Source organism: Bubalus bubalis, chromosome 11 (assembly GCF_019923935.1).
Source record: "Bubalus bubalis isolate 160015118507 breed Murrah chromosome 11, NDDB_SH_1, whole genome shotgun sequence".
In the NCBI taxonomy this organism is placed as follows: domain Eukaryota; kingdom Metazoa; phylum Chordata; class Mammalia; order Artiodactyla; family Bovidae; genus Bubalus; species Bubalus bubalis.
Window position 1 is genome coordinate 78,145,509 of NC_059167.1, and position 144,179 is coordinate 78,289,687.

The following is a 144,179-nucleotide window of genomic DNA, read 5'->3' on the forward strand; positions in this document are numbered from 1 at the left end:
CCACCAGGCTCCACTGTCCACAGGATTCTCTAGGCAAGAATACTGGAGTGGGTTGCCATTTCTTTCTCCAATAGTATTTATAGTATCATGAAAATAATTTCCTTAGTTCTTTCCTTTTAGGGTTCCCAGGCAGTAAGGGTAAAGGACTCACCTGCCAATGCAGGACACGTAAGAGACACAAATTTGATCCCTGGTTTGGCAAGTTCCACTGGAGGAGGGCATGGCAACACACTCTAGTATTCTTGCCTGAAGAATCCCTTGGACAGAGGACCTTGGGGGGCTACAGTCCATAGTGTCACAAAGAGTAGGACATAACTGAAGCAACTTATCATACAGCCCTTTCCTCTTAGACATCGTGTCAGGGCATATTCAGAGAAGAACTACCAGTGATGTAGAGTAAGAGATTAGTTATAAGGATTATTCAGCTTCTCTTGTGGCTCAGCTGGTAAAGAATCTGCCTGCAATATAGGAGACCTGGGGAGAGTCCCTTGGACTGAAAGATCAAACTCATCGATCCTAAAGGAAATCAGTCCTGAATATTCACTGGAAGGACTGATGTTGAAGCTGAAACTCCAATACTTTGGCCCCCTGATGAGAAGAACTGACTCATTTGAAAAGACCCTGGTACTGGGAAAGATTGAAGACAGGAGAAGGGGATGACAGAGGATGAGATGGTTGCATGGCATCACCGACTCGATGGACATGAGTGTGAGCAAGCTCTGGGAGTTGGTGATGGACAGAGAGGCCTGTTATGCTGCAGTTCATGGAGTCACAAAGAGTCAGACACCACTGAGCCACTGAACTGATAAGGATTATTCACAGGCAGGGGCTAGAGCCAGTGGAAGAGTCTGTTCCATTTGTATTCCAACACTAAATCCAGATTAAAAATGTTATATTTGTATATGGTGCTGTGTCTGAATTCACTGTAGGTCAACCAGAGTAACATTTGTAAAGGAAAGTTGGATGTGGACAAAAGCATGGACAGACTGTGACATGTATGGAAATAACATGAGGACAATGGAACCCACAAGGTACACCAAAACTTGTCTTTTTCTCTTACCTCCTTTAGGCTGACAGTACTGGGTGACCTTTAGAAGAAGTGGATGTCATTTGCCATCATGTTACAAGCATACTTGGTCAAGGACAAAGATAACATGAGTAAGAGATCTGGTGGAAGGTTGAGGAGTTGTGAGTCAACAATAAATTGAACTACCTGATCAGCAGCAACACTATGAGTTGCCATAGTCCCTGGAGACCTGCACCAACCTGTGGAACATAGAAACATGGCTACTACATGAAAAGTACCTTCCAAATCCTATGCAGACCTCTTTCATGGCCAACCATAAACAAGAACAATACAGATTTTGGGAAACAGATTTCCAGATAGTTAAGTTGACACAGTACAAAGCCACTGTAATAGAGCTTAACTAGTTAACTTCACTCCTTGTTAACTAAGATTCATCATTATCTCTTTGAAGAACAAAACTTTCTGATAAGGACAACAGGAAAATTATGCTTCCTCTTCAGTTCAGTTCAGTCACTCAGTCCTGTCTGACTCTTTGCGACCAAATAAACCGCAGCAGGCCAGGCCTCCCTGTTACCAACTCCTGCAGTTTACCCAAACTCATGTACATTGAGACAGTGATGCCATCGAACCATCTCATCCTCTATCATTCCCTTCTCCTCCTGCCTTCAATCTTTCCCAGCATCAGGTTCTTTTCCAATGAGTCAGTTCTTCGCATCAGGTGGCCAAAATATTGGAATTTCAGCTTCAACATCAGTCCTTCCAATGAACACCCAGGACTGATCTCCTTTAGGATGGACTGGTTGGATCTCCTCGCAGTCCAAGGGACTCTCAAGAGTCTTCTCCAACACCACAGCTCAAAAGCGTCAATTCTTAGGCGCTCAGCTTTCTTTATCATCCAACTCTCACATCCATACATGACCACTGGAAAAACCATAGCCTTGACTAAATGGACTTTTGTTGGCAAAGTAATGTCTCTGCCTTTTAATATGCTGTCTAGGTTGGTCATAATTTTCCTTCCAAGGAGTAAGTGTCTTTTTATTTTATGGCTGCAATCACCATCTGCAGTGATTTGGGAGCCCAGAAAAATAAAGTCAGCCACTGTTTCCACTGTTTCTCCATCTATTTGCCATGAAGTGATGGGACTGGATGCCATGATCTTAGTTTTCTGAATGCTGAGCTTTAAGTCAACATTTTAACTCTCCTCTTTCACTTTCATCAAGAGGCTTTTTAGTTCCTCTTCACTTTCTGCCATAAGGGTAGTGTCATCTGCATATCTGAGGTTATTGATATTTCTCCCGACAATCTTGATTCCAGCTTGTGCTTCATCCAGTCCAGCATTTCTCATGATATACTCTGCATATAAGTTAAATAAGCAGGGTGACAATATATACTCTTGACATACTCCTTTTCCTATTTTGAACCAGTCTGTTGTTCCATGACCAGTTCTAACTGTTGTTTCCTGACCTGCATACAGGTTTCTCAAGAGACAGGTCAGGTGGTCTGGTATTCCCATCTCTTTCAGTATTTTCCACAGTTTATTGTGATCCACACAGTCAAAGGCTTTGACATAGTCAATAAAGCAGAAATAGATGTTTTTCTGGAACTTTCTTGCTTTTTCGATGATCCAGCGGATGTTGGCAATTTGATCTCTGGTTCCTCTGCCTTTTCTAAATCCAGCTTGAATATCTGGAAGTTCATGGTTTAGGTATTACTGAAGCCTGGCTTGGAGAATTTTGAGCATTACTAGCATGTGAGATGAGTGCAATTGTGTGGTAGTTTGAGCATTCTTTGGCATTGCCTTTCTTTGGGATTGGAATGAAAGCTGACCTTTTCCAGTCTTGTGGCCACTGCTGAGTTTTCCAAATTTGCTGACATATTGAGTGCAGCACTTTCAGAGCATCATCTTTTAGGGTTTGAAATAGCTCAACTGGAATTCCATCACCTCCACTAGCTTTGTTCGTAGTGATGCTTCCTAAGGCCCCTTGACTTCACATTCCAGGATGTCTGGCTCTAGGTGAGTAATCACACCATCATGACTATCTGGGTCATGAAGATCTTTTTTGTACAGTTTCTCTGTGTATTCTTGTCACCTTTTCTTAATATCTTCCGCTTCTGTTAGGTCCATACCATTTTTGTCCTTTATCGAGCCCATCGTTGCATGAAATGTTCCTTTGGTATCTCTAATTTTGTTGAAGAGATCTCTAGTCTTTCCCATTCTAGTGTTTTCCTCTGTTTCTTTGCACTGATGGCTGAGGAAGGCTTTCTTATCTCTCCTTGCTATTCTTTAGAACTTTGCATTCAAATGGGTATATCTTTCCTTTTCTCCTTTGCTTTTGGCTTATCTTCTTTTCACAGCTATTTTTAAGGCCTCCTCAGACAGCTATTTTGCTTTTTTGCATTTCTTTTCCATGGGGATGGTCTTGATCCCTGTCTCCTGTACAAACTTCCATCCATAGTTCATCAGGCACTCAGTCTATCAGATCTAGTCTCTTAAATCTATTTCTCACTTCCACTTGTATAGTCATAAGGGATTTGATTTAGGTCATACCTGAATGGTCTAGTGGTTTTCTCCCACTTTCTTCAATTTAAGTTATTGTTAATATGTTATTATGATGCAATTATTCCTCATTCAACCAAAACCTACCGAGTTCATTTATCTATTTACGGGTGATGTTCTTTCCTCATCTAGCCGAATCACACTCTCCCACTGAATTCTGTATCTTAACCACTGAGATACACTGAGATGTAAGATTAAATTGTTGTGGCATGTTTTCTTTTACTACAGGCAGGCAAAGAGGAGAGAGAAGCTAAAAAATGGTTAATGTATGCATAAATATATTCATGTTAAATGAAGATAATTTTATAACTATTATAGCTTTTGTTACTGCAAATGACCACATGATTGTAACTGGAATTTATAACTACCTCATCCATTACCCATTCCATAACCTCTTTATCATAGTAAGAACCTCTACTCACTGTTGTACTTGACTTCCTATAAAGCAAGCTCCTTATTCAGGAGCAATGCTATGTGAAAAGTCATAAAGGTGAATAAAGTATTCTGCAAGTTCACCACTGTGGTTTTGGCAGAAGTTTGCAAGGCATTGAAGACAAATCCAAGGGTCTAATTTAGTGGAAGAAAATCTTGCTAATAGTCAGGAGAAACCAATATGCTGTGTTCTGGGAAACACCATTAAGAATGACGCCTGAGTTCTCAACACAAGCAATGGCAGTCACAAAAGAAAAGCATTCTCAAAGTTTTTAAAGAAAACAAAACTGTCAAGGAAGCATCTTATGAGCATGAATGTGTATTTTTAGATTGTCTTTTTTGTTAAAAATCACTGCTAAGAGAGTGAAAGTCAATGTGACTGGAAGGCTATATATGTAATCTTTATTACTAAAATGGGAATCAAATGCAGAATGTATTAAAAGCTCATAAACCAATATGAAGTGAAAATAGTTAATAAGAATGGCAAAATCTTGGAGATAAAATTCAGAAATATTATATCCAATAGCTAGTAAACATGCAATATGTCCTTGATTTCACTGTTTTTAGGGAAACCCAAATCAAGCCTCACCTGATCCATCTGTGTCCTTTCAGCAACTAGCTGGCTATCACACCAAAAGGATAATGAAAAACAGTGACTATCTCTAGGAAAGTAAGTGATTAAGTAAATGTCCTAGAAGCTTCCATTACTAAACTGATGTGGGGGGAAAAAGCAGGTCACAAGCCTGGCCACTGAAGGAAAGGAAGGTTTTAGTAGAATAAAGAGAGTTGATATTTATTGATCTTACTATATGTCAGGCACTGTAGGATGCATTTCCAATTCATTATCTAATTTAAATATCAAAACCCTATGGGACAGGTTTTATTGTTCCAATTATTTTTATCTTTGAGAAATGAGACACAACTTTCCTAGCTGTGAAGAGTCTCAAACCTTTATTGTCATCCAGAGTGTACCATTTACAGGGCTCCTTGGAGAAGATTTGGATATGAGGAAGACCTGACCCAGAACAGGATGAATGTGTGTCTCAGTGTCAGTGAAAATATGAATTTAAACTGGAACCTAAAGAGATCTATGAAGAATGGTTCTATCAAGATCTACAAGACTTTCTAGAACTACAACCAAGAAAATATGTCTTTTTCATCATAGGGGATTGGAACTCAAACATAGGAGGTCAAGAGATACCTGGAGCAACAGGCAAGTTTGGCCTTGGAGCACAAAATGAAGCAGGACAAAGGCTAACAGAGTTTTGCCAAGAAAACACACTGGTCATAGCAAACTCCCTCTTCCAACAACACGTGAGTCCACCCTACACATGGATATCACCAGAAGGTTAATACAGAAATCAGATTGATTATATCCTTTGCAGCTGAAGATGGAGGAAATCTATATAGTCACAAAAAGAAAATCTGGAGCCAACTGTGGCTAAGATCATGAGCTCCTTATTCAAAATTCAGGCTTTAGCTGAAGAAAGTAGGGAAAACCACTAGACCATTTTGCTGCTGCTGCTGCTGCTAAGTCACTTCAGTCGTGTCTGACTCTGTGTGACCCCATAGACGGCAGCCCACCAGGCTCCCCCGTCCCTGGGATTCTCCAGGCCAGAATACTGAAGTGGGTTGACATTTCCTTCTCCAATGCATGAAATTGAAAAGTGAATGTAAAGTTGCTCAGTTGTGTCCGACTCTTAGCGACCCCATGGACTGCAGCCTACCAGGCTCCCCCATCCATGGGATTTTCCAGGCAAGAGTACTGGAGTGGGTTGCCATTGACCATTTTGGTATGACCTAAATCAAGAACCTTATGATTATAGAGTGGAGGTGACAAATAGATTCATGGATTAGATCTCATAGACAGAGTTCCTGAAGAACTGTGGTTGGAGGTTCATAACATTGTACAGAAGGCAGTGACCAAAACCACTCAAAGAAAAAGAAATGCAAGAAGGCAAAATATTTCTCTAAGAAGGGATTACAAATAGCTGAGAAAAGAAGTAAGAGACAAAGAAGAAGGGGAAAGATATATCCAAATGAATGCAGAATTCCAGAGAATAGCAAGAAGAGATAAGAAATCTTTCTTAAGTGAACAATGGAAAGAAATAGCAGGGAACAATAGAATGGGAAAGACTAGAGACCTCTTCAAGAAAATCAGAGATACCAAAGGAACATTTCATGTAATCATGGGCACAAAAAAGGACAGAAATAACAAGAATCTAACAGAAGCAGAAGAGATTAAGAAGAGGTGGCAAGAATACACAGAAAAACTGTACAGAAAAAGGTCTCAATGACCCAGGTAACCATGAAGGTCACTCACCTAGAGCCAGACATCCTGGAGTGTGAAGTCTAGTGGGCCTTGGGAAGCATTATTACAAACAAAGCTAGTGCAGATGATGAAATTCCAGCTGACCTTTTAAAATCCTAAATGAAGATACTGTTAAAATGCTATACTCATTCTGCCAGCAAATTTTGAAAACTCAGCAATGGTCACAGTGGTAGAAAAGGTCAGTTTTCATTCCAATACTAAAGAAAGGCAATGCCAAAGAATCTTCAAACTATTGTACAATTGCACTCTTTTCATAGATTAGCAAGGTAATGTGCAAAATCCTTCAAGTAGGTTTAAGCAGTATGTGAACTGAGAAATTCCAAATGTATAAGTTAGATTTAGAAAAGGCAGAGGAACCAGAAATCAAATTGCCAACATTCACTGGATCACAGAAAAAGCAAGGGAATTCCAGAAAAGCATCTACCTCTGCTTCACTGACTACACTAAAGCCTTTGAATGTGTGGATCACAACAAACCGGAAAATTCTTAAATAGATAGGATAATAGTACACCTTACCTGCCTTGTGTGAAACCTGCATGCAGGTCAGGAAGCAACAGTTAGAACTGGACATGGAACAACAAACTGGTTCAAAATTGGGAAAGGAGTACGTCAAGGCTGTATACTGTCACTCTGCTCATTTACACTGTGTGTAGAGTACATCACACATCATTTGACATGCTGGGTTGGATAAATCACAAGCTGGAATCAAGATTGCCAGGAGAAATACCAACAACCTCAAATATGCAGATGATACCACTCTAATGGCAGAAAGAGAAGAGGAACTAAAGAGCCTCTCAATGAGGGTGAAGGAGGACAGTGACAAATTGACTTAAAACTCAACATTCAAAAAACTAAGATCATGGCATCTGATCCCATCAATTCATGGCAAATAGATGGGGAAAAAGTGTAAGCAGTCACAGATTTTATTTTCTTGGGCTCCAAAATCACTGTGGAAGATGATTGCAGCCATGATATTAAAAGACGCTTGCTTCTTGGAAGGAAAGCTATGACAAACCTAGACAGCATATTAAAAAGCAGAGACATCACTTTGCTAACAAAGGTCCATAGAGTCAAAGCTATGGTTTTCCAGTAGTCATGTATGGATGTGAGACTTGGACGCTAAAGAAGGCTGAGAGCCGGAGAATTGAGGCTTTCTAACTGTGTTGCTGCAGATCTTTGAGAGTTTCTTGGACAACAAGGATATCAAACCAGTTAATTCTAAACCCTGAATATTCATCAAAAAGACTGATGCCGAAGCTGAAGCTCCAATACTTTGACTCCCCGATGTGAAGAGCCGACTCATTGAAACGACCCTGATGCTGGGAATAATTGAGAGCAGGAGGAGAAGGGGGTGACAGAGGATGAGATGACTGGATGACATCATCCACACAATGGACATGAGTTTGAGCAATTCCCGGAGATAGTGAAGGACTGGGAAGTCTGGTGTGCTGCAGTCCATGGGGTGACATAGAGTCAGACACGACTGAGTGACTGAACAACAATAAGACTTCCAATGAGTATTTATGAATATTTGTTAAATGAACAAAGCATGATTATCATAACATTTACTCCCATGTATTCAATAGAATTTTCCTCAATCCTAGACTTGGATTTATTGTTTATTGTTCATTTTGTTCACAATTTAGTGTTCATTTTGTTCACAATAACAACCCTCTGTTTATGCTATTGGATAGGCAGGCATTCCATTTGTTTGGCAGGCATTCCATAAAATTGGAAGATTGTTTTCAGAATAATTTGAAGAATTGTTCAACATAATTTTCTCCTTAAATTCATGAATAATGACTTATCGGCTCATTCAGGATACAAGTAATTCTTGAGTGTCTACTGTGTACCAAGCTCTCTTATAAATACTGAATTACATGGCCTTTGAAGTAAATTTTAAATATAGGAAGGTTAGAGACAAATGAAAACTTAAAGAGATCAACAAATGAGAATCATATGACTGCAGTAAAGCAATCAAAAATAATTAAAATACTGCTATGGACAGTTTAGGACCAAGAAAATACAGATGAGTACAGAGGAATTACAAGTAAGATGTGTGTGCTGTGTGTTAAGATGCTTCAGTCGTGTCTCACTCTGCGAGTCATGGACTGTAGCCCACCAGGCTCCTCTTTCCAATGATTTTTTCACGCAGAATATTGGAGTGGGTTGCCATGGGCCCTTCTCCAGGGGACCTTCCTGATCCAAGGATTGAAACTGGGTCTCTTAAGTCTCCTGCATTGACAGGTGAGTTCTTTACCACTCGTGCCACGTGGGAAGCCCATTTACCTGCAAACTTGAGGGGTTTTTCAAAAAGTTGCTTGCTGACTTTGGGTCTGGATTTAGATCTGCAGTTCTTCTCTTCAGTCACAAGAGGGGGCTAATTCATCTGAAAACTGTTTCTGGGAGAAGGGAAGAGAAATTTATTTTCCATTGATGTGCCCCTCAAAAGGAAAAATGACATATTTCACTTTCTTTAGACAACTTGTGCCTTATTATCCCTTTTTGAATGTGTGTGGTCAAGGATTCAGGTTAGCCCAATAGCCTAAGCCCTTTCCAAGTACCTTCCTAACACGCTTTCCCATTTCCTCGCTCTGATTATCCCTTCCCTTTTCTATTCCTGATACCCTTTTTTCCCTCCTCCAACTTTTTCTACCACTCACACCCACCTCCACCCCACCTCCACTTTGTTTTCCTTCATTTCTGTCTATTCTTCTGCTGTAGCATCCTTGCTGCACGACATCCACAAGCATCAGCATAGGGAACATGAGGATTAAGGACCAGTGTTCAAGGAGGAGGTGAACACTATCTATGTCAATCAGTTCGTTTATTAAGAACAAATGCATGGAGAATGTCTACCTAGTTGGCAATAGATGCATGATTCCAGGAACCCTTACAAGAGTTGCTGCAAGTTCTAGGATGTGTAGCTGTTAGTCTCAATGTTATTAACTTTTCCTGTCTCCCAGAGCACATCACTGCCTACTTTTGAATCTCCAATTAATTTTCTGGAATGTGGATGGAAGTTTTCCTCATTTTACAACACAGAGCTCAGTACATTTTTCTGGGATTAAACATTGTGTTCCTCAGGCTTCATGGACCATCAGCCAGTTTCTTAAGAAACAAATGAAAGACCAATGGTTGTGCATAGACACATCATTGTGATCAGAATTCCTTTTCTTGAGCCAGACATTAAACTTCATAGATGATTTAACTGTGAGCTGGGGATGTTTCACCATCTTTTGGGGACATGACTAAAACCGGGGAGGAAGACATAGATAAGCAACTGCTTGATCATTGGCTGAGAAGGTCCTGGCAACAACACAGTGGTATCTGCACTGGTTGTAAATTTTTACTGACAGCTGTTGCCTCTGTTCTCTGGAACCTCCTCAAACCAAAGATCAGACACAAGCCTAAGCTCTGGGCCCATTGTCCTAGATTGTCCTTGAAGTATGAGGCTGGTGACTGGAGTAACTGTGTTTCTGACCTTGGGTAAGTATTCTGTGTCTACAAGGGATGACTTTGAGGCCAAAGGGCCACAAAAAGTCACTTACTCTCTACTCCTCTCTCTGTGCTTTTTTCAGCGTTATAGTGATGGGACTGAGAAATGATCTGTGCATTTGCTAAAGAGGCCAGTCTTCTACATTACAGTTTAAATCATAGCCACGATACCAGAAGAGTCCTTAGCAGTAAGCAGGTTGTAAGAATTCTCTGGGATTATTAAGCCAAGGACCCATGGAACAAAGCCTGTGGAATCTCTGATTCTTGCCACATATCTTTGGTCTCTATAATTTTGTTGTTGTCCAGTTGCTAAGTTGTATCCAACTTTTTATGACCAAATGGACGTCAGTATGCCAGGCTCTTCTGTCCTCTACTACCTCCTGGAGTATGCTCAAATTCATGTCCATTGAGATGGTGATGCTGTTTAACCATCTCATCCTCTGATGACCCCTTCTCCTTTTGCCTTCAGTCTTTCCCAGAATCAGGGTCTTTTCCAATGAATCAGCTCTTGTCAGCCAGTGGACAAAGTATTGGAGCTTCAGTTTCAGCATCAGTCTCTCCAATGAATATTTAGTGCTCCTTTCCTTTGGGATAACTGGTTTTATTTCCTTGCAATCCAAAAATTAACATCCACAATATTTTTACAGGACATAAGTAGAAACACTGGAGTAGGGGTTAGGGCCAGACAGTTACAGAAGGGTTATGCCTTTGATCCATAGAATTACACTGATTTGTGCTCTGGAGTTAATTTGATTTCTTAACCCCCCAGGGAATGTGTTTGATGCTAAGATCACCCAACCCAGCTCCATGGATTATCCTGAAGGAGAGGAAGTAACCCTGCCTTGTAGCCACTCTACCATTAGTGGAAATGAGTATATATATTGGTATTGGCAATATCCCAATCAGAGTCCACAGTATGTCATTCATGGCTTACGAGGCACAGTGAACAGCAGCATGGCCTCTCTCACCATCTCTTCAGACAGAAAGTCCAGCACTTTGGTCCTGCCCCAGGTCACCCTGAGAGACACCGCTGTGTACTACTGCGTCCTGAGAGAGGCACACTGGGACAGATGGGGCTGCACGTGTGCAGTATCTCTGGTGGCAGGAAGAGGGGACACAGCGGGGGGAGCAGTCACGAGAGCAAATCTAGAGTCATCTAGAAGGAGAGTCAGAGAGCAGTAAGAGATGAGGAAAATGAAGGGAAGGAGAAGGGGAGAAGAAAAACAAAGAAGAAAAGGACATAAAGAAAAGAAGAAAAGGACAAGGAAGAAGTGCTTCAATGGTTGATGTGGCTGAGAAAATTATGGGTATACTAAGGAGTATGTCAAGGCTGTATATTGTCACCCTGCTTATTTAACTTCTATGCGGAGTACATCATAAGAAATGCTGGACTGGAAGAAACACAAACTGGAATCAAGATTGCTGGGAGAAATATCAATTACCTCAGATATGCAGATGACACCACCCTTATGGCAGAAAGTGAAGAGCAACTAAAAACCTCTTGATGAAAGTGAAAGAGGAGAGGGAAAAGCTGGCTTAAAGCTCAACATTCAGAAAACAAAGATCATGGCATCTGGTCCCAGTTCTTCATGGGAAATAGATGGGGAAACAGTGGAAACAGTGTCAGACTTTATTTTTCTGGGCTCCAAAATCACTGCAGATGGTGACTGCAGCCATGAAATTAAAAGATGCTTACTCCTTGGAAGGAAAGTTATGACCAACCTAGATAGCATATTCAAAAGCAGAGACATTACTTTGCTAACAAAGGTCCGTCTAGTCAAGGCTATGGTTTTTCCTGTGGTCATGTATGGATGTGAGAGTTGGACTGTGAAGAAAGCTGAGCACCGAAGAATTGATGCTTTTGAACTGTGGTGTTGGAGAAGACTCTTGAGAGTTCCTTGGACTGCAAGGAGATCCAACCAGTCCATTCTGAAGGAGATCAGCCCTGGGATTTCTTTGGAAGGAATGATGCTAAAGCTGAAAGTCCAGTACTTTGGCCACCTCATGTGAAGAGTTGACCCATTGGAGAAGACTCTGATGCTGGGAGGGATTGGGGGCAAGAGGAGAAGGGGACGACAGAGGATGAGATGGCTGGATGGCATCACTAACTCGATGGATGTGAGTCTGGGTGAACTCTGGGAACTGGTGATGGACAGGGAGGCCTGGCGTGCTGTGATTCATGGGGTCACAAAGAGTCAGGCATGACTGAGTGACTGAACTGAACTGAACGGAATAATCCTAATTGCAAGATAGAAATAAAATGAGAAGCATTAGCAATTTTTCATGGTTCTTTCTTGTGTCAATAAAATGTTAGTTCTAGTGTGTTAGTCTTAACCTAGAAGTGAAAAAAATACAAATAATTCTCATTGTCCCAAAGACTTTTTTCATGTCCGACTCTTTGCCAATTCAAGAACTGTAGCCCTTCAGGCACCTCTGTCCATGGGATTTTCTAGGCAAGAATACTGGAGTGAGTTGCCATTTCCTTCTCCAGAAGATCTTCCCAATCCAGGGATCAAACCTGGTCCTTTGTCTTCTGCATTGGAGGCGGATTCTTTACCACTGTGGCACCTGGGAAGTGGTTCAGTATTCTTTATAATGTCTGTGTAGTACTCTGAAATATTCTATTATTAACTACTTTTCCATTAATAAATATTTGTTTCTATTACTGTGCTCTCATAAAGAGTGTTATCTTTATACGTCTTTGCAGAATGACTTTTGTATATATGGAGACATGTCTATTGTAATGGAATTTCTGAAACTGGAATGACTGTTTGCAAAAAAAGCTGCATTTAAAATTTTTTTGATAAAGTGACAATTTTCATTCAAGTGGTATAAACAATTATACTTCAACCAACAAAGAGTGAGAAGGTGCAATTTGCATCTTCCAAAAATTGAGAATTATCAGCCTTTTTTATTTTAGCAATCCTAATATATTTTATCTATGGCATTTTACTGATCCCTAGTGCTTTTGAGCAATTTTTTTCTCTGTATATTGGCACTCTTTCATTCAAACTTGATCATATGCTTATTCCTATCTTTGACCATTTTTTCCATTCAGTTCAGTTCAGTTCAGTTGCTCAGTCATGTCCGACTCTTTGTGACTCCATGAATTGCAGCACCCCAGTCCTCCTTGTCTATGACCAACTCCTAGAGTTCACTCAGACTCATGTCCATCGAGTCAGTGATGTCATCCAGCCATCTCATCCTCTGTCGTCCCCTTCTCCTCTTGCCCTCAATCCCTCGCACGCAGCATCAGGGTCTTTTCCAATGAGTCAACTCTTCACATGAGGTGGCCAAAGTACTGGAGTTTCAGCTTTAGCATCAGACCTTCCAAAAAACACCCAGGACTGATCTCCTTTAGAATGGACTGGTTGGATCTCCTTGTAGTCCAAGGGACTCTCGAGTCTTCTCCAACACCAGGGTTCAAAAGCATCAATTATTCGGTGCTCAGCTTTCTTCACAGTCCAACTCTCACATCCATACATGACCACTGGAAAAACCATAGCCTTGACTAGACGGACCTTTGTTGGCAAACTAATGTCTCTGCTTTTGAATATGCTATCTAGGTTGGTCATAACTTTCCTTCCAAGGAGTAAGAGGTTAGTTTTATTTGCTAGAATTATTTTGATATCTTACTTGATATTTTGATGTTTATATTTGTTAGTATGTTTTATTTTAACATAGTACCATTTATTTTTTAAATGATATTGTCTTTAGTCTTATACTGTCAAATCTATCAAACATTTGTTTCTTTTTGGCTTTAAAATCACTGTATTTTTAGAAAATCCTCAATGTATCTTTTAATCTTCATTACCATTTAGTGAGTTATTCTGAGATCTATGCTACCTATTAGAAAGTGAAGCCTCAAAGAGATTTTAAAAGTTGCCTATATTCAGTTAATATGTCTTAGCCCAACTGTTACATTTATTTTTAAATCTGCTAATGTCAAGCTCCAAAATCTCGGCATTTGTTGCTCAATGTGGCCTCAATGGAAGCAATAAGCTCCAAAATAATGAGTCAATTGGAAAGTCAGTGGAATGAATCACAATACACATCCCAGAAGGTGAAACATTTCATGGCAAAATGTCAAGTGTTAGAATAAAAAGCATATGTTGTGACTCGAGAAAAGCAATAATCCTTAATTCTGTAAAGAAACATGCCGCCGCTGCTGCTGCTGCTAAGTCGCTTCAGTCATGTCTGACTCTGTGCGACCCCATAGATGGCAGTCCACCAGGCTGCCCCGTCCCTGGGATCCTCCAGGCAAGAACACTGGAGTGGGTTGCCATTTCCTTCTCCAATGCATGAAAGTGAAAAGTGAAAGTGAAGTCACTCAGTCGTGTCTGACTCTTAGCGACCCCATGGACTACAGCCCACCAGGCCCTCCGTCCATGGGATTTTCCAGGCAAGAGTACTGGAGTGGGGTGCCATTTCCTTCTCCAAAGAAACATGCTAGTCCTCTAAATATCCAAATGGCAATAGAACGATGTGTTACTGATTGTAGCAAGATTCTGAAACATCCTGAGCTCCTTATTAGCCACACATTTTCCCCAGGAGAAAAGATTTAGAGGAAATTAGAGCACAGGACAGGAAAATAATAGAGAGGTATTCCAGTCCTTGATGTGAGTGGCATCACTGACATAATATTCTTGGATCATCAAAAAGACAGAAATCTATCCTCCTGGGTAGAATGTGTTCAGTTCAGTTCAGTTCAGTTCAGTCGCTCAGTCGTGTCCAAACCTTTGTGACCCCATGAATCATAGCACGCCAGGCCTCCCTGTCCATCACCAACTCCTGGAGTTCACTCAAATTCACGTCCATCGAGTTGGTGATGACATCCAGCCTTCTCATCCTCTGTTGTCCCCTTCTCCTCCTGCCCCCAATCCCTCCCAGCATCAGAGTCTTTTCAAATGAGTGGAGGAGGATAGATTTCTGTCTTTTTGATGATCCAAGAATATTATGTCAGTGATGCCGCTCACATCAAGGTCTGGAATACCTCTTTAGTATTTTCCTGTCCTGTGCTCTAATTTCCTCTAAATCTTTTCTCCTGGAGAAAATGTGTGGCTAATAAGGAGCTCAGGATGTTTCAGAATCTTGCTACAATCAGTAACACATCGTTCTATTGCCACCTTTGCATGAGGTGGCCAAAGTACTGGAGTTTCAGCTTTAGCATACCTAAATGTAAATTGCTGTGTTTATCATGCTTTGGAAATTGCTTTGATTCATGAGACAGAGATGAAGGAACAGATACTGTACTGAGGTCTTGGAAAGTGCAATGAGAGGTGCTGTAGCACTTTCCAAACACCAGAATATCCCTCCAGTCACTTTTTCACTCATTTCTTCCTCTTCACAGACTTGGAGCTCACTTTCCTTTTCCTCACTTCACTATTATATGTTTTCGTTCCTTTTGCTTATTGAAGTGTTCTCAGTCATCAGCCCAGTACCCAACATATAGTAGGTGTTCAATAAATATTTATTGAGCAAAGAAATATTCATGACTGATGTTACTAATAATTGATAGGGATGCAATAAAATATTGAAAGGGTGAGTTAGATTTTCTATAAAAATAGAAGAGTCAACCTCATATGGATTTCATAATGAAGACAGGGTTATATTTGAAAATATTTATTTATTCATAAACTCATTAATCCTTTCCTTCTATTTCTGTTTCTTTTCCTTCCTCCCTCCCTCTCTCTTTTCCTTTTTTCCTATCTTTACTCCTTTTTCCTATCATTATTAGTGAAATAGGTCATGTGAAACTTTAGTTTATTCCAATACAAAATTATTTCTTCCATTAAAATTCCCAGTACGTTGTGTTTCTCATAAAGTGGTTGACACCATATATTTTGAAAGATTAAAATTATGCTTAACTAGATTCCCCTGAAAAGAAGCAGGGAATTCTGATTTTAGAAAAATAAATACAAAAAATAGTTATTTAGATATCAACTGGTATTCTCATTCAGTTCATCTTCCATAACTATAAGCCAACAGAGGTGTTAAAAGTCTGTATGGTATTTCAGTAAACCCATGCCCATAGTAAATCCATGTCCAGTTACAACTGGACATATTAGAACTGGACATGGAAAAACAGACTGGTCCCAAATAAGAAAAGGAGTACGTCAAGGCTGTATATTGTCACCCTGCTTATTTAACTTCTATGCAGAGTACGTCATGAGAAACCCTGGGCTAGAAGAAGCACAAGCTGGAATCAAGATTGCTGGGAGAAATATCAATAACCTCAGATATTCAGATGACACCACCCTTATGGCAGAAAGTGAAGAGCAACTAATAAGCCTCTTGATGAAAGTGAAAGAGGAGAGTGAAAAAGTTGGCTTAAAGCTCAACATTCAGAAAACGAAGATCATGGCATCCGGTCCCATCACTTCATGGGAAATAGATAGGGAAACAGTGGAAACAGTGTCAGACTTTATTTTTTGGGGCTCCAAAATCACTGCAGATGGTGATTGCAGCCATGAAATTAAAAGACGCTTATTCCTTGAAAGGAAAGTTATGACCAACCTAGATAGCATATTCAAAAGCAGAGACATTACTTTGCTGACAAAGGTCTGTCTAGTCAAGGCTATGGTTTTTCCAGTGGTCATGTATGGATGTGAGAGTTGGACTGTGAAGAAAGCTGAGCACTGAAGAATTGATGCTTTTGAACTGTGGTGTTGGAGAAGACTCTTGAGAGTCCCTTGGACTGCAAGGAGATGCAACCAGTCCATTCTAAAGGAGATCAGTCCTGGGATTTCTTTGGAAGGAATGATGCTAAAGCTGAAACTCCAGTACTTTGGCCACCTCATGTGAAGAGTTGACTCATTGGAAAAGACTCTGATGCTGGGAGGTATTGGGGGCAGGAGGAGAAGGGGACGACAGAGGATGAGATGGCTGGATGGCATCACCGACTCGATGGAGATGAGTTTGAGTGAACTCCAGGAGATGGTGATGGACAGGGAGGCCTGGCGTGCAGCAGCTCATGGGGTCGTAAAGGGTTTGACAAGACTGAGTGACTGAACTGAACTGAACTGATGACCATAGGAAGCACAGTGCTTGCCAAACCAAAAGTGGTGAACAGATTTTAAAAAGCATTTTTTGATTTCTGTTTTTTCATCTCTGTTCAGAAATAATCCTTACCAAAAAAAAAAAAAAAAAAATCAAGTGCCATTCTTATACCAAATGTGTCCTGCTTTAAAACATTCTACTGAACTTATCTTTAGAAATTACAGAATTAATGAGTGCTGTTTAATAGAACTGTTATTAGTTCTATCACTAATTCTACCAATAGAGATTCACCAATAGAGATTCATGAGTATATGATCTCATGAGAAAAATAATAGGAGTTAGTAACTTGGAGCTCCATTGGCACACTGTGTCTTTTAACTATTTTTCCCTATAGCTGATACGTTAAATAATTGAATCAGGAAGAGATTGTTGGCAGTGCACACTGAGGATTCTAATGTTTCACAAATTCTACCTGTTTGCACATCTGAGGGGCTGAATCTAAAGTTAGAAGAATATCTAATTTGTTCATTACACCAGAATTGCATAAAACTGGCAACACACTAAGTGATTTTTAAATAAACTAGTAACAAGTATATACACAATGCAGAACATGGAGAAGAAAGCATCCTGGGCACAAAGAGGATGAGAAAACTTTGCAAAATAATTCATTTTAGTAGTTAGAATGAAAATTCAGAAAACTACATCACCCATGTAATAAATACACGATAACTATAAAAGGTAAAGAAACATTCTAAAAATAGAAGAAAAACCTGAAATAAAGAAGAATGATATGACCAGATGGGGAGGGTGACAAAGTAAAATTTTGTGATAAAATTGATACTGGAAAGGTATTACACTAAAAATTGGAAAACATTTGCATCCATGTGCCAAGGATAAAGGATTATAAATAGCAGTCAGAATGCAGATCTGAATGTAAGAATAATGCATGAAGTTAATAGAAAAAATTCAGAACTTGTTCATTACTTGTGTTAGATACACATTTCTTAAGCAGGACACAAGTATCTCTAAGCATCAAAATGAATCTATATTCATATATACATTCATTTTTTGTCACTTTTCTGTACAGCAGAGATGGGCACAACATTGTAAACCAACTATGCTTCATTAAAAAACTGATCTGTATTAAAATTATTTCAAAAGTTAAAAAGATAACTAGAAAATCTATTAAAGGATAACTAGTGAATATATTTACAGTATTATTATCTTATGAAATTTAATATTGATTATCAAAAATAATATATTATCAAATATCATCTATCACATATATCATCAAAGGGATCATTTTGATTTAAATATACCTCTTTCAAATTAACAAGAAAACAAATTGATAGAAAGACAAAGGTCTGAAGTAGGTTTTTGACAAGAGAAGATATTCAGATAGTCAATAAACATGTCATTCCTATAGGATACATAAGTTGACATAGCTAATTTACACTGGCAGAAATCAGAATACTGTTATATGTGGGGCAATATCATAAAGAGAGCACTGAAGGGCTGGTAATGCTCTGTTTCTTGATCTGAGTGCTGGTTATAAGAGTGTTGGTTACATGAAAATTTACCAGGCTGTACCCTTATATTACATTTTCTTACATGAATATAATACTCCAATAAAAACTAAAGTGATACATGAGGACCTCCTACAAATTATAAGGTAACAAGAACTAAAACTGAAATTTCAGGTGCTTTCATTCTAGTCTTCCTTTTCTGCTCCTGAAATATTTAAATAAGAACACATTTGTGAAACAAGCATGACTTCCGACCATGGGTAAGCCTTCTCTTAATAGACCTTAGATGAGAAATGTGTTATTGGTCTTTTTCATCTCTCCGGGATACAAATGTGACTTTTGACCTTTGGTATATAGTATTAGGACTCCCCTGGTGGCTCAGCGGTAAAGAATCTGCCTGCAATGCAGGAGCTGCAGGAGTCTCAGGTTCAATCCCTGGGTCAGGAAGATCCCCTGGAGAGGGCATGGCAATCCACTCCAGTGTTCTTGCCTGGGGAATCCCAGGGACGGGGGAGCCTGGTGGGCTGCCGTCTATGGGGTCACACAGAATCGGACACGACTGAAGTGATTTAGCAGTAGCAGTAGCAGTAGCTCTTTATTAGCCACACATTTTCCCCAAGACAAAAGATATACAGGAAATTAGAGCACAAGACAGAGAAAGTAAGAGAGAGCCATTCCGGTCCTTGATCTGAGTGGCATCACTAACATAATATTCTTTGATCATCAAAAAGACTGAGAAATCTATCCTGCTGCATAGGATGTGTACCTAAATGTTAATTGCTTTGTTTATCATGCTTTGGAAATTGCTTTGATTCGTGAGTTAGAGATGAGGAATAGATGCTTGTACTCAGTCTTGGGAAGTGCAATGAGAGGTGCTGCGCCACATTCCAAAGGCCGGCATACCACTCCAGTTACTTTTTCACTCACTTCCTCCTCTTCACGGCCTTTGAGCTCACTTTCTTTATCCTCACTTCACTTTTCCTGAAACATATTATCTTTGTTCCTTTTGTTTATTGAAATATTCTCAGTAATCAGCCAGTACCCAACAAATAGTAGGTGTTCAATAAACATTTATTGAGTAAAGAAATATTCATGACTGATGTTACTAGTAACTGCTAGTAACTAGTAATTGCTACGGATGCAATAGAATATTGAAAGGGTGAGTTGGATCTTCTATGAAAGTAGTAGAGAGTCAAAGAACATCACATAACTATCATAATGAAGACAGGGATATATTTGAAAATATTTATTCATAAACTCATTAATCCTTTCCTTCTATTTCCCTTTCTTTTCCTTCTTCCCACACTCTTTTTCCTTCCCTCCTCTCCTTACTCTTTTTTCCCTATCATTATTAGTGAAATATGTTCCCAAGTATTTTACTAAGCTCTTCCTGTGAATCTTCAGTTTATTCCTATACAAAATCCTTTTTCCAGTAAAATTCTTAATACTTTGTGTTTGTCATAAGGTAGTTGACACCAGATATTTTGAAAAATTAGAATTAACTATATTCCCCTACAAAGAGGTGGGAATTCTCCTAATTTTAGAAAAATGTATAAGAAAAATCAATCCATTTTCCATAACTATAAGCCAACAAAGGTGTTAAAGGTCCATATAATATTTCAGCAATGCTGTGTCCACAGGAGAGACAGTGCTTGCCAGAAAGCCTTTTCTGATTCCTGTTTTTTATCCCCATTCAGAAATAATCCCTACCAATTAAAAAAATTCATGTGCTGTCTTTGTACCAAATATGTCTTGCTTTAAAACATTCTACTGAAATCATCTTTATAAATTACAGAATTAATAAGTACTTTTTAACAGAACTGTAGTTAGTTCTACCACTAATTCATGCTAAGTCACTTCAGTCATGTCCGGCTCTTAGCAACCCTATGGACTGTAGCTTGCCAGGCTCCTCTGTCCATTGGATTCTCCAGGCAAGAATACTGGAGTGGGTTGTTGTGCCCTCCTCCAGGAGATCTTCCTGACCCAGTGATTGAATCCACATCTCTAATGTCTCCTTCATTGGCAGGCAGGTTCTTTACCATAGCACCACCTGGGAACCCTCTATTAGTAGAGATTTATCATTAGATGATCTTACAAGAAAAATAGTAGGAGTTAATAACTTGGAGCTCCATTGGCACATTGTGTATTTTAACTTTATTTCCCCAATAGCTGTGAAAAGAAGAGAAGCGAAAAGCAAAGGAGAAAAGGAAAGATTGCAAGCATCTGAATGCAGAGTTCCAAAGAATAGCAAGAGATAAGAAAGCCTTCCTCAGTGATCAATGCAAAGAAATAGAGGAAAACAACAGAATGGGAAAGACTAGAGATCTCTTCAAGAAAATTAGAGATACCAAGGGAACAATTCATGCAAAGATGATATCGATAAAGGACAGAAATGGTATGGACCTAACAGAAGCAGAAGATATTAAGAAGAGGTGGCAAGAATACACAGAAGTGTACAAAAAAGATCTTCACGACCAAGATAATCACAGTGGTGTGATCACTCACCTAAAGCCAGACATCCTGGAATGTGAAGTCAAGTGGGCCTTAGAAAGCATCACTATGAACAAAGCTAGTGGAGGTGATGGAATTCCAGTTGAGCTATTTCAAATCCTGAAAGATGATGCTGTGAAAGTGCTGCACTCAATATGCCAGCAAATTTGGAAAACTCAGCAGTGGCCACAGGACTGGAAAAAGTCAGTTTTCATTCCAATCCCAAAGAAAGGCAATGCCAAAGAATGCTCAAACTACCACACAATTGCACTCATCTCACATGCTACTAAAGTAATGCTCAAAATTCTCCAAGCCAGTCTTCAGCAATATGTGAACTGTGAACTTCCTGATGTTCAAGCTGGTTTTAGAAAAGGCAGAGGAACCAGAGATCAAATTGCCGACATCTGCTGGATCATGGAAAAAGCAAGAGGGTTCCAGAAAAACATCTATTTCTGCTTTCTTGACTATGCCAAAGCCTTTGAGTGTGTGGATAACAATAAACCGTGGACAATTCTGAAAGAGATGGGAATACCAGACCATCTGACCTGCCTCTTGAGAAATCTGTATGCAGGTCAGGAAGAAACAGTTGGAACTGGACATGGAACAACAGACTGGTCCCAAATAAGAAAAGGAGTACGTCAAGGCTGTATATTGTCACCCTGCTTATTTAACTTATATGCAGAGTACATCATGAGAAACCCTGTACTGGAAGAAGCACAAGCTGGAATCAAGATTGCTCGGAGAAATATCAATAACCTCGGATATGCAGATGACACCACCCTTATGGCAGAAAGTGAAGAGGAACTAAAAAGCCTCTTGATGAAAGTGAAAGTGGAGAGTGAAAAAGTTGGCTTAAAGCTCAACATTCAGAAAATGAAGATCATGGCATCCGGTCCCATCACTTCATGGGAAATAGATGGGGAAACAGTGGAAACAGTTTCAGATTTTGTTTTTCTGGGCTCCAAAATCACTGCAGATGGTGATTGCAGTGATGAAATTAAAAGACGCTTATTCCTTGGAAGGAAAGTTATGACCAACCTAGATAGCGTATTCAAAAGCAGAGACATTACTTTGCCAACAAAGGTCCATCTAGTCAAGGCTATGGTTTTTCCTCTGGTCATATATGGATGTGAGATTTGGACTGTGAAGAAGGCTGAGCGCCGAAGAATTGATGCTTTTGAACTGTGGTGTTGGAGAAGACTCTTGAGAGTCCCTTGGACTGCAAGAAGAAGGAGATCAGCCCTGGGATTTCTTTGGAAGGAATGATGCTAAAGCTGAAACTCCAGTAGTTTGGCCACCTCATGCAGAGTTGACTCATTGGAAAAGACTCTGATACTGGGAGGGATTGGAGGTAGGAGGCAGGAGGAGAAGAGGACAACAGAGGATGAGATGGCTGGATGGCATCACTGACTCAATGGACATGAGTCTCAGTGAACTCCGGGAGTTGGTGATGGACAGGAAGTCCTGGCATGCTGCAATTCATGGGGTCGCAAAGAGTCAGACACGACTGAGCCACTGAACTGAACTGAACTGAACTGAAGCTCTTTCCTTAATCTGAACCTTTGCCGATACTGTGCTCTTTGGTCAGAATGATTTTTCCCAAGTACTTGTTTAAAACACTTATATGTACTCAACCTTTAGAGCCCAGGTCAAGCAACATTACTTCTTATGTGAAATCTCAGAGGGTAATATTGCTAACATTTAATTATAAATATTCTTGGATCTGGTCCCCTCTTAAGATGGTTTGACAGGAATATTTGCCACTGAGGGCCATTTTATATTTATATTCATTCAAACTGTTCCCTACGAGGCATGAAGAGATTCCTTTTAGTCCACAAACCAAAGCACGGTCAAGTTCTCTTCTCTTCATTTAACAAATATCTCCTTCACAGCACAAGACCCAGAGATAGGCTCTAGCAAATACGATGGTGTGAGTTGGGAAAGGGCAACCTTCTCCAGTGGGTGACTATTCTGTCTTGGTTTACATCCTTCTGTGTAAACTGCGGCAGGGGTCCTGATCTGCATGAAGACCAGGGAACTTTTAAAACATCCCCAAGCGCTGCTCCAGGACCTTTGCTCTTTTAGGGTGGGAGTGGAGCCTTCACCAACATAGCATTCCTAGATTTGTCTTCATTTGGAGTTCAAATCCAACATGCCTGAAAAGGAAAAGTTATCCCAATCATATGCATTTCAAAGAACTTTGTTAACTCATGGGATTTTCCTTTTCCATTACATCCTAAACCTGCTTCTCTTTCTGTTTCTATATATAAAGTAATTCAGATTCAGATTTACTTTTGACTTTAAATAAGTTTTGAGATGTTTACTGTTTGTATAAATACATGGCAACACTTCAAAGACATTAAGGACCCTATAGTGGGTTGGAGGGCGGGCCCCGAAAGATACATTCACATCCTAACCCACAGAAACTGTGAATGTGAACTTACTTAACAAAGAACCTTTTCAAATGTAATTAAGCAAAGGATATCAAATCCAATCATACTGGATTGTCTTGGTGGGGCCTCAATCCAGTGCCAAGTATCCTTTTAAGAGACACACAGGTGAGAAGTGTGTCCTTCCTCACCAGGAAGTCCTTGTGAGGTCTTCTCGATAGAGGAGGAGGTTAGAGGTATACAGTCACAGGCAAAGGACCACATGGAGCCACCAGAAGCCATAAGAGGCACAGGAGGAGTCTCTTCCAGAACATCTGGAAGGAGTATGTTCCTGCTAACACCTTGTTGTCAGACCTCTGGCCTCCAGGTTGAAGGGAACCGATTCTTATTTTTTGGAGCCATCGAATTCGTGATGATTTGTTATGGGAGAACTAGGGCTACTGGGGCTCACAGTTTTCCAAAGGTAATATTTTTAAATAGCTACAAGCAACTCCTGACTGTTTACATTCATGGAAGGGCACTTTTAAATTGCTCTTTGGGACATTTGCATTCAAATTCTCATATATGCAAACATACATATTTATTTATCATTCAACAAATGTTTGAGTAATCACTATTTACCAGGTATTACTGGATCAGCAATTTTTGATCCCGTCACAGAGGGGCAGCATCTGCAAACATAGACACTCCCTGGGGAAGATGGGTGGGTAATAAGGTAGTAAGTCTGATTGGCTGTCTCACATTGTAGTCACTCCTTTCTATTTTCTTTCCAAAAGGCAGTATAGACTACATTTCTATAGATCTGGAAGAAGCTGATACAAGAGAAACCCTTTTAGGAGCAGGCAGATTCAGCAACTCTTTCTGAAGAGGAAGAAAAGGGAGATGCTACTGTTAGCACCAGTGTTGACCTTATGGATACAAATATCACGTGAGTTTGATTGCTCCCAGAAAATTCAGCACAGAGGAATCTTATATACAGGCAACTGTAGGAGTGGGATTTTCTGACTGAGAGCAGGATGTTGAGAAAAACATAAAAACTAAAATGTGGGAGATAGAGGGAACTGGGGAAGGAGACATGGAAAGAAGGAGAAAATACACAAGAAGAATGAAAGAGACCATTATAGCTGAGAGAATAAACATCTAATCAGATTTTCTCTGTTACTTCTCATTGCTTTTCTGAACAGAAATGAATGGACAACAGATAAAGCATTTTCCTGAATTCTTGCTTCTGCAAGAAGGAGAGAACTTTAACACATACTGCAATTCCTCAAGCACCTTTTACAGTTTACAGTGGTATAAGCAGAGGCCTGGGGGCAGTCCTGTCCTCTTGATGATATTAGCTAAACGTGGAGAAGTGAAGACACAGTGGAGATGGACAGGTCGGCTTGGAGAGTCCAAACAGCACAGCTCCCTACACCTCACGGCTGCCCAGCTCTCAGATGCAGGAACCTACTTCTGTGCAGAGGCACAGTGCTCTGGAAGCACCTGCTGCCTGTCCCCAAACCTCACTGTGGGCTCCAGCGGTCGCTCCTCCTCATCTCTTCTCAGAGCAGGGGCCAGAGATAGCTGAATTTATGATGTCTATGAAAATTGAATTTTTAATTAAAAAAAATTCCCCAGACTCAGTGTTACTGAAGAATTCTGTCAAACATTGAATTATACACATTTTTTTTGCAGAAAATATAAAGAAAATAATTCTTCACTCATTTTATGAGGCTAATATTACCCTGATACTCAAATCAGACAAAGACCATAAAGAACCAAAAACTACAGGGAAATGTCTTTTATCTTGGAGATAGACACAAATTTCTGAAAAAATTTTAGCAAGTAAAATTCATTGATATATAAAATAAATAATATACTGAGCACAAATGTAATTTCATTCAAGAGTGCAAGACACTTTAATATTGAAAATCAATGGATGGAATTTACCATATTAACAGGGTAGAAAAGAAAAATCATATCATCATAGTAATCTAGTCAGGAAAAAAGGATTTTCAAAAATTCAGTAGTCAGTTATGGTGAAAACTCTGAGCAACACAAGAAGATGGGGAATCTCCTCAATAGCTAATGGTATTCTTACTAGTAAAAAACTATGATTTTCTCTAATAAATAGAACAAAACCAGAATGTCCATTCTCGTCTCTCCTTCTGTACAGTGCTAGATGTCGGAGCCAGGGCAATAAAGAAAGTAGATGTAACAATCTAATAGAGTTGAAAGAAAAAGTAAAACTGCCACCATTTGCTGGTAACATGATTATCTATGTAGAAAATCCAAAGAATATACCCCTAAAATTATATTAGGGAAAACCAAATTAAAATTAGAAAGAGAAAACACTTCACATCTATCATAAGGGCTAAAATGAAGATTACTGACAATACCAAGTTCTGGCAAGGAAGCAGAGAAATCAGATCATTCATGCATTGCTGGTGGGTGAATGGCCCAGTCATTCTAGAAAACAATCCAAGAGTTTCACATAAACTTAAATATTCACTTACTGAACAACCCAGCAATCACACTCCTGGGTATTTATGCTTGAGAAAGGAAAACTTTATGTTCACACAAAAATATGTACATTAGTACTTGAAATTAACCAGTGATCTTCACCGAATGAACAGATAAATATCCTATAGTACATTTACACAATGAGATACTATTTATAAATCTTTCTCAACTTCAATAGGGTTATTTTGCAATAAATCATTTTAAGTTGAAACAATGGTAAGTCAAAAGTTCATTTAATATGGGAAGGAAATCTAAAAAAGAGTGGAGATCAATATATACATGTATAACAGATTTTCTTTGCTGCACTGCAGAAACTAACATTGTAAAGAAACTATACTTCAATAAAAATAAATTAAAATTTTAAAAATGATAACCCATCTAATATATTTAACCTAGCTTCCCTTGAAAGTGAAAGTCACTCAGTCGTGTCTGACTCTTTGTGACCCTGTGGACTGTCTATGGAATTCTCCAGGCCAGACAAATGAAGTGGGTAGCCTTTCCCTTCTCCAGGGCATCTTCCCAATCCAGGGATCGAACACAGGTTTCCTGAATTGCAGGCGGTTTCTTAACCAGCTGAGCCACAAGGGAAACCCAAGAATACTGGAGTGGGTAGCCTATCCCTTCTCCAGAAGAACTTCCTAACCCAGGAATCAAACCAGGGTCTCCTGATTTGCAGCAAATTCTTTACCAACTCAGCTATCAGGGAAGTGGTAGCTTCCCTTAAATGTGGCCAATACTTACAGTAGCCTACAGTTGGGAAAAAATTGTCTCACACAGTCTCTTTTATACTAAAATGATGAAAATCTTATGAATGTGTTGAGTACTGTACTGAAAGTGAAAATCAGGGTGGTTATATGGGTATGAAATGGCTGTAAATGTGTTGGTTGTTTACACTCATGATTTTGAGGCTGGCCAGGAGCTCAGCTCACTGCTGCTGCCCAGAATCACCAGGAAATATCATACTGCATATTGCTAGCTCAGGAAAAGATAAAACTTCAATATTCCAAGTATGGTTTCTACTGAATGCTTACCACTTTCTCACTACTGTAAAGTCAAAAATCCTAAATTGAATTATCCTAAATTAAGTTGGGGACAGTCTGTAGTGATTAAAAAGAAAAGATTATTGATATATGCAATAGTCTAGATGGATCTCAGGATGTTATGCTGAGTAAAAAAAATCAATCTCAGAGGCTACATGGTGTATGATTACACTTACTGGATTATTATGATTGTATACATAGTGTGATTCTACTTATACAACACTCTCAACAGGATAAAATACAGAGATGAAAGTAGATCAGTAGTGACCTGGGTTGCAAATAATTGCAGGCTTCATGAGGGTGTGCAAAGAGGGTTTCTTTTAACAATTCTATGTCATGATTTCAATGGTGGTAACAAGAGCCTATATATGTGATAAAGTTTCACAGGGCTATGCATCAAAACCAGAGTGCATATAAAACTGAGGTATCAGATCACGATTTGTATTTTAATAAAATTTTGGCAATATAAATTTCCTGGTATGTATATGTAATTATTATATTAGCATATATATTTTAGAATATCAAGCTGCTCCCCAGGCTGTTGTGGGCCTTTGTGGTCTTTTCTGCCTAGTTACAAATGGAAACCAAGGCATCAGCAGTTTTCAAGGGTTGCAGAGATGGGGATGGTTGGCAAAGCAAGTTCTTTAGGGTGGTGGAATGGTTCTGTACCCTAATTTTAGTGGTGGTAATAAGAATTTACAAATGTGATCAATTTCACAACTATGCATAAAAAGGTGGATATAAAACATGTGATAAATGTAATATACTGATACATATAATATATGTATTATCTTGCTGTTCCCAGACTGCTCTGGGCATTTGTGGTCTCCCCTGCTTCCTTGTAAATAATTAGAAACCAGGACATCAGCTGCCTGTCACTCAGAGTTCATAGGGGACAGAAGAATAGATGGTTCAACCTCATATAAACTCTCCTCCCTGTATCATTCATTAATGAGTTCTTTTGCACTTAATTTCTAAGAACTGGCACTGTTTTGGAGACTGTGTCTATACTTCCTTTTCTACTTGTTTGTTTGCTTTTGTTTCTTTTAAATGAATTTATCTATTAAAATGATGAAACCAAGTGGAAGATTGAGAGATACATACTTCATGATCATGTATACAAAACTTCAATCATTAAGTTCTATGGTATTGACATATACTAAGTGTTTGAACAGGATTGGAAAAGGTCAGTATTCATTCCAGTCCCAAGAAAGGCAATAACAAAGATTGTTCAAATTATTATGCAATTGTGCTCATTTCACATGCTAGTAAGATTATGCTTAAAATCCTTCAGCTAGCCTTCAGCAGTACGTGAACCAAGAAATTCCAGATATACAAACTTGGTTTCAAAGAGGCAGAGGAACCAGAGATCAAATTACCAACATTCATGGGATTATGGAGAAAGCAAAGGAATTCCAGAAAAACATCTGTTTCATTGACTACACTAAAAACTTTGTGTGGATAACAACAAACTAGAAAATTCTTAAGGAGATGAAAATACCAGCCCACCTTACTTGTTTCCTGAGAAACCTGAATGCAGGTCAAGAAGCAACAGTTAGAATCAGACAAGGAACAACTGACTGGTTCCAAATTGGTAAAGGAGTACATCAAGTCTGTATTGTCAGTCCTCTTATTTAACTTATATGCAGAGTATAACATGCGAAATGTCGGGCTGGATGAATCACAAGCTGGAATCAAGATTGCTGGGAGAAATATCAAAAACCTTGGATATGCAGATGATACCACTCTAATGGGAGAAAGTGAAGAGGAACTAAAGGGCCTCTTGATGAGTGTGAAAGAGGAGAGTGAAAAAAACTGGCTTGAAACTCAACATTCAGAAATCTAAGATCATGGCATCTGGTCCCATCACTTCATGGCAAATAAAGGGGAAAAATATAAGTAATGACAGATTTTACTTTCTTGGGCTCCAAAATCCCTATGGATGGTGACTGAAGCCATGAAATTAAAAGATGCTTGCTTCTTGGAAGAAAAGATATGACAAACCAGCAGGTGGGCTAAGTCGCTTCAGTCGTGTCCGGCTCTGCATCCCTATGAACCGTAGCCCTCCAGTCTCCTCTGTTCATGAGATTTTCCAGGCAAGAATATTGGAGTGGGTTGCCATGCCCTCCTCCAGGGGATCTTCCTGGCCCAGGGATCAAACCCACATCTCTTATGTCTCCTGAGTTTGCAGGCATGTTCTTAAACACTTGTGCCCCCAAGAAACTTAAGATGGCATATTAAAAAGCAGATACATCACTTTGCTGACAAAGGTCTGTATAATCAAAGCTATGGTTTTTCCAATTGTCATGTGTGGTGTGAGAACTGGACCATAAATAAGGCTGAATGCTGAAGAATTGATGCCTTTGAATTGTGGTGCTGGAGAAAGCTCTTGAGAGTCCCTTGGGCTGCAAGGAGGACAAACCAGTCAGTCCTAATAGAATCAACTGTGAATATTCACTGGAAGGACTGATGCTGAAGCTGAAGCTCCAATACTTTGGCCACCTGATGCGAAGAGCCGACTCATTGGAAAAACTCTGATGCTGGGAAAGATTGAAGGCAAAAGGAGAAAGGTACAGCAGAGGATGAGGTAGTTAGATAGCATCATTGACACAATGGACATGAATTAGAGCAACTTTGGGACATATTGAAGTACAGTGTAGCCTGGGGTGCTGCAGTCCATGGGGTCACAAAGTTTGGACATGACTTACTGACTGAACAACAACAAAAAAGTGTTTAAAACCTGTAGATACCAAGTTTTGTAGGAGAACATTACAGCATTATGTCACAGAAAGATTTGGCATACTTATCTTGAATTTATTTTACAAAGAGAAAAATAATGAGCCACTAACAAGTGAGACTGAACACTTTGGACCAATGACATAGAAAATGTGACCTCAGGACAATTCCAGGACACATGGTCTAATAAATGCAATTCTATAAGTGGAGGGGACAGGACTGAATATCCTGATCTTCCTCAAAGTCTAATAAATAAGACTCAATGTCAAATTTCAAAAGAATATTTTATTCCTGTATAATTTCATTCAAAATTTAAAACTGAATAGATGCTGAAAGTCAGATGAACTGATTTTTTTGGTCATTTCATGGTGAAGTAATTTTATTTATTGAAAAACCTAAATAGAGTCACAAAACTCAATACAAAGACAGAGATATATTAATGATTTTGAATAAAATTTCCATTCACCAAGAAGCCTAAGATCTTCAAGTTTTTTTAAAAGAGTCATTACATTCTGGGTGGAGAAAAGTAAGAATAGGCTGAATGAATGACCTGTTAGTAGATTACAGAAAGTTTCATAGGCTATAGTAAATTATATCTTAAACAGGATGGCAAAACTATTTTGCTGAATAATTATCAATGGACTTCAATTTGTGTAATATTCAGTTCTCCTTCTCTCAAATTTTAATACTGATTGCTTTTTTCATGCCTTCTTTCAGGATCTGCCTAATTTAATGACCAGGGAACGACAAGCAGACAAAGTAAAGGTTTGTGGTGAGCAGACTTTTTCCCATGTGTGCACAGACCACATGGTCTATGAACATGACAGCCCCCACTTCCTGTTGCAGGGAGTCACACAGGTACTGGGTAGTATGTATATGTGCTGCCAGGCACTCAAAGACACCGAACTCTCAGCTTGAGGCAGAACTAAGCACATTTGAACAGGAGAATCCACGCCTCATGCTGCTCTCCAGTCTGCTCTGGGTGTTCCTGGCCGTTGCCTTCTCTGGTAGGGAGGCTCCCAAACATGGGTGCAAGTGTTCAGGGTGAAAGGCCTGCACACAGGTGCATGGAGCTTCACAGGGACTTGGGGAGGAAAGGATTGGAGAAAAGCAGGCATCTTATGATTTTAATTTTTTGTCTTTGGATCCTAAAGAACTCCTACACTATTTTATTCACTGCTTCATCTTTGTTTTCTGATTTTTTTCCCACAGGATCTGGTGTGGCCCAGAAAGTTATTCAAGACCAGTCAGATGTATCCAGCCAAGTGGGGCAGTCAGTCACCCTGAATTGTCGGTATGAAACAAGTTGGACTGCTTACTACCTTTTCTGGTACAAGCAACTTCCCAGTGGACAGATGACTTATGTTATTCATCAGGGTTCATTAGTCACAAATGCAAGTAAAGACCGCTACTCTGTAAACTTTAAGAAAGCAGATAAATCTATCAGCCTCACCATTTCAGCTTTACAACTGGAAGACTCTGCAAAGTACTTCTGTGCTCTCTGTGAACTCACAGTGCTTGAATTAATAGGAAAAGCTGTACAAAAACCCCAGAGCTTAGTAAGAGAGAGCCCCTCTGCTGCAAGACCCCAGCTGAAATGCACACCCGCAGACCCCAGACAAGAAATGATAGTCCTGTGGTTATTTAAGTTGTGGTCTGGATCAGAAGATTTAGTTCAAGTTAAAGGCACCTTCTACGTTATTTGGAAACAGGTGTCCAAAGTAACTTTCTACTACTATATTCTCCACTTGAATTTTTGACTTTAAATCAACTGTACAGAACATGTGTAAAGTTGTCTAAATTTGAAAACCTGCCCCATAAATACTTTAAACTGGCAGTTTTATGTCATCACAAACCTGGGTCTAGTTGTGTGGAGTCACCATCAAAACTACTTCCTTAATCATTTCCTCTTAGACTTTGTGTCAGGGCACAATCAGAAAAGCAGAACCATGCGTGATGTAGAATAAGAGATTTGTTCTAGGGATTAGACCTCAGGCAATGGCTAGAGCTGGTGGACGAGTCTGTACAAAGTTGTTATCTTTATATCTAGTGTTGAGACTAAATTCACTTTAAGTCAGATTAGAGTAAAATTGATGCTTTTGAACTGTGGTGTTGGATAAGACTCTTGAGAGTCCCTTGGACTGCAAGGAGATCCAACTAGTCCATCCTAAAGGAAATCAGTCCTGAATATTCACTGGAAGGACTGATGATGAAGCTGAAATTCCAATACTTTGGCCACATGGTGTGAAGAACTGACTCATTGGAAAAGACCCTGAAACTGGGAAAGATTGAAGGTGGAAGGAGAAGGGGATGAAAGAGGATGAAATGGTTGGATGGCATCACTGACTCAATGGACATTAGTTTGATTAAGCTCTGGGAGTTGGTGATGGACAGGGAAGCCTGGCATACCGCAGTCTATGGGGTCGCAAAGAGTTGCACACAACTGAGCAACTGAACTGAACAAAACTGAACTGAGGGTAACATTTGCAAAGGAAAGTCTGATGGGGACAAAAGTGTGGACAAACCGTGACAGACAAAGTCATACTTGAACTATGAGGACAACTGGAACCCACAGACTTGTCTGTCCCTCACCTCCTTCAGTCTCACAATAGTGGGTGACTTTGAAGAGAAGTGGGTGTCATTTGCCATCACGCTACACGCATACTTGGCCCAAGACAAAGAAGATGAGGAGGACATCTAACGGGAAGTGGAGGAGTTATGAGTCAACAATAAGATGAGCTAGTTCATCAGCAGCAATGTGTAGAAAAAGCATTTGTGAAAATCCAATAGTCAACCATAGTGGAAACTCTAAGAAACACAGGAATAATGGAGAAGTTCCTCAACAGCTCTTAGCATGTTTACTGGTAAGACTATATTTTTCCCTAAGGAAGGGAACAAAGGGAGAATATCCACTTTGATCACTCTCCTTCAGCAAGTGCTGGATGTTGTAGCCAGTGCAGCAAAGCAAATAAATATATAAACAATCTTCTAAGCCAGAAAGGCAGTCAAATTACCACTATTTTCTATCTATGTAGAAAATCCCAAAGAATATGCCCTCCAAAACTCCTACAACTATTAACTGGGTTCAGAAGGTCTCAGGATATATAAGGTAAACACACAAAATAAAATGCATTTTTATATACTATCAGTAAACATGTGGATACCTAAATTAAAAATATAATACTATTTACAACGGCTCAAGAAAGATCCTAAATCCTTAGGCATAAATCTAAGAAAACATGTACAGAACTTAAACACAGAAAGCTACAAAACACTGGTACTTCCAAAAAATAAAAATAGCTGATTATTCTAGCTATTATCCTAGAAAGACCAACTTTCCCCCAGTGGAGCTGCATAGGCGCTTTTAGAGAAAAAAACAAAACAAAACTGATGGCACATGTATTATGACCTCTTTTTGGACTTGATTCTGTTTACTGACTTCTTTATTTTATCCTCATACCAACAGACCATTCTGTCTTAATTACTGGGGCTTTGTACACATTTTGAAATCTGGAAATGCAAGTAATGTTTTCTTTGTCTTATTCAAGGCTTATTCTAGGTCTTTGCACTTCCATATAAGGTATAGAATAGCTTCTACCACAAGAGATTGAGGTAATTTAATTAGGATTGTGCTGAATTTATGAATTCATTTAAGACAATTGACGTCTTAACATATGGAGTCTTTAGATCCATAAGCTCTTTATTTATGTCCCCTCTAATTTCTTTCATTAATTTAGGTCCTCTCTAATTTCTTTTGTTAATGTTAAGATTTTTGTAGAGGACTTGCATTGTTGCTGTTGTTTAGTCTCTGTCGTGTCCAGCTCTTCGCGACCCCATGGACTGTAGCCCGCCAGGCTCCTGTGTCCATGGGATTTCCCAGGCAAGAACACTGGAGTCGGTTGCCCCTTCCTTCTCTAGGGGATCTTCCCAACTGAGGGGTATTTTCTACATGTACAAATGTATGATGTGTAAATAAAAATAGTCCACCTGGCTGGCAGGCAGACTCTCTACCACTGAGCCACCTGGGAAGCAAGGCTAATTATAACAATTTTATCTTTTTTTTCATATGGCTTTTTTACCTTAATTGACCTAAATGCCCAGCATCAAATCCAGAGCTAGGACTAATTGGGTTAAGAAAAATGTGAATACAGGGAATTAATTATGCCCTGAAATAGCCAGAACAGAGCTAGGATACCTGTCAATATGAGAACAGACTTAGCCCAACAGCCAAACAGATGGTACCAACCTCTTGTTTGGGGTTTTGAAAACACTATTTCATTGATCAGCCTTAGGAAATGGTCTTTCCTGACATTAGTGTCTGTAGGTGGCAAGGACTGGTAACCACTTATTGGAGAGGAATCAAGAAGAGGTCTTGCATACCTTATATTAAATTAGTTCCCAAGCATTTGATAAAGACATTTTAATTGCATTTTCTTTTTTTAAAGCCTTTACATTTTTTAAATTTATTTTTTAATTTAAATTTATTTATTTTAATTGGAGGCTAATTACTTTACAGTATTGTATTTGTTTTGCCATACATCAACATGAATCTGCCACAAGTGTACACGTGTTCCCCATCCTGAACCCCCTCCCACCTCCCTCCCTGTACCATCCCTCTGGGTCATCCCAGTTGCCCGCCCCCAAGCATTCTGTATCTTGCATTGAACCTGGACTGGTAATTCATTTCTTATATGGTATTATACATGTTTCATATGGAATTTAGAAAGATGGTAATGATAACCCTGTATGCGAGATAGCAAAAGAGACAAAGATGTATAAAACAGTCTTAATTGCATTTTCTAATGCTTTTGGTAGAATCTAGAAATAAAATTGATTTTTGTGTTTGGTGACTGTATCAATGCACTAATAGGTTCTAGCTCTTAAACAGCTTGTTTAGAGGTACTTTGTATTTTCTACATGTATAAACTTGTGATCTATAAATTAAAATAGTTTTGCTTCTCCTTTTCAAACTTAATATATCTTATTTTCTTCCCTGGTTTGATCCCAGGCCCTCCATTAAGACAGTGAATAGGAGTACCTGTCTTGTTTGTGATCCTGTAGGGAGTAATATTGACTTTGATATTTTCATTGATGCCCTTTATTAGATTTTGGAATTTCTCTTTTATTTTTGGATTGTTGGGAGTATTCATCATGCAGAGACATTAGCCTTTCATCAAATTCTCTTGATTTTTTAAAAGTAAATTAAGTACATTGTTTTGGTTTTCATCAAGCAAAGAAAGATAACTTCAGCTCATATGGTCAAGATATAATCTTCTAAAATTAAAAATTCTGAAAAGAGCCAATAGGCTAAGAAACTTATTTTTAGATTCTCCATATTTTGGTTTCCATTTTTTTGGTTTTCGTTATTATTTAAAATGCCACTTTGAAATGTTTTGCACAATCTTCTAAAAAAATAAAGTCAAAGAAACCAAGAAACAAAAACGTTTGTTTTTTTCCTACCTTTTGCTAAATGGAAGAATAATATATTCCTACATAGCTCAAATGAATTCATTTTTAGTTTTTCCTATATTTTCAGTAGTAGTGGGTGTTGGCTGGTGTGTGTGTGATCTGCCACGTAACAGACTACCAAAGAATATTTATGAATATTTGTTAAATATTTATATGGGAATAATATTTATTCCCATATCATCAGTTTAATTGTCCTCCATCCTAGACTTGTGATGTTTGTTATCTGTTATTGAATTTTGTCCACGAATATAACCCTCTATTTATCCTGTTGGAGTCTTTTGTTTAACTTGACTTCTATAGTATTTAAAGATTGCTTTTAGAATAATTTCAAGGGTTGTTCAGCATAACTTCTTTCACTAAGCTCATGAATAACAACTCATCTACTCATTCAGAAAATGGATAACTGTTGAGTGCTTTATGTGTACCAACCTCTCTTTATAAACATTGAATAAACTTTAAATTTGGGAAGATAAAAGACAAAAGGAAAATTACAAAGAAGCCAACAACTGAGGGTGTGTGACAAAGAAAAGAACCACAAATAATGAAAACAATTTGTGGAGTGGTATAGAACTAAGAAAACACAAAACAGAGGTCATACAACTAAGACGTGTGTATCTCAGTCGTGTCCAACTCTTGGGACACCATGGACTGTAGCCCACCAGACTCTTCTGTGCATGGATTTACCCAGGCAGGATACTGGAGTGGGTTCAGTTCAGTACAGTTCAGTCGCTCAGTCATGTCTGGCTCTTTGCAACCCCATGAACTGCAGCATGCCAGGCCTCCCTGTCCATCACCAACTACCAGAGTCCACCCAAACCCATGTCCATCGAGTTGGTGATGCCATCCAATCATCTCATCCTCTGTCGTCCCCTTCTCCTCCTGCCCCCAATCCCTCCCAGCATCAGGGTCTTTTCCAATTTGAGTCAACTCTTCCCATGAAGTGGCCAAAGTATTGGAGTTTCAGCTTCAGCATCAGTCCTTCCAATGAACACCCAGGATTGGTTTCCTTTAGGAGATCAATCTCCTTGCAGTCCAAGGGACTCTCAAGAGTCTTCTCTGCCGGGAGCCGGCGAGAGACATTCCACTCGTGACAAAGGTCATGAGGAAGGGGGCTCGGCATACGCAAAGGCGGGATCGAGCCTCGGGAGTGCCCCCGGATATTCTCGAGCATCTACCCCCCAAAAACCAGAGTCTGCCTACTTTATTGCTTTGTGCTCTCGCCTCTGACTTTACTGGGGGCTGTCCCCCACCACCATCTCACTTTCTCTGTCAAAGAGTTAACTTATAGCTCCAATTAATAAAGTTCCTGGGCAATTAGGAGTGTTTAAATCCAAACCCCTCAGATGGCTCTCTAACTCGCCTGACAAGTTTACCCGGACACCTACAGCTATGCATACGATTGTTTACAGTCTCCCAGCCTCCAGAGGCACGGGAAGCTTAAGATATTCAAATAGCTTAGAGCCTCTCAGAGAATTAAAAACGGTCAGAATAAAACTAGTAAAAGATTTCATTGATGAGCCAATGTTTGTTGCCAAGTTTTCACATCCCCTGAATTGTATCCTTGAATGTGCATTAATTAATATAGTTGGTATGTAGAAAAAATAAGTAGTGGCCTGGTGTTAGTAACTTTAGACCCTTAAGGTAGTAAATTCTTTCCTTTGTAAACCCATTACACATCCACCCTATAGGAACGTAATCTTATCTTCGGAGGATGGCGCCAAACCTTAAAATAATTACTCTTAGAGAAAATAAGTCTTTGTTGATAAGTCCTTGTCAAGAGTCATAAAATGTTAATAGGCCTCTGGCCAGAAGATGATGTAAATCACCTAAACCATTTGTATACGATAAATCTGCAGGAAAGAAACCCTGGTTTTTGATAAGCATCAAAGACTGCTGATTTTGCATCCCCTATTGTCCTCTATGTGTAACTTAGGGTATAAAAGCCCCTGTTGAAAATAAAGCTAGGGGCCTTGCTCACCAACGCTTGGTCTCCCCATGTCATTCTTCCCTTTAACTTCTAGCTGAGTGTCCATCTGGAGCGTGGATGTCCTCTGCGACCATTTATTTGCCTGGGCTTCTAAGACCCACTCGAGAAGGTGTCTAAGGTGGGGCACCTTCCGCTATTCGAGAGGGCGCCTGCGGCCTCCGTGGTCAGAGCTAACCTGGTGTCACGGGTTATATTGATTTTCCGCGTAAACCAAGCCACTCAGCTTCTTTTCTCCACTGAATTTTCCTACTGAGCTATCCTCATTCTATTCCTCTTTATTATATCTAATTAACATTTGAATAGGCCGCCTAGCCGTCTCTCCTTCGAAGACCCTGGATCAGCCGGGGCTGGACCCCGGCACTTCTCCAACAACACACTTCAAAAGCATCAATTCTTTGGCACTCAGCTTTCTTTATAGTCCAACTCACACTTCCATACATGACCACAGGAAAAACCATAGCCTTGACTAGACGAACCTTTGTTGGCAAAGTAATGTCTCTGCTTTTGAATATGCTATCTAGGTTGGTCGTAACTTTCCTTCCAAGTAGTAAGCATCTTTTAATTTCATGGCTGCAATCACCATCTGATTTTGGAGCCCAGAAAAATAAAGTCTGACACTGTTTCCACTGTTTCCCCATCTCTTTGCCATGAAATGATGGGACCAGATGCCATGATCTTAGTTTTCTGAACGTTGAACTTTAAGGCAACTTTTTCACTCTCCTTTTTCACTTTCATCAAGAGGCTCTTTAGTTCTTCTTTACTTTCTGCCATAAGAGTAGTGTCATCTGCATATGTGAGGTTGTTCATATTTCTCCCGGCAGTCTGGATTCCAGCTTGTGCTTCCTCCAGCCCAGCATTTCTCATGATGTACTCTGCATAGAAGTTAAATAAGCAGGGTGACAATATACAGCCTTGACGTACTCCTTTTCCTATTTGGAACCAGTCTGTTGTTCCATGTCCAGTTCTAACTGTTGCTTCCTGAGCTGCATACAGGTTTATCAAGAGGCAGGTCAGGTGGTCTGGTATTCCCATCTCTTTCAGAATTTTCCACAGTTTATTGTGATCCACACAGTCAAAGGCTTTGGCATAGTCAATAAAGCAGAAATAGATGTTTTTCTGGAACTTTCTTGCTTTTTCGATGACCTAAATCAAATCCCTTATGACTATACAGTGAAAGTGAGAAATAGATTTAAGGGACTAGATCTGATACAGAGTGCCTGATGAACTATGGACGGAGGTTCGTTACATTGTACAGGAAACAGGAATCAAGACCATCCCCAAGAAAAATAAATGTAAAAAAGCAACATGGCTGTCTAAGGAGGCCTTACAAATAGCTGTGAAAAGAAGAGAGGCGAAAGGTACAGGAGAAAAGGAAAGATATACCCAAATGAATGCAGAGTTCCAAAGAATAGCAAGGAGACATAAGAAAGCCTTCCTCAGTGATCAGTGCAAAGAAATAGAGGAAAACAATAAAATGGGAAAGACTAGAGATCTCTTCAAGAAAATTAGAGATACCAAGGGAACATTTCATGCAAAGATGGGCACAATAAAGGACAGAAATGGTATGGACCTAACAGAAGCAGAAGATATTAAGAAGAGGTGACAAGAATACACAGAAGAACTGTATAAAAAAGATCTTCATGACTAGGATAATCACGAAAGTGTGATCTCTCATGCTCACCTAGAGCCAGACATCCTGGAATGTGAAGTCAAGTGGGCCTTAGAAAGCATCACTACCAACAGAGCTAGTGGAGGTGATGGAATTCCTGTTGAGCTATTTCAAATCCTAAAAGATGATGCTGTGAAAGTGCTGCATTCAATATGCCAGCAAATTTGGAAAACTCAGCAGTGGCCACAGGACTGGAAAAGGTCAGTTTTCATTCCAATCCCAAAGAAAAGCAGTGCCAAAGAATGCTCAAAGTACCACACAATTGCACTCATCTCACACGGTAGTAAAGTAATGCTCAAAATTCTCCAAGCCAGGCTTCAACAATATGTGAACCGTGAACTTCCTGATGTTCAAGCTGGTTTTAGAAAAGGCAGAGGAACCAGAGATCAAATTGCCAACATCCGCTGGATCATTGAAAAAACTCGAGTGGGTAGCCATTTCATTTTCAGGAAGCTAGTCTGATCCAGGGATCGAACCCCCATTGCCTACACTGCAGATGGATTCTTTACAGACTGAGACACCAGGGATATTCACCTTTCAGTCTGAGAAACATTTCAAAAAGTTCACATCCTGTGGGAGTTTAGCTCTGCAGTTCATATGTTCAGTCACTAGAAGGGGCTGCGTAATTTGGAAACAACGATCTTTTCTGGCTATCAAGGAAAGGAAGTTTATGTTTTCCATCGATGTTCCACAGAAAAGTGAAAAAAAAAAAAAGATTTTCATCATCTTTAAACAACTTGATTTGATAATCCTTTGTTGAGTGCATGTGGTCAAGGATTCAGGGAATCATCGCCTTATAGCCTAAACCTTTTCCATGTACCTCCCTAAATATTGCTTTCCCATTTCCCACCCCTGGTTAACTCTTTCCTTCCCTATTGCTTATGCTCTTTTCTCTTCACTCCTCTTTTTCTGCCAGGATCATCCACCTCCACCCTTCTCCACCCCAGATAGTTTGCTTTCCCTTCTGTCTTTTCTGTCTCAGCATCCTTGGTGTCTCTCTGTCTCAGCATCTTTGGTGCAGAGCACCTACAAACATGGGCAGAGAGGACATAAGGATTAAGGACCATTGTTCAAGGAGGATGAGGAGAATACCATCCGTGTCATCAGTTATTATATCAAGAACAGATGTATTGAGAAATGTCTGCCTAGATGGAGACAGATGCATGATTCCAAGGACCTTTTCAGGATGCTAAGCTCCAATATCTGAGCTCAAGACGTTTAGTTTTCTGTCCCAATGTTATTAATATTTCCTGTCCCTCAGAGCAATCACAGCCTACTTTGAAATCTCACATACATTTGCTAGAACATGGATGGGAATTTTTATCTCTTTACAATGCACAGCTCAGTACACTTTTCTGGGATTAAACAGTGTTTTCCACAAGCTTCATGGAATGTTAGAAAATGTCTTTGAAGAAGAAATGATAGAACAATGGTTCTGGATAGACACACCATCGTGATTAGTATTCCTTTTCCAGAGCCAGACTTTAAACTTCACAGAGGATGGCAGCACACACCCTGTGAGTTGGGGATGTCTCTCCTTCTTTGGGGGACATGACTAAAACAGGGTAGGAAGACCTAAACAAGGAACTGCTTGATCATTGGCTGACAGATCCTGGCAACAACAGACTGCATGGATACTTGCACTGGTTGTTAACTCTCTAATAGCAGCAATTGTTTCTATTCTCTGGAAACAAGCCTAGGAGCAGACATAAGTCTGAACTCTGAGACCACAATCCTGGTTTGTCCTTGAAGTATGAGGCTGGTGATTGGAGTAGCTGTTTTTCTGAGCTTGGGTAAGTGTTCTGTGTCTACAAGGGATGACTTTGAAGCCAAGGGACCGTAAAGGGTCATTTGCTCTCTACTCTTCTCCCTATGTTTTATTCAGCATTATAGCAATGGAATTGAGAACAGATCTATGCATTTGCTAGGGAGTACAAACTTCTATATAACAGGTTAATTCATAGCCATGATCCAGAAGAGACATTAGCAGTGCGCATGTTGGAAGAACTCTCTGGGGTTATTGAGCCAAGGACCCTGGGATAAAGCCTATAGAGTTCTCAGATTCTTGCCATGTGTCTTTGGTCCCTATATAATAAACATCAATAATATTTCTCAGGACATAGATAAAAACACTGGAGTAGGGGGTAGGTCCAGACAGTTTGGGGAGTGTTGTGCCCTTGATCCACAGAATTACACTGATTTGTTGTCAGGGGATAATTTTATTTTCTTGACCCTTTAGGGACTGTGATTAATGCTAAGACCACCCAGCCCAGCTCCGTGGATTGTGCTGAAGGAGAGGATGTAAACCTGCCTTGTAGCCACTCTACCATTGGTGGAGATGACTATATACATTGGTATCGGCAAAATCCCAATCAGAGTCCACAGTATGTCATTCATGGCTTACGAGGCACAGAGAGCAGCAGCATGGCCTCTCTGACTATAGCTTCAGACAGAAAGTCCAGCACCTTGGTCCTGCCCCAGGTCACCCTGAGAGACACTGCTGTGTACTACTGCGTCCTGAGAGAGGCACACTGGGACAGATGGGGCTGCACCTGTGCAGCATCTCTGGTGGGAAGAAGTGGGGACACAGTGGGGGAGCAGTCACGAGAGCAAATCTAGAGTCATCTAGAAGGAGAGTCAGAAAGCAGTAAGAGATGAGGAAAATGAAGGGAAAGGAAAGGGAAGAAGATGGATAAAGAAAAGAAGAGAAAGAGGACAAGGAATAAGCACCTAGTTTATTGATGTACCTGAGAAGAATTTTGAGGAATGTCAGAATCATAATTTTAGCATAGCAATAAAGTAAAGAGGTGTTAATAATTTGTTATGGCTCCTCCTCATGCCAATAAAATGTTGGTTTCAGTGTGCTAGTCCCAACATAAGAAGTGGGAAACATACAAACAGTTCTCTTTGTACCAAAGGCTTCTTTCATTTGGATCCAGGGCCAAATGTAGACTCTAATGTGTTATAGTTGTTCTGCTTACCAGAAACAAATTACTCTCTCTGAGAAAGATCTGAATGGTATTGTTGCTAGTCTAGAACATTTATATTTCCCATGAAGAAGTTTTTTGAAAGAAACAAAAATTAAGTGAATAATAATTTTTCACTTTCTAGGCAGGTCTGGAAACCCTGCCTTTATAAGGAATTTTCATCAATTTGATAATAAGGGACGGGGGACATCTTTTTTTTTTTGGGGGGGGGTGTTAGTTCTAAAAGGTCTTGTAGGTCTTCATAGAACCATTCAACTTCAGCTTCTTCAGCGTTACTGGTTGGGGCATAGACTTGGATTACTGTGATATTGAATGGTTTGCCTTGGAAATGAACAGAGATCATTCTGTTGTTTTTAAGATTGCATCCAAGTACTGCATTTCAGACTCTTTTGTTGACCATTATGGCTACTCCATTTCTTCTGAGGGATTCCTGCCTGCAGTAGTAGATATAATGGTCATCTGAGTTAAATTCACCCATTCCAGTCCATTTGAGTTCGCTGATTCCTAGAATGTCGACATTCACTCTTGCTATCTCTTGTTTGACCATTCCAATTTGCCTTGATTCGTGGACCTGACATTCCAAGTTCCTATGCAATATTGCTCTTTACAGCATCGGACCTTGCTTCTATCACCAGTCACATCCACAGCTGGGTATTGTTTTTGCTTTGGCTTAATCCCTTCATTCTTTCTGGAGTTATTTCTTCACTGATCTCCAGTAGCATATTGGGCACCTACTGACCTGAGGAGTTCCTCTTTCAGTATCCTATCATTTTGCCTTTTCATACTGTTCATGGGGTTCTCAAGGCAAGAATACTGAAGTGGTTTGCCATTCCCTTCTCCAGTGGACCACATTCTGTCAGATCTCTCCACCATGACCCGCCCATCTTGGGTTGCCCCACGGGCATGGGTTAGTTTCATTGAGTTAGACAAGGCTGTGGTCTTAGTGTGATTAGATTGACTAGTTTTCTGTAAGTATGGTTTCAGTGTGTCTGCCCTCTGATGCCATCTTGCAACACCTACTGTCTTAATTGGGTTTCTCTTATCTTGGGCATGGGGTATCTTTCACAGCTACTCCAGCAAAGCGCAGCCACTGCTCCTTACCTTGGACGAGGGATATCTCCTCACCACCGCCCTTCCTGACCTTCAACGTGGGATAGCTCCTTTAGGCCCTCCTGCGCCCTCGCAGCCACGCCAGGGGACTGGAATACAAAAGTAGGAAGTCAAGAAACACCTGGAGTAACAGGCAAATTTGACCTTGGAATACGGAATGAATCAGGGCGAAGACTAATAGAGTTTTGCCAAGAAAATGCACTGATCATAACAAACACCCCCTTACAACAACACAAGAGAAGACTCTACACATGGACATCACCAGATGGGCAACACCGAAATCAGATTGATTATATTCTTTGCAGCCAAAGATGGAGAAGCTCTATACAGTCAGCAAAAACAAGACCAGGAGCTGATTGTGGCTCAGACTATGGACTCCTTATTGCCAAATTCAGACTTAAATTGAAGAAAGTAGGGAAAACCACTAGACCATTCAGGTATGACCTAAATCAAATCCCTTATGATTATACAGTGGAAGTGAGAAATAGATTTAAGGGCGTGGATCTGATAGATAGAGTGCCTGATGAACTATGGAATGAGGTTCATGACATTGTACAGGAGACAGGGGTCAAGACCATCCCTAAGAAAAAGAAATGCAAAAAAGCAAAATGGCTGTCTGGAGAGGCCTTACAAAAAGCTGTGAAAAGAAGAGAAGTGAAAAGCAAAGGAGAAAAGGAAAGATATAAGCATCTGAATGCAGAGTTCCAAAGAATAGCAAGAAGAGATAAGAAAGCCTTCTTCAGTGATCAATGCAAAGAAATAGAGGAAAACAACAGAATGGGAAAGACTAGGGATCTCTTCAAGAAAATCAGAGATACCAAAGGAACATTTCATGCAAAGATGGGCTCGATAAAGGACAGAAATGGTATGGACCTAACAGAAGCAGAAGATATTAAGAAGAGATGGCAAGAATACACAGAGAAACTGTACAAAAAAGATCTTCATGACCCAGATAATCACGATGGGGTGATCACTGACCTAGAGCCAGACATCCTGGAATGTGAAGTCAAGTGGGCCTTAGAAAGCAGCACTATGAACAAAGCTAGTGGAGGTGATGGAATTCCTGTTTAGCTCTTTCAAATCCTAAAAGATGATGCTGTGAAAGTGCTGCACTCAATATGCCAGCAAATTTGCAAAACTCAGCAGTGGACACAGGACTGGAAAAGGTCAGTTTTCATTCCAATCCCAAAGAAAGGCAATGTCAAAGAATGCTCAAACTATCACACAATTGCACTCATCTCACACGCTAGTAAAGTAATGCTCAAAATTCTCCAAGCCAGGCTTCAGCAATATGTGAACCGTGAGCTTCCTGATGTTTAAGCTGGTTTTAGAAAAGGCAGAGGAACCAGAGATCAAATTGCTGACATCCGCTGGATCATGGAAAAAGCAAGAGAGTTCCATAAAAACATCTATTCCTGCTTTATTGGCTATGCCAAAGCCTTTGACTGTGTGGATCACAATGGATTGTGGAAAATTCTGAAAGAGATGGGAATACCAGACCACCTGACCTGCCTCTTGAGAAATCTGTATGCAGGTCAGGAAGAAACAGTTAGAACTGGACACGGAACAACAGACTGGTTCCAAATAGGAAAAGGATTAGGTAAAGATTGTATATTGTCACCCTGTTTATTTAACTTCTATGCAGAGTACATCATGAGAAACGCTGGACTGGAAGAACCACAAGCTGCAATCAAGATTGCTGGGAGAAATATCAATAACCTCAGATATGCAGATGACACCACCCTTATGGCAGAAAGTGAAGAGGAACTACAAAGCCTCTTGATGAAAGTGAAAGTGGAGAGTGAAAAAATTGGCTTAAAGCTCAACATTCAGAAAACGAAGATCATGGCATCCAGTCCCATCACTTCATGGGAAATAGATGGGGAAGCAGTGGAAACAGTGTCAGACTTTATTTTTCTGGGCTCCAAAATCACTGCAGATGGTGACTGCAGCGATGAAATTAAAAGATAACTCCTCCTTGGAAGTAAAGTTATGACCAACCTAGATAGCATATTCAAAAGCAGAGACATTACTTTGCCAACAAAGGTCTGTCTAGTCAAGGCTATAGTTTTTCCTGTGGTCATGTATGGATGTGAGAGTTGGACTGTGAAGAAGGCTGAGCGCAGAAGAATTGCTGCTTTTGAACTGTGGTGTTGGAGAAGACTCTTGAGAGTCCCTTGGACTGCAAGGAGATCCAACCAGTCCATTCTGAAGGAGATCAGCCCTGGGATTTCTTTGGAAGGAATGATGGTAAAGCTGAAACTCCAGTAGTTTGGCCACCTCATGCGAAGAGTTGACTCATTGGAAAAAACTCTGATGCTGGGAGGGATTGGGGGCAGGCGGAGAAGGGGACGACAGAGGATGAGATGGCTGGATGGCAACACTGACTCGATGGACGTGAGTCTGAGTGAACTCCGGGAGTTGGTGATGGTAGGGAGGCCTGGCGTGCTGCGATTCGTGGGGTCGCAAAGAGTCGGACACGACTTAGCGACTGAACTGAATTGAACTGAAGGGACGGGGGAGCCTGGTGGGCTGCCATCTATGGGATTGCACAGAGTTGGACACGACTGAAGCGACTTAGCAGCAGCAAGCAGCACATGGGGGTTCCCCCTTGGCTTAGCAGTAAAGAATCCACCTGCAATGCAAGAGCTTCAAGAGACCTGGGTTCAATCGTTGGTTGGACGATCCCTTGGAGGAGGGGATGGCAACCCATTGTAGTATTCTTCCCTGGAGAATCCCATGGACAGAAGAGACTGGCAGATTACAGTCTTTAGAGTTGCAAAGAATCGGACATGACTGAAGTGACTTAGCATGCAGGAATGCAAGCAGCACATGGGGCTTACCCTGGTGGCTCAGTGGTAAAGAATCTGCCTGCCAATGCAAGGGACACAGGTTTGGTCCCTGGTTGGATAACTAAGATCCCACATGCCTTGGAGCAACTAGGTCTACGTGCTGCTACTACTGAACCATTCTTGAACTGTCCATCTGAACGTTAGTGTCTGCAGATCACTTTACTTTCACTGCAGTGAAAATATACAGGTCTTCATCTTCCATCCCTTTTACCCCCAAATCTACTATCGATAATAATCGATATTATTTACAGAGTCTGAGATAAGAGCATAAACTAAAATTATCTTCATATGGTTTCAAAAACACTTATTTTTCTCTAAAATAGCCTACTAAAATTGAAAAGCATAATACAAAACTAATAATCAGCAGTTTAAAATGTATTTACAATAGAAATGTAAAAAATAATTGATTCACTTTCACTTTAATAAAAATAAAACTATTACAATTCAATTTTCCATGTCCAGCTGGTGGTTAAGATAACTTAATATTGCTTTCAATGCAGGTTGCTGCTGCTGCTGCTGCTGCTAAGTCGCTTCAGTCGTGTCCAACTCTGTGCAACCCCATAGTTGGCAGCCCACCAGGCTCCCCTGTCCCTGGGATTCTCCAGGCAAGAACACTGGAGTGGGTTGCCACTTCCTTCTCCAATGCATGAAAATGCAGGCTGAGTCTAAAATAAATATATGTAACTTTTGAAGTCATCAGTACCATTTTTATAGAATCCATATATATGAATTAATATACAATTTATTTTCTCTTTCTGGCTTACATCACTCTGTTTAATAGGCTCTAGTCTCATCCACCTCACTAGAACTGTCTCAAATGTGTTTTTTTTATGGCTGAGAAATATTCCATTGTATATAAGTATGACAACTTATTTATCTGTTCATCTGTTGATGGACCCTATTTGCGGGGCAAAAATAGAGACACAGACATAGAGAACAGACTTTGGACACAGTAGGGGAGGGAGAGAGTGGGAAAAATTGAGAGAATAACATTGAAACATATGCTTTACCATATGTAAAATAGATAGCTAGTGGGAAGTTGCTGTATGATGCAGGGAGGTCAACACAGAGCTCTGTAACAACCTAGAGGAATGGGGGGAAGACTCAAAAGGAGGGGACGTATGTATACTTCTGGCTGATTCACATCATTATATGGCAAAGGCCAACACAATATTGTAAAGTAATTATCCTCCAATTAGAAATAAATTAATTAAAAAATAATACTGTTTAATACAGCAAAGTGTTCCAGCCAATAGAAACAGCTTCTGATCATGCTGATTCATGAGCACCCTTCAGAACCACAAGTAAGTGCATAAGAGAAGCAAAAGCTGCGTTCTCAGCACTTCTGGGAAACAGTATTTCATTAAGGAAGAATCTACTGCATCCATGTCATGTGAGAGAAGGATGGGGCTATATAATTAATTTTTGCTTTCTTTTCCCTAAAACTCTCCCACATTCCTAATCAGGGTCTTTCTTCTCCTAAATGTTCTCAGAAAATGTCCCTCAAATCATAAAATCATGCTCTTTCTATTTCCTTCTCTCGTCTACCCCTGGCAGCACATGCTGACTTGGCTGCGGTGGGAGGGCGGGGCATCCTGTCAGTGTCACCTGAGCAGGATTTGCTGGGTGAGCTGATTGGCTGAAGGAGCAGGAATGACTTATGACCACTCACTCCCTCAGGGTTTAGTTAAGTGTCTTACAGTGAAAATGTCCCAAGAAGAAGAGGAAGCACCATGAAGAGGCTAGCCGGCACTGTGCTGGGGCTTTTGCTTGCCCAGGTTTGCTGTGAGTTGGGGCTGCCCCACAGGGGATCTGAAGGAATGAGGCACTGCTCTATTGTTGGGGGAGGGAGAGGAGCTGACAAGTCCTGCAGACTTTTTATCCTTCTCATCATCCATGCGGATGGGGAGGGCACTTTCAGGGTTTAGTAGGAGTTACAGTGACCCTCACGAGTGACTGTTTCTCTTTCCTCATCAGGTGTGCAAGGAGTGGATGTGGAGCAGAGTCCCCCAGCCCTGAGTCTCCAGGAGGGAGTCAGCTACATGCTTCAGTGTAATTTTTCCACTTTCCCACAGAGTGTGAATTGGTATCTTCAGAACCCTGGGGGCCGCATCATCCACCTGCTTTACATTCCTTCAGGGACAAAGCAGGATGGAAGATTAAATGCCACGACAGTTCCTAAAGAAGGCCACAGCTCACTGCACATTTCCTCTTCACAGACCACAGACTCAGGCACTTACTTCTGTGCTGTGCAGCACAGTGCTCCCCAGGCACCTGCAGCCTCTACACAAACACTCCGTGGGGCTCAGCCCCTCCTCCAGCCACAGTCATACCATGAGGCCACCACAGGGCATCTGCAGTGCTTAATGTTACTCACCTACATCAGTACAGTTTTAATCACAGACACCTTTTGGCCCTACAGATTATGGACTTTGGTCTTTATCTTTCCTTCTCCACATGTATCTCCTTCTGCACTAGAAACTTCTAACTGGGAACTAGCAGAGTAGTTGATAAGAGGATAGAATTAAAATAAATATTTAACCACAGCTTCCCAGTGGTAAAGAATTTGCCAGCCAATGGAGGAGATGCAGAAGACATGGGTTTGATCCTGGGGTTGGCAAGATCCTCTGGAGGAGGAAATGGTAACCCACTCCAGTATTCTTGGGAAACACTGGGAAATCTCATGGACAGAGGAGCCTGGCGGGCTCCAGTCCATGGGGGTCTCAAAGAGTTGGACTGACTGAGTGACTAAGTACACATGGTGAACTCAAAAATGTTAAAAAGTGAAAGGAATTAAATGAAATCACTCCAATAAAGATATTCTCCAGTTTGTGAGAGGGTGGGGCCTACTGAAAGAATTAAAGCAGATATGAACTTAGAGTTCTAGCTGGCTGAGAAGAGCAGAAGAGGAACTTGAGTTGCCACTGAGCACTGATGCCAGAAACAATGGACAAGATACCAGGAGCATCATTTTCACTTCTGTGGCTTCAACTAGGCTGTGAGTTGTGAAGGAGAAAACCTAGGATATCTCATCAATTAGGTGGACCGAGAAAACTGGATTACAAACAAGCTCATGCAGACAGAAACTCCAAGAAAGAAATAGATGTCTGTGGAACTAATGACTTTTTAATCTCTTTAAGTAGGGGTGAGTGGACAACAGAAGGAAAAAAGTGAACAAGAGCAAGTGAAACAGAGCCCTCAATCTTTGACAGTCCAAGAAGGAGAGATTTCCATTCTGAACTGTAGTTGTGAGAAGGGTGCGTTTGAGTATCTCCTGTGACACTGGCAATATCCTGGTAAAGGACCTGCATTCCTGATAGCCATGCGTTCAGTTATGAATGAAATGGAAGATGGAAGTTTCACAGTTTCCCTCAATAAGAGTGCCAAACAGCTCTCATTGCACATCGCAACTTCCCAGCCTGGAGACTCAGCCACCTACATCTGTGCAGCAAGTGCTGGGTGCTCCCCAGGCACCTGCAACCTGTACCCAAACCTGCAGCTGAGCTGCAGCCACACCCTGCTGTGTAGATGAAATACACATGCACACACACACACAATCTGTTTGGTCATAAAAATCTTAATATATTTAAGAAAACTAAAATTATATGGAATTTATTCTTCAAAATGGGGATGATACAGAATATCTAGTACAAAGAGATGTCTGTAGAAACTCTCAAATATTTGGAATATATGCACTAACTTAAAAATAACCATAGGTTAAAGAAACAATTACTATGACTTTAGAAAATATTTTGAAAGTAAATATTGTGAGAGCACATTATATAAATATGTATGAGATGCAGCTAAAATAATACATAAAAGGAAATTTATCTATTTAATGCTTATTTAACGAAAGAAAAAAGGTTGAAAAACTATCATGTAGGCTTTCAGCGAAAGATGATAGAAAAGCGAATTAAACCCAACATAAACTGAAAGAAGTAAATAATAAAATGTTGGATTGGTGAAATACAAAGAATGCTATAGGGATAGTCATGAAATACAAAGTTAATTTTGTTAAAATGACGAATAAGATTGAAATATTTCTAGGTAGAATTATCAAGGGAAAAAGAAAAAAACACAAATTATAAATATAAGTAACTAAAAAGAAAGTTATTCTACAAGTTCTATAATGTTAAAAGGGTAATAAAAGAATATAATTAACAAGTTTATGTCACTGAGTAAGTGTATAGAAGTAAATTTACACAAGTAGGGAAGATTTATTTTTTTGACAAAGTGCAAAGACAGTTCAATGGAGGCAACACAGTCTTATGAGCAAATGATGTTGGGACAATTGGATATTCTTGGGAAATAATTGAAACTCGGCCTAAATATCACACCTTATACAAAAATGTGGGTATAGCCTCAAAATGAACCATATCCAAGTGTAAGATGTAAAATTGCCAAATCTTTTAGGAAAAACATAAGAGAGTATCTTCATGACCTAGGGCTAGACAAAAAGAATTTTGACATGACACCAAGAGCACGATCCATAAACAAACTTAGGTTTCATCAAAATTAAAAATGTTATGTAAAGTTTAAAAATAAAATAAAATTAAAAAAAAAATTAAAAATGTTTGCTCTGCAAAAGACACTGTTAAGAGAAGGAAAAAGATAAACCACAGAATGACAGGAAATATTTGCAAAATACATTTTCATCAAAAGATTGTGTTCAGAATACAATGAACCCTCTAGACTCAGCAGGAAGAAAACAATCCAGTTGAAAACTGGATGATAGATTTACACAGACACTTCATCGGAGAGCTATGTGGTAAGGAAATAAGCATATAAAAAGATGGTCAGGCTAAGTCAAATATCTCTCTTAGTAAATGTCACATTGCACTGGAAAATATGTGGGTTATTTTCAAATATCTCTTGATAGCGATTTCTAACATAATTCCAAGGTGATTAGAAAACTGACTGTACGATTTCAATACCTTTAGACCATGAAATTTTGCACCTTGTTTTATGTCCTTGGATGTGTACCAGTGTCTCCTAGTTTATAGTCTATGGGACCTTGAATAAAATTTGCATCCTACTATTGTGTGAAAATTGCATAAGTCTTAATTATGTTGATTCATAGTGCTTTTCAAGTCTACTGTACCCTTCAACTTTTCTGTATACTCATTCTATTAATTTTTGAGAGTTTGCCATTGAAACGCTAACTAAAATTTTTAATTCATTTGCTTAAAAATTATTTGTAATATATAGTGGAACTGTATTTTGTGTTGTGTTTTCTAAGTCTAATGTAAATGTTTTAATATACTTTCATAATTTAAAAAATAGTGAGAAAAAAAGATGGTCAACATTATTAGTCAATCAGTTCAGTTCAGTTCAGTCGCTCAGTTGTGTCTGACTCTTTGGGACCCTGTGAATCGCAGCACGCCAGGCCTCCCTGTCCATCACAAACTCCTGGAGTTCACTCAAACTCGTGTCCATCGAGTCGCTGATGCCATCCAGCCATCTCATCCTCTGTCGTCCCCTTCTCCTTCTGCCCCCAATACCTCCCAGCATTAGAGTCTTTTCCATGAGTCAACTCTTCGCACAAGGTGGCCAAAGTACTGGAGTTTCAGCTTTAGCATCAGTCCTTTCAAAGAACACCCAGGACTGATCTCCTTTAGAATAGACTTGTTGGATCTCCGCGCAGTCCAAGGGACTCTCAAGAGTCTTCTCCAACACCACGGTTCAAAAGCATCAATTCTTCGGCACTCAGCTTTCTTCACAGTCCAACTCTCACATCCATACATGACTACTGGAAAAACCATAGCCTTGACTAGATGAACCTTTGTCAGCAAAGTGATGTCTCTGCTTTTGAATATGCTATCTAGTCTGGTCATAACTTTCCTTCCAAGGAGTAAGCATCTTTTAATTTCATGTCTGCAATCAACATCTGCAGTGATTTTGGAGCCCCGAAAAATAAAGTCTGACACTGTTTCCATTGTTTCCCCATCTATTTCCCATGAAGTCATGGGACCAGGTGCCATGATCTTCGTTTTCTGAATGTTGAACTTTAAGCCAACTTTTTCACTCTCCTCTTTCACTTTCATCAAGAGGCTTGTTAGTTCCTCTTCAGTTTCTGCCATTAGGCTGGTGTCATCTGCGTATCTGAAGTTATTGATAAAGTCATTAGCAAAATGCAAATTAAGGCAGAAAGAGATACTACTTCACATCTATCATAAAGACTAAAATTAAAAATACTGACAGTATCAAGTTCTGGCAAAGATACAGAGTAATTGGAGCACTCATATATTGCTGGTGGGTGGAATGGTCCAGTCATTCTGGAAAAAAGTTCAGCAGTTCCACATAAACTTAAATATTCATGTACCTTACAACTCTGCAATTACACTCCTGAGTATTTTATGCTTCAGAAATGAAAAACTTATATTTACACAAAAATCTGTACATGAATATTCATAGCAGCTATATTTGTGATGACCAAAAGCTGGAAATCAGTCAACTATTCTTCATTGGGTGAATAGATAAATAAATCCACTGTAATACATCTGTACAATGACATATTATTTATAGATTTTTTCAACTTATAATAGAGTTGTGTCTCAATAAACCATTTTCAGTTGAAAATGACAAAAATGCACTTACTATACCTAACTCAGCCTACATTAAATGTGCTCAACACTTACTTTAGCCTACTTACTTTTTTTTTTTTTTTACCTTAGCCTACTTATTTTTTCTTTAGGTGGGAAAAATCATCTAATGCAAAGTCTATTTTGTACTAAAATGTTGAAAATCTCATGTAGTTTATTGAGTGGAAAATAGAATAGTTGTAAGTTTGCAGAATGAAGGTAAGTGTGTCAGTTTTTTACCCTCATGATCTCAGGGCTGGCTAGGAGCTCAGCTTACTGCAGCTACCCAGATCACCAAAGAATATACAGCAAATGTTGCTAGCATGGGAAAAGATAAAATTTAAAAATGCTAAATGTCGTTTCTACTGAATGTGCATCACTTTCTTACCAGTGTAAAATCAAAAATCCAAAGTCAAGACATCATAAGTGGGTGACAGTTTGTAGTGGTTAAAAGAAACAGACTATCAATACATGCGATAGTTTAGATGGGGCTTCTGAGGTGGCTCAGTGGTAAGAATCTGCCTGCAATGCAGGAGATGGGGATTTGATCCCTGGTTGGGGAAGATACCCTGGAGAAGGAAATGGCAACCCACTCCAGTATTCTTCCCTGGAAAATTCCAAGGACAGAGGAACCTGGAAGTCTACAGTTAGTGAGGTTGCAAAAGAGTGGGACACGACTTAGCAACTAAAAAACAATAGCCTAGATGGCTCTCAGGATGTTATGCTGAATGAAGAAATAGTCAATCTCAGAGGCTACATGGTGTATGGTTACACTTATTGGATTATTATGATTGTATACATACTGTGATTCTACTTATAAAACATTCTCAAAGAAGAAAATTAGAGATGAAAAAGAGATCAGTAGTCGGGGTTAGAAAGAGCTGCAGGCATGGGGAGAGTGTGCAGAGGAGATTTCTTTAAGAAACAAAACAATTCTGTGTTATGATTTTAGTGGTGGTACAAGAACCAATACAAGCGATAAAATTTCATGGACTAATGCATCAAAACCAAAGGATGCATATAAAAACTGATGTATAATGTTAGGGTATTTTGATAAAATTTTATCAATATCAATTTCTTGGTATATGTAATTGTTATATTAATATATATCTATATTTTATAATATGCTGCTTTGCAAGCTGCTGTGGTCATTCATGATCTCCTCTGCTTAGTTACATATAATTTCAAGCCTGGGCATTCATTGCCTGTCAGCACTCAGAAGTGAAATGAGACAGAAGAGTAGATGTCTCAGATAAATACAGTCTCTCCTCGCTGCTTCAGTCATTCATGAGTTATTTTGATCTCAAATTCCAGGAACTGGCACTATTTTAGACCTTGTCTGTATTTTCTTTTCTACTTATCTATTTGCTTTTGGTCCTTTTATATTAATTCATCTATTACAGCAGTGAAAGCAAATGGAAGATTGACAGCTACATTCCACATGAACATGAAACAGTGCAGAGAACTTCAGTCAATAACTTCTCTGGTGTTGACAGGTACTAAGTGTCTACAGTCTGTAAATGTTAAGTTTTGTAGGACAACATTATAGCATTACACCAGCAAAAGATCTGGCATGTTTATCTTAACTTTATTTTATAAAAAGAAACAATAATGAGCAACTGACAAGTGAGACTGAACACTCTGGGCTAATGAGACAGAAAATGTGACATGAGAATGACTCTAGGACAGATGATCTAATAAGTACAATTCTACATTTAGAGGTAACAGGATTGAATAGCCTGATTTTAATACATAAGACTCAATATAAAATTTAAAAAGAATAATATTTTATTCCAATTATAATTTCATTTAAATATACAGCACTGAATAGACTCTGAAATTCAGATGGGCTGATTTTTTAAGCCATTTTATGCTGAAGTGATTTTATTTATTGAAAAATCTAAGTGGAGCCCTGGAACACATTAAAAAAAAAGACAGAGGTACATTAATTGTTTTGCATAATATTGCTATTCACCCAGAAGTCCTAAGATCTGTAAATGTTTTAAAATAGTCACTAGATTCTGGATAGAGAAAAGTAAGTATAGGCTAAATGAATGACAAATCAGTAGATTACAAGAATATTTCTTAGGTTATACTAAATTATACCTTAAAGAGGATGACAAAATTATTTTACTGAATCAATGTATATCAACTTTGGCTTCACAGATGAATTCTACTAAAAATGTAGAAAAGACCTAACACCTATCCTACTCAAACTCTTCCAGAAATTTGTTGCTGCTGCTGCTAAGTCACTTCAGTAGTGTCCGACTCTGTGGGACCCCATACATGGCAGCCCACCAGGCACCCTGTCCCTGGGATTCTCCAGGCAAGAACACTGGAGTGGGTTGCCATTTCCTTCTCCAGTGCATGAAAGTGAAGTCGCTCAGTCGTGTCTGACTTTTAGCGACCCCATGGACTGCAGCCTTCCAAATTCCTCCATCCATGGGATTTTCCAGGCAGGAGTACTGGAGCTGGGTGCCATTGCCTTCTCCACCAGAAATTTGCAGAGGAAGGTAAACTTCCAAACTCATTCTATAAGGCCACCATCACCCTAATACCAAAACCAAGCAAAGATGCCACAAAAAAAGAAAACTACAGGCTAATATCACTGATGAACATAGATGCAAAAATCCTTAACAAAATTCTAACAGACAGAATCCAACAACATATTAAAAAGATCATACATCATGACCAAGTGGGCTTTATCCCAGGGATGCAAGGATTCTTTAATATCAACAAATCAATCAATGTGATACACCACATTAACAAATTGAAAGATAAAAACCATATGATTATCTCAGTAGAAGCAGAAAAAGCCTTTGACAAAATTCAATATCCATTTATGATAAAAAACCCTCCAGAAAGCAGGAATAGAGGGAACATACCTCAATATAATAAAAGCCATTTATGACAAACCCACAGCAAACACTATCCTCAATGGTGAAAAATTGAAAGCATTTCCCCTAAAGTCAGGAACAAGACAAGGGTGCCCACTCTCACCACTACTATTCAACATAGTTTTGGAAGTTTTAGCCACAGCAATCAGAGAAGAAATAGAAATAAAAGGAATACAGATTGGAAAAGAAGAAGTAAAACTCTCACTCTTTGCAGATGACATGATCCTCTACATAGAAAACCCTAGAGACTCCATCAGAAAATTACCAGAGCTAATCAATGAATAAAGTTGCAGGATGTAAAATAAACACACAGAAATCTCTTGCATTCCCATACACTAACAATAAGAAAACAGAAAGAGAAATATTGGAAACAATTCCATTCACCATTGCAATGAAAAGAATAAAATATTTAGGAATAAATCAACCCAAAGAAACAAAGATAGAAGGAAATGGCAACCCACTTCAGTACTCTTGCCTGGAAAATCCCATGGATGGAGGAGCCTGGTAGGCTGCCGTGCATGGGGTCGCTAAAAGTCGGACACGACTGAGCGACTTCACTTTCACTTTTCACTTCCATGCATTGGAGAAGGCAATGGCAATCCACTCCAGTGTTCTTGGCTGGAGAATCTCAGGGACAGGGTAGCCTGGTGGTCTGCCGTCTATGGGGTCACACAGAGTTGGGCACGACTGAAACGACTTAGGAGCACCAGCAGCAAAGAAATAAAAGACTTATATATAGAAAACTATAAAACACTGATGAAAGAAATCAAAGATAACTCAAATACATGGAGAAATATACCATGTTTATGGATTGGAAGAATCAATATAGTGAAAAAGAGTATACTACACAAAGCAATCTATAGATTCAATGCAATCTTCATCAAGCTACCAATGGTATTTTTCACAGAACTAGAACAAATAATTTCACAATTTGTATGGAAATACAAAAAACCTCGAATAGCCAAAGCAATCTTGAGCAAGAAGAATGGGACTGGAGGAATCAACCTGTCTGACTTCAGGCTCTACTACAGAGCTACAGTCATCAAGATAGTATGGTACTGGCACAAAAACAGAAATATAGATCAATGGAACAAAATAGAAAGCCAAGAGATAAATCTATGCACCTATGGACACCTTATCTTTGACAAAGGAGGCAAGAGTATATAATAGAGAAAAAACAATCTCTTCAACAAGTGGTGCTGGGAAAACTGGTCAACCACTTGTAAAAGAAAGAAGCTAGAACACTTTCTAACACCATATACAAAAATAAACTCAAAATGGATTAAAGATCTAAATGTAAGACCAGAAACTACAAAACTCCTAGATGAAAACATAGGCAAAACACTCTCTGACATAAATCACAGCAGGATCCTCTATGACACATCTCCCACAGTAATGGAAATAAAGGCAAAAATAAATGAGTGGGACCTAATTAAACTTAAAAACTTTAGCACAATGAAGGAAACTATAAGCAAGGTGAAAAGACAGCCTTCAGAATGGGAGAAAATAATAGCAAATGAAGCAATTGACAAAGAATTAATCTCAAAAATATACAAGTAGCTCCTGCACCTCAATTCCAGAAAAATAAATGACCCAATCAAAAAATGGGCCAAAGAACTAAACAGACATTTCTCCAAAGAAGACATACAGATGGCTGACAAACACATGTAAAGATGCTTAACATCATTCATTATCAGAGAAATGCAAATCAAAACCACAATGAGGTACCATCTCACGCCGGTCAGAATGGCTGCGATCCAAAAGTCTACAAGCAATAAATGTTGGAAACGGTGTGGAGAAAAGGGAACCCTCTTACACTGTTGGTGGGAATGCAAACTAGTACAGCCACTATGGAGAACAGTGTGGAGATTCCTTAAAAAACTGGAAAGAGAACTGCCATATGATCCAGCAATCCCACTGCTGGGCATACACACCAAGGAAACCAGAACTGAAAGAGACACATGTACCCCAATGTTCATCACACCACTGTTTACAATAGCCAAGACATGGAAGCAACCTAGATGTCCATTGGCAGACGAATAGATAAGAAAGCTGTGGTAGGTATACACAATGGAATATTACTCAGCCATTAAAAAGAATGCATTTGAATCAGTTCTAATGAGGTGGATGAAACTGGAGCCTATTATACAGAGTGAAGTAAGTCAGAAAGAAAAACACCAATGCAGCATACTAACACACATATATGGAATTTAGAAAAATGGTAACAATGACCCTATATATGGGACAGCAAAAGAAACATAGATGTATAGAACAATCTTTTGGACTCTGTGGGAGAAGGAAAGGATGGGATGATTTGAGAGAATAACATTGAAACATGTGTATTATCATATGTGAAAGATATCACCAGTCCAGGTTCAATGCATGAGAAAGGGTGCTCAGGGCTGGTGCACTGGGATGACCCTGAGGGATGCAATGGGGAGGGAGGTGGAAGAGGAATTCAGGATGGGGAACACAAGTACACCTATGGCTGATTCATGTCAATATATGGCAAAAACCACTACCATATTGTAAAGTAATTAGCTTCCATTTAAAATAAATAAATAAATAATGTATGTCAACTTGTTTAATCTTCAGTTTCTTTCACTTCTAACCTTTAATATTAATTGCTTTCTTCATGCCCCTTTTCAGGATGTGCCAAACTTAATGACCAGGGAAAGAAAAGTAGACAAAGTAAAGGTGTGTGGTGAGCCAGTCTTTATCTGTACCCAGACCATGTGGTCGATGAACATGACACCCTACTTCCTGTTTGGGAGGAGTCACACAGGAACCAGTTACTATGTATATGTGCTGCCAGGCACTCAAAGACACTGAAATCTTAGCTTGAGGCAGAACTGAGGACATTTGTGTAGGGGAATCCATGCCTCTTGCCTCTCTCCAGTCTGCTCTGGGTGTTCCTGGCTTTCACCTTCTCTGGTAGGGATGCTCTCAAACATGGGTGCGAGTGTTCAGGGTGAAAGGCCTGCACACAGGCACGTGGTGCTTCACAGGGACTTGGGCAGGAAAGGAGGATTGGGGAAAAGCAAGCATCTTATGATTTCAGTATGGTTTGTAAATATTTGGGTCCAAAATTAGTTGAATTTATACATTATTTTGTTTAATATTTCAGCTCTGTTTTCTTTTTTTTTTTTTCCCACAGGATCTAGTGTGGCCCAGAAAGTTACTCAATATCAGCCAGGCATAACCAGTCAAGTGCAGAACGTAGTCATCCTGAACTGTCGGTATGAAACAAGTTGGAACGTGTACACCTACTGGATATTTTGGTACAAGCAGCTTCCCAGGGGAGAGATGACTTACCTCATTCATCAGTATTCAGAAGATGGGAATGAAAGGGATGGCCACTACTTTGTAAACTTCCAGAAAGCACATAAGTTCATCAGGCTTACCATTTCATCCTTAAAGCTGGAACATTCTGGAAAATACTTCTGTGCTCTCTGGGAATGCACAGTGCTTGAAGTAATAGGAAAAGCTGAACAAAAACCCCAGAGGTTAATAAGAGAGAGCCTCCCTGCTGTGGGACCCAGGTTGAAATATACAGCTGCAGACCCCAGACAAGAAATAGTAGTCCCGTGGTTCTTTAATCTGTGATCTGGATCAGAAGATTTGATTCTAAATAAAAGGATCAGAAGATTTGATTCTAAATAAAAGCTTCTTCTATGTAATTTGGAAGCAGGTGTCCTGAGGGACTTTCTACTAATATTCTCCTCTTGAATTATTGACTTTAAATCAATCATGCAGAGCATGTGTAACCTTGTCTAAGGTTGTAAACTTTCTCTATAATAATGTAAAGTGACAGTTTCACTAAACCACACTCACATCCCAAACCTGGGTCTAGTTATCTGGAATCATCATGAAAATTATTTCCTTAGTCCTTTCTTCTTAGACCTGTGTCACTTAAGATACAATCAGAGAAGCAGATCACCAGTGGTGTTGAATAAGAAATTGGTTACAGAAGATTAGAACTCAGGCAATTGCTAGATCTGGTGGAAGAATGTATACAAAGCTGCTATCTTTTTATGTGGTGCAGAGAATGAATTCATTGTTAATCAGCTGGAGTAGTATTTGTAGAACAAAGTTGGGTATAGACCAAAGCAGGGACAAACTGTGACCCATAAGGACATACTAGAACCATGAGGATAATGGAACCCACATAGACACACTAAAACTTGTCTATGTCTCACCTCCTTCACTTCCACAGTAGTGAGTGACCTTAGGAGAAGTGGGTGTCATTTGGCATCATGCTAACATACCTACTTGGTCCAAGACAAAGAGAATATGAGGAGGAGGTTTGGTGGGAAGTGGAAGGGTTGTGAATCAATGATAAGATGAGCTATCAGATCAGCAGCAACATGAGTGAATAATCATAGTCCCTGGAGCCCTGCACCAAGCCCCAAAACATAAAAACTGTGGCTGCTTCACCAAAACGACCTTCCAAATGTCACACAAATTTCTTTTCTGGCCAACCCTAACCCAGAAAAATACGGGAAGCACATTCTGGGAAAGATATTTCCAGTTATTTAAGAGAGTACAAAGCTGCTACAGTATCCTCTTTGTTAACTTGGCATCCATCTGTGCTCTTTAACAGCTTTTGAATAAAGACCATAGCAAAACTATGCTTCTTGCTAATGTTGTTGTTGCTGTTCAGTCACTAAGTCGTGTCTGACTCTTTGTGATCCCATAGACTGCAGGATCCTCTATCTCCCACTATCTTTTGGAGTTTGCTCAAATTCATGTCCACTGAGTTGGTGATACCATCCAACTGCCTCAACCTCTGCTGCTGTCTTCTTCTTTTGCCTTCATTCTTTCCCAGCATCAGGGTCTTTTGAGCCAATGAGTTGGCTTTTCTCACCAAGTGTCCAAAGTATTGAAGTTTCAGCTTCAGTATCAGTCCTTCCAATGAATATTCAGGGTTGATTTCCTTTAGGATTGACTGGTTTGATCTCTTTGCAATCCAAGGGACTCCCAAGAGTCTTCTTCATCACCACACTTCTTGCTAATATGATGCAAAATTCCTCATTCAACCCAAAACATTGTAAACATATCCTGCGAAGATTATAGCAAGTCTGTTTATCCCTTTATGGGTGATGTTATTTTCTTTTCTACCTAAGACATACCCTCCCATTGAATTATGTATCTTCACTACTGAGATATAATAACATATAACATTGACTTATATTAGCATGTCTTATGTTACTACATGTAGGCAAATTGGAGAAGGGAGTTAAAATTGGTTAATGTAATACATAAATATATTATATCAAATTGAAAAACAAATTTTCATTAGTATTACTGTTATTTCTGCAAATGACCTCATGATCTGGGAAAAATCAAGATCTTGATCTGGGAAAAATCAAGGGCAGGAGAAGATGGCAACAGAGGATGATATGGTTGGATGGCATCATCGACTCAATGAACACGTGAGTGAAAGTCACTCAGCTGTGTCCAAATCTTTACAAACTCATGGACTATACAGTCCATGGAATTCTCCAGGCCAGAATACTGAAGTGAGTAGCCTTTCCCTTCTCCAGGGGATCTTCCCAACCCAGGGATTGAATACAGGTCTCCCACATTGCAGGTGGATTCTTTACCAGCTGAGCCACCAGGGAAGCCCAAGAATTCTGGAGTGGGTAACCTATCCCTTCTCCAGTGGATCTTCCCGATCCAGGAATCCATATGGGGTCTCCTGCATTGCAGGCAGATTCTTTACCAATTGAGCTACCAGGAGACGTGAGTTTGAGCATATTCTAGGAGATAGTGAAGGACAGGGAAGCCTGGCATGCTGCAGTCCATGAGGTCGCAAAGAGCTGGACACAACTTAGCAACTGAACAACAACAATAACAACAAAAATTTAATATGGGAAACCCTGAAAACACTCTTATCAGATTACAATGGGAAGAAATTCAACCCTGGTAAGAACAGGGAGGAAACAGAACACGAAATACTCAAGAAAGGATTTGTTCCAGTTGTTGACCTCCAGGTGATGTTGCAGAAACTTTAAATGTCACCTTTGATAAAAGCTCCATTTCACTCCTCTGAGCTTCTGTACCTCACAGCTCACTGAGGTGTACATTTGAATAGGCTCAGCACCAGCAGCAGTAATTGTCAAGGATGCATTTCTTCCTGATAGTCACTAGAACTTGCTTACATTGGGATCTTTTGAATCTCAGATTTCCCTGTAATAAAGACTCAGCACCCTCTGACACATTCCTTCCTGCTCCTCAGGGGAGATCTTCCACAAGATGGAAGTCAACTGCCTTCCTGCATAGCCATGTTTTTCACTACCCTTCTCATGTTGGGAATGCTCTTCATAGGGAATCAATAACATTATATTGCATGCTCCTGCCTCTATAGACCAGAGTTCTGGTTGAAATCTGAATAGAGACACTGTCTCATTACACGCAGGTCTGTCCTGGTCTCACTGATTCAGCACTGATGCTGCAGGAAGAACTGGAGGCCAGTTAGTGACCTGCCTGACAGCCACATCACTGGCTCTAAGAGGCCCCCTGAAGTGGAGGTGCAACTATACCTACCTCTAGTGAACTTCCCTATCTCTTCCTGTATGTCTAGACAATATAGAGTATGAAGGTAAAAAGACTTTCTTTATCTAGCGGTGGCCTATAACAGGCATTCTAGGTTAAACATATTGCTTTGGCAAAGTTTCAAGTGACCCACTCAGGTTGCTCCTCTCCTCTTTTCTCTCTTCTAATTTAATTTCTCTAACACCCACTGTGTGCACAATAATAATGATTGATTCTTAAATTTTATTTTATTTTTAAACTTTACACAACTGTATTAGTTTTGCCAAATATCAAAATGAATCCGCCACAGGTATACATGTGTTCCCCATCCTGAACCCTCCTCCCTCCTCCCTCCCCATTCCATCCCTCTGGGTCGGATTCTTAATCAACTATATTTTATACACTATTTCTCACAATTCCTTTAGTAAGCATTTGCAATAATCTTGAACTGTCCATCTGATCCCCATGCCTACAGATCACTTCAATTTTACCTCAGTGAAAATAAACAGGTTCTCATTTTCCACCCTTTTTACCTTGAAATCCACATACACAGAAACCTTATTATTCATAGAGTCTGAGAAAAAGCACAGAGTTGATTTTCATATGTTTTAAAACACTTCTTTTAAAATAACCTACTAGAGGTAAAAAGTGGAATACAAATAGCATAACCAACAGTTGGAATATATTTAGTATAAAATAGATAATTAATTGAAAGCTGCAATATAAACACCCATACTGGTGTTCTGTGAGGAACTAGATCATTGGAAGAGGCTCGAGAGGGAGGAGATACATATACAATATTGACTGATTCGTGTTGTTGTAAGGCAGAAATGGACACAACAATGTAAAGTGATTATCCTCTAATTTAAAAAATGATAAAATAAAATGTATTTAAACCTCAAATTTTATTTAAAATTACATGTTTTTAAATTAATTAATTTATTTTAATTGGAGGGCAATTATTTTATAATATTGTAGTGGTTTTTGCCATACTTTGACATAAATCAGTTTTAACAATAGTAAAATAAAGCTATTAGTTTTAATAAAAGTAAAACTATTTACAATTCTACTTTCAGTGCTCATCAAGAGACAAAAAATAATAAGACTCTTTATGTAGGTTTGGTCTAAAATACATATGTATAATTTAAAAGTAAAGCTGTTTAATACTGCAAAATGTTCCAGCCAAGACTGCTATGAATACTGTGTTGATTCATGAGCACCCTTCAGAAGCACAGGTGAGTGCATAAGAGACGCCAAAGGAAAATAAAAAAAAAGAATCCTGAGAACTCCTGGGAAATAATATTTCATTTTGCAAGAATCTCCTGCATCCATGCCAGCCAGATAATTAAATTTTTGTTTTCTCTGCCCTAAAATCCTCCACAAATTCCAAATCATGTCAGCCTTTTTTGCAAAGTTCTTAGAAAATGCCCCTCAAGTCCTAAACTATTGATCTTTCTATTTGCCACTCTCCTCCATTCCTCTCCAGTCCATTCTGAACTGGTTGAGGTGGGAGGGCGGGGCTTCCTGTCACAAAGTGAGGGCATGAACAGGATTTGTTGGGTGAGCTGATTGGCTGCAGGAGCAGGAACATTGGCACAAGGATTTATGACACTCACCCCCTCAGGGCTTATTTAAGTATCTTACAGTGAAAATGTCTCAACAAGAAGAGGAAGCATCATGAAGGGACTAGCAGGCACTGTCCTGGGGCTTTGTTTGCCCAGGTTTGCTGTGAGTTGGGGCTGCCCCACAGGGAATCTGAAGGAATGAGGCTCTGTTGTATTGTTAAGGGAAAGAGAGGAGCTGACAAGTCCTGCAGACTTTCTATCCTATTCACCATCTATGCGGATTGAGGGGGGCACTTTCAGGGTTTAGTAAGAGTTAAGTGACCCTTGCCTGTGACAGTTTCTCTTTCCTCACCAGGTGTGCGAGGGGTGGATGTGAAGCAGAGTGCCCCAGCCCTGATCCAGGAGGAAGCCAACTCCATGCTTTGCAGTAATTTTCCCACTTCCCCACAGAGTGTGAATTGGTATCTTAAGAACCCTGGGGGCCACCTCATCAACCTGGTTTATATTCCTTCAGGGACAAAACAGGATGGAAGATTAAAGGGCACCACAGTCCTTATAGAACGTCATAGCTTATTGCACATGTCCCCTTTGCAGACCACAGACTCAATTACTTCTGTATCGTGCAGCACAGTGTTGCCCAGGCACCTGCAGTGTGTACTCAAACCCTTTTTGGAGCCTAGCTCTTCCTCCAGCCACAGTCACATCATGAGGCCACCACAGGGCATTTGCAGTACTTAGTATTTCTTACCTACATTGGTATAGTTATAACCACAAACACTTTTCAGCCCTACAGATTTGGGATTTGGTCTTTTCCCTTCTCAATCTGTATCTCCTTCTGCACTAGAATCTCTAAACTGTAACTAAAAGAATGGCTGATAAGAAGACAGAATTAAATATTTCCCATCCAAAACAGTAAACATTGAAAGCAACTAAAAGAAGAGAGAAATCTCTCCAGTAAAGATATTATCCAGCTTGGTTAGGTGTCTCAAGAATGTTCAGGTCTGTCTCACCATGATGTGTCCCAACAGGCAACTGCAAGCACTGGTATCCCATCCTATGAGTGCGGCCAAGTGAACAGAAAATATTTGCTCAATGTTTAGTATGAATTTGATCACTTACAAAATATTTCTTACAGTTCTGGAGGCAAGAAATCTAAAATCTGTTTTGCTGTGTATAGTCAAGGTCTTGGCAGGGTCGATTCCTTCCAGATTCTCTGAGGAAGAATCTGTTTCCTTTCATTTTGTAGCTTTTGGAAGCCACTTGGATTCCATGGCTCAAACCCCTTCTTGAATCACTCCATCATCTTACTTCCACCACCATGGCTTCCTCATCTCCTGGAATCAAATATCTTTCTGACTCTGTCCTATAAGGTATAAAAATTTAATACATAGAAATCTCAATTAAATAGAACTGGCAGAAGAGGGGGAGCTCTCCCAAACTGTGGACATCACAGAGGGCAAAGGGAAGATGAAAGAAGCCTCTTCTTCCCTGGTCAGGATGCAGCCAATGGAAAGTCAAAGGCACTCTGTTTACTATAACCCTCTCAATTTCCATGTCTTCTCTATAAAAGCATTTCCTTTCCTTGTCCAGTGGGGACTTGCATGTGGCTCCTCATGGTTGCTGATCTGGAACTGTGGTCCTTTGGTGATCTCCAATAAACTCATCTTTTGTGGGGAAATACCTGGCAGTCTGCCATTTGTTCCTGTGATTCTGTTTTTGTTCTATTTGTTCCTTTGTTTTGCTTTGCTTTTATATATCATATATAAGTAAAAACACACAGTATTTGTCTTTCACTGTCTGACTTATTTCACTAAATATCATACACTTCATATCTATCCATGTTGTTCCATTTGGCACGATTACATTCTTTTTTATATGTGATTAATATTCTATTGTGGGGTGTGTGTGTGTGTGTGTGTGTGTGTGTGTGTGTGTAGATAGATAGTTAGATGAAAGATCAGTATTTTCTCTATCCATTCATCTATGAATGAACACTTAGCTTGGTTCTGGATCTTTGTTATTGTAAATAATGCTGCTATAAACATTTGGGTGCAGATACAATTTGGAAGAGTTTTTGTTTTCTTTGGATAAATACCCAGGAGTGGAATTTCTGGATTATATGGTAGTTATCTTTTTAGTGTTTTGAGAGGAATCTCCGCAATGTTTCGCATAGTAGCTGCAGCAATTTCCAACCCAGCAGCAGTGCACTAGGGTTTCCTCTCCTCTGCATCCTCACCACACTTGTTATTTTTTTTTTTTTCTTTTGATGATAGCCATAGTGATAGATGTGAGGTGACAACTCATATTGATACAGATTTGCTCTTTTTCTGAATATTAGAGACTTTGGGCATCTTTTCATGTACCTGTTGGCTATCTCTTTGGAAAAATGGCTACTCAGGTCCTATGCCCATTTTTCAATCAGACTGTGTTTTTGATATTGAGGTACATGATGTCATTATGATTTTGGATATTAACCCCTTATTGCAAATATCTACTCCCATTCAGTAGTTTGCCATTTATTTTTGTTGATGGTTTCTTTGCTGTGTATTAGACTTTAGTTTGATTGGGTCCTATTTATTTATTTTTGCTTTTGTTTCCCTTGCCTTTGAGACAGAAAAAAAATTACAAAGAGAAACATCAATGAACATACTGTATAAATTTCCTTTGCGAGTTTTAAGGTTTCAGGTCTTACATCTCAGCCTTTAATCCATTTTGAGTGTATATTTGTATATGTTGTGAAAAAATGCTCTACTTTTGGTCTTTTCCCTATAGGTGTTCAGTATGGTCAACACCACTTACTGAAGAAACTTGTCTTTCCTCCATTTTAAGAAGCTGTATAAAGTCATTCAGAGTACTATCTCTTTATGGCCACAGAGGGGCAACGCTGCTTCAGAGAAGATTAACTTTTGTCCTACATACACAGATTTTTCAAGAAGCGTGAAAGGCTCCTTTAAATATCTATCAAATTTTTATCTCCAACTTTGCTTCAATTTACATCTATCATTCTTTTATGTATGTAGGTATCCATCCATCTACCTAAATAGTATCTTTGTATATTTTAGTTTAACAGTTTGAAAAATATGGTTTTGAAAATTAATATTTCTTTAAACAATCTGTTTTGTCCTCTGAGATTAAGGCCACATTAATTTCTCTAATATAAATTTGTAATGTTTTCACCCAGATACATCCCAAACTCCAATCATACTGAGTTAATCAGTGCCAGAATTCCCTTACCCCATTTTTTACTAAGAAATCTAGTGGTGATGTAAGTTCCAGTTCAAGCAGATCCTCCATCAGAACTACTCTCTGACTGAACCCAGAAGTGAGTCCATTATCATTTTCTTGGGTCCATCATATAGAAACACATTTCTCTTTAGTAGCTTTTATCTGAATGTACTTGAGTATTGGGAATGGGTAGGCTGAAGATTGCTACTTCTGTATCTTTCTTGAATGAGACCCAAGTACGAGCATTTACTAGGCACGAGTAAATATATATTGAAGACATGCATGAATGAGTGAATAAATGAAAGAGAAAACACACCAATAATTCAACAAACAATAAAAAGTCCCCTTAGAGAGCTGGAGTAGATGGGATTAGATTGAGGAGTGGGACTGGTTATTATTGTTTCCTGAACTGTGATGATGTTTTTCTTTGACAGTGTCTGCACTCCGATTCTGTGCGACCCCATAGATGGCAGCCAACCAGGCTCTCCCGTCTCCTGGATTCTCCAGGCAAGAACACTGGAGTGGGTTGCCATTTCCTTCTCCAATGCATTAAAGTGAAAAGTTAAAGTGAAGTCGCTTTAGTCATGTCCGACTCTTCGCGACCCCATGGACTGCAGCTTTCCAGGCTCCTCCATCCATGGGATTTTCCAGGCAAGAGTACTGGAGTGGAGTGCCATTGACAGTGTCTGAGATGATATCAAATACAGAGACCACAAACTCTTTTTTGTGCTTAAGAAAAATGAGCTCCTTAATTTCCGTCTCTATCCCCTGATGTGTTGTCATCAAAAACCAAATTGACTCTTCACATTTTTGTACTTTGCCTGTGAGGATAAGGTGTAATTCAGGATGAGAACTCCCAAAAATGTTTCATTACTGAATGATCATGGTCCCATATCTTCTGCATTCTGCAGAATTTTCCTAGCCAATCTTATCAGTTTGGAGATCAAATATCCTCCAGAACAGATTATTCCAGTGCTCCTTAGTTTATTTTCTCCATGCATATTCTTGGAAACATTTTATTTGCCTGATTTATATTTTAGAAGAAATATAAATTGAAATTGATCCAATTATATTTAATTAATTCTTAAGATCATGTAAAGTGTGGAAACATTGAACGATCGTGTTAAAATTTAAGTTCCATCAGGACAAAGGGACTATGATTCTTTATGTTCTGCTCCATAAGCTTTGCTTGAATGATATATTATGTCCCTTGTGTATTCGCAATAGACTTTAGTTAGTATTTGTAATAAAAAAGAAATACCCTGTAATGCTAATCTTGCAATTTTGTGGGAGGCCCTCTCTTCCCCATTGTAAACTAATCCTATTCCTATTAAAACATCAAACTCTCCTGATATATGATTTTTAACCTTCTAGGAGGTGTGAAGAAAAGGAAGAAGGGGACAGAGTGAGAGAAATTCTAACCTGGTCTTTATGCTTGTCAGGGGGGAATTTCTGATTCCCAATGAATTTAATTTTCAGTGATTCTAAATTAGCACCGAATGAGAAGTAGTACTTTTGAGAAAGATAGGTTTAAGGAAAGCACTTATGAAAGGGTGGGACCTACCAAAAGAATAAAAATAAGTATTAGTTTAAAGTCAGACTTCTACTTGGCTGAGAAGGGCAGAAGAGTTGCCACTGAGCACTGGTGCCAGAAACAATGGACAAGATACTGGGAGAATCATTTTCACTTCTGTGGCTTCAACTAGGCTGTGAGTTGTGGAGTAGAAAATCTAGGATATCTCATTAATTGGGGGGACTGGGAAAATTGGGTTACAAATAAGTTCATGCAGATATTCTTAAGAAATATATTTTATGGAACTAATGGCTTTTATTTGTTTAAACAGGGGTGAATGGACAACAAAAGGAAAAAAGTGACCAACAGCAGGTGAAACAGAGCCCTCGATCTTTGACAGTCCAGGAAGGAGAGATTTCCATTCTGAACTGTAGTTGTGAGAAGAGTGCAAGTAACTGCTTCCTATGGTACCAGCAATACCCTGGTAAAGCCCCTACATTCTTGGTAGACATACATTCAGTTGTGAATGAAGTGGAAGAGGGAAGATTCACCATTTCCCTCAATAAGAGTGCCAAACAGCTCTCCTGCACATCGCAACTTCCCAGCCTGGAGACTCAGCCACCTACTTCTGTGCAGCAAGTGCACAGTGCTCCCCAGGCACCTGCAGCCTGTACCCAGATCTGCAGCCAAGGCTCCAGACACACCCTGCTGTGCAGATGAAATACACACACAGACACACAATTTGTTTCTGCATAAAAAGTCTTAATATATTTAGGAGAACTGACATTATATAGAATTTATATTTTGACCAAAATGGAAATGATATGGAAAATTAAGTCCAAAGAGACATCTCTAGAAACTCCCAAATAGTTCATATATATTTAAAACCTATAACTTTAAAACAGCCTAGGTTAAAGAAACAATTACAATGGATATTAGAAGATATTTTGAAAGTAAATGTTGTGACAGCACATTAAATATGTATGAGATGCAGCTAAAATAATACATAGAAGGAAATTTATCCTTTTAAATACTTATATTACTAAAGAAAAAAGGTTGATAAACTACTATCAAGGCTTTCAAGAAAAGATGATAGAAAAGCAAATTAAACCCAACATAAACTGAAAGAAGTAAAAAATGCAATGTCTAATTGGTGAAATACAAATAAATCTATGGAGATAACCATGAAATACAGAGTTAATTTTGTTAAAATAATTAATAAACTTGATATATTCCTAGGTAGAATTATCAAAGGAAAAAAGAAAAAATACAAATTATAAATATAATAAAAAAAAGAGAACTATTCTGCAGGTTCTGTTACATTCTAAGGAAATGAAAGTGTATCATTAACAAGTTTATGTTACTGAGTCATTGTATAGAAGTGGATCCACACAGGTCTGGAAAGCTTATATTTTGACAAAATGCAAAGACAATTCTATAGAGGTAGCAAAGTGGTTTTTTTAAAAAAATGAATTTATTTATTTTAATTGGAGGCTAATTACTTTACAATATTGTAGTGGTTTTTGCCAAACATTGACATGAATCAGCCATGGGTGTACGTGTGTCCCCCATCCTGAACCCCGATCCCACCTCCCTCCCCTTCCTGTCCCTCTGGGTTGTCCTAGTGCACTGGCTTTGAGTGCCCTGTTTCATGCGTTGAACTTGGACTGGTCATCCATTTCATATATGGTAATATACATGTTTCAATGCTATTCTTTCAGATCATCCCTCCCTCGCCTTCTTCACAGAGTCCAAAAGTCTGTTCTTTATATCTGTGTCTCTTTTGCTGTCTCACATGTAGGGTCATTGTTGCCATCTTTCTAAATTCCATATATATGCATTAATATACTGTACTGGTGTTTTTCTTTCTGACTTACTTCACTCTGTATAATAGGCTCCAGTTTCATCTACCTCATTAGAACTTATTCAAATGTGTTATTTTTAATGTCTGAGAAATACTCCATTGTGTATATGTACAACTGTCTTATCCATTCATCTGCCGATGGACATCTAGGTTGCTTCTGTGTCCTAGCTATTGTAAACAGTGCTGTGATGAATATCAGGGTACACGTGTCTCTTTCAATTCTAGAGCAGTGTCTCTTTCAATTCTAGAGCAGTAACATAGTTTTATAAGCAAATGAGATTAGGACAATTGGATATTCTTGGGAAACAATTGAAACTTGATCTAAAGTTCACACCTTATACAAAAATTTGAGTACAGTCTCAAAATGAACCATACATCCAGGTATAAAATGTAACATTACAAATCTTTTAGGAAAAACAAAAGAATATCTTCATGACCTATGTCTGGACAAAAAGACTTTTGACATGACACCAAAAGCACAATCCATAAAAAAAAAAAACAGATTTCATCAAAATTAAAAATGTTTGATAAGGAAAAAGATAAACCACAGAATTGCAGGAAATATTTGTAAATAGATTTTCATCAAAAGACTGTATTCTGAATATAATGAACTCTCTGAACTCACCAGGAAGAAAGCAAACAATCCAGTTGAAACCTGGATAAAAGATTCACACAGACACTTTACCAAAAAGCTATCTGGTAATGAAATAAGAATATAAAGAGATGATTAGCATTATTAGTAATTAAGGAAATGCAAATTAAGCCACAAAGAGATATCACTTCACATTTCTCACAGGCTAAAATTAAAAAATGCTAACAATGCCATGTTCTGGCAAAACTGCAGATAAATTGGATAACTCATACGTTGCTGGTGGGTAAGTGGTCCAGCCATTCTGGAAAAATGTTCAGCAGTTTCACCTAAACTTAAATATTCACTTGCCTTATAGCTCAGCAATCACACTCCTGGGTATTAATGCTTGAAAAATGAAAATCTTATATTCATTCAAAATCTGTACTTGAATATTCATAGCAGCTCTGTTTCTGATGATCAAAAACTGGAAACCAGCCAAATGTTCTTCAATGGGTGAATAGACAAATAAATCCACTGTAATACATCTGTACAATGACATAATATTTATAGATTTTTCTCAACTTGCAACAGAATTGTGTCTCAGTAAACCATTTTCAGTTGAGAGGATCATAAATGGAAAATGCATTTAATATACCTAACCCACTGAATTGAACCCAGTCTACCTTAAAGGTGCTCAACCCTGACATTAACCTACAGCTGGGCGAAATCATCTAACACAAAGTCTGTTTTATATTAAAGTGTTGAAAATTTCATATAATTTATTAAGTACTGTACTGAAAGTGGGGATTACAAGGTGGCTCTAATGGATAAAGAATCTGCCTGCTAAAGCAGAGACATAAGAGATGCAGGTTAAATGCCTGGATCAGGAAGATCCCCTGGAGGAGGGCACAGCACCACACTCCAGTATTCTTGCCTGGAGAATCCCATGGACAGAGGACCCTGGTGGGCTACAGTCCATACAATCTCAAAGAGTCGGACACAACTGCAGGAACTTAACACACACACACTGAAAGTAAAAAACAGAATGGTTGTACGAGTACAGAGTGAATGTAAGTGTGTAAGTTGTTTACTCTCATGATCTCAGGGCTGGCCAGGAGCTCAGCTCACTGCTGCTGCCCAGAACCACCAGGGAACATTGTACCACATGTTACTAGCATGGGAAAAGATCATATTTAAAAATTCAAAGTACAGTTTCTAGTTTATCCTGAAAGTTCATCACTGTCTTGCCACTGTAAGGTAAAGAAATCCAAAATCAGAACATCATAAGATGGTAACAGTCTGTAGTGATTAAAAGAAGCAGACTACTGATACGTGCAATAGCCCAGATGGGGCTTTCTTGGTGGCTCAGTGGTAAGCAATCCACCTGCCAAGTAGGAAACGTGGGTTTGAACTCTGGGTCAAGAAGATCCCCTGGAGAAGGAAAAGGCAACTCACTTCAGTATTCATGCCTGGAAAATTCCATAGACAGAGGAGCCTGGTGGGCTACAGTATATGGGGTCACAAAAGAGTCAAACAGGACTTAGAGACTAAATAACAATAGCCTAGATGGATCTCAGGATGTTATGCTGAATGAAAAAGTAGTCAATCTCAGAGGACACATGGTATATGATTACACTTATTGGATTATTATGATGCTTACACAGTGTGATTTTGCTTAAACAACATTCTCAAAGGCACAAAATATAAAGATGAAAAGGAGATGAGTAGTTAGCAGGGTTATTAAGAGTTGCAGGGATGGGGAGGGTATTCAAAGAGGATTTTTTTAGAGATGTGAAACAATTTTGTGTCATGATCTCAGTGGTGATATGAACTGAACTGACTGAACTGACAATATTTTATCAGATCAGATCAGACCAGATCAGTCGCTCAGTCATGTCCGACTCTTTGTGACCCCATGAATCGCAGAATGCCAGGCCTCCCTGTCCATCACCAACTCCTGGAATTCACTGAGACTCATGTCCATCGAGTCAGTGATGCCATCTAGCCATCTCGTCCTCTGTTGTCCCCTTCCCTTCTTGCCCCCAATCCCTCCCAGCATCAGAGTCTTTTCCAATGAGTCAACTCTTTGCATGAGGTGGCCAAACTACTGGAGTTTCAGCTTTAGCATCATTCCTTCCAAAGAAATCCCAGGGCTGATCTCCTTCAGAATGGACTGGCTGGATCTCCTTGCAGTCCAAGGAACTCTCAAGAGTCTTCTCCAACACCACAGTTCAAAAGCATCAATTCTTCGGCGCTCAGCCTTCTTCACAGTCCAAATCTCACATCCATATATGACCACAGGAAAAACCATAGCCTTGACTAGATGGACCTTTGTTGGCAAAGTAATGTCTCTGCTTTTGAATATGCTATCTAGGTTGGTCATAACTTTCCTTCCAAGGAGTAGGCGTGTTTTAATTTCATGGCTGTAAGTCACCATCTGCAGTGATTTTGGAGCCTCAAAAAATAAAGTCTGACACTGTTTCCCCATCTATTTCCCATGAAGTGATGGGACCGGATGCCATGATCTTCGTTTTCTGAATGTTGAGCTTTAAGCCAACTTTTTCACTCTCCACTTTCACTTTCATCAAGAGGCTTTGTAGTTCCTCTTCACTGTCTGCCATAAGGGTGGTGTCATCTGCATATCTGAGGTTATTGATATTTCTCCCGGCAATCTTGATTCCAGCTTGTGTTTCTTCCAGTCCAGCATTTCTCATGATGTATTCTGCATAGAAGTTAAATAAGCAGGGTGACAATATACGGCCATGACATACTCCTTTTCCTATTTGGAACCAGTCTGTTGTTCCATGTCCAGCTCTAACTGTTACTTCCTGACCTGCATACAAAGTTCTCAAGAGGTAGATCAGGTGATCTGGCATTCCCATCTCTTTCAGAATTTTCAACAGTTTATTGTGAGCCACACAGTCAAAGGCTTTGGCATAATCAATAAAGCAGAAATAGATGTTTTTCTGGAACTCTCTTGCTTTTTCCATGATCCAGCGGATGTTGGCAATTTGATCTCTGGTTCCTCTGCCTTTTCTAAAACCAGCTTGAACATCAGGAAGTTCACGGTTCACATATTGCTGAAGCCTGGCTTGGAGAATTTTGAGCATTACTTTACTAGCATGTGAGATGAGTGCAATTGTGCGGTAGTTTGAGCATTCTTTGGCATTGCCTTTCTTTGGGATTGGAATGAAAACTGATCTTTTTCCAGTCCTGTGGCCACTGCTGAGTTTTCCAAATTTGCTGGCATATTGAGTGCAGCACTTTCACAGCATCATCTTTCAGGATTTGGAATAGCTCAACTAGAATTCTATCACCTCCACTAGCTTCGTTCATAGTGACACTTTCTGAGGCCCACTTGACTTCACATTCCAGGATGTCTGGCTCTAGGTCAGTGATCACATCATTGTGATTATCTGGGTCGTGAAGATCTTTTTTGTACAGTTCTTCTGTGTATTCTTGCCGTCTCTTCTTTTTTTTTTAATTTTATTTTATTTTATTATTTTTTTTATTTTTAAACTTTACATAACTGTATTAGATTTGCCAAATATCAAAATGAATCCACCACAGGTTTACATGTGTTCCCCATCCTGAACCCTCCTCCCTCCTCCCTCCCCATTCCATCCCTCTGGGTCGTCCCAGTGCACCAGCCCCAAGCATCCAGTATCGTGCATCGAACCTGGACTGGCAACTCATTTCATACATGATATTTTACATGTTTCAATGCCATTCTCCCAAATCTTCCCACCCTCTCCCTCTCCCACAGAGTCCATAAGACTGTTCTATACATCAGTGTCTCTTTTGCTGTCTCGTACACAGGGTTATTGTTACCATCTTTCTAAATTCCATATATATGCGTTAGTATACTGTATTGGTGTTTTTCTTTCTGGCTTACTTCACTCTGTATAATAGGCTCCAGTTTCATCCACCTCATTAGAACTGATTCAAATGTATTCTTTTTAATGGCTGAATAATACTCCATTGTGTATATGTACCACAGCTTGCTTATCCATTCATCTGCTGATGGACATCTAGGTTTCTTCCATGTCCTGGCTATTATAAACAGTGCTGCGATGAACATTGGGGTACTCGTGTCTCTTTCCCTTCTGGTTTTCTCAGTGTGTATGCCCAGCAGTGGGATTGCTGGATCATAAGGCATGTCTATTTCCAGTTTTTTAAGGAATCTCCATACTGTTCTCCATAGTGGCTGTACTAGTTTGCATTCCCACCAACAGTGTAAGAGGGTTCCCTTTTCTCCACACCCTCTCCAGCATTTATTACTTGTAGACTTTTGGATTGCAGCCATTCTGACTGGTGTGAAATAAGAAATTAACAATAACACAATAATAGTGGGAGACTTTAATACCCCACTCACACCTATGGATAGATCAACTAAACAGAAAATTAACAAGGAAACACAAACTTTAAACGATACAATAGACCAGTTAGACCTAATTGATATCTATAGGACATTTCATCCCAAAACAATGAATTTCACCTTCTTCTCAAGCGCACATGGAACCTTCTCCAGGATAGATCACATCCTGGGCCATAAAGCTAGCCTTGGTAAATTCAAAAAAATAGAAATCATTCCAAGCATCTTTTCTGACCACAATGCAGTAAGATTAGATATCAATTACAGGAGAAAAACTATTAAAAAATCCAACATATGGAGGCTGAACAACACGCTGCTGAATAACCAACAAATCACAGAAGAAATCAAAAAAGAAATCAAAATTTGCATAGAAACGAATGAAAATGAAAACACAACAACCCAAAACCTGTGGGACACGGTAAAAGCAGTCCTAAGGGGAAAGTTCATAGCAATACAGGCACACCTCAAGAAACAAGAAAAAAGTCAAATAAATAACCTAACTCTACACCTAAAGCAACTAGAAAAGGAAGAAATGAAGAACCCCAGGGTTAGTAGAAGGAAAGAAATCTTAAAAATTAGAGCAGAAATAAATGCAAAAGAAACAAAAGAGACCATAGCAAAAATCAACAAAACCAAAAGCTGGTTCTTTGAAAGGATAAATAAAATTGACAAACCATTAGCCAGACTCATCAAGAAACAAAGGGAGAAAAATCAAATCAATAACATTAGAAATGAAAATGGAGAGATCACAACAGACAACACAGAGATACAAAGGATCATAAGAGACTACTATCAACAATTATATGCCAATAAAATGGACAACGAGGAAGAAATGGACAAATTCTTAGAAAAGTACAACTTTCCAAAACTCGATCAGGAAGAAATAGAAAATCTTAACAGACCCATCACAAGCACGGAAATTGAAACTGTAATCAAAAATCTTCCAGCAAACAAAAGCCCAGGTCCAGACGGCTTCACAGCTGAATTCTACCAAAAATTTAGAGAAGAGCTAACACCTATCCTGCTCAAACTCTTCCAGAAAATTGCAGAGGATGGTAAACTTCCAAACTCATTCTATGAGGCCACCATCACCCTAATACCAAAACCTGACAAAGATCCCACAAAAAAAGAAAACTACAGGCCAATATCACTGATGAACATAGAGGCAAAAATCCTTAACAAAATTCTAACAGACAGAATCCAACAACACATTAAAAAGATCATACACCATGACCAAGTGGGCTTTATCCCAGGGATGCAAGGATTCTTCAATATCCGCAAATCAATCAAAGTAATACACCACATTAACAAATTGAAAAATAAAAACCATATGATTATCTCAATAGATGCAGAGAAAGCCTTTGACAAAATTCAACATCCATTTATGATCAAAACTCTCCAGAAAGCAGGAATAGAAGGAACATACCTCAACATAATCAAAGCTATATATGACAAACCCACAGCAAACATTATCCTCAATGGTGAAAAATTGAAAGCATTTCCTCTAAAGACAGGAACAAGACAAGGGTGCCCACTTTCACCATTACTATTCAACATAGTTTTGGAGGTTTTGGCCACAGCAATCAAAGCAGAAAAAGAAATAAAAGGAATCCAAATTGGAAAAGAAGAAGTAAAGCTCTCACTGTTTGCAGATGACATGATCCGTCTCTTCTTAATATCTTCTGCTTCTGTTTGGTCCATACCATTTCTGTCCTTTATCAGGCCCATCTTTGCGTGAAATGTTCCTTTGGTATCTCTAATTTTCTTGAAGAGATCTCTAGTCTTTCCCATTCTGTTGTTTCCCTCTAGAGTGATGTATGAAAACATAAGAGTGTATATCAAAATTGATGTATAAGGTTATGATATTTTGCTAAAATTGTATTAATATCAATTTCTTGATAGATATGAAATAAATATCAGATTTCAAAAGAATAATATTTTATTCTGATTATAATTTCATTTAATATATATCACTGAATAGGCTCTGAAATTCAGAGGGGCTGATTTTCTAAAATCATTTCATGTTGCAGGGATTTTATTTATTGAAAAATCTAAGTAGAGCCCTGGACCTCAGTGAAAAAAAAAAAAAAAGATACATTAATTATTTTGGATAAGATTGCTTTTCTCCCAGAAGGCCTAAGATCTGTGAGTGTTTTAAAACAGTCAATAGATTCTGAATGGAGAAAAGTAAGTATAAGCTAGATGAATGACCAATCAGTAGATTTCAAGAAAGTTTCGTAGGCAACTTTATACAAAACTATATACAAAATTATATCTTAAACAGGATGGCAAATAATTGTACTAAATAATTACCAGTGTATGTCAACTTGTTTAACCTTTAGTTCCCCTCAATTCAAATCTTTAATATCAATTGCCTTTTTCAAGCCCTTTTTCAGGATCTGACAAATTTAATGACCAGGGAAACATGAGTAGACAAAGTAAAAGTTTGTGGTGAGCCAAACTTTTTTCCATCTGAGCACAGACCAGCTGGTCTAGGAACATGACAAATGCCACTTCCTGTCTGGGGGAGGAGCCACACAGGAACCAGGTACTGTGTATACGTGCTGCCAGGCACTTAAAGACACTGAAATCTTAGCTTGAAGCAGAATTAAACACATTTGTGCAAGGGAATCCATGCCTCATGCTGCACTCCAGCCTGCTCTGGGTGTTCCTGGCCGTCACCTTCTCTGGTAGGGATGCTTCCAAACATGGGTGCACGTGTTCAGGGTGAAAGGACTGCACACAGGCACATGGAGCTTCACAGGGACTTAGGGAAGAAAGGAGATTGGAGAAAAGCAAGCATCTTAGGATTTCAGTTAGGTTTGTAAATATTTGGGTCTAAAATAGGTCTAATTTCTACATTATTTTGTTCAGTATTTCAGCTCTGCTTTCTTCTTTTTTCCACAGGATCTGGTGTGGCCCAGAGTGTTACTCAAGACCAGCCAGACATACTCAGTGAAGTGGGGAAGGCAGTCACCCTGAACTGTCAGTATGAAACAAGTTGGGACATGTTCCACTACTACATTTTTTGGTACAAGCAGATTCCCAGTGGACAGATGACTTATCTTATTCGTCAGCATTCAGATGATGGGAATGCAAGAGACAGCCGCTACTCTGTAAATTTCCAGAAAGCTCATAAGTCCATCAGCCTCACCATTTCAGACTTAGAGCTGGAAGATTCTGCAAAGTACTTCTGTCTTCTCTTGGACTCACAGTGCTTGAAGTAATAGGAAAAGCTGAACAAAAACCCCAGAAGTAAATAAAAGAGAGACCCCCTGCTGCAGGACCCCAGCTGAAATGCACACCTGCAGATCCCAGGCAAGAAATGGTAGTCTTGCAGGTGCTTCATCTGTAGTCTGGATCAAAGGATTTAATTCTAAATAAAAGCTTCTTTGATGTCATTTGGAAGCAGGTGTCCAGAGTGACTGTTGGCTAATACGGTCTCCTCTTGAATTCTTGACTTTAAGTCAATCATACAGAAGATGTGTAAAGTTGTCTAAAGCTGTAAACTTGCTCCATAATAATTTAAAGTGACAGTTTCACTAAAATACATTCACATCACAAATCTGGGTATAGTTATCATGAATAATCATGAAAATCATTTCCTTAGTCCTTTCTTCTTAGAGTTGTGTCACTTAAGGTACAATCAGAGAAGCAGAACCATTAGTGGTGTCTGTTGAATAAGAAATTAGTTATAAAGACTAGAATTCAGGCAATTTTTGGTCTGGTAGAAGAGTGTATACAAAGCTATTATATTAGTATATGGTGTTGAGACTGAATTTAGTGTTAGTTGGTTGGAGTAATATTTGTAGAAGAATATTGGATAGAGACTGAAGCATGGACGAACTGTGACTCAGAATGACATGTTAGAACCATGAAGATAATGGAGCTCACAAAGACACACTAAAACTTGTCTATGTCTCACCTCCCTCTATTTCACAGTAGTGGGTGATCTTAGGAGAAGTAGGTGTCATTTGGCATCATGCTTACATACATACTTGGCCCAATGAGGAGGAGATTTGGTTGGAAGTGAAGGAGTTGTGAGTCAACAATAAAATGAACTATCATATCATCAGTAACATGTGTGAGTAACCATAGTTCCTGGAGCCCTGCACCAAACCCCCAAACATAAAAACTATGGCTGCTTCATCACAACTATCTTCCAAATGTTAGACAAGTTCCTTTGGTGGCCAACCCTAACTCAGAGCAATATGGGAAGCACATTCTGGGAAAGATGTTTTCAGTTAGTTAAGATAGATCAAAGCTGCTACAGTACCCTCTTTGGTAACTTGTCATCCATCTGTACTCTTTTAACCACTTTTGAATAAGGATGATTGGAAAGCTATGCTTCTTGCTCATGTTGCTGTTGCTGTTCAGTTACTAAGTTGTGTCTGACTGTTGCCGGAGTCTAGCTCCAGCAGCCAGGGATTCAACCTGAAGGGAGGAACGGTGTCGGCGAGTAATGAGACAGCCTCTCAGTTTTTTTGGACTGCCTATTTATTTCAAGTTTAAGAGTCTGTTTTATACTTTTACAAAAACATTAGGTCAGGGGTTTGACATTTTCAGCTCCCCTTCACCCAGATTTATTATCTCCATAAATCATTGTTGCTCTTCAGAGTTCCTGCTTCAGCGATTCTCTCCAAATCAGCTTTACCATCTATTATCCACTTCCTCTTATGTGTCCTATAGTTAACTTGTGATTACATTGTAACTCATGCTACATTCCTCAGTTTATTTCTTATCTTTCTAAATCCTGTTTGGCCCTAACATCCTGAGCTCACTATCTCTTAAAAAGACTTCTAGCTATTAGTATCTCTAAAATGCCTAACCTCTATAAGCTATAGTAAAATATGCTAACATTACAACATTTCTTAAATCTTTAACTTCTAACTATTTTAATTATTTCTAAGACCTAAATTCAGTAAACTCCTTTGCCATAAACATTTTCCTCACAAATAGGCTTCAGATATGAATCCCTCCCATGGCCTCAAGCTACAGCCTATGTGCTCATCCTGGAACACTCTTTTGTAAAAGTCCTTGAACAAATGCCAATGATTAACTTTATGAATTATTCTCTGAGCACAGCTGCAGAAGGCTTTGTGCCTTCTCATGCTCCTCTCAAGAACAATAAGCAACTTAATATTCCTTTTCAGTCACCCCAGCCAAAGAGAGGAAAAAACAAGTCAGAATTGCAAGGCCTAACTCCTTCATCCCAGGTCTGTGCCTGTGGAATGAGGAGAGGGGGCTGGGGCCATGCCTCCATTTTGTCAGTAATGCCTAATGCGGCTCCCGACAGTTTGTGACTCCATGGACTGCAGCTCATCAGGTTCCTCTATCTTCCACTACTCCCAGAGTTTGCTGAAATTCAAGTCCATTGATTTGGTGGTACCATACAATCGTCTCATCCTCTGCTGCCGCCTTCTTTTGCCTTCAATCTTTCACAGCATCAGCCTCGGTCTTTTCCAATGAGTTGGCTCTTCTCAATGAGTGGCTAAAGTATTGGAGTTTCAGCTTCAGCATCAGTCATTCCAACGAATATTCAGAGTTGATTTCCTTTGGGATTGACTACTTTGACTTCCTTGCAGTCCAAGGGGCTCTTAAAAGTCTTCTCCAGCACCACACTTCCTGATATTATGATGCAGTAATTCCTCATTCAACCCCAAATTTTCTAACCATATACTTCAGAGATTAGAGCAAGTTCATTTATCAATTTGTAGGTGATGTTACTTTATCTTCTAGCTAGTCACACTCTCCTGCTGAATCCTGTATCTTCACTACTGAGATAAAATAAGATATAAGATTGAGTTACGTTAACATACATTTCTTATGTTACTACATGCCAGAAAATGGGCAAGGGGAGTTAAAATTCATTAATATAATACATAAATATATTCATACCAAAATGAAAAACAATTTTTCATAAGTATTATTGTTCTCATTCTTGCAAATGACCACATGATTATACCTGGTATTTATAATGACCTCTTCCATTATCCATCCCATATCCTGTTTGCTCATAGCAAGCACTTCCACTCACTGCTATACTTGACTTCCTATAAAGCAATCTCCTTATTCAGGAGCAATGCTATGAGTAAAGCCATAAATTTGAATAAGGAATTCTGCAAGTCCACCACTCTGGTTTTGGCAGATGTTTGCAAGGCATTATATTCTGGGAAACATCATTAAGAATGATTAAAAGACGTTTGCTCTTTGGAAGAGGAGCTATGACAAAGCTAGACATCAGAGACATTACTTTACCTACAAAGGTCCATCTAGTCAAAGCTATGGTTTTTCCAGTAGTTGTGTATGTATGTGAAAGTTGGACCATAAAGCTAAACATTGAAGAATTGATGCTTTTGAATTGTGGTGTTGGAGAAGACTCTTGAGAATCCTTTGGACTGCAAGGAGATCCAACCAGTCAATTCTAAAGGAAATCAGTCCTGAATATTCATTGGAAGGACTGATGTTGAAGCTGAAACTCCAATACTTTGGCCACCTGATGCAAAGAACTGATTCATTGGAAAAGACTCTGATTTTGAGAAAGATTGAAGGCAGGAGAAGGGAAATACAGAGGATAAGATGGTTGGATGGCGTCACTGACTCGATGAACTTGAGTTTGAGCAAGCTCCAGGAGTTGGTGATGGACAGGGAAGCCTGGTGTGCTGCAGTCCGTGGGGTCGCAAAGAGTAGTACATGACTGAGTGACTGAATTGAACTGATAACTTCACATCAGAAGCAATAGAAACCACAAAGGTTAAAAAAAAAAAAAATAAGGAGTTTAAAGAAAACAAACTAAATATCCAAGCCAGTTTCTTGTGAACCTGAAAATAGATTTTTAAACTGTGTTTGTTATAAATCTCTGCTAAGAGTTTTGAAAGTCAATGCACAAACTGTTGACCTGCATTTACAATAAGTATTTCTGAAAAAGGACTCAAATGCAGAATATGTTAGAAGTTCCTTTAAATCATTAAGAAAACAGATAATAACGAATGACAAAATCTTGGAGATCCAACTCAGAAATAAGATATCCAATAGCTAATACATATATAAAGACCTTAATACTATTATTAATTAGGGAAATGAAAATAATACCTTATCTCAGTGTTCCATCTGGGTCCTTTCAGTACTCTGAGTGTATCAATGTGGCTAGGAGAATATGACTCCAGGAAATAGGGAGAAATAATGACTTTCTCCAGGAAACTAAGTGATTAAGTGAATTTTCTAGAAGCTTCCATCATTGAACTGATGTGGAGAAAAGAACAAACAGTAACAAGTCACAGACCTGGACATTGAAGGAGAGGTAGGATTTCCTGGAAAAAAGAAAGTTGGTATATATACTGAGCTTTACTCAATGTCAGGCACTGTAGTTTGCATTTCAGATTCATTATCTAATTCAAATATCAAAACCCTAAGAGATAGGTTTTATTGTTTCCTTAAAAAAAATACTTTGAGAGGAGCTAAGATGGTGGAGGAGTAGGATGGGGACAACAATTTTTCCACCAACAAATTCATCAAAAGAACATTTAAATGCCGAGTAAATTCCACAAAACAACTTCTGAATGCCGGCAGAGGACATCAGCCACCCAGAAAAGCAACCCACGTCTTCGAAAGGAGGTAGGAAAAAATACATAAGACAAAAAAAGAGACAAAAGAGGGAGGGACGGAGCTCCATCCCAGGAAGGGAGTCTTAAAAAGAGAGAAGTTTCCAAACACCAGGAAACCTTCTCACTGCCGAATCTGTGCCAAGCCTTGGAAGCAAAGAGGGCAACATAACAGGGAGGAAAAATAAATAAACAATTAAAACCCGCAGATTATGAGCCCTAGGGTAATTCCCCCAGCGGAGAAGCAGCGCAGACACCTGCATCTGCCATTAGCAAGCGGGGGCTGGGCAGGGAGGCATGGCGCGGGCTGCATCACTTAGGATAAGGATCTGGCCTGAATACCCCGAGTGCTATCTGAGCGAAATAATTTGGGCTAGCAAACCAGACTGTGGGATATCTACCACGTGAAAAGCCAGCCCTAACCTAAGACACCACCAGGTCCGCGCACAGAACAAAGGACTGTACAGAGATAGCCGGCTGCAGACCATCCCCCTCTGGTGACAGGCAGCCAGAGCCAGAAGGGGGCAATTGCAGCCCCAGAGAGACATTATCTACAAAACTGTAAGTAGGCTTCTTTGCTAACTAAAACTTCTTGGGGGTCTGGACGGTCAACATCTGCCTGAGAAGGTGCGCCAGTTGTACATCTAGATAATCGAGCAGCGGGGAGGCGGTAAGACGCAGCAATTGCGCTCGCCAAACACCTCATCACCTGAGCTCCTCGGACCTGGGAAGGGACAAAATGCTGGCCCAATTGAGTCTGCACCTCTGAGGACTACCCGAGTGCCTGAACCTGAGCGGCTTGGACCTGGGAGGTGCAAGCAGCCCAGGGCCTGCCACGGATGGTTCCCTGCGGAGCAACCTAGAGCCTGAGCAGTGTGGGCAGGGAGGCTACACCTGCCGTGAGTGGAGGCAGGCCCAGTGTGGCTGAGGCACTGTGAGCACACGCCAGTGTTATTTGTTTGCAGCGTCCCTCCCTCCCCACAGCGTGACTGAACAAGTGAGCCTAAAAAGAAAAAAAAAAAAAAAAGGAAAGAAAAAAGTGTCCACCACCGTCCACTTTGTGTCAGGGCAGAAACCAGACACTGAAGAGACCAGCAAACAGAGGGAACCACCTTGGAGGCTACAGGCAATAGATTAAAACCCTGTGGTTAGAACTGAATACATAGGAAGGGGCCTATAGATCTTGAGAAATATAAGTTGGACCAAGGAACTAGCCGAAAATGAACTGACCCCACAATACCCAAAACAAAACCAGAGAAAGTCCTAGATATATTTTTACTATTTTTGTGATCATTTTTTCTTTCTTTTTTTTAATTTAAAAAAATTTAAGTCCTCTATTATTCCTTTAATTTTCACTTTTATAAGCTACTATTACTTTGCAAAAAAAAAAAAAAAAAGAGAGAGACCCTATTTTTTTTAAAGCAAACTTAATATATATATTTTTTATAATTTTTGTGACCTTGTTTTTTTTTCTTCTTTTCTTAACATTGTATTTTTGAAATTCCAAACTCTACTCAAATTTTTAATTTTAGCTTTTTGGTATTTTTTATCAATTTTGTACATATATATATATATATATATATATATATACACTTTTTTATAATTTTTGTGACTTTTTTTCTCTCTCTTTCTTTCTCTTCTTCTTTTATATAACATTGTATATCTGAAATTCCAAACTCTACTCTAGATTTTTAATTTATGCTTTTTGGTATTTGTTATCAATTTTGTATCTATATTTTCTTTATAATTTTTGCAACTTGGTTTGTTTTTGTTTATTTTTCTCTCTTTCTTCTTCTTCTTCTTCTTCTTCTTCTTCTTTTTTTTCTAACATTGTATCTTTGAAATTCCAGACTGTACTCTAGATTTTTAACTTTTGCTTTTTGGTATTTATTATCAATTTTGTACCTATATTTTCTTCATATTTTTTTCGACTTTGTTTTTTTTCCCTCTTTTTCTTTTCCTTCTTCTATTCTTTAACATTGTATTTTTGAAATTCCAAACTCTATTCTAGATTTTTAATTTTTGCTTTTATGTATTTGTTACCAATTCTGTACCTTTAAGAACCCAATCTTCAGTACCCATTTTTCACTAGGGAGCGAGATTACTGGCTTGACTGCTTTCTCCCTCTTTGGACTCTCCTCTTCTCCACCAGGTCACCTGTGTCTCCTCCCTAACCCCTCTCTATTCTATGCAACTCTGAATTTCTGTGTGTTCCAGACGGTGGAGAACACTTAAGGAACGGATTACTGGCTGGATCTGTCTCCCTCCTTTTCATTCCCCCCTTTTCATTCCCCCCTTTTATCCTCCTGGCCACCTCTGTCTCCTTCCTCCTTCTTCTCTTCTCTGTACAATTCCGTAAACATCCTGAGCAGTCCAATTGTGGAATGCACATAAGGAAGTGATTACTGGCTAGCCCGCTCTCTCCTCTATTGATTCCACCTCATCTCATTCGGGTCACCTCTAACTCCCTCCTCCCTCTTCTCTTCTCCATGTAACTCTGTGAACCTCTCTGGGTGGCCCTCACGGTAGAGAAACTTTTCGTCTTTAACATAGATGTTTTATCAATGGTGCTGTATAGAAGGAGAAGTTTTGAAACTACTGTAAAAATAAGACTGATAACTGGAAGCAGGAGGCTTAAGTCCAAACCCTAACTCCAGGGAACTCCTGACTCCAAGGAACATTAATGACAGAAGCTCATCAAACGCCTCCATACCTACACTGAAACCAAGCACCACACAAGGGCCAACAAGCTCCAGGGCAAGACATACCACACACGTTTTCCAGCAACACAGGAACACAGCTCTGAGCTCCAAGATACAGGCTGCCCAAAGTCACCCCCAAACCATAGATATCTCATAACTCATTACTGGACACTTCATTGCACTCCAGAGAGAAGAAATACAGCTCCACCCACCAGAACACAGACACAAGATTCCCTAACCAAGAAACCTTGACAAGCCACCTGTACAAACCCACACACACCAAGGAAATACCACAGTAAAGAGAACTCCACAAACTGCAAGAATACAGAAAGGACACCCCAAACTCAGCAATTTAAACAAGATGAAGATACAGAGGAATACCTAGCAGGTAAAGGAACAGGATAAATGCCCACTAAACCAAACAAAAGAGGAAGAGATAGGGAATTTACCTGATAAAGAATTCCGAATAATGACAGTGAAATTGATCCAAAATCTTGAAATCAAAATGGAATCACAGATTAATAGCCTGGAGACAAGGATTGAGAAGATGCAAGAAAGGTTTAACAAGGACCTAGAAGAAATAAAAAAGAGTCAATATATAATGAATAATGCAATAAATGAAATCAAAAATACTCTGGAGGCAACAAATTGTAGAATAACAGAGGCAGAAGATAGGATTAGTGAATTAGAAGATAGAATGGTAGAAATAAATGAATCAGAGAGGATAAAAGAAAAACGAATTAAAAGAAATGAGGACAATCTCAGAGACCTCCAGGACAATATTAAATGCTACAACATTCGAATCATAGGGGTCCCAGAAGAAGAAGACAAAAAGAAAGACCATGAGAAAATACTTGAGGAGATAATAGTTGAAAACTTCCCTAAAATGGGAAGGAAATATTCACTCAAGTCCAAGAAACCCAGAGAGTCCCAAACAGGATAAACCCAAGGTGAAACACCCCAAGACACATATTAATCAAATTAACAAAGATCAAACACAAAGAACAAATATTAAAAGCAGCAAGAGAAAAACAACAGATAACACACAAGGGGATTCCCATAAGGATAACAGCTGATCTTTCAATAGAAACTCTCCAAGCCAGGAGGGAATGGCAAGACATACTTAAAGAGATGAAAGAAAATAACCTACAGCCCAGATTATTGTACCCAGCAAGGATCTCATTCAAATATGAAGGAGAAATCAAAAGCTTTACAGACAAGCAAAAGCTGAGAGAATTCTGCACCACCAAACCAGCTCTCCAACAAATACTAAAGGATATTCTCTAGACAGGAAACACAAAAACGGTGTATAAATTCGAACCCAAAACAATAAAGTAAATGGCAACGGGATCATACTTATCAGTAATTACCTTAAACGTAAATGGGTTGAATGCCCCAACCAAAAGACAAAGACTGGCTGAATGGATACAAAAACAAGACCCCTACATATGTTGTCTACAAGAGACCTACCTCAAAACAGGGGACACATACAGACTGAAAGTGAAGGGCTGGAAAAAGATTTTCCATGCAAATAGGGACAAAAAGAAAGTAGGAGTAGCAATATTCATATCAGATAAAATAGACTTTAAAACAAAGACTGTGAAAAGAGACAAAGACGGTCACTACATAATGATCAAAGGATCAATCCAAGAAGAAGATATAACAATTATAAATATATATGCACCCAACACGGGAGCACCACAATATGTAAGGCAAATGCTAACAAGTATGAAAGGAGAAATTAACAATAACACAATAATAGTGGGAGACTTGAATACCCCACTCACACCTATGGATAGATCAACTAAACAGAAAATTAACAAGGAAACACAAACTTTAAACGATACAATACCAGTTAGACCTAATTGATATCTATAGAACATTTCATCCCAAAATAATGAATTTCACCTTTTTCTCAAGCGCACATGGAACCTTCTCCAGGATAGATCACATCCTGGGCCATAAATCTAGCCTTGGTAAATTCAAAAAAACTGAAATCATTCCAAGCATCTTTTCTGACCACAATGCATTAAGATTAGATCTCAATTACAGGAGAAAAACTATTAAAAATTCGAACATATGGAGGCTGAACAACACGCTGCTGAATAACCAACAAATCACAGAAGAAATAAAAAAAGAAATAAAAATTTGAATAGAAACGAAAGAAAATGAAAACACAACAACCCAAAACCTGTGGGACACTGTAAAAGCAGTCCTAAGGGGAAAGTTCATAGCAATACAGGCATACCTCAAGAAACAAGAAGAAAGTCAAATAAATAACCTAACTCTATACCTAAAGCAACTAGAAAATGAAGAAATGAAGCACCCCAGGGTTAGTAGAAGGAAAGAAATCTTAAAAATTAGGGCAGAAGTAAATGCAAAAGAAACAAAAGAGACCATAGCAAAAATCAACAAAGACAAAAGCTGGTTCTTCGAGAGGATAAATAAAATTGACAAACCATTAGCCAGACTCATCAAGAAAGAAAGGGAGAAAAATCAAATCCATAAAATTAGAAATGAATATGGAGAGATCACAACAGACAACACAGAAATACAAAGGATCATAAGAGACTACTATCAGCAATTATATGCCAATAAAGTGGAAAACGTGGAAGAAATGGACAAATTCTTAGAAAAGTACAACTTTCCAAAACTGAACCACGAAGAAATAGAAAATCTTAACAGACCCATCACAAGCATGGAAATTGAAACTGTAATCAAAAATCTTCCAGCAAACAAAAGCCCAGGTCCAGACGGCTTCACAGCTGAATTCTACCAAAAATGTAGAGACGAGTTAACACCTATCCTACTCAAACTCTTCCAGAAAATTGCAGAGGAAGGTCAACTTCCAAACTCATTCTATGAGGCCACCATCACCCTAATACCAAAACCTGACAAAGATCCCACAAAAAAAGAAAAGTACAGGCCAATATCACTGATGAACATAGAGGCAAAAATCCTTAACAAAATTCTAAGCAATCAGAATCCAACAACACATTAAAAAGATCATACACCATGACCAAGTGGGCTTTATCCCAGGGATGCAAGGATTCTTCAATATCTGCAAATCAATCAACATAATACACCACATTAACAAATTGAAAAATAAAAACCTTATGATTATCTCAATAGAAGCAGAGAAAGCCTTTGAGAAAATTCAACATCCATTTATGATCAAAACTCTCCAGAAAGCAGGAATAGAAGGAACACACCTCAACATAATAAAAGCTATATATGACAAACCCACAGCAAACATTATCCTCAGTGGTGAAAAATTGAAAGCATTTCCTCTACAGTCAGGAACAAGACAAGGGTGCCCACTTTCACCATTACTATTCAACATAGTTTTGGAAGTTTTGGCCACAGCAATCAGAGCAGAAAAAGAAATAAAAGGAATCCAAATTGGAAAAGAAGAAGTAAAACTCTCACTGTTTGCAGATGACATGATCCTCTACATAGGAAACCCTAAAGACTCCACCAGAAAACTACTAGAACTAATCAATGACTATAGTAAAGTTGCAGGATATAAAATCAACACACAGAAATCCCTTGCATTCCTATGCACTAATAATGAGAAAACAGAAAGAGAAATGAAGGAAACAATTCCATTCACCATTGCAACGGAAAGAATAAAATACTTAGGAATATATCTACCTAAAGAAACTAAAGACCTATATATAGAAAACTATAAAACACTGGTGAAAGAAATCAAAGAGGACACTAATAGATGGAGAAATATACCATGTTCATGGATTGGAAGAATCAATATAGTGAAAATGAGTATACTACCCAAAGCAATTTATAGATTCAATGCAATCCCTATCAAGCTACCAACAGTATTCTTCACAGAGCTAGAACAAATAATTTCACAATTTGTATGGAAATACAAAAAACCTCGAATAGCCAAAACGATCTTGAGAAAGAAGAATGGAACTGGAGGAATCAACCTGCCTGACTTCAGGCTCTACTACAAAGCCACAGTCATCAAGACAGTATGGTACTGGCACAAAGACAGAAATATAGATCAATGGAACAAAATAGAAAGCCCAGAGATAAATCCACACACATATGGACACCTTATCTTTGACAAAGGAGGCAAGAATATACAATGGATTAAAGACAATCTCTTTAACAAGTGGTGCTGGGAAAACTGGTCAACCACTTGTGAAAGAATGAAACTGGACCACTTTCTAACACCATACACAAAAATAAACTCAAAATGGATTAAAGATCTCAACGTAAGACCAGAAACTATAAAACTCCTAGAGGAGAACATAGGCAAAACACTCTCCGACATACATCACATCAGGATCCTCTATGACACACCTCCTAGAATATTGGAAATAAAATCAAAAATAAACAAATGGGACCTAATTAAACTTCAAAGCTTCTCCACAACAAAGGAAACTATACACAAGGTGAAAAGACAGCCTTCAGAATGGGAGAAAATAATAGCAAATGAAGCAACTGACAAACAACTAATCTCAAAAATATACAAGCAACTCCTACAGCTCAGTTCCAGAAAAATAAATGACCCAATCAAAAAATGGGCCAAAGAACTAAATAGACATTTCTCCAACGAAGACATACAGATGGCTAACAAACACATGAAAAGATGCTCAACATCACTCATTATCAGAGAAATACAAATCAAAACCACAATGAGGTACCATTTCATGCCAGTCATAACGGCTGTGATCCAAAAGTCTACAAGCAATAAATGCTGGAGAGGATGTGGAGAAAAGGGAACCCTCTTACACTGTTGGTGGGAATGCAAACTAGTACAGCCACTATGGAGAACAATGTGGAAATTCCTTAAAAAACTGAAAATAGAACTGCCTTATGATCCAGCAATCCCACTGCTGGGCATACACACTGAGGAAACCAGAAGGGAAAGAGACACATGTACCCCAATGTTCATTGCAGCACTGTCTATAATAGCCAGGACATGGAAGCAACCTAGACATCCATCAGCAGATGAATGGATTAGAAAGCTGTGGTACATATACACAATGGAGTATTACTCAGCCATTAAAAAGAATACATTTGAGTCAGTTCTAATGAGGTGGATGAAACTGGAGCCTATTATACAGAGTGAAGTAAGCCAGAAAGAAAACACCAATAGAGCATACTAACGCATATATATGGAATTTAGAAAGATGGTAACAATAACCCTGTATACGAGACAGCAAAAGAGACACTGATGTGTAGAATAGTCTTTTGGACTCTGTGGGAGATGGAGAGGGTGAGATGATTTGGGAGAATGGCATTGCAATATGTACAATATCATATATGAAACGAGTTGCCAGTCCAGGTTCGATGCACGATACTGGATGCTTGAGGCTGGTGTACTGGGACCACCCAGAGGGATGGTATGGGGAGGGAGGAGGGAGGAGGATTCAGGATGGGGAACACGTGTATGCCTGTGGCAGATTCATTTCTATATATGGCAGAACCAATCAATATTGTAAAGTTTAAAAATAAAATAAAATTTAAAAAAGAAGAAGAAAAGGAAAAAAAAATGCTTTGGGAATTAGCCCTATCTTTCCTAATTGTGAAAAGCTTCTCTACCTTTTATTATGGGCCAGTGTGTCGCATTTTAGAGGGCTGCTTAGAAGCAAGGTCTGGACTATGGAGAAGCACTTGGCCCCAGAACTGGGTGGTGACATTACTGGTTTAAACTGGACGCTAAAGGAAACTAAGAAAGAAAATGCCAAAACATAGATTCAACTGTCCCAGGATCAGTAAATGAGGAAAACATCCACTAACTAGTTAATAGTGCCAGATGCTTTAATAAGTTTCTTAAGTAATAGTGTGCTGGAAAAAACAAGGGCTACAATGAGATTTCATTCCTTAAACACCCCAAGATTGTTTCCCAATCAAGACCAGTGTCCCTTGTTTTTCCCTCTTGACTGTGATGCTTTGCTGTTTTTAGTCTCGTGTCTGACTCATTCTCTGTCCATGGGGTTTCCCAGGCAAGAATACTGGAGTGGGTAGCCATTTCCTTCTCTATGGGATCTTCCAGACCCAGGGATTGAATCCACTGAAAGGTGGATTCCTTACCACTGAGCCAGTGATGCCATTCCCCCAAATATAGACATGATGCACCTCTGAATTCCTTCATGTTTCAACTCAAATGTCACCCCTTTGTGAATCCTTTGTCAAAATCTGTTTTTCAGTTCTGAGAATCAGACTCTAGCACACTGCATGCAGCAAGAATGAAAGCTGATATACTGCCACCTGGTGTCCTGCTCAAACATTTTGTGAGGCTTCTCTGGCTTCCCTGCTCCCCTCCAGTGATCATGGATTAAATTGTGGGGAAGCCTAATCCCAATAGGAGCTGCCAAAGTTGAACCACTCAGTAAACTTCCCAGTGCGGAAATCAAGAGGGAGAGGATTCAGGAAAACTGGCTGTTTGTTTTTGTTTTTTGCTTTTGTCAGACAGATGTGAAAGTGATTGATTCCAAATGAAAAATAAACATGAAATGACTATGGTTGCATGAATAGAAAGTTTGGAATTGTTGCATAAGATGGGATATTTTTATCTATTAAGTCAAATTGCATTTACTGCTTGTCCTTTCTTGTAGTGTAGAAATATCCTGAGAAGTGGGAGCAAAAGTCAATTACAAAAATACTAATAGACTGTAGTAGAAAACACAGCTTGGTATACTCGTTCTATGTTATATTATGCTACCCATTGTCTCAATGTAATAGTTTATATTTAAGGTGGTTAATATCAGTTAATGGGAACTGATTTCCCATTAACAGTAAGAAACATAATAGACCGCTGATACTTAGGATAATACATGAAGTCTTCTGTGTAAACTACTAAACAAACCTCAGAAAATATTGAGCTTTATCTTGTAGATAGACTGTCTGGAATTCCAGACCATGGCTTCCCATCCACCAAGGTTTTGTGCATTACCACAGCTGGTTGAGAGCCTGTGACAGAGAAGGCGCTGCACTAGGTGATTTGCATGTGTGTTCGCAATTCTTACTGGAACCCCTCAAGATTGGGTCCACCATATTTTAGGAAGACAGTGGAGCAAAGTGCTTAAGACCAAAGACTTAGATTGTGTTTCTAGATCTAGCATTCACTAGTTGTGTGACCTTGGGATTGTGACAAGAATTTTTATGCTTCAATTTCCTCATCTCTGCACTGTGGTTATTGGTAGAATTTACCATTCAGGGTTCTTATAAGAAGTGAATGGAATAATGAATGCCAATGCTGAGCCCAGTGTCCAGCAGAAAGATACTGGCTACTTACAGATATAAAATTGAACATGAGAGAGGTTCAGCGCCCAGCCTGCTGTTGCAGAGTAAGTGTCAGAGTGGAGCCCTCCCTCCATACCCTACTTAGGGCTGATGCCTTTCCTCATCCCAAGAGTCACTCTCTATCTTAACACAGTTTTGTAATGTCTTCAAAGTGCTTATCACTACTTAAAATTCTTTAATTTTTTTAAAAACAAAACTGTTTAATTTTTTCTCCTACTGCAATGTAGGCCTTTTTTTTTTTTTTTTTATTGCTCTTCAGTGTTGCATCCTGCATTCCTGAACAACACATAGCACACACAGGAAACTATCTATCTATCTATAAGTAATTGAGCAGGACCTTATGGGGCCTTCCTGGAACAGACCACTCCATCTGCCCCTGCAATGTCCTTTCTCTGCCTCTTGTGTGTAGAAAAACTTTAGCTCCTAGACCTTCCCCAATTCCAAAGTATAAATTTAATCAGAGAAGTGAGAAAGTGCAGAAAGAAAGGAAAACAATCAAGCAAGACAAAACAATAATACTTTCAATCAGTTCAGTCATGTCTACAGCACGCCAGGCTTCCTGCCCATCACCAACTCCCAGAGCTTGCTCAAACTCATGTCCATTGAGTTGGGGATGCCATGCAGCCATCTCATCCTCTGTCATCCCTTTCTCCTCCTGTCTTTTCCAGCATCAGGGTTTTTCCCAATGAGTCAGTTCTTCATATAGGGGGCCAAAGTATTAGAGCTTCAACTTCAGCACCAGTCCTTCCAATGAATATGCAGGACTGATTTCCTTTAAGATTGACTGGTTTGATCTCTTTGCTGTCCAATGGACTCTCAAGAGTCTTCTCCAATGCTATGCTATGCTAAGTCGCTTCAGTCGTGTCTGACTCTGTGTGACCCCATAGACGGTAGCCTACCAGGCTTCCCCGTCCCTGGGATTCTCCAGGCAAGAACACTGGAGTGGATTGCCATTTCCTTCTCCAATGCATGAAAGTGAAAAGTGAAAGTGAAGTCGCTCAGTCATGTCCAACTCTCAGCGACCCCATGGACTGCAGCCTACCAGGCTCCTCTGTCCATGGGACTTTCCAGGCAAGAGTACTGGAGTGGGGTGCCATTGCCTTCTCTATCTTCTCCAATAGTTTAGCCATTAAACATATTCAAGGACCTTCAGAAACCCCTCAAGGACTGTGTGTAACATTGTGAGCCAAGTACTTTGAGCTGTTTTGCAGAATCTGAAACCCCTACCAAGTGGAAGAAGTTAACTGTATGTGATCACAAAGACTAGACCTCAGACTGTGTGTGTTAGTTGCTCAATTGTGTCAGACTGCTTTCAACCCCATGAACTGTAGTCACCAGGCTCCTCTGTCCATGCAATTCTCCAGGCAAGAATACTGGAGTGGGTTGCCATTTCTTCTCCTGGAGATCTTCCTGACCCAGGTATCAAACCCAGGTCTCCTGCATTGCAGGTTGATGCTTTACCATTTCAGCTACTAACGAAGCCCCAGTACTCAGACTGGTTGGAAACAAAAGGTTGATTGTGTTGACTCCTGATTACCTCACCACCAATGAATCAGAAGAATGTCCACAAGCTGATCACACACCCCACAACTCCCTTCCCTCACCTGATATTTAAAAACATTTTCCTCGAAGCCATCTGGGAATTCCAGACTTTGAGTCCTGCATGGGCTACTTGCTTGGTGCCCTGTGATAAATCCTTCATTTTGCTTCTCTTCCTGACCCAGTGATCAAACTCATGTCTCCTGCATTGCAGATGGATTCTTTACCACTGAGCCATCTGGGAAGCCAATGTATGTGAGTATGTGTTTGTGTGTGTATGTGTGTATAGTGCAAAAGATAAAAGTATTTCTAAGAGTTCACAGTATCCAAACTTTAACATAAAATATTAAATAGGACTCATTTTAATTTATCTATATTTGTCAACATTTCTACCTTACAAGCCACTTCAGGAAGATTTATTTGATTTATCTAGTGGTCAATCGGAGTAGGCAATGGCACCCCACTCCAGTACTCTTGCCTGGAGGATCCCATGGACAGAGGAGCCTCGTAGGCTCCAGTCCTTGGGGTCGCTGGGAGTTGGGCACAACTGAGAGACTTCACTGTCACTTTTCACTTTCATGCATTGGAGAAGGAAATGGCAACCCACTCCAGTGTTCTTGCCTGGAGAATCCCAGGGACAGAGGAGCCTAGTGGGCTGCCATCTATGGGGTCACACAGAGTCGAACACAACTGAAGCGACTTAGCAGCAGCAACAGTGGTCAATTGGCTTGTCCTCTATTTCAGATAATTATGATAGCTTTAGATTTCAGGATTCTGCCATATTAGTTAAAGGAATGCTTCCTGCTGTCAGAGGCCTATACTTCGTGGTTTGGACACAGCCCCTCCAATATGTGGGTAAATTTATCAAAGAATTAGTTGTCTCATCAGAAATAAGCTCCATAGCAAATGAGCTTTCTGAATGGTGTGGTCATGTTCTTACAATCCTATCCTCAAGTGGGCTGATTGCTGTGATCTGGAGAAAAGAAAAATGAAATTGATTTGTAGTGACTTCGGTTTGTCAGGGCTCCCCAAGTGGCGCTAGTGGTAAAGAAACTGCCTGTCAATGAAGGAGACATAAGAGGCATGGGTTCAGGCCCTGGATCCGGAAGATCTCCTGGAGGAGGGCATGGCAACCCACTCTGGTATTCTTGCACCGAGAATCCCATAGACAGTAGAGCCTGGTGGGCTACAATCAATGGGGTTGCAAAGAGTCAGACACAACTGAGCAACTAACAATTCACCACACTACTGTTTGTCTAGCATCCCCCTCTCCAAACATACATTTATACTTCTAAATAGGAGACATGAATGAGACTTTTTAGATATTCCTTTATTAACTGTAGCTGAATTTCTTTTCTTGGAAAGGTAAGTCAGAGGTTAGCTGTTGAGAAACCTTCCAATCCTGTTTCTCTTTTAGGAACATGATTTAAGTTTGAGTACTCATGGGCTTCCCTGGTGGCTCAGATGGTAAAGAATCCACCTGCAGTGCAGGAGACCTGGGTTTGACCTCTGGGTTAAGAAGATTCCCTGGAGGAAGGCATGGCAAGCCTCTCCAGTATTCTTGCCTGGGGGATTCCCACAGACAGAGAAACCTGGTGAGTTACAGTCTATGGAGGTTGAAAAGAGTCATACATGACTGAGTGACTAAGCTGGTGGAAGGCACTGCTCTGATTTTTAGCACCTATCCCATAGTGTTTAGGTGAGATGAGATGAGGTGGTTAGATAGCATCATTAACTCAATAGACATGAATTTTTGCAAACTCCAGGGCATAGTGGAGGACAGAAGACACTAGCATGCTACAGTCCTTGGGGTCACAAACAGCAGACTTAACTACTGAGCAATAACCATACTGTTTACTTTGCTTATTTCAGTTGTTCCCTGTAAAGAAGGTTTGTAGTCAGTCTGCAGTACCAGATTCCAAGATGTAGATTTAGATTCTGAACAGTCTCTATTAATTCTATCTTGTACTTGCAAATTTTACCTAGACATGTTTTATTTTTTCAATTACATTTTGAGTTCACAGATAATATTGCTTTTATAATTTTTAAAGGTCCTAGGGAAATTGTGGACAAAATCACTGTTTAAATATACCTATCAGATCAGATCAGATCAGATAAGTCGCTCAGTCCTGTCCGACTCTGCAACCCCATGAATTGCAGCACGCCAGGCCTCCCTGTCCATCACCAACTCCCGGGGTTCACTCAGACTCATGTCCATCGAGTCAGTGATGCCATTCAGCCATCTCATCCTCTGTTGTCCCCTTTTCCTCTTGCCCCCAATCCCTCCCAGCATCAGATTCTTTTCCAATGAGTCAACTCTTCGCATGAGGTGGCCAAAGTACTGGAGTTTCAGCTTCAGCATCATTTCTTCCAAAGAAATCCCAGGGCTGATCTCCTTCAGAATGGACTGGTTGGATCTCCTTGCAGTCCAAGGGACTCTCAAGAGTCTTCTCCAACACCACAGTTCAAAAGCATCAATTCTTCGGCACTCAGCCTTCTTCACAGTCCAACTCTCACATCCATACATGACCACAGGAAAAACCATAGCCTCGACTAGACGGACCTTTGTTGGCAAAGTAATGTCTCTGCTTTTGAATGTGCTATCTAGGTTGGTCATAACTTTCCTTCCAAGCAGTAAGCGTCTTTTAATTTCATGGCTGCAGTCACCATCTGCAGTGATTTTGGAGCCCCAAAAATAAAGTCTGACACTGTTTCCACTGTTTCCCCATCTATTTCCCATGAAGTGATGGGACCGGATGCCATGATCTTCATTTTCTGAATGTTGAGCTTTAAGCCTACTTTTTCACTTTCCACTTTCATTTTCATCAAGAGGCTTTTTAGTTCCTCTTCACTTTCTGCCATAAGGGTGGTGTCATCTGCATATCTGAGGTTATTGATATTTCTCCCGGCAATCTTGATTCCAGCTTGTGTTTCTTCCAGTCCAGCGTTTCTCATGATGTACTCTGCATAGAAGTTAAATAAGCAGGGTGACAATATACAGCCTTGCCAAACTCCTTTTCCTACTTGGAACCAGTCTGTTGTTCCATGTCCAGTTCTAACTGTTTCTTCCTGACCTGCATACAGATTTCTCAAGAGGCAGGTCAGGTGGTCTGGTATTCCCATTTCTTTCAGAATTTTCCACAGTTTATTGTGATCCACACAGTCAAAGGCTTTGGCATAGTCAAGAAAGCAGAAATAGATGTTTTTCTGGAACTCTCTTGCTTTTTCCATGATCCAGCGGATGTTGGCAATTTGATCTCTGGTTCCTCTGCCTTTTCTAAAACCAGCTTGAACATCAAGAAGTTCATGGTTCACATATTGCTGAAGCCTGACTTGGAGACTTTTGAGCATTACTTTACTAGTGTGTGAGATGAGTGAAATTGTGTGGTAGTTTGAGCATTGCCTTTCTTTGGGATTGGAATGAAAACTGACCTTTTCCAGTCCTGTGGCCACTGCTGAGTTTTCCAAATTTGTTGGCATATTGAGTGCAGCACTTTTACAGCATCATCTTTCAGGATTTGGAATAGCTCAACTGGAATTCTATCACCTCCACTAGCTTTGTTCGTAGTGATGCTCTCTAAGGCCCACTTGACTTCACATTCCAGGATGTCTGGCTCTAGGTCAGTGATCACATCATCGTGATTATCTGGGTTGTGAAAATCTTTTTTGTACTGTTCTTCTGTGTATTCTTGCCATCTCTTCTTAATATCTTCTGCTTCCATTAGGTCCATACCATTTCTGTCCTTTATCGAGCCCATCTTTGCGTGAACTGTTCCTTTGTTATCTCTGATTTTCTTGAAAAGACCTCTAGTCTTTCCCATTCTGTTGTTTTCCTCTATTTCTTTGCACTGATCGCTGAGGAAGGCTTTCTTATCTCTTCTTGCTATTCTTTGGAACTCTCCATTCAGATGTTTATATCTTCCTTTTCTCCTTTGCTTTTCACTTCTCTTCTTTTCACAGCTATTTGTAAGGCTTCCCCAGACAGCCATTTTGCTTTTTTGCATTTCTTTTCCATGGGGATGGGCTTGATCCCTATCTCCTGTACAATGTCACAAACTTCATTCCATAGTTCATCAGGCACTCTATCTATCAGATCTAGGCCCTTAAATCTATTTCTTACTTCCACTGTATAATCATAAGGGATTTGATTTAGGTCATACCTGAATGGTCTAGTGGTTTTCCCTACTTTCTTCAATTTAAGTCTGAATTTGGCAATAAGGAGTTCATGGTCTGAGCCACAGTCTGCTCCTGGTCTTGTTTTTGCTGACTGTATAGAGCTTCTCCATCTTTGGCTGCAAAGAATATAATCAACCTGATTTCGGTGTTGACCATCTGGTGATGTCCATGTATAGAGTCTTCTCTTGTGTTGTTGGAAGAGGGTGTTTGTTATGACCAGTGCATTTTCTTGGCAGAGCTCTATTAGTCTTTGCCCTGCTTCATTCCATATTCCAAGGCCAAATTTGCCTGTTACTTCAGCTGTTTCTTGACTTCCTACTTTTGCATTCTAGTCCCCTATAATGAAAAAGACATCTTTTTTGGGTGTTAGTTCTAAAAGGTCTTGTAGGTCTTCATAGAACCGTTCAACTTCAGCTTCTTCAGCGTTACTGGAATAAATACCTATATGTTGAATTAAACTAACTTTCTTCCTGTACTGTGACACAGGTAAGACAGAATAAAATTCTTATTTATTTTTAAGCAACTGTACTGAGGTATAAATGACATTCCCTAAAATTCATCCATTTTGAATTTCCAGTTTAAAAATTTTTAGTAAATTATCCTTCATCCCCAATTATAGTTGTTCTTTATTTTCATGCTTGCCCCCCAGCAACCACTGATCTAAATTCAGCTTCATAAATTCCTTTTGTGAATATTTCATATACATGGGAACTTTCAATATGTAATTTTGTGTTTTGCTATTTTTCCTTAACATAATTTTTTAAATTATTTATCTTGTAGTATACATTAGTATTTCACTCATATTTATTGATGAATAGAAATTCATTGACTAATTAATTACATTTTGTTTATCCACTCACCAGATGATGTACATTTGGTTGCTTCTCGTTTTGGGGCTATTAGGAAGGATAACCACAAAGTAGGTACCCAGTATTTTTAGAACGTAACTTTGTTAACACTTACACATTTACTGAGTATCACAAATGTAGGTCACATGGCAAATTCCAAACACTATAGACTACTTGAAAGTGAAAAGGAAGTCACTCAGTCTGACTCTTTGTGACCCATGGACTGTAGTCCGCCAGGCTTCTCCGTCCATGGGATTTTCCAGGCAAGAATACTTGAGTGGGTCGCCATTTCCTTCTCCAGGGTATCTTCCTGACCCAGGGTGCCGGTGCCAGCCGGCAAAGTCGATCAGGTCCCGAGAACGTGCACGGCGCGGCTGAGAAAGAAAACTAAAGCAAACTACAGCAAAGATGGGGTCGAGAGGTTCAGACACGTCTCCACGAAGGGACACAGTCTGACACCAACTTTATTCAGCATCTCATATTTATACAGAAGAGCGTGAGAAAGACAAGATAGTTAACATTTTCTTTGTTGACCTATACATCTTACAAACAGTCACAAGAAATCTTGAGAGCATGGGAATGGCACCCTGTTATTATTTCTTACACCAGATAACATTTTTCTGTGCATGAGAAGTTTGCACAGAATTCCAGGTGCCTGCAGTAAATTAGTGCCTAATCTCTGGGGTGGCGGGACAGAGAGCTATGTTTGCAAGCAAACCCTCAAGGACTGAGGCAGCTCCCAGAGCTGTGTCCTTTGGACAAAGGACCCCATTCTCACGGGCAGCTCCCCGCATCTCCCCCTTTCTTTTTATATAGGCACACGCTTATGTTCCCTCAACCACAGAGCATTTCCATAGATGTAAGCCTTTATCATCCATAGATCATCAATCAGTTTTTTAACTAAACAAGGTGCAAGGAATAAAACAGTTAAAATTATTAAGAATAGTCCTCCTATGGCTGCTCCCAAGTACCAAATACTATTGACAGTAGGTATATGTTGAAAAAGTTCTTTAACAAAAGACTCAGCTCTTTTTGCAACATCCAAATCAGGTCTTGGCGCATTTTCAATGTTCATTATTTCCTGATGTAGATGCAGCAAATCTAAGGAAATATTTTCATTATGCCAAATACCTTCTAAATGAGCTTTCACCTTATCCCAAGCAGTTATACTACCATTATATTTTTTGGGGGTAACACAGAGCCATCGAAAATCAGCATGACATTGTACCCGTAATCTCAACTTTATACTTTGAACCTCTTCACCTAAAAATTTTACAACATCATAAAGGGCATTCAATCCATCCTCTAGCTTTTTGTCAATATTTTCTTGAGTCCCCAGGGTAACAGATACATTTTGTTCCAGATTATTAACAAAAGTTTCAGTTTGCACTGATTGTGCCAGGGTCAGGGCTGCAGTAATCGAGGAGGCAATAAGGGTTACCAAAGCTACAAATCCCAGAATTATTAACCCTATTCCCCTGCAATAACGCATTAAAGCACCCTCTACTTCTCTCCAAAGTTCAAGTCCTCTTTCATCATACCAAGACCCATTAATCTTTACAGGAGCCATAACAAAAGCAGGCTGTCTTAAGACTAGAACCCTAGTTTGATTAGTAATTCCCCTAATGCAGTTAGTTAAGGTACAATTGTAACAAGTTACATCATAATTTCGTAACCCAGGTTGTATTTTTACAGTCCTACTAGTAAAGCATAAGGGTGAGGCACACATGCACGAGGGTACCTCATGGTGAGATTCCATAAATAACCATGTCTCACTTTCGATCCCACCTGAAGGTAGGAACCCTCACATCCAAGGGCGGCAGTTAGTTTCCAGATTTCTGTTTGAAACACTTTAGAGCCGCCCAAGTTCCAAATACGGGATGCAAAGTTTCTATTGTCCTGAGCTCCAGGGTTTCGGGCCGAGTCTGGAGACCAGTCCCACAATGACTCATTTGTCCCAAATATGTTATAAACCATAGCAGTTCCATCTTGACATGGTTTCCGTGGTGCAGCAGTGACTCTTCCCCTTGTTCCAAAGTCGCAGAAAGGGATATCTAAAGGACCAGTTCCATTACGACGTTGAGGAATTCCAGATTCTTTCGTTACCCCAGGAATATATAGGCTCCAACCATTGTCATAATCAGCATATCCTGACTCCCCAACAAAAAGACATCCTGTTGAATTAAAATATCTAGACAGACAGATAGGTAAACGATCAAACACTCCATGATAAGAGAAATTAATTTGATTAGGAATAATATGTTTATCTGAAAAACCACCCAAAGCTACAGTATCATTAGTGTATATGGGAATAGACCGACCCTCCCAGCCCACCAGTTGGAGAAGGGGAGGATCGGGAAAATAAGCCCAGTAAGCATTTGAATATTCTTTAGAATGTGCAGTATTAATCTGATTTAAGATAATTAATAAGGTTATCAGGAAGCTTAAAGGCGATATCGGATTGCCCTGCACAGCAACACGATTCTGTGCCTCTCGCATCAATGCCTGGAGTTGTTGCCGAGATGGTAATTCATCATGCTCTTGAATCTCGTCAATCTCCTCATCTGGTTTACTAGAAATCCTCTCCGTCGTACGTACCAACCTTTCCGGCAGCCAGCGCAGTGCTTCGGCATCCTGTGGGAAAACACAAACATGCCCTCGTCCCCAAATTATTACAGGATCTGGTCCATACCATTTTCCCACAAGTGGGTCTTTCCAAAAGACTTTAGGTCTTATTGTTTGCGCATCAAAATTCCAAAATCGCTGTGCTGCTGAACGGCCACTTATATCCAATTGTAAAAAATTTAGAACAAATAAAGCATGGTTTAGAGAGTTGGAGGGGGTGTTGGGATACAATTTCCCCTTCTTTAGTTTTGGCAATTGATGTTTGAGAGTTTGATGTGCCCGTTCAATAATTCCTTGACCTTGAGGATTATAAGGGATACCTGTTTTATGTGAGATAGACAATTGTGTACGAAATAGTTGAAAATTTTTTCCAGTGTATCCTGGACCATTGTCTGTTTTTATGGTCTTAGGGGTTCCCATAACAGCAAAACATTTAATGCAATGAGCTATACAATGTTTGCTAGCTTTTCTGGATTGTAGAGAGGCATGTAAAAAGCCAGAGAAGGTGTCAATAGTAACATGAACAAATTTTTGTTTACCAAATTCAGGAATATAAGTAACATCCATTTGCCATATGTCGTTTGGCAACAATCCTCGGGGATTAACTCCATAATGGGGGACACTAAAAAATTGAGGACATGTTTGACATTGCTTAACAATCTGTCTGGCAGCTTCTCGAGTAATGCCAAATTGAAGTCTTAAGCTATTGCTGTTTTGATGGTGTAAGCTGTGGGAAGTTTTTGCCATTTGTTCTAATGAAGGAAATATCATACGTGTAGCTTCGTCAGCCAAAGCATTGCCTTGTGTTAAAGGTCCAGGAAGCCCAGAGTGAGCCCGAATATGACCGAAATAGCATTTATTAACTCTGGAGAAAATTAAATGTTGTATATCACGAAAAAGAGTTTGGATAGTAGAATTCAGAGTACCAATAAATGGAACAGTTTCAATAGTGTTTAAGGCTCTTATGATATATTGATTGTCTGAATATAAATTAAATGGAGCAGGGATTTGTAATAAAGCCTGAAAAACAGCAAATAGTTCTACTTCTTGAGCAGACTTATAATTAGTACGCCAGGTGGCAGTATTGTCCTGTATAATCAAACTAGCTATTCTATTAGAAGAGCCATCAGTAAATACAGTTAGGGTGTCGGCAAGGGGCTGAGAAACAATGATTTTTGGAAAGAGAAATTGGTGATAATGAGCAAATTGCAAAATTTTATCCGAGGGATAATGATTATCAAGCCGTCCACTAAAACCAGCTAAAGCAATAACCCAATTGTTGCTAAACTGAAACAGCCAGTCCTGCTGAATTTTAGAAAATGGAACACATATAAAATGTGGGTCTCTTCTTAGATATACAGTGGATTCTGACTGCCCAAGAGCTATTAGGGCAGCAACCAAATCATAATAGGGGGTTAGTACCCTAGAGGGAGAAGCAGGCAAGTGAAGCCATCTTAAAGGCAATCCTTGGAATAAGACTGCTGTAGGGGGGGGGGAGGAACCAAGATGGCAGAGGAGTAGGACGGGGAGAACACTTTCTCCCCCACAAATTCATCAAAAGAGCATTTAAACGTCGAGTAAATTCCACAAAACAACTTCTGAATGCCGGCAGAGGACATCAGGCACCCAGAAAAGCAACCCAACTCTTCAAAAGGAGGTAGGAAAAAATATAAAAGACAAAAAAAGAGACAAAAGAGGGAGGGACGGAGTTCCGTCCTGGGAAGGGAGTCTTAAAAAGAGAGAAGTTTCTAAACACCAGGAAACCCTCTCACTGCCGAATCTGTGCCGAGCTTTGGAAGCACAGAGGGCAACATAAAAGGGAGAAAAAAAAAAATAAACAATTAAAAATCGCAGATTGTGAGCCCTACGGTAACTCCCCCAGCGGAGAAGCAGAGCAGACACCTGCACACGGCATTAGCAAGCGGGGGCTGGTCAGGGAAGCACGGTGTGGGCTGTGTCCCTTAGAGTAAGAATTGGGCCCGAATGTCCTGAGCGCTATCTGAGTGAAATAATTTGGGCTAGCAAACCAGACTGTGGGATATCTACCACGCGAAAAGCCAGCCCTAACCTAAGACACCGCCAGGCCCGGGCACAGAACAAAGAACTGAACAGAGATAGCCGGCTGCAGACCTTCCCCCTCCGGTGACAGGCAGCCAGAGCCGTAAGGGGGCAATCGCAGCCCAAGAGAGACACTATCTATAAAACTGTAAGCAGGCTCTTTGCTAACTAAAACTTCTTGGGGGTCTGGACGGTCAACATCTGCCTGAGAAGGTGCGCCGGTTTTACACCCAGATAACCGAGTGGCGGGGAGGCGATAAGTCGCAGCATTGGCACCTGCCAAACACATCACCTGAGCTGCTCGGATCTGGGAAGAGCACAAAACGCAGGCCCAACCGAGTCTGCACCTCTGAGGACTACCCGAGTGCCTGAACCTGAGTGGCTTGGACCTGGGAGCTCAGCCCAGGGCCGGCCTCTGATTGTTCCTGGCGGAACAACCTAGAGCCCGAGCAGTGTGGGCAGGGAGGCTACACGTGCCGTGAGGGGGGACAGACCCAGTGTGGATGAGGCACTGCGAGCGCACGCCAGTGTTATCTGTTTGCAGCATCCCTCCCTCCCTCCCCACAGCGCGACTGAACAAGTGAGCCTAAATAAAATTAAAAAAATAGTGTCCTCCTCCGTCCCCTTTGTGTCAGGGCGGGAACCAGAAACTGAAGAGACCAGCAAACAGAAGAAGCTATAACAGAGGGAAACGCCTTGGAAGCTACAGGCCATAGATTAAAACCCTGTGGTTACTACGGACTACATAGGAAGGGGCCTATAGATCTTGAGAAATATAAGTCAGACCAAGGAACTAGCCAAAAATGAACTGAACCCACAATACTCACAACAAAACCAGAGAAAGACCTAGATATATTTTTACTATTTTTATGATCAATCTTTCTTTCTTTTCTTTCTTTTTTTTTTAAATTTTTTTTTAAATTTTAAGTCCTCTATTGTCCTTTAATTTTCACTTTTATAACTATTACTTTGCAAAAAAAAAAGACCCTATTTTTTTCTTCTTCAGCAAACTTCATATATATATATTTTATAATTTTTTGACCGTGTTTTGTTTTGTTTTGTTTTCTTTTTCTTCTTTTCTTTAACATTGTATTTTTGAAATTCCAAACTCTACTCTAGATTTTTAATTTTAGCCTTTTGGTATATGTTATCAGTTTTGTACCTATAGTTTTTTTCATAATTTCTGTGACTTTTTTCCCCCTCTGTTTCTTTCTCTTCTTCTTTTGTATAACATCGTATATCTGCAATTCCAAACTCTACTCAAGATTTTTAATTTATGCTTTTTGGTATTTGATATCAATTTTGTACCTGTATTTTCTTTATAATTTTTGCGACATTGTTTTTGTTGGTCTGTTTGTTTTCACTCTCTATTTTTCTTCTTCTTTTTTTTTTAACATTGTATTTTTGAAATTCCAAACTCTACTCTAGATTTTTAACTTTTGCTTTTTGGTATTAGTTATCAATTTTGTACCTGTAGTTTCTTTATAATTTTCGCGACCTTGTTTGTTTTTCTTTGTTCGTTTTTTCTCTTTCTTTTCCTTCTTCTTTTCATTAACATCGCATTTTTGAAATTCCAAACTCTACTCTAGATTTTTAATTTTTGCTTTTATGTATTTGTTACCAATTTTGTACCTTTAAGAACCCAATCTTCAGGACCCATTTTTCACTAGGGAACGAGATTACTGGCTTGACTGCTCTCTCTCCCTTTGGACTCTCCATTTTCTCCACCAGGTCACCTGTATCTCCTCCCTAACCCCTCTCTACTCTACCCAACTCTGTGAATCTCTGTGTGTTCCAGACGGTGGAGAACACTTAGGGAACTGATTACTGGCTGGATCTGTCTCCCTCCTTTTCATTTCCCCCTTTTATCCTTCTGGCCACCTCTGTCTCCTGCCTCCTTCTTCTCTTCTCTGTATAACTCCATGAACATCTCTGAGCGGTCCAGTTGTGGAGTGCACATAAGGAAGTGACTACTGGCTAGCCCACTCTCTCCACTTTGATTCCACCTCATCTCATTTGGGTCACCTCTAACTCCCTCCTCCCACTTCTCTTCTCCATGTAACGCTGTGAACCTCTCTGAGTGACCCTCACAGTAGAGAAACTTTTCATCTTTAATGTAGATGTTTTATCAATGGTGCTGTATAGATGGAGAAGTTTTGAAACTACTGTAAAAATAAGACTGATAACTGGAAGTAGGAGGCTTAAGTCCAAACCCTGACTCCAAGGAACTCCTGACTCCAAGGAACATTAATTGACAGGAGCTCATCAAACGCCTCCATACTGACACTGAAACCAAGCACCACACAAGGGCCAACAAGTTCCAGGGCAAGACATACCAAGCAAATTCTCCAGCAACAAAGGAACACAGCCCTGAGCTTCAAGATACAGGCTGCCCAAAGTCACCCCAAAACCATAGACATCTCACAACTCATTACTGGACATTTCATTACACTCCAGAGAGAAGAAATACAGCTCCATCCACCAGAACATCGACAAAAGCTTCCCTAACCAGGAAACCTTGACAAGCCACCTGTACAAACCCACACACAGTGAGGAACCACCACAATAAAGAGAACTCCACAAACTACCAGAATACAGAAAGGACACCCCAAACTCAGCAATTTAAACAAGATGAAGAGACAGAGGAATAGCCAGCAGATAAAGGAACAGGATAAATGCCCACCAAACCAAACAAAAGAGGAAGAGATAGGGAATCTACCTGATAAAGAATTCCGAATAATGATAGTGAAATTGATCCAAAATCTTGAAATTAAAATGGAATCACAGATAAATAGCCTGGAGGCAAGGATTGAGAAGATGCAAGAAAGGTTTAACAAGGACCTAGAAGAAATAAAAAAGAGTCAATATATAATGAATAATGCAATAAGTGAAATTAAAAACACTCTGGAGGCAACAAATAGTAGAATAACAGAGGCAGAAGATAGGATTAGTGAATTAGAAGATAGAATGGTAGAAATAAATGAATCAGAGAGGATAAAAGAAAAACGAATTAAAAGAAATGAGGACAATCTCAGAGACCTCCAGGACAATATTAAATGCTACAACATTCGAATCATAGGGGTCCCAGAAGAAGAAGACAAAAAGAAAGACCATGAGAAAATACTTGAGGAGATAATAGTTGAAAACTTCCCTAAAATGGGGAAGGAAATAATCACCCAAGTCCAAGAAACCCAGAGAGTCCCAAACAGGATAAACCCAAGGCGAAACACCCCAAGACACATATTAATCAAATTAACAAAGATCAAACACAAAGAACAAATATTAAAAGCAGGAAGGGAAAAACAGCAAATAACACACAAGGGAATACCCATAAGGATAACAGCTGACCTTTCAATAGAAACTCTTCAAGCCAGGAGGGAATGGCAAGACATACTTAAAATGATGAAAGAAAATAACCTACAGCCCAGATTATTGTACCCAGCAAGGATCTCATTCAAGTATAAAGGAGAAATCAAAAGCTTTTCAGACAAGCAAAAGCTGAGAGAATTCTGCACCACCAAACCAGCTCTCCAACAAATACTAAAGGATATTCTCTAGACAGGAAACACAAAAACGGTGTATAAATTCAAACCCAAAACAATAAAGTAAATGGCAACGGGATCATACTTATCAGTAATTACCTTAAACGTAAATGGGTTGAATGCCCCAACCAAAAGGCAAAGACTGGCTGAATGGATACAAAAACAAGACCCCTACATATGTTGTCTACAAGAGACCCACCTCAAAACAGGGGACACATACAGACTGAAAGTGAAGGGCTGGAAAAAGATTTTCCATGCAAATAGGGACCAAAAGAAAGCAAGAGTAGCAATACTCATATCAGATAAAATAGACTTTAAAACAAAGACTGTGAAAAGAGACAAAGATGGTCACTACATAATGATCAAAGGATCAATCCAAGAAGAAGATATAACAATTATAAATATATATGCACCCAACACGGGAGCACCGCAGTATGTAAGACAAATGCTAACAAGTATGAAAGGAGAAATTAACAATAACACAATAATAGTGGGAGACTTGAATACCCCACTCACACCTATGGATACATCAACTAAACAGAAAATTAACAAGGAAATACAAACTTTAAACGATACAATAGACCCGTTAGACCTAATTGATATCTATAGGACATTTCATCCCAAAACAATGAATTTCACCTTTTTCTCAAGTGCACATGGAACCTTCTCCAGGATAGATCACATCCTGGGCCATAAAGCTAGCCTTGGTAAATTCAAAAAAATAGAAATCATTCCAAGCATCTTTTCTGACCACAATGCAATAAGATTAGATCTCAATTACAAAAGAAAAACTACTAAAAATTCCAACATATGGAGGCTGAACAACACACTGCTGAATAACCAACAAATCACAGAAGAAATCAAAAAAGAAATCAAAATTTGCTTAGAAACGAATGAAAATGAAAACACAACAACCCAAAACCTGTGGGACACGGTAAAAGCAGTCCTAAGGGGAAAGTTCATAGCAATACAGGCACACCTCAAGAAACAAGAAAAAAGTCAAATAAATAACCTAACTCTACACCTAAAGCAACTAGAAAAGGAAGAAATGAAGAACCCCAGGGTTAGTAGAAGGAAAGAAATCTTAAAACTTAGAGCAGAAATAAATGCAAAAGAAACAAAAGAGATCATAGCAAAAATCAACAAAACCGAAAGCTGGTTTTTTGAAAGGATAAATAAAATTGACAAACCATTAGCCAGACTCATCAAGAAACAAAGGGAGAAAAATCAAATCCATAAAATTAGAAATGAAAATGGAGAGATCACAACAGACAACACAGAAATACAAAGGATCATAAGAGAGTACTATCAACAATTATATGCCAATAAAATGGACAACGTGGAAGAAATGGACAAATTCTTAGAAAAGTACAACTTTCCAAACTCGACCAGGAAGAAATAGAAAATCTTAACAGACCCATCACAAGCACGGAAATTGAAACTGTAATCAAAAATCTTCCAGCAAACAAAAGCCCAGGTCCAGACGGTTTCACAGCTGAATTCTACCAAAAATTTAGAGAAGAGCTAACACCTATCCTGCTCAAACTCTTCCAGAAAATTGCAGAGGATGCTAAACTTCCAAACTCATTCTATGTGGCCACCATCAACCTAATACCAAAACCTGACAAAGATCCCACAAAAAAAGAAAAGTACAGACCAATATCACTAATGAACATAGATGCAAAAATCCTTAACAAAATTCTAGCAATCAGAATCCAACAACACATTAAAAAGATCATACACCATGACCAAGTGGGCTTTATCCCAGGGATGCAAGGATTCTTCAATATCCGCAAATCAATCAATGTAATACACCACATTAACAAATTGAAAAATAAAACCATATGATTATCTCAAGAGATGCAGAGAAAGCCTTTGACAAAATTCAACATCCATTTATGATCAAAACTCTCCAGAAAGCAGGAATAGAAGGAACATACCTCAACATAATCAAAGCTATATATGACAAACCCACAGCAAACATTATCCTCAATGGTGAAAAATTGAAAGCATTTCCTCTAAAGTCAGGAACAGGACAAGGGTGCCCACTTTCACCATTACTATTCAACATAGTTTTGGAAGTTTTGGCCACAGCAATCAAAGCAGAAAAAGAAATAAAAGGAATCCAAATTGGAAAAGAAGAAATAAAACTCTCACTGTTTGCAGATGACATGATCCTCTACATAGAAAACCCTAAAGACTCCACCAGAAAATTACTAGAACTAATCAATGACTATAGTAAAGTTGCAGGATATAAAACCAACACCCAGAAATCCCTTGCATTCCTATGCACTAATAATGAGAAAACAGAAAGAGAAATGAAGGAAACAATTCCATTCACCATTGCAACGGAAAGAATAAAATACTTAGGAATATATCTACCTAAAGAAACTAAAGACCTATATATAGAAAACTATAAAACACTGGTGAAAGAAATCAAAGAGGACACTAACAGATGGAGAAATATACCATGTTCATGGATTGGAAGAATCAATATAGTGAAAATGAGTATACTACCCAAAGCAATCTATAGATTCAATGCAATCCCTATCAAGCTACCAACAGCATTCTTCACAGAGCTAGAACAAATAATTTCACAATTTGTATGGAAGTACAAAAAACCTCGAATAGCCAAAGTGATCTTGAGAAAGAAGAATGGAACTGGAGGAATCAACCTGCCTGACTTCAGGCTCTACTACAAAGCCACAGTCATCAAGACAGTATGGTACTGGCACAAAGACAGAAATATAGATCAATGGAACAAAATAGAAAGCCCAGAGATAAATCCATGTACATATGGACACCTTATCTTTGACAAAGGAGGCAATAATATACAATGGATTAAAGACAATCTCTTTAACAAGTGGTGCTGGGAAATCTGGTCAACCACTTGTAAAAGAATGAAACTAGAACACTTTCTAACACCATACACAAAAATAAACTCAAAATGGATTAAAGATCTAAACGTAAGACCAGAAACTATAAAACTCCTAGAGGAGAACATAGGCAAAACACTCTCTGACATACATCACAGCAGGATCCTCTATGACCCACCTCCCAGAATATTGGAAATAAAAGCAAAAATAAACAAATGGGACCTAATTAACCCTAAAAGCTTCTGCACATCAAAGGAAACTATTAGCAAGGTGAAAAGACAGCCTTCAGAATGGGAGAAAATAATAGCAAATGAAGCAACTGACAAACAACTAATCTCAAAAATATACAAGCAACTCCTACAGCTCAACTCCAGAAAAATAAATGACCCAATCAAAAAATGGGCCAAAGAACTAAATAGACATTTCTCCAAAGAAGACATACAGATGGCTAACAAACACATGAAAAGATGCTCAACATCACTCATTATCAGAGAAATGCAAATCAAAACCACTATGAGGTACCATTTCACACCAGTCAGAATGGCTGCGATCCAAAAGTCTACAAGTAATAAATGCTGGAGAGGGTGTGGAGAAAAGGGAACCCTCTTACACTGTTGGTGGGAATGCAAACTAGTACAGCCACTATGGAGAACAGTGTGGAGATTCCTTAAAAAACTGGAAATAGAGCTGCTTTATGATCCAGCAATCCCATTGCTGGGCATACACACTGAGGAAACCAGAAGGGAAAGAGACACGTGTACCCCAATGTTCATCACAGCACTGTTTATAATAGCCAGGACATGGAAGCAACGTAGATGTCCATCAGCAGATGAATGGATAAGAAAGCTGTGGTACATATACACAATGGAGTATTACTCAGCCATTAAAAAGAATACATTTGAATCAGTTCTAATGAGGTGGATGAAACTGGAGCCTATTATACAGAGTGAAGTAAGCCAGAAAGAAAAACACCAATACAGTATACTAATGCATATATATGGAATTTAGAAAGATGGTAACAATAACCCTGTGTATGAGACAGCAAAAGAGACACTGATGTATAGAACAGTCTTATGGACTCTGTGAGAGAGGGAGAGGGTGGGAAGATTTGGGAGAATGGCATTGAAACATGTAAAATATCATGTATGAAACGAGTTGCCAGTCCAGGTTTGATGCACGATACTGGATGCTTGGGGCTGGTGCACTGGGACGACCCAGAGGGATGGAATGGGGAGGGAGGAGGGAGGAGGGTTCAGGATGGGGAACACATGTATACCTGTGGCGGATTCATTTTGATATTTGGCAAAACTAATACAATTATGGAAAGTTTAAAAATAAAATAAAATTGAAGAACAACAACAACAAAAAAGACTGCTGTAGGAGCATGTTTAGTAGGAAGAATATATAAACCCCATTCTTGAGTATAGTCACAATAAGTAGCTTGTTGTTTAGACAGGGCCTGTTCAACTTTATCTAAGGCTTGCCTTCCCTCCAGAGTCAGAGTTCGGGGGGAAGCTGGATCAGGGTCACCCTTCAGAATATCAAAAAGAGGCTTCATTTCCCCTGTAGTTAGCTTCAAGTAAGGTCTTATCCAATTAATATCTCCTAACAGTTTTTGGAAATCATTCAAAGTAGCCAGGTTATCTTTACGAATCTCTATCTTCTGAGCTCGAAACCATTCATTTTCCAGAAAAAAACCCCAAATAAGAATAGAGGGGGGGAAGCGCTGCACCTTTTCTGTTGTGATAATCATGCCATAATCCTGTAATGCATTTTGCATATAAGCAAATGCTGTTAATAGAAACTCCTCATCTTGATAAGCCAAAAGAATGTCATCCATATAATGAATAATATATACTTGGGAGTATAAGGACCTAGTGGTTTTTAAAGCTTGAGCAACAAATTTCTGACAGAGAGTAGGACTGTTAGCCATTCCCTGAGGTAAAACTTGCCACTGATATCTTTTCATAGGTTCTTTATAATTTGTAGAAGGGACACTAAAAGCAAATCTTTGACAGTCACTAGTGGCAAGGGGAATAGTATAAAAGCAATCTTTTAAGTCAATAATAATCTTGTAAGTATTTTTTGGAATGGCCATGGGGGTAGGCAACCCCGTCTGAAGGGGGCCCATCAATTCCATTGTTTCATTAACCTTTTGTAAATCTTGCAATAGCCTCCATTTACCTGTTTTCTTTTTAATGACAAAAATAGGCGAATTCCAAGGTGAATTTGAGGGGGTAATATGGCCAAGAGCAAGCTGTTCATGCACAAGCTGATTGGCGGCCATGATTTTTTCTGCTGATAGGGGCCACTGATCAACCCATACTGGATCATTAGACTTCCATTTTATCGGATCAGCATGGATTGCAGGACGATCAATGACCCCTCTTAAACATCCTATACCTTTTCTATCATTCTTAACTTTAGGGATCAAGGGTTGTAAAAGCCCTTGTGAATTTATCCCTAACCCCTGATGGGGTAAAAGGCCTTGGTCTAACAATTGATTACTAATCTTTTTATCTGGACTATAAAGATATACCCCCATATTCATCATAACATCTCTCCCCCATAGATTAACCGGCAGTCCTGGGAAAACATAAGGTTGAAAATGTCCTTCATGTCCTTCTTCGTCCCTCCATTTTAAAAAGGTTGAACTCTGTTCTGGGTTGTGTGATTGCCCAATGCCTTGCAAAGTAGAAATTACAACCAGCTTAGGCCATTCATCAGGCCAATGTTTTTGAGATATGACATAAACATCTGCACCAGTATCCAAAATACCTTTAAAAGGCTTTTCTTGAATATACAGTAGAAGCTCAGGGTGCTGTTTTTTAATGGCCTGAATCCAATAAGCGTCTGAAGACCTGAAACCTCGGGATCCTCATTCTTGCTTAATGGCTTTTCCAACTGGAATTGTAGGAAGTAGAATTAATTGAGCAACACTTTGACCAGATTGTATTACTGTTATGCCCTGTGGTGAATGGGCCATAATTTTTATTTCACCCATATAATCAGAGTCTATGACTCCAGGGGCTACTAATAAACCTTTCATTGTAGTCCTGCTTCTCTCCAATAGGAGGCCTATAGTGTTCTTTGGAAGAGGGCCAAAAATTCCAGTTGGTAAAGCCTGCATGCCCATTTCTGGAGTTAATACTGTGTAGGTGGAGGAACTGAGGTCCAATCCTGCACTCCCTGCAGTTGCTCTGAACAACTCGGTAACAGTTCTGCGTTTTGGCCCTGAAGCGTCTCCAATTTGGTCAGATTTTGCATCACCCCATAACATTGTTTTGGGGCCTGGGGGTGGCCCCTCATCCAGTTTCCCGAGACTGGAGGAAGTGGCTTTCCCTGTAAGTCAGTTTTAGAACAGCAATCCTTTGCCCAGGGTTTGCCTTTCTTACACCTAGGACAAAGGTTAGGGGTTTGAGCAGGTCTCCGGGCCTGCTTCTGCGGGCAGTGGGCGGCCTGATGGCCCATTTGGCCACAAGAAAAACAGCCAGAGCCAGGGACTCGAAGCCAACCACTAGTTTTATCCTGCTTTTGTTGCTGATACAGTACTTCTTTGACTGTCTTTCCCTGTAATGCCGTGGCCAAAGTTATGCCTTGAACGTACGAAGGGCCGATATCGGCACAAATCCATACATAATCGGATAAGCCTCCGTTTTTTCTGTAAGGTCTCAGGGCAGCTTGACAAGCCGAATTGGCATTCTCATAAGCAAGCTGTTAAGCCAACACCATCCCTGTCTGCTCATCCCCTATCATTTTACCAATTGCCTCAAGCAGGCGGGCAACAAAATCCTGATATGGTTCATCTGGCCCCTGGTGAATTTTAGATAAATCTTCAGTCTTTTTATCAGAATTTGGAAGCTTTTTCCATGCTCGTAAAGCCACAGCACTAATCTGAGGGTAGGCTCCAGGCAAATAATTAAGTTGACTATTAGTGTCTCGATAATCTCCCTCTCCCACCATCATTTCATAAGTGGTGTTCAGTCCCTGTCGCCGATTGATATCAGCTGTGATCCCACACTGCTCAGCAAACTCAGATTTCCATAGTAAATAATCTCCTCCAGAGAGACAAGCCCGAGCAACCTGTTTCCAATCATTAGGTGGCAGATTTTGATTTCCTAAAGCCTCTATAATAGCCTGAGTAAACGGTGCAGTTGGGCTGTATTGTGCACAAGCTATTTTTAACTCTTTTAGTTGCTTAAAGGGCAGCGGTTCATAATACCTCTGCTGTTGAGCATTTTCAAATACTGGATAGATTCCTGAAAACCTGGGAATATGTTGTCCTTCATCATTAGCTCGCTTAATCGCTTGTTGAAGAGGAGATAATAATATCTCACTTCTAATTTTTATGTTTTCATCAGGCAAAGAAGCAGGGATAGATATAAGCTCTCGCGGTTCTACGAAAGGCGGAGGTGGATTGAGTCCAGCAAGAACCGAGGGAGGACATGCTGGAGGCACAGGCCGACTGGAGTGGGATTCTCCCTGTGCATCCTTCTTTACTGCTATAACAATTTTCTGAATTAAATTCTCCAGCTGTTCTTTGGAAAGCCCTGAATGCTTTAATTCCCCTTTTCCTGTGGGGGGTTGCATGCTAACCATCATCTCCCAAGGCATATCCTCTCTATGGTACTGAGCTGCTTGTTCATTTAACTCTTCCTGTTCATCAGAGCTTAACACATCATCACTCCCTCCAGCCTTACAAGCTGTTCCCTCAGGCACAGCATAAAGCAGCTCAGATGGAGGGGTGGAAGGCTCTGCAACTTCGGGTTCTGTGGAATCCCCGAGGGCCGTTTGAATCTTATGCCCCTCATGTTCAGGATCCAGACAGTCTCTTATGAGAGTCCACAAAGAAAAAGCATCCACAGGGACACGATTGGGACCATGTAAGGAGTAATATGTCTGCAATTGTTTTCCTACTTTCGTCCAAGTTTCCAGACTAACTGTTCCTTCCTCTGGAAACCAGGGACAAACCTCCTCTATAAAAAGTAAAAATTTCTCTAGCTGTAACTTATTTACATGAATTCCCCTACCTTTTAACATAGTTTTCAACATATGTACAAATAACTGGCGGCTATTGCCTTGTCCCATGATTTATTACTCTCGACAATAACACTCCCTGCCCTTTACTTTAATTAATTAGGAATTCCTTGTCACTTACCTTAATCTTGGCAGGCAGCGGCCATCGTTGCACTCCGATTCCCAGGTCCCTGTTCGGGCGTCACCTGCCGGTGCCAGCCGGCAAAGTCGATCAGGTCCTGAGAACGTGCATGGCGCGGCTGAGAAAGAAAACTAAAGCAAACTACAGCAAAGATGGGGTCGAGAGGTTCAGACACGTCTCCACGAAGGGACGCAGTCTGACATCAACTTTATTCAGCATCTCATATTTATACAGAAGAGCGTGAGAAAGACAAGATAGTTAACATTTTCTTTGTTGACCTATACATCTTACAAACAGTCACAAGAAATCTTGAGAGCATGGGAATGGCACCCTGTTATTATTTCTTACACCAGATAACATTTCTCTGTGCGTGAGAAGTTTGCACAGAATTCCAGGTGCCTGCAGTGAATAAGCGCCTAATCTCTGGGGTGGCGGGACAGAGAGCTATGTTTGCAAGCAAACCCTCAAGGACTGAGGCAGCTCCGAGAGCTGTGTCCTTCGGACAAAGGACCCCGTTCTCACAGGCAGCTCCCCGCGCCAGGGATTGAACCTGGGTCTCCTGCATTACAGGGAGACTCTTTTTACCATCTGAGACACTGGGAAATCCCAGGGAATAGACTACTTAGCCAAGTAGATATATATTGTGATTCTTACTATGCTACCTACCATATGTGTGAGCTTAGTTAGTTACTCGATCTCTTTCAGCTTTAGTTTTCTTGTTTGTAAGTTGGAAATAATATCTCTATTGCATATCTTTTCTATTAGAATAGTGTGCAGAAAGATAATTTAACACATAACATTTGCACACATTTATAAATTGGTAATTTGAAAGTTTATAAATTTTATTGAAATTTTATGTAAAAGATTCCTAATCAAAGTGTGTTTCCTGCCACATTTGCAATCCCAATCTCTCTCAAGTTGAATAACAGCAGTCCATCCCAAGGCAACCCAATTCTGAAAGGTTGGCAGCTTTCTTTGCATTGTGAGCTCATAAGAGATATCTAAAATGTTTGTGAAGCTAGTTTCAAGAAAGCAGTGTTTGATTCCTCATTTTGAACCACAGGAAGTTGATTCTAGGGCAGAAATGGTGTATTTCTAGTACATGTATGTGGTCTCATCTCTAATTACCTGAAGCAGAATGTTCCACAGACCTACGCTGCAGAACTTTCCTCTGTTGAGGATACTTGTTCAGAATAAATGGAGAGGAGCACTTTGCCAGCTTCATTACTGATTCTGCGGCTTCATCCAGCCTGGCATTTCACATGATGTACTCTGCATATAAGTTAAATAAGCAGGGTGACAATAGACAGCCTTGATGTACTCATTTCCCGATTTGAACCAGTCCATGTCCAGTTCTAACTGTTGCTTCTTGACCTGCATACAGATTTCTCAGGAGGAAGGTCAGGTGGTCTGGCATTCCCATCTCTTTCAGAATTTCCCACAGTCTATTGTGATCCACACAGTCAAAGGCTTTGGCATAGTCAAGAAAGCAGACATAGATGTTTTTCTGGAACTCTCTTGCTTTTTCCATGATCCAGCAGATGTTGGCAATTTGATCTCTGGTTCCTCTGCCTCTTCTAAATCCAGTTTGGACATCTGAAAATTCATGGTTCACATATTGTTGAAACCTGGATTGGAGAATTCAGAGCATTACTTTGCTAGCATGTGAGATGAGTGCAATTGTGCAATAGTTTGAACATTCTTCAGCATTGCCTTTCTTTGGGATTGGGATGAAAACTGAACTTTTCCAGTCCTGTGGCCACTGCTGAGTTTTCCAACTTTGCTGGAATATTGAGTGCAGCAATTTCCCAGCATCATCTTTTAGGATTTGAAACAGCTCAACTGGAATTCCATCACCTCCACTGGCTTTGTTCATAGTGATGCTTCCTAAGGCCCACTTGACTTTGCATTCCAGGATGTCTGGCTCTAGGTGAGTGATCACACCATGATGGCTTTCTGCATCATGAAGATCTTTTCTGTATAGTTCCTCTATGTATTCTTTCTACCTCTTCTGCTTCTGTTAGGTCTATACCATTTCTGTCCTTTATTGTGCCCATCTTTGCATGAAATGTTCCCTTGGTACCTCTAATTTTGTTGAAGAGATCTCTAGTCTTTCCCATTCTGTTGTTTTCCTCTATTTCTTTGCATTGATCACTGAGGAGGGCTTTCGTATCTCTTTTTGCTATTCTTTGGAACTCTGAATTCAAATGGGTATATTGCGTCTTTTCTTCTTTGCCTTTCTCTTCTATTCTTTTCTCAGCTATTTGTAAGGCCTCCTCAGACAAATATTTTGCCTATACTCTAATAAAAAGTTTAAAAACAGAAAGCAAATGGTGTTTTAAATGGGATGGCAAAACCAATACAATATTGTAAAGTTAAATAAAATAAAATTAAAAAAATAAATGGGATGGCAAAATAATTGTCCTGAATATGTATCAGTGAATGACACCTAGTTTGTTCCTCAATTCCTTCAGCTCAAACCTTTATTACTACCTGCTTTTTCAGCACCCCACTCCCCCTTTCAGGATCAGCCTAACTTAATTGCCAGTGAAAGAGAAATAGAAAAAGTAAAATTTTGTGGTGAGCCAGACCTTTTTTTCTCATCTGTACATAGACCACATGATGTATGAATATGACAAACACCACTTCCTGTTTGAAGGAGTCACACAAGAACTGAGGTATTATGCATATGTGCTGCCAGGCGCACAAAAACACTGAACTCTCACCTTGAGGCAAAACTGGGCCCATTTGTGTAGGGGAATCCATGCCTCATGCCACTCTCCAATCTGCTCTGGGTGTTCCTGGTCTCCACCTTCTCTGGTAGGGATGCTTCCAAGCACGGGTGCGCATGTTCAGGGTGAAAGGACTGCACACAGGCATGTGGAGCTTCACAGGGACCTGGGGAGGAAAGGAAGACTGGAGAAAAGAGTCTTAGGATTTCAGTTTGTTTTTTGGGGCTGTGATCTGAAATGAGGCTAATTCCTACACTATTTTATACACTGCTTCATCTCTGTTTTTTTATTTTTCCCACAGGATCTGGTGTAGCCCAGAAAGTTATTCAAGATCAACCAGACATATTCACTCAGATTGCAGAGGCAGTCACCATGGACTGTCAGTGTGAAACAAGTTGGAGTAATTACAACATTTTTTGGTATAAGCAACCTCCCAGTGGAGAGATGATTTTCCTTACAAGGGATGGCCACTACTCTATAAATTTTCAGAGACCACTTAAATCCTCCAGCCTCACCATTTCAATCTTACAATTGGAAGATTCTGCAAAATACTTCTGTGCTCTCTTTGAACTCACAGTGCTCAAGGTAATAGGAGAAGCTGAACAAAACCCCCAGAGCTTAATAAGAGAGAGCCTCTCTGCTGCAGGACCACAGCTGAGATACACAAGTGTAGATCCTAGACAAGAAATGGTAGTCTTGATCTTGCTTCATCTGTGGTCTGCATCAGAGGATTTAATTCTAAATAAAATTTCCTTCCATGACATATGGAAACAGGTGTACAGAGTAACTCTCTACTGATAACATTCTCCTCTTGAATTTTTGACTTTAAATCAATCACACAAAATATGTGTAAAGTTGTCTAAATTTGAAGACTTGCTCCACAATAACATAAAGTGGTAGTTTCACCTAAAGATCCTCACATCACAAATCTGGGTCTAGAATCTGAAATCATCATGAAAATCATTTCCTTAGTCCTTTCCTTTTAGGCCTTCCTGGGCACTAGGGGTAAAGAACTTGCTTGCCAATGCAGGAGACATTAGAGACACAGATTTGATCCCTGGTTTGGGAAGATCTCCTGGGGGAGGGCACGGCCACCCACTCCAATATTCTTGCCTGGAGAATCCTTTGGACAGAGGAAGTTGGTGGGCGACAGTCCATGGGGTTGCAAAGAGTCAGACACAACTGAAGCGACTTATCCTACAGTCCTTTCCTCTTAGACATTGTGTCAGGGCATATCCAGAGGAGACCCACCAGTGATGTAGAGTAAGAGATGAGTTATAAGGATTATTCACAGGCAGGGCTAGAGCTGGAGGAAGAGTCTATAAAAGCTATTATATTTCTATTTGGTTTGAGCTTGAGATCACTGTAAGTCAACTAAAGTAACATTTATGAAGGGAAGTTGGAAGTGGCAACTGGACCAACTGTGGACAAACTGGAAAAAGCCTGGACAAACTGTGACATGTACATGAGGACAATGGACCCCACAAGACACACCAACACTCGTCTTTCTCTTACCTCCTTCAGGCTCACAGGAATGGGTGAACTTCAGAAGTTTGCAGTCATGCTGCAAGCATACTTGGTCAAAGACAAAGAGAACATGAGTAAGAAATCTGGTGGGAGGGCGAGGAGTTGTGAGTCAACAATAAGTTGAACTATCAGACCAGCAGCAACATTATGAGTTGCCATAGTCTCTGGAGCCCTGAACCAACCTGCAGAACCTAGAAACATGACTATTTCATCACAGATCAGATCAGATCAGATCAGTCACTCAGTCGTGTCCGACTCTTTGCAACCCCATGAATCGCAGCACACCAGGCCTCACTCTCCATCACCAACTCCCGGGGTTCACTCAGACTCACGTCCATCGAGTCAGTGATGCCATCCAGCCATCTCATCCTCTGCCATCCCCTTCTCCTCTTGTCCCCAATCCCTCCCAGCATCAGAGTCTTTTCCAATGAGTCAATTCTTCGCATGAGGTGGCCAAAGTACCGGAGTTTCAGCTTTAGCATCAGTCCTTCCAAAGAAACCCCAGGGCTGATCTCCTTCAGAATGGACTGGTTGGATCTCCTTGCAGTCCAAGGGACTCTCAAGAGTCTTCTCCAACACCACAGTTCAAAAGCATCAATTCTTCGGCACTCTGCCTTCTTCACAGTCCAACTCTCACATCCATACATGACCACAGGAAAAACCATATCCTTGACTAGACGGACCTTTGTTGGCAAAGTAATGTCTCTGCTTTTGAATATGCTATCTAGGTTGGTCATAACTTTCCTTCCAAGGAGTAAGCAGCTTTTAATTTCATGGCTGCAGTCACCATCTGCAGTGATTTTGGAGCCCCCCAAAATAAAGTCTGACACTGTTTCCACTGTTTCCCCATCTATTTCCCATGAAGTGATGGGACCGGATGCCATGATCTTCATTTTCTGAATGTTGAGCTTTAAGCCAACTTTTTCACTCTCCACTTTCATTTTCATCAAGAGGCTTTTTAGTTCCTCTTCACTTTCTGCCATACGGGTGGTGTCATCTGCATATCTGAGGTTATTGATATTTCTCCCGGCAATCTTGATTCCAGCTTGTGTTTCTTCCAGTCCAGCGTTTCTCATGATGTACTCTGTATAGAAGTTAAATAAGCAGGTTGACAATATACAGCCTTGCCGAACTCCTTTTCCTACTTGGAACTAGTCTGTTGTTTCATGTCCAGTTCTAACTGTTGCTTCCTGACCTGCATACAAATTTCTCAAGAGGCAGGTCAGGTGGTCTGGTATTCCCATCTCTTTCAGAATTTTCCACAGTTTATTGTGATCCACACAGTCAAAGGCTTTGGCATAGTCAAGAAAGCAGAAATAGATGTTTTTCTGGAACTCTCTTGCTTTTTCCATGATCCGGCTGATGTTGACAATTTGATCTTTGGTTCCTCTGCCTTTTCTAAAACCAGCTTGAACATCAGGAAATTCACGGTTCACATATTGCTGAAGCCTGGCTTGGAGAATTTTGAGCATTACTCTACTAGCGTGTGAGATGAGTGCAATTGTGTGGTAGTTTGAGCATTCTTTGGCATTGCCTTTCTTTGGGATTGGAATGAAAACTGACCTTTTCCAGTCCTGTGGCCACTGCTGAGTTTTCCAAATTTGTTGGCATATTGAGTGCAGCACTTTTACAGCATCATCTTTCAGGATTTGGAATAGCTCAACTGGAATTCCATCACCTCCACTAGCTTTGTTCGTAGTGTTGCTTTCTAAGGCCCACTTGCCTTCACATTCCAGGATGTCTGGCTCTAGGTCAATGAAATCTTACACAAATCTCTTTCATGGCCAACCATAACCCAGAACAATACAGAGAAGCAAATTCTGGGAAATAGATTAAGTTGAGACAGTACAAATCGACCATAATAGCTTAACTAGTTAACTTCTCTCCTTGTTAACTAAGCATTCATCATTACCTCTTTGAAAACCACAACTTTGAATAAGGACCACAGGAAAACTAAGCTTCCTGTTAATATGATGCAATTATTCTTTCTTCAGCCAAAACAAGCTCTCTCCTTCAAAGAGAATACCAAGTTCATTTATCTATTTAAGGGTGACATTCTTTCCTATTCTAGCTGAATCACACTCTCCATTTGACCCTGTATTTTTATTACAGAGATACAATGAGATATAAGATTAACTTGTAGCAGCACATTTTCTGTTACCAGAGGCAGGCAAAGAGAAGAGGGAAGCTAAAAATGGCTAATGTATACATTAGTATATTCATATACAATGAAAATAATTTCAGAAATATTCTAGGTTGTGTTACTGCAAATGATCACAAGATTGTAACTGGTATTTATAACTACCTCATCCATTACCCATTCCATAACCTCGTAGCATAGCAAGAACCTCTACTCACTGGTGTACTTGATTTCCTATAAAACAAGCTCCTTATTTAGGAGCAACGCTATGTGAAAGGTCATAAAGATGAATAAGGAATTCTGTTAGTTGACCACTGTGGTTTTGGCAGAATTTTTCAAGGTGTTGAAGACAAATTCAAGGGTCTATTTTAGTGTAAGTAAAAAAATCGTGTTAAGGATGCACGATACTGGATGCTTGGGGCTAGTGCACTGGGACGACCCAGAGGGATGGTATGGGGAGGGAGGAGGGAGGAGGGTTCAGGATGGGGAACACATGTATACCTGTGGCGGATTCATTTTGATATTTGGCAAAACTAATACAATTATGTAAATTTTAAAATTAAATTAAATTAAACAAACAAACAAACAAAAAAATTAAAACAGATCTCCTAAGCAGATATTTTGATCACCTTAACCGCTGTGCTGTGCTGTGCTGTGCTGAGTCGTGTCTGACTCTTTGCCACCCCACGGACTGTAGCCTGCCAGGCTCCTTTGTTGGCATATACTAAACTCTTTTTTTCTCCATTCACAACACGACTTCTAGCTGAAAAATTGTAAATCTGTGCTTTTTGCTTCCTAAATTAAATATAAAATAGTTCTATGCATGTTGTTTCCTCACTTTAAATAATTCCATGTTATTTTCTTAGATTAAATCTTGTGGACGAGTCACAAAAAAAAATCCTGTTAATAGGCAGGGGAAATTGATATGTTGTATTCTGGAAAACATCATTAAGAATGATACTTGTCTTCTCATCACAAGCAATAGCAGTGCAAAAAGGAAAGCATTTGTAAAGTTTTTAAAGAAAGCAAACAAATAAAACTTTCAAGGAAGCTTCTAATGAGCATATTTTTAAGTTGTCTTTTTAATCAAAAAGCATTGCTAAGAGAGTGGAAAGCCAGTGTCAGTCTGGAAGGCTAGATATGCAATACACATTACTGAAAAAGGAATCAAATGCAGAATATATTAAAAGCTTATAAATCAAAGAGAAGTGAAAATAGTCACTTCTTAGTCATTAATAAGAATGACTTATTAATAGTCATTAATAAGATGGCAAAATCTTGGAGATCCAATTCAGAAATATTATATCCAATAGCTAATAAACATGCAAGGTGTCCTTGATTTCACTATTTTTACGGAAATCAGTCAAACCTCACCTGTTCCATCTGTGTCTTTTCAGCACCCTGAGTGTATCAATGTAGTTAGCTGGCTATCACACCAAAAGAATAAGGAAAGATAATGACTATCTCCAGGAAAAAAGTGATTAAATAAATTTCCTAGAAACGCCCATTACTGAACTGATGTGGAGTTGAAAAATCAGGTCACAGGCGTGGACATTAATGGAAAGGAGGTTTTAGTAGAATATAGAAAGTTGGTATTTATTGAGCTTACTATATGTCAGGCACTGTAGGATGTATTTCTGATTCATTATCTAATTTAAATATCAAAACCCTTTGAGATAGATTTTACTGTTCCAATTTTTTTTTAATCTTTGAGAAATGAGACATAACTTTCCTAACTGTGAAAAGCATCTTAAACTTTTGTTGTCATCCTGAATGTACCATTTAGAGGGCTCCTTGGAGAAGATTTGGGTATGAGGAAGCACTTGACCCAGAACAGGGTGACTGGATGTCTCAGTGATGGTGAAATGATAGGTTTAAACTGGAACCTAAAGGGATCTATGAAGAACAGTTCTATGAAGATCTACAAGACCTTCTAGAAATACCACCAAAAAAAAAAAAAAAAGATGTCCTTTTCATCATAAGGAATTGGAATGCAAACATAGGAAGTCAAGCGATACCTGGAGTAACAGGCAAGTTTGGCCTTGGAGTACAAAATGAAGCAGGAAAGGGCTAATAGAGTTTTGCCAAGAAAACACACTGGTCATAGAAAACACCCTCTTCCAACAACACAAGAGCCCACCCTACACATGGATATCACCAGAGAGTTAATACAGAAATCAAATTGATTATATTCTTTGCAGTCAAAGTTGGAGAAACTCTACACAGTCAGCAAAAACAAGATCTGGAGCTGACTGTGGCTCAGATCATGAGCTCATTATTGCAAAATTCAGGCTTAAGCTGAAGAAAGTAGGGAAAACCACTAGACCATTCACTGGATCATAGAAAAAGCAAGGGAATTCCAGAAAAAACATCTACTTCTGCTTCGTTGACTATGCTAAAGCCTTTGACTGTGTGGATCAAAAAAAATCAGAAAATTATTAAATAGATAGGAATACCAGACCACCTTACCTGCCTCCTGAGAAACCTGTATGCAGGTCAAGAAGCAACAGTTAGAACCAGACATGGAACAACAAACTGATTCAAAACTGGGAAAGGAATACATCAAGACTGTATACTTGTCACCCTGCTTATTTAAATAATATGCAGAGTACATCATGTGAAATGCTGGGTTGGATGAATCACAAGCTGGAATCAAGATTGCCGGGAGAAATACCAACAACCTCATATATGCAGATGATACCACTCTAATGGCAGAAAGAGAAGAGTAACTAAAGAGCCTCTTGATGAAGGTGAAGGAGGACAGTGACAAACTCAACATTCAAAAAACTAAGATCATGGCATCTGGGGTCCCAACACTTAATGCAAATAGATGGGGGGAAAGTAGAAGCAGTGATAAATTTTATTTTCCTGGGCTCCAAAATCACTGCAGAAGAAGACTGCATCCATGATATTAAAAGACACTTGCTCCTTGGAAGGAAAGCTATGACAAACCTAGACAGCATATTAAAAAGCAGAGACATCACTTTGCCAACAAAGTTCCACAGAGTTGAAGCTATGGTTTTCCAGTAGTCATACGGATGTGAAAGTTGGACCCTAAAGAAGACTGAGTGCCGAGGAATTGAGGCTTTCTAATTGTGGTGCTACAGAAGACCTTTGTGAGTTTCTTGGACAGTGAAGAGATCAAACCAGTCAAACCTTAAGGAAATCAACCCAGAATATTCATCAGAAAGACTGATGCTGAAGCTGAAGTTCCAATACTTTGGCCACCTGATGCAAAGAGCTGACTCATTGGAAAAGACGCTGATGCTGGGAAAGATTGAGGGCAGGAGGAGAAGGGGGTGATTGGATGGCAGCATCCACACAATGAAATGGGCTGGAACAAACTCTTGGAGATAGAGAAGGACAAGAAATTGTGGTGTGCTGTGGTTCATGGGGTCGCAAAGAGTCAGACATGACTTATAGACTGAACAACAATGCTTCCAGCGAGTATTTATGAATATTTGTTAAATGAACAAAGCATGATTACCGTAACATTTACTCCTATGTCTTCAGCATAATTTTCCTCCATGCTAGACTTGGATTTATTGTTTATAGTCTATTGTTCATTGTTCACAATAATAACCCTCTGTTTATACTATCGGAGTCTTTTATTTGGCATGCATCCCATAAAGTTGGAAGATTGTTTTCAGAGTAATTTAAAAAATTGTTTAATGTAATTTCTCATCAAATTCATAAATAATGATTCATCAGCTCACTCAGAAACCATGTAATTCTTGAGTGCCTACTATGTATCAAACTCTTATAAATATTGAATTACATGGGCTTTGAAGTAAATTTTAAATATAGGAAGGTTAGAGACAAATGAAAAAGAGATCAACAAATGAGAATCGTATGACTGCAGAGGCCTGGTGTGCTGTGGTTCATGGGGTCGCAAAGAGTTGGACTTGACTAAGCAACTGAACTGAACTGAGCTGAAAGCAGTCAAAGATAATTAAAACCTTCTATGGGGTATTTCAAATTACATTTCAAATTTACTTTAGTAATTGCAGTAACCTAGGGAATTTGGCAGAGAAGGCAATGGCACCCCACTCCAGTACTCTTGCCTGGAAAATCCCATGGAAGGAGGAGCCTGGTGGGCTGCAGTCCATGGGGTCGCGAAGAGTCGGACACGACTGAGCGACTTCACTTTCACTTTTCACTTTCATGCATTGGAGGAGGAAATGGCAACCCACTCCAGAATTCTTGCCTGGAGAATCCCAGGGACGGGGGAGTCTGGTGGGCTGCCGTCTATGGGGTTGCACAGAGTCGGACACGACTGAAGCAACTTAGCAGCAGCAGCATGGGGTATTTAGGACCAAGAAAATATGAGTACAGAGGTATTAGAAGTAAGATGTGTGTGCTGTGTGGTAACTTGCTTCAATTGTGTCTAACTCTGGGAGTCATGGACTGTAGCCCACCAGGCTCCCCTGTCCAATGGATTCTCCAGGCAAGAATACTGAAGTGGGTTGCTAAGCCCTTCTCTAGGGGATCTTCCTGATCCAGGGATTGAACATGGGTCTCTTAAGTCTCCTGCATTGACAGGTGAGTTCTTTACCACTCGCGCCACTTGGGAAGCCCATTTATCTTCAAATTTGAGGAGCTTTTCAAGAAGTTGCTTGCTGACTTTTGGTGTGGGTTTAGCTCTGCAGTTCTTCTATTCAGTCACTAGAGGGGGCTGATTCCTCTGAAAACAGTGTTTCTGGGAGAAAGGGAGGGAAATGGAGTGTTTTCCATTGATGCGCCAAAAAAAAAAAAAAAAAAAAAAAAAAAAGGAAAAATGACATGCTTTCATCTTCTTTAGACAACTTGAGCTTTTTTTCCCCCTTGTTGAATGTGTGTGGTCAAGGATTCAGGGGATCTTAACCAAATAGCCTAAGCCCTTTCCATGTACCTCCCTAAACATTGCTTTCCCATTTCCCTGCTCTGATTATCCCTTCACTTTTCTATTCCTTACATGCTTTTTTTCTCCCCTCCTCCAACTTTTTATACCACTCACACCCACCTCCACCGCCCTCTAGTTTGCCTTTCTTTCTGTCTATTCCTCTGCCTTAGCATCCTTGCTATACAACACCCACAAGCATAGGCATAGGGAACATGAGGATTATGGACCACTGTTCAGAGAGGATGAGGTGAACTCTATCTATGTCAGTCAGTTAGTATATTAAGAACAGATGCATGAAAAATGTCTACCTAGATGGTGATAGATGCATGATTCCAAGAATCATGGTCCAAGAGGTCCAAGCTCCAGGATGTGTAGCTTTTAGTCTCAATGTTATTTATTTTTCCATCTCTCAGAGCACATCACTGCCTACTTTTGAATCTTCCATACATTTTCTGGAATATGGATGGAAATTTTAATTGTCTTACTACACAGAGCTCAGTACATTTTTCTGGGATTAAATATTATGCTCTGCAAGCTTCATGGAGCATCAGCCATTTTCTTAAGAAACAAATGAAAGACCAATGGTTGTTCATAGACACATCATTGTGATTGGTATTCCTTTACCAGAGGCAGACATTTAACTGCAGAGATGATTTCACTGTGAGCTGGGGATGTTTCGCCATATTTTGGGGACATGACTAAGACAGGGGAGGAAGACCTAGATAAGGGATTGCTTGATCATTGGCTGAGAAGGTCCTAGCAACAACACAGCGATATCTGCACTGGTTGTAAGTCTTTACTAACAGCTGTTGCCTCTGTTCTCTGGAGCCTCCTTAAGCCAAGGCTCAGACTCAAGCCTGAACTCTGAGCCCACGATCCTGGTTTGTCCCTGAAGTATGAGGCTGGTGACTGGAGTAACAGTGTTTCTGACCTTGGGTAAGTGTTCTGTGTCTACAAGGGATGACTTTGAGGGCAAAGGACCACAAAGAGTTATTTGCTCGCTACTCCTTTCCCTGTGCTTTATTCAGCATTATAGTGATGGAATTGAGAACTGATCTATGGATTTGCTAGGGACACAAACTTCTACATGACATATTAAACCTTGGCTATGATTCCAGAAGAGTCCTTAGCAGTAAGCAGGTTGTAAGAAATATCTGGGTTTATTGAGCCAAGGACCCATGGAACAAAGCCTGTGGATCTCTGATTCTTGCCACATATCTTTGGTCTCCATAATTTTGTTGTTTTTCAGTCGCTAAGTTGTATCCAACTTTTATTACCAAATGGACAGCAGTGTGCCAGACTCCTCAGTCCTCTATTATCTCCTGGAATATGCTCAAATTAATGTCCATTGAGATTGTGACACTGTTTAACCACCTCATCCTCTAACGCCCCCTTCTCCTTTTGTCTTCAATTTTCCCAGCATCAGGGTATTTTTCAATGAGTCAGCTCTTCTCATCAGGTGTACAAATTATTGGAACTCCAGTTTCAGCATCAGTCCTTCCAATGAATATTTAGGGTTCATTTCCTTTCGGATAACTGGTTTGATCTTCTTGCAGTCCAATATTGAACACCAATAATATTTTTCCAGGACATAAATAGAAACACAGGAGTAGGGGTTAGGACCAGACAGTTATGAGAGGGTTATGCACTTGATCCATAGAATTATGCTTATTTGTGCTCTGGAACTAATTTGATTTCTTAACCCCCCAGGAACTGTGATTGATGCTAAGACCACCCAGCCCAGCTCCATGGATTATACTGAAGGAGAGGATGTAACCCTGCCTTGTAACCACTCTACCATTGGTAGAAATGAGTATATACATTGGTATCAACAAAATCCCAATCAGAGTCCACAGTATGTCATTCATGGCTTACGAGGCACAGTGAACAGCAGCACGGTCTCTCTGACCATAGCTTCAGACAGAAAGTCCAGCACCTTGGTCCTGCCCCAGGTCACCCTGAGAGACGCCGCTGTGTACTACTGCGTCCTGAGAGAGGCACACTGGGACAGACGGGGCTGCACCTGTGCAGTATCTCTCTTGTGGGAAGAAGGGGGGACACAGTGGGGGAGCAGTCACTAGAGCAAATCTAGAGTTATCTAGAAGGAGAGTCAGAGAGCAGTAAGAAATGAGGAAAATGAAGGGAAGGAGAAGGTAAGAAGAAGGGTAAAGAAAAGAAGAAAAGGACAAGGAAGAAGTGCATCATTCGTTGATGTGGCTGAGAAGAATTTTGGGAATTATGGGAATACTAAGAATCCCAATTGCAACATAGAAATAAAGTGAGAAGCATTAGCAATTTTTCATGGTTCTTTCTCATGTCAATAAAATGTTGGTTCCAGTGTGTTAGTCTCAACCTAAAAGTGAGAAGAATACAAATAATTCTCCTGTTCCAAAGTTTTCTTTCATGTCTGACTCTTTGAGACCTCAAGAACTGTAGCCTGCCAGGCTCCTCTGTCCTTGGGATTTTCCAGGGAAGACTACTGGAGTGGGTTGCCATTTCCTTTTCCAGATCTTCCAGATCCAGGGATCAAATCTGTTCTCCTTTGTCTCCTGCATTGTAGGAGGATTGTTTACCACTGTGCCACCTGGGAAGTGCTCCAATTCATTCTTTATAACACCTGTGTAGTACTCTGAAACGTTCTATTATTAATTATGTTTACCTTAATAAGTATTTGTTTCTATTACTGTGCTATCCTTAAGAGTGTTGTCTTTATACAACTTTGTAGATTTACTTTTGTATATATGAGGACATGTCTATTGTAATGAAATTTCTGAACTGGAATGGCTATTTTCAAAACAAGGTGCATTTAATTTTTTTTTTTTTTATAAAGTGACAACTTTCCATTCAAATGGTATAAACAATTATACTTCAACCAACAGGGAGTGAGAAGGTGTACTTCGCATCCTCTAAAAATTGAGAATTACCAGCCTTTTTCATTTTAACAATCCAAATGTACTTTATCTATAGACATCTTACTGATCCTAGTGCTTTCGAGCAATGTTTTCTCTGTATATTGGCACTCTGTCATCAACCTTGTTCATATGCTTGTTCCTATCTTTTGACCATTTTTTCCATTAACTTAGCTTTATTTCTGTTTGCTAGAATTATTTTGACATCTTACATGATATTTTGACTTTCATATTTACTTGTTTGTTTTATTCTAACATACTACCTTTCTTACACTGTCAAATCTATCATAAATTTATTTCTTTTTAGCTTTAAAATCAGTGTCTTTTAGAAAGCCCTAAATGTACCTTTTAATCCTCGTTACCATTTAGGGAGTTATTCTGAGATCTATGGTACCTCTCAGAAAGCCAAGCCTCAAAGAGATTTTAAAAGTTGCCTATCTTTATCTTAATATGTCTTAGACCCACAGTTATATTTATTTTTAAATCTGCCAATGTCAAGCTCCAAAATCTCAGCATATGTAGTTCAATCTGGCCTTCCTGGAAGCAACAGTAAGAAGAAAGCCCTGAAACAGTGAGTCAACTGGAAAGTCAGTGGAATGAATCACAATTCCCATAGCTGAAGGTGACACACATTTTAGGGCAAAATGTCAAGTGTTAGAACAAAAGGCATATGTTGTGATTCAAGAAAAGCAATAATCCTTAATTCTGTAAAGAGACATGCTAGTCCTCTAAATATCCAAATAGCAGTAGAAATATCTTTTACTGATTGTAGCGGGATTCTGAAACATCCCTAGCTCATTATTAGCCACACATTTTCCCCAAGAGAAAAGATATAGAGGAAATTAGAGCACAAGACAGAGAAAGTAATAGGGAGGCATTCTGGCCCTTGATGTGAGCGGCATCACTAACATAATGTTCTTGGATCATCAAAAAGACTGAGAAATCTATCCTGCTGCATAGGATGTATACCTAAACGTATATTGCTGTGTTTATGCTTTGGAAATTGCTTTGATTTGTGAGTCAGAGATGAATGAACAGATACTTGTACTCAATCTTGGAAAGTACAATGAGAGGTGCTGTAGCATTTTCCAAATCAGCATATCCCTCCAGTCATTTTTTCACTCATTTCCTCCTCTTCATGGCCTTTGAGCTCACTTTCTGTTTCCTTACTTCACTTTTCCTGAAACATATCTTTTCATTCCTTTTGTTTATTGAAGTTCTCAGTAATCAGCACAGTACCCAACAAATAGTGAGTGTTCAACAAATATTTATTGAGTAAAGAAATATTTATGACTGATGTTACTAATAATTACTAGTTCAGTTCAGTTCATTTCAGTCACTCAGTCACGTCTGACTCTTTGCGACCCCATGAACCGCAGCATGCCAGGCCTCCTTGTCCATCACCAACTCCCGGAGTCCACCCAAATCCATGTCCATTGAGTCAGTGATGGCATCCAACCATCTCATCCTCTATTGTCCCCTTCTCCTCCTGCCCTCAATCTTTACCAGCATCAGGGTCTTTTCAAATGAGTCAGCTCTTTGCATCAGGTGGCCAAAGTATTGGAGTTTCAGCTTCAGAATTAGTCCTACCAATGAACACCTAGGACTGATCTCCTTTAGGATGGACTGGTTGGATCTCCTTGCAGTCCAAGGAACTCTCGAGTCTACTCCAACACCGCAGTTCAAAAGCATCAATTCTTTGGCGCTCATTGCTAGGAATGCAATAAAATATTGAAAAGGTGAGTTATATCTTTTTTAAAAATAGAAGAGAAAGTCAACATCACATGGATTTCACAATGAAGATGGGTATATTTGAAAATACTTATTCATTCATAAACTCATTGATCCTATCCTTCTATTTCCCTTTCTTTTCCTTCCACTCTTCCTCTTTCTTTTTCTTCTTTCCTCTCTTTACTCCTCTTTCCTATCATTGTTAGTGAGATAGGTCCCCAAGTACTTTGTTAAGGTCTTCCTGTGAAACTTTAGTTTATTCCAACACAAAATTCTTTCTTCCATTAAAATTCCCAATACATTGCGTTTCTCATAAAGTGGTTAACACCAGATATTTTTAAAGATTTAAATTGTGCTTAACTCATTTCCCCAGTGAGGCAGGGAATTCTCCTAATTTTAGAAAAATGGATACAAAAAATAGTTATTTGGATATCAACTGGTATTCTCATTTATGTCATCTTCCATAACTATAAGCCAACAAAGGTGTAAAAAGTCCATATGGTATTTCAGCAACCCATGGCCATTGGAAACACAGTGCTTGCCAACCCAAACGTGGTGAACAGATTTAGAAAGTCTTTTCTCATTTCCGTTTTTTCATCTTCATTCAGAAATAATCCTTACCAAAAAAAAAAAAAAAACAAAAAACATGTGCTATCCTTATACCAAATGTGTCCTGCTTTAAAACCTTCTACCAAATGTATCTTTAGAAATCACAGAATTAATGAGTGCTGTTTAATAGAACTGTCATTAGTTCTATCACTAATTCTACCAATAGAGATTCACCATGAGCAGATGATCTCACAAGAAAAATAACCGAGTTAGGAACTTGGAGCTCCATGGCTCACTGTGTCTTTTAACTGTTTTTCCCTACAACGAATACATTAATAAGTTGAATCAGGAAGAGACTGTTAGCAGTGCACACTGAGGATTCTAACATTTTGCAAATTCTGCCTGTTTGCACATCTGAGGGACTGAATCTAAAGTAAGAAGAATATCTAATTCATTTGTTACACCAGAATTGCATAAAACAGGCAACATACTAAGTGATTCTCAAACTAACTAATAACAAGTGTACATACAATACAGCACATGGAAAAGAAAGCATTCTGGGCACAAAGAGGAGGAGAAAACCTCTGAAAATAATTCATTTTAGTAACTAGAACGAAAGTTTATAAAACTGCATCATCCAAGTAATAAATATGTGGTAACTATAAAACATTAAAAAAATTCTAAAAACAGAAGAAAAACTGAAATAAAGGAGAATGATATAAGCAGATGGAGAGGGTGACAAAGTAAAATTTTGTAGTAAAATTAATACTGAAATTGTATTACACTAAAAATTGGAAAACATTTGCCTTTATGCACCAAGGATAAAGGATTTTCATTTCAATAAGTGACATTCCATCATTTTTCCTATGGAAAAGTGTATTATGGCCTTCAGCTCATATGTAAATAGCAGTCAGAGTACAGATCTGAATATAAGAATAATGTATGAAGTTAATGGAAAAAATACAAAACTTGTTCATTACCTTGTGTTAGGTACACATTTCTTAAACAGGACACAAACATGGCTAAGTATCAAAACTAGTCTATATTCACATATACATTCATTTTTCTTGTCACTTTCTGTATAGCAGAGATGGGCACAACATTGTAAACCAACTACCCTTCATTAAAAAACTGATGTATATTAAAACTGCCATTAAAAGTATTCAAGAGTTAAAAAGATAACAAGAAAATCTATTAAAGGGTAACTGCTACTGCTACTGCTAAGTCACTTCAGTCGTGTCCGACTCTGTGCGACCCCATAGACAGCAGCTCACCAGGCTCCCCGGTCCCTGGGATTCTCCAGGCAAGAACACTGGAGTGGGTTGCCATTTCCTTCTCCAATGCATAAAAGTGAAAAGTGAAAAGTGAAAGTGAAGTCGCTCAGTCGTGTCCGACCCTCAGCGACCCCATGGACTGCAGCCCATCAGGCTCCTCAATCCATGGGATTTTCCAGGCAAGAGTACTGGAGTGGGGTGCCATTGCCTTAGTGAATATATTTTGGAGAAGGAAATGGCAATCCACTCCAGTGTTTTTGCCTGGAGAATCCCAGGGACCGGGGAGCCTGGTGGGCTACTGTCTATGGGGTTGCACAGAGTCGGACACAACTGAAGTGACTTAGCAGCAGTGAATATATTTACAGTATTATTGTTATCAAAGTTAATATTATTAATTATAAAAGTATTATATTAGCAAAGATTAGCTATAAAATATATTATCATACTATCAAAGGGCTCATTTTGATTTCAAAATATCTCCTTCAAATCAACAAGAAAACAAACAAATTGATAGAAAAGACAAAAGTCTGAAGTAGGCATTTGACAATAGAAGATATTCAAATGGTCAATAAACATGTCATTCCCATAAGGTGCATAAGCTGACATAGCTAATTTACACTGGTAGAAATCAGAATACTGTTATAAATGGGTCAGTATCATAAAGGGAGCTCTGAAGGGCTGATAATGCGCTGTTTCTTGATCTGAGTGCTGGTTACAAGGGTGTTGCTTATGTGAAAATTTACCATGCTGTGTGAACTGACCCTTATATTACATTTTCTTATATGAATATAAAACTCCAATAAACACTAAAATGATACATGATGACCTCTTATTAATTCTTAGTTATAAGGTGACAATAAACTAAAACTAAAATTTCCAGGTGCTTTCATTCTAGTTTTCCTTTTCTGCTACTGAAATATTTACGTAAGAACACATTTGTGAAACAAGCATGACTTCTGACCATGTGTAAGCATTGACTTTCTATTAATAGATCATAGATGAGAAATGTGTCATTTGTCTTTTTCATCTATCTGAGGTACAAATGTGTGATTTTGATCTTTAGTATCAGGGCTTCCCTAGTGGCTCAGCGGTAAAGAATCCGCCTGCAATACAGGAACTGCAGGAGCCTCGGGCTCAATCCCTGGGTCAGGAAGATCCCCTGGAGGAGCGCATGACAACCCACTCCAGTATTCTTGCCTGGAGAATCCCATGGACAGAGGAACCTGGAGGGCTACAGTACATAGGGTCAGAAAGAGTCAGACATGACTGAAGTGACTTCGCACACATGAAACGCATGTAGTATCAAGGTACCAACACGTTGACATTTGGCATTATTAGGAAAAGAGAAAACTCTAGTGAATAGGAAAGGGTGATAAATTGCTCAAGATGCTTACATCTTATTGATTACAACAGAATTCAAGCTGATCCCAAGCTATGAAAGTCTGGGGAAGTTACGCATTTTTCTCTAGGAACATTGCTAACAAACAGAATATTGGGATTCTGGTAAGGATGAAGAAGTAAATCTACTTGTAGACAATGAACAGTACCTGCCATATCCTTAAATATTAAAGGGCTCCTGAAACACTGTGGCATGCTATGCAGTCAGTGAGATTTATTAGCCAACATCTTTATCGTTAACATTATCCCAGAATCTGGTGCTTGGTTCTGGTTTGCTGTAATAACAGATAAAGAAGTTCATCTTGTCTAGATTTCAAAGTCTGGTGAAATGGAAGAGAGAGAGGAACATTTATAAAGGAGCTTTGGAATGATTATCTTTACACTCCATTTTAGTTAAGGAAGCAATAGCCTCTGTGAAAATCCCTTCCACATGGCCTTAACTAAAAACTGACCAGTATAATATATTTCTCTCTCTTGTGGTTGCTCCTTAGTCTCCCTCATCTAAAACATTTTGAATTTAGAGATGGGAGCAGCATTCTCTTCACAACCACACCCGTGCAAAAACAGACCCTTGTCTTTGCTCTTAATCTCAAACACAGCCCTCAATCCAGGAAACAGTCCAGGAAAGAGAGATTTCCATTCTGAACTGTACTTATGAGAAGAGTGCATTTGACTACTTCCTACAGACTTCCCTGGTGGCTCAGACAGTAAAGCATCTGCCTACAATGTGGGAGACCCAGGTTCCATCCCTGGGTCGGGAACATCCCCTGGAGAAAGAAATGGCAACCCACTCCAGTATTCTTGCCTGGAGAATCCCATGGACAGAGGTGCCTGATGGGCTATATTCCATGAGGTCACAAAGAATTGGACACCACTGAGCACGCAAGGAATATTAAAGGAATGGTATCAGCAGCACCCTGGTTAAGGCCCTGCACTCTTGATAACCATATGTTTGGTTGTGAATAAAAAAGGAAGATTCACAGTTTCCCTCAATAAGAGTGTCAAACAGCCTTCACTGCACATCACAACTTCCCAGCCTGGGGACTCAGCCACCTACTTCTGTGCAGAAATATACTCACAGACACACACACACATCAGTTTGTGCATAAAAAGTTTTAATATATTTAAGAAAATTGAAATTATATAGAACTTATTCTTTGATCAAAAGTGGAATTGACTTAAAAAATCAATAGCAAAATGATATCTTTAGAAATGCCAAAAAAAAAAAAATTTAAAAGAAAAAAAAGCCCAAATATTCGAAATTGAGGCATTGAAATTTAGAATAACCCATAGGTTAAAGAAATAATTACTTGGCTATTAGAAAATATTGTGAGAGAAAATATAGTGAGAACATATACATATAAATGTTATGAGATACAGCTAATATACATAGGTAGAATTCCTCTTTAAATACCTATACTACTAAAGAAAAAGGCTGCAAAACAATTATCTAAGCTTTCAGCAAAAAAGATAGAAAAAGAAGAACAAATAATAACTAATATAAACTGAAATAAGAAAATAATAAAAATGTCAAATTGGTAAAACATAAATAAAATAATAGAAATAATCATAGATACAAAGTTAATTTTGCTAAAAAGATTAATAAACTATATTCCTAGGTAGAATTATCATGGTGAAAAAAGAGAAAACACAAATTAGAAATATAAAGAATAAAAAAGTAAACAATAGATGCTAAGTGTTAAAAGGATAGAGTCCCTCTGCTGTCCACCTGAAACTATCACAACATTGCTAAGTGGCTATACTCCAATACAGACAAAAAGTTCAATAAAAAGAGATAATAAAAAAATCATTAACAGGATAATGCTACTGTTCATCCCAAGTAGGGATATGAGAAAGTGGGGAAATCTGATTTTTTTGGCGAAGGTGCAATGACTATTCAATGGAGAAATGATAGTCTTATGAGCAAATGATTTAGGGACAATTGGATATTCCTAGGCAAATACCTGAATCTTGGCCTAAATTTCACACCTTATACAAAAATTTGAGGAAAATTGCAAAGTGGACCATACATCCAAGTGTAAAATCTAAAACTATAAATCTTTTTGAAAAAAAAAATCTTCATGACCAAGTGTTGGACAAAATGATTTTTGTCATGACATCAAAGCACAATCCATAAAAAATAAAATATGTCATCAAGAGTAAAAATGCTTGCTCTGTGAAAGATACTATTAAGAGAATAAAAAAGACAAACCACAGAATGGCAGGAAATATTTTCACAATGTATTTTCATCAAAGGATGGTATTTAGAATACAATGACTGTCTAAACTCAGCAGGAAGAAAACAAGTAGTCCAAAAGGAAAATGGTTCACCCAGACATTTCGTGGAAGAGCCATGTGTTAGGGAAATAAGCATGTAAACAGATGTTCAACATCATTAATCATCAGGGAAATGCAAATTAAAACCACAATGAAATATCATTCCACATCTTTCTTAATGGCTAAAATGAAAAATAATGGTGATACCAAGTTCTGGCAATGATGTAGAGAAATTGGATCACTCCTACATTGCTGGTAGGTAATGGAACAGTCATTCTGGAAGACAGTTTAGCAGTTCCACATAAACTTAAATATTCACTCACCTTACAATTCAGCAATCACACTCCTTTATGGGCATTTATAATAGAATAATGAAAAACTTATGCTCACACAAAATTTGTACTTGAATATTCATGGAAACTATATATGTGATGGCCCAAAACTGGAACCCAGCCAAACGTTCTTCATTGTGTGAATAGATAAATACGCTGTGGTACACCCATTCAGTACAATATTATTCATAGATCTATCTCAACTTCTATAAGGTTAAGTCTAAATAAACCACTTTAAGTTGAAAATATTGTAAGTGGAAAAGGCATATAATATACCTAACCTACTGCGCATCAGAGTTTTGCCTGGCCTAATCTTAAAGGTGCTGTACTGAAAGTGAAAACCAGAATGGCTGTATGGGTACAGAATGGCTGTAAGTGGATCAGTTGTTTACCCTCATGATCCTAGGGCTGACTGAGAGCTCAGCTTGCTGTTGCTGCCCAGCATCACTAGAGAAGGTCATACAGCATGTTGCTAGCATGGGAAAAGATAAAAATTAAAAATGCAAAGCATGGTTTCTAGTGAGTGCATATGTAGGTTTCTCACTACCGTACCTTGAAAAATCCTAAGTTGATTCATCACAAGTTGGGGACAGTCTGTAGTGATTAAAAGAAACTTACTATTGATTCATGCAACAGCCTAGATGGATCTCAATGCTGAGTGAAAAAAAGTATCTCAGAAGACTACATGATACATGCTTACACACCATATTATTACAATTGCATGCATAATGTATGAATTTACTTATACAGCATTCTCAATATATATTGAGAATGGACAAAATATAGAGATGAAAAGATCAATAGTTGCTAGGAGTTATCATGAGTTGCAGAGGTGGAGGCAGTGTGAAAGTGGTTTGCTCTAGAGAGATGGAACAATTCTGCATCATGACTTTAGTGATGGTACAAAAACCTGTACTTGTGATAAAATTTCAGAGCTATGTATAAAAAAAGAGTGCATATAAAGCTAATATATCAGATTATCATCTGTATTTTAGTAATACTTTATCAATATCAATTTTGTGGTATATATAATATCTATAATTATATATGCCTACATATACAATACCATGCTGCTGCCCAGTTGCTGTGGACATTCGTGATCTCTTCTACTTAAATACAAGTAGGTTTGGTAATGCAAATCAGGGCATCAGCTGCCTGTAAGCACTCAGAGGTGAAATGGGACAGAGGAGGTGTCTCAACTAATCATGCAGTCTCCTCCATGCATCAGTCAATAACAACACCACTCAAGCAACTTAAAAGCAAGGAGTTGGCACTGTTTTAGAGACCTTGTCTGTACTTTCTTTTCTTTGTTTTTTTTTTTTTTTTGCCTTTGGTTCTTTTATATTAATTCATCCATTAAAATGGTAAAACCAAATGGAAAGTTGACAGCTACATTCAAATGAACAGATAACAGTTTACAAAATTTCAGTCATCGCCTTCTGTGCTGTAGACATATAGTGTGTGCTTGGAGTCTGTAGATACCAAGTTTTGTTGGAGTGCATTATAGTATTCTGGCACAGAAAGAACTGACATGCTTATCTTAATTTTACTTAACAAAACCAAAAAATAACAAGCAACTAACTAGTGAGACTGAACACTTTGGGCCAGTGAGACAGAAAAAATAACATGAGGACAATTCTAAGACACATGATCTAAGAAGTACAATTCTACTTATGGAAGGAATGGGACTGAATATCCTGATCCTCCTTAAAGTCTGATAAATAAGGTTCAATATCAAGTTTCAAAAGAATGATTATTTTATTCTTGTTATAAATTCATACAAACATAAAAAAGAGAATAGATTCTGGAAGTTAGAAGGACTGATATTTTATCATTTTATGTCAAAATGGTTTTATGTATTGAAAAAAACCAAATAGAGCCCTAAAACCTATAAAAAATATGTTAAAAATTTTGGATAAGACTGCCTTTCGCTGAAAGTATGTGAGTTTTTATATAGAGTATTTAGATTTTGGATGGAGAAATGTAAGTATAGGCTAAATGAATGACTAATAAATAAGTAGATTATAAGAAGGGTTCATTGCTTATACTAAATCTTATTTTAGTTCTGCTCATATTGTTACAAACAGCATTATTTTGTTCTTTTTCATGGCTCAGCAATTTCACTGTGGGATTTCCCCAGTGGCTCTGCGGTAAAGAATCCACCTGCCAAGCAGGACACATGGGTTCGATTCCTGGCTTAGGAAGATCCTTGGAAAAGGAAATGGCATCCCACTCCAGTATCTTGCCTCGGAAATCCCCTGGAAAGAGGAGCCTAGCAGAATACAGTCCATGGATCCCAAAGAGTCAGACACTACTTAGTGACTAAAGAACAGCAATAATAAAATTGTACATAAGTAACACATTTTATTCATTCCTCTGTCATTTGAAAAGACCCTGATGCTGGGAAAGATTGAGGGCAGGAGGAGAAGTGGACAACAGAGGATGAGATGGTGGGATGGCATCACCAACTCAGTGGACATGGGTTTGGGTGGACTCTGGGAGTTGGTGATGGACAGGGAGGCCTGGTGTGCTGCGGTTCATGGGCTCGCAAAAAGTCGGACATAACTGAGCAACTGAACTGCACTGTCAAAGCACATTTCATTTTGCTGTAACCAAACACCAATAAAAATGTAAAACAAACAAACAAACAAAAATCCTATATTAAATGGGATGGCAAAATTATTCTGTAGTATAATTATAAGTGAAAATCAACTTGTTTGTTCTTTAGTTCCACTCAGTTCAAACCTTTAAAATAATAGCTTTTGCAAAGCCCCCTTTCAGGCACAGCCTACTTTAATTACCTGTGGAGGAAAAAATTGATAAAGAAAGGTTTGTGGTGAGCTAGACTTTTTTTCCTGTCTGTGCACAGACCATGTCACCTATGAACGTGACAAATCCCACTTCCTGTTTGAAGGGGTCACACAGGAACCAGATACTATGTATATGCGCTGCCAGGCACTCAGACACTGAACTCTCAGCTTGAGGCAGAACTAGGCACATTTGTGCAGGGGAATCCATGCCTCATGCTGCTCTCCAGTCTGCCCTGGGTGTTCCTGGCCTTCATCTTCTCTGGTAGGTATTCTAAAAGAGAAGCAAATATCTTATGATTTCAGCTTGGATTTTTTAAGTCTAATTCCTATACTATTTTATTCACTGCTCCATCTCTGTTTTCTGATTTTCCCCACAGGATCCAGTGTAGCCCAGATAGTTACTCAAGACCAGCCATACATTTCCAGTCCAGTTGGGGAGATAGTCACACTGAGCTGTCGATATGAGACAACTCAGAGCAGTTACAACATTTTTTGGTACAAACAACTTCCTAGTGGAGAGATAATTCACCTTATTGGTTTGGGTTCTTCTAGACAGAATGCAAGGTATGGCCGCTACTCTGTAAATTTTAAGAGCTCACGTAAATCCATCAGCCTCACGATTTCAGACTTAGAGCTGGAAGACTCTGCAAAGTACTTCTGCGCTCTCTGGGAACTCACAGTGCTTGAAGTAATAGGAAAAGCTGAACAAAAACCCCAGAGCTTAATAAGAGAGAGCCCTGCTGCTGCGGGACCCAGGCTGAAATACACACCTGCAGACCCCAGACAAGAAATGGTAGTTCTGCGGTTGCTTCATCTGTGGTCTGGATCAGAAGATTTAATTCTAAATAAAAGCTCCTTCTATGTCATTTGGAAGCAGGTACCTAGAGTAACTTTCTACTGATATATTCTCCTCCTGAATTTTTGACTTTAAATCAGCCACACAGAACATGTGCAAAAGTCTAAATTTGAAAACTTGTCCCATAAAAATATAGAATGGCAGTTTTACCTAAAGAGGCTCACATCACAAATCTGGATCTAGAAGCTGAAATTGTCATGAAAATCATCTCCTTAGTCCTTTCCCCTCAGACTTCGTGTTGGGGCAAAATCGGAGGAGAACCACCAGTGATGTAGAGTAAGAGATAAGTTATAAGGATTAGAACACAGGCAACAGGTAGAGCTGGTGGAAGAGTTCATAAAAATTGTTACATTTGCATTTGGTATTGAGTTGAATTCACTGTAAGTCAACTAGAGTAACATTTGTGAAGGAAAGTTGGATGTGGACATAAGCATGGAGAAACTGTGGCATGTATGGAAATATATGAGGACAATGGAACCCACAGGACACTCTAAAACTTGTCTGTCTCTAACCTCCTTAGGGCTCACAGTAGTGGGTGAACTTCAGGAGAAGTGGATGTCATTTGCCATCATGCTACATGCATACTTGGTCTAATACAAAGAGAACATGAGTAAGATATCTGGTGGAAGGTCAAGGGGTTTTAAGTCAACAGTAAATTGAACTATCAGAGCAGCAGCAACAGTATGTATTGCCATAGTGCCTGGAGCCCTGCACCAACCTGAGGAACACAGAAACATGCTACTTCATCATAAGTACCTTCCAAAACTTACACGAATCTCTTTCATGGCCAAACCTAACCCAGAACAATAGAGGGAAGCAAATCCTGGGAAATAGATTTTCAGATTGTTACGTTGACACAGTAGAAACCTACCATAACAGCTTAAATGGTTAACGTCCCTCTTTGCTAACTAGGCATTCATCAGTACCTCTTTGAATACCACAACTTTCTAATAAATACCACAGGAAAACTATGCTTCCTGTTAATATAATGCAATTATTCTTCATTCAACCAAAACAAGCTGTCTCCTTCAAAGAGAATACCAAATTCATTTATCCGTTTAAGATTCTTTCCTCTTCTAGCTAAATCACACTCTCCCACTGAATCCTGATTCTTAACTACTGAGATACAACGAGATAAAGATTAATTTGTAGTGGCATATTTTATGTTATGACAGGCAGACAAACAGGAGAGGGAAGTTAAAAATGGTTAATGTATACATAAATATATTCATATAAAATTATTTTAATTTTATAACTACTATAGCTTTTGTTACTGCAAATGACCACATGATTGTAACTAGGGTTTATAACTACCTCAATCCATTACCCATTCCATAAGCTCTTTATCATAGCAAGAACCCACTCACTATTGTACTTGACTTCCTATAAAGCAAGCTGCTTATTCAGGAGCATTGCTATGTGGAAAGTCATAAAGATGAATAAGAAATTCTGCAAGTCAACCAGTATGGTTTTAGCAGAAGTTTGCAAGGCGCTGAAGACAAATCCAAGGGTCTATTTTAGTGGGAAAAAAATCTTGCTAATACTCATGGGAAATTGATGGCATTGTATTCTGGGAAATATCATTAAGAGTGATACCTGACTATCATCACAAGCAACAGCAGTCACAACGGAAAGCATTTGTAAATTTTCTAAAGAAACCAAACAAATAAAACTTGCAAGGGATATTCTTATGAGCATGAAAGTATATTTTTAAATTGCTTTTTTTTGTCATTGTTGAAAATCACTGCTAAGAGAGTGGAAAGTCAATGCCAGCGTGGAAGGGAATATATGAAAAAGACATTTCTGAAAAAGGAATCAAATACAGAATATATTAAAAGCTCATAAATCAAGAAGAAGAGAAAATAGTTAACCAGAGTGGCAAAACCTTAGAGATCCATATCAAAAATATTATATCCAATAGGTAGTAAACATGCAAGATGACCTTGATTTTACTATTTTTAGGAAAACCAAAATCAAACCTCACCTCTTTCATCTATGTCCTCTCAGCACCCTGAGTGGATCAATGTATCAATGTAGCTAGTTGTATATGATATCAAAAGGATAAAGGAAAAATAATGACTGTCTCCAGAAAAATAAGAGATTAAGTAAATGTCCTAGAAGCTTCCATCCCTGAACTGATGTTGTGAGGGGGTTGGGTGGGGGGGGAAGCAGATCGCAGATCTGGACACTGAAGCAAACGCAAGTTTTAGTAGAATAAAGAAAGTTAATATTTACTGAACTTACTATATGTCAGGAACTACAGAATGCATTTCTGACTCATTATCTAATCTAAATATCAAAACCCTATGAGACAGGTTTTATTGTTCCAATGCTTGTAATCTTTGGGAAATGAGACATACATAACTTTCCAAACTGTGAAAAATGTCTCAAACTTTTATTGTCATCCAGGGAGTACCATTTAGAGGGCTCCTTGGAGAAGATTTGGGTATGAGGAATCTCTTGACCCAGAACAGGATGAATGGATGTTTCAGTGATGGTGGCACTATGGTTAAAATGGAACCTAAAGAGATCTATGAAGAACGGTTCTATTAAAATCTGCAGTACCTTCTAGAATTGACACCCAAAAAAGATGCTCTTTTCATCACAGGGGATTAGAATGCAAACTCAGGAAGCAATGCAAACTTATCTCAGCAAGTTTGAACTTGGAGTACAAAATGAAGCAGGGCAAAGGCTAATACAGTTTTGTCAAGAAACACACTGGTCATAGCAAATACCCTCTTACAACAACACAAGAAACCATCTACACTTGAATATCACCAGATGGTTAATAAAGAAATAAGATTGGTTATACTCTTTGCAGTCGAGGATGGAGAAACTCTTTCAGTTCAGTTCAGTCGCTCAGTCATGTCCGACTCTTTGCAAACCCATGAATCGCACCACGCCAGGCCTCCCTGTCCATCACCAACTCCCAGAGTCCACCTAAACCCATATCCATTGAGTCAGTGATGACATCCAGCCATCTTATGCTCTGTCGGCCCCTTCTCCTCCTGCCCTCAATCCCTCCCAGCATCAGGGTCTTTTCAAATGAGTCAGCTTTTTGCATCAGGTGGCCAAAGTATTGGAGTTTCAGCTTCAACTTCAGTCCTTCCAATGAACACCCAGGACTGATCTCCTTTAGGATGGACTGGTTGGATCTCCTTAAAGTCCAAGGGACTCTTAAGAGTCTTCTCCAACACCACAGTTCAAAAGCATCAATTCTTTGGCACTCAGCTTTCTTCACAGTCCAACTCACATCCATACATGACCACAGGAAAAACCATAGCCTTGATTAGACGGACCTTTGTTGGCAAAGTAATGTCTCTGCTTTTCAATATGTTACCTAGGTTGGTCATAACTTTCCTTCCAAGGAGTAAGCATCTTTTAATTTCATGGCTGCAGTCACCACCTGCAGTGATTTTGGAGCCCAGAAAAATAAAATCTGACACTGTTTCCACTGTTTCCCCATCTATTTGCCATGAAGTGATGGGACTGGATGCCATGATCTTAGTTTCCTGAATGTTGAGCTTTAAGCCAATATTTTCACTCTTCTCTTTCACTTTCATCAAGAGGCTCTTTAGTTCTTCTTCACTTTCTGCCATAAAGGTAGTGTCATCTGCATATTTGAGGT

General features: G+C 39.4%; 1 protein-coding gene, 2 pseudogenes and 8 gene segments (V, D, J or C); all 11 read left to right on the forward strand.

The window, feature by feature from the left end:
- The first annotated feature begins 9,622 nt into the window (after positions 1-9,622).
- Positions 9,623-11,261, forward strand: LOC123464696. The segment is given in 2 exon segments: positions 9,623-9,837; positions 10,616-11,261. Coding segments are annotated over 2 exon segments (453 nt in total).
- A 12,665-nt stretch (positions 11,262-23,926) lies between these two features.
- On the forward strand, positions 23,927-24,830 carry LOC123328130. The segment is given in 2 exon segments: positions 23,927-24,179; positions 24,436-24,830. Coding segments are annotated over 2 exon segments (432 nt in total).
- Positions 24,831-30,416: 5,586 nt separating this feature from the next.
- LOC112587885 lies at positions 30,417-32,233 on the forward strand. The gene is made up of 3 exons (XM_025296052.3): positions 30,417-30,539; positions 30,745-31,253; positions 32,066-32,233. The coding sequence occupies exons 1-3, from the start codon at positions 30,491-30,493 to the stop codon at positions 32,231-32,233; spliced, it is 726 nt and encodes a 241-aa protein (XP_025151837.3). The 5' UTR covers positions 30,417-30,490.
- An 8,177-nt stretch (positions 32,234-40,410) lies between these two features.
- Positions 40,411-41,276, forward strand: LOC102391988. The segment is given in 2 exon segments: positions 40,411-40,450; positions 40,897-41,276. Coding segments are annotated over 2 exon segments (420 nt in total).
- Positions 41,277-47,339: 6,063 nt separating this feature from the next.
- On the forward strand, positions 47,340-48,113 carry LOC123464729. The segment is given in 2 exon segments: positions 47,340-47,391; positions 47,584-48,113. Coding segments are annotated over 2 exon segments (582 nt in total).
- Positions 48,114-52,400: 4,287 nt separating this feature from the next.
- On the forward strand, positions 52,401-58,744 carry LOC102396227. The segment is given in 4 exon segments: positions 52,401-52,406; positions 57,734-57,883; positions 57,955-58,018; positions 58,242-58,744. Coding segments are annotated over 4 exon segments (669 nt in total).
- Positions 58,745-63,298: 4,554 nt separating this feature from the next.
- LOC112577816 lies at positions 63,299-63,866 on the forward strand (annotated as a pseudogene).
- A 4,202-nt stretch (positions 63,867-68,068) lies between these two features.
- On the forward strand, positions 68,069-68,718 carry LOC123328315 (annotated as a pseudogene).
- An 8,582-nt stretch (positions 68,719-77,300) lies between these two features.
- On the forward strand, positions 77,301-78,006 carry LOC102390293. The segment is given in 2 exon segments: positions 77,301-77,424; positions 77,642-78,006. Coding segments are annotated over 2 exon segments (369 nt in total).
- Positions 78,007-127,140: 49,134 nt separating this feature from the next.
- Positions 127,141-129,517, forward strand: LOC102397172. The segment is given in 2 exon segments: positions 127,141-127,351; positions 128,126-129,517. Coding segments are annotated over 2 exon segments (411 nt in total).
- A 10,290-nt stretch (positions 129,518-139,807) lies between these two features.
- Positions 139,808-143,104, forward strand: LOC112577817. The segment is given in 3 exon segments: positions 139,808-139,957; positions 140,073-140,572; positions 142,961-143,104. Coding segments are annotated over 3 exon segments (693 nt in total).
- The last annotated feature ends 1,075 nt before the right edge of the window (positions 143,105-144,179 follow it).

Coding starts and splice junctions, on each gene's coding strand:
- LOC112587885 (XM_025296052.3), top strand. CDS start 30,491: ATGCTGCTCTCCAGTCTGCTCTGGGTGTTCCTGGCCGTTGCCTTCTCT. Junction 30,540..30,744: donor CCTGGCCGTTGCCTTCTCTG/GTAGGGAGGCTC, acceptor TTTTTCCCACAG/GATCTGGTGTGGCCCAGAAA. Junction 31,254..32,065: donor TTTGGAAACAGGTGTCCAAA/GTAACTTTCTAC, acceptor AAACCGTGACAG/ACAAAGTCATACTTGAACTA.